This window comes from Ictalurus furcatus, chromosome 8 (genome assembly GCF_023375685.1).
Source record: "Ictalurus furcatus strain D&B chromosome 8, Billie_1.0, whole genome shotgun sequence".
In the NCBI taxonomy this organism is placed as follows: domain Eukaryota; kingdom Metazoa; phylum Chordata; class Actinopteri; order Siluriformes; family Ictaluridae; genus Ictalurus; species Ictalurus furcatus.
The window spans coordinates 22,726,362-22,870,540 of record NC_071262.1 but is presented as its reverse complement, the minus strand read 5'-3'; the positions used below and the strand labels follow the sequence as shown (position 1 = coordinate 22,870,540).

At 40.0% G+C, this 144,179-nt stretch overlaps 7 protein-coding genes across 7 annotated transcripts; 3 read left to right on the top strand and 4 right to left on the bottom strand.

Annotated features, from left to right (window-relative positions):
- Window positions 1-15,410: 15,410 nt before the first annotated feature.
- LOC128611312 (olfactomedin-4-like) lies at window positions 15,411-31,415 on the top strand. Its single transcript, XM_053630700.1, has 4 exons — window positions 15,411-15,415; window positions 16,675-16,788; window positions 26,573-26,630; window positions 30,474-31,415. Exons 1-4 carry the CDS (start codon window positions 15,411-15,413, stop codon window positions 31,221-31,223), a joined length of 927 nt encoding a protein of 308 aa, XP_053486675.1. The 3' UTR covers window positions 31,224-31,415.
- A 3,349-nt stretch (window positions 31,416-34,764) lies between these two features.
- On the bottom strand, window positions 34,765-38,306 carry LOC128612026 (olfactomedin-4-like). The gene is made up of 4 exons (XM_053631929.1): window positions 38,120-38,306; window positions 36,816-37,034; window positions 36,137-36,290; window positions 34,765-35,804 (listed from the first exon to the last, which is right to left on the bottom strand). Exons 1-4 carry the CDS (start codon window positions 38,303-38,305, stop codon window positions 34,975-34,977), a joined length of 1,389 nt encoding a protein of 462 aa, XP_053487904.1. The 5' UTR covers window position 38,306; the 3' UTR covers window positions 34,765-34,974.
- A 3,032-nt stretch (window positions 38,307-41,338) lies between these two features.
- Window positions 41,339-46,398, bottom strand: LOC128611915 (olfactomedin-like). Its single transcript, XM_053631787.1, has 5 exons — window positions 46,326-46,398; window positions 44,705-44,863; window positions 44,190-44,402; window positions 43,601-43,733; window positions 41,339-42,662 (listed from the first exon to the last, which is right to left on the bottom strand). Exons 1-5 carry the CDS (start codon window positions 46,356-46,358, stop codon window positions 41,851-41,853), a joined length of 1,350 nt encoding a protein of 449 aa, XP_053487762.1. The 5' UTR covers window positions 46,359-46,398; the 3' UTR covers window positions 41,339-41,850.
- A 3,253-nt stretch (window positions 46,399-49,651) lies between these two features.
- On the top strand, window positions 49,652-56,247 carry LOC128611765 (olfactomedin-4). Its single transcript, XM_053631543.1, has 5 exons — window positions 49,652-49,774; window positions 50,059-50,181; window positions 51,647-51,865; window positions 54,485-54,638; window positions 55,141-56,247. Exons 1-5 carry the CDS (start codon window positions 49,715-49,717, stop codon window positions 55,968-55,970), a joined length of 1,386 nt encoding a protein of 461 aa, XP_053487518.1. The 5' UTR covers window positions 49,652-49,714; the 3' UTR covers window positions 55,971-56,247.
- A 103-nt stretch (window positions 56,248-56,350) lies between these two features.
- Window positions 56,351-60,775, bottom strand: si:ch211-194m7.8 (olfactomedin). Its single transcript, XM_053631544.1, has 5 exons — window positions 60,634-60,775; window positions 59,461-59,619; window positions 58,933-59,145; window positions 58,657-58,789; window positions 56,351-57,995 (listed from the first exon to the last, which is right to left on the bottom strand). Exons 1-5 carry the CDS (start codon window positions 60,697-60,699, stop codon window positions 57,184-57,186), a joined length of 1,383 nt encoding a protein of 460 aa, XP_053487519.1. The 5' UTR covers window positions 60,700-60,775; the 3' UTR covers window positions 56,351-57,183.
- A 5,234-nt stretch (window positions 60,776-66,009) lies between these two features.
- On the top strand, window positions 66,010-70,038 carry LOC128611249 (olfactomedin-4-like). The gene is made up of 5 exons (XM_053630628.1): window positions 66,010-66,099; window positions 66,287-66,409; window positions 66,814-67,032; window positions 68,327-68,480; window positions 69,007-70,038. Exons 1-5 carry the CDS (start codon window positions 66,040-66,042, stop codon window positions 69,843-69,845), a joined length of 1,395 nt encoding a protein of 464 aa, XP_053486603.1. The 5' UTR covers window positions 66,010-66,039; the 3' UTR covers window positions 69,846-70,038.
- Window positions 70,039-75,823: 5,785 nt separating this feature from the next.
- On the bottom strand, window positions 75,824-139,320 carry met (MET proto-oncogene, receptor tyrosine kinase). The gene is made up of 21 exons (XM_053631542.1): window positions 138,852-139,320; window positions 135,192-136,361; window positions 116,186-116,377; window positions 111,660-111,794; window positions 110,716-110,895; window positions 109,998-110,158; window positions 109,034-109,136; window positions 108,727-108,863; window positions 108,430-108,594; window positions 106,943-107,048; window positions 98,657-98,875; window positions 94,160-94,306; window positions 91,961-92,117; window positions 91,539-91,679; window positions 90,944-91,177; window positions 86,578-86,658; window positions 83,903-84,084; window positions 83,648-83,757; window positions 82,546-82,711; window positions 79,730-79,866; window positions 75,824-77,470 (listed from the first exon to the last, which is right to left on the bottom strand). The coding sequence occupies exons 2-21, from the start codon at window positions 136,350-136,352 to the stop codon at window positions 77,260-77,262; spliced, it is 4,125 nt and encodes a 1,374-aa protein (XP_053487517.1). The 5' UTR covers window positions 136,353-136,361; window positions 138,852-139,320; the 3' UTR covers window positions 75,824-77,259.
- Between the last annotated feature and the right edge of the window lie 4,859 nt (window positions 139,321-144,179).

Genomic DNA, 144,179 nt, shown 5'->3' with positions numbered 1-144,179 from the left:
GGTCATTTGACTCAGCTCACTTATGAGTTGACCCTTTCAGCTCCCAAACGACTCACTGGCATTTTTTCCCTAAACAGGATGATATTTTGCGAAGTGACTGTCCTTCCTTGCTTATTTACGGCAAAAAAAATCATACTACCTTTTAATTAACAAATTAACATTAATTTAACTGACAAATAACTAACTGCAGTGGCTGCTCTTCATTATGAAGATTTATTGTCTTTTATCCTGAAAGAAGACTCCACTGAGGCATTTTGATTTTGATGCTCTGGGGCTGCTTTGCATCCTCGGGCACTGGAAATCCGAAGAGAACATGTCATGCCATCTGTGAGGAAGCTGAAGTTTGGACGTCCTTGGACCTTCCAACAGGATAATGATCCCAAGCATACCTCAAATTCCACCAAGGCTTGGTTGCATAAGAAGTCCTGGAAGATTCTACAGGGCCATCACAGTCACCTGACTTGAACCCTATAGAAAATCTCTGTTGGGATTTGAAGAAGGCGGTTGCATCGCACAACCCAAGAATATTACTGAACCAGAGGCCAGTGCTCATGAGGAACGGGATAAGATTCCTCAGGAACTCTGGCAGACGCTGGTGTCTGGCTATGCATCTTGTTTGCAGCAGGTCATAACAGCAAAAGGGTGCTCTACTAAGTACTAAAGATTCTTGCCATGATGGGGTTGAATAATTTTGAGACTGGAGAAGTCATTATAAGTTGCATTTCCAGTTGAATTTGGGGAAACCAATAGAAGCATTCACTGAGTTGAACTTATTTCAAATGCTTTTGTCTGATTTGGTCATTGCTAACAGCTGAAAGTCTGCACATTTTGACAATAAACCTGATTTGCAAAGGCGACTATACATATATATATCTATATATATATATCTATCTATCTATCTATCTATCTATCTATCTATATATATATATATATATATGAGACTTTTGTTGTTTTGTTCTCAAAGAAAAATAGTAAATACGATACACAAGCTGTTTTAAGCTCGTCTACACATTGGTATTCTTTTCTGGTGTCTGGGTCATTTGATCCCTAGAGTTCGGTCTGATTGGTGAAGAGTGAACCAGGGTAAGGCCCTGAGATCTGATTCCTGGTCTTCTTGAACACAGTGTACTGGGGTTCACTTCAACCGAACCACGACACAGGTGTGTGTTTGGTTACTGATTAATAAATTCAGACTTTCAGAGCACTGGAGCTCTGCCTGTGACCAAACCTTTGATTATGAGCCCTGACCCCCCCCCCATCTCAAAGGAGCCCAGAATCAGCTGTGAGTGAGGACTCGAGAATTCAGACCAAGTGTGAAATTTTGCTTCTCCAGACTTGCCTGATCCAGCCTGATGCCCTACGATCGGTTGGAGTTCTCATCACTTAATCACTCGCCCTTGCTGAGGACTGGCTCACACTGACAGCCCAAAGACAGACTTAGAAACCATGAAGATGGCTTTGGACAGCAAATAATACGAACAGTTTTGCTATGATGGCTTCAGGACTGTAATTTCCCTGAACAGTTTTGCACTCAAGTCTCCATCAGTGAACACTTAGTGAATAACAAAATAGACTTCATGTTAAAACTATAATGAATTTCCTCGTTACACAATTTCACTTTTTGACTCTATATCGAACAGTTATAGAAGGGATTTATTTAAAATCACACTATCCTTAGCTCCCTAATAAACAAACCCGAAAAGAGGAAAAACTCTCTGAGACGACACGGGGAAAAGACTCGAAAGGGAACCCGTTCTCTTCTGTTTAAAACCGCATTGTGGGATTATAAATCATTACAGTATAGAAGAGTAAAGATAAACAATACTGATCGTGTTAAGTCCTGGGATGAGATGCAGAACAGTCTTTATGATTATACACATCATGGTGTTTACTAAAGAAAAAAGAAACTGCTGCACTTCCTCTCAGTGGGATTATTAGACTAAACAGTGGAGATGGCCTAGAGATTTACGGTACCCTATTAACGTGTGTGTGTGTGAGAGAGAGAGAGTGTAAGAGAGAAAGTGTAAGAGAGAGAGTAGAAGAGAGAAAGAGATCGATATTTCAGTCTGATCGTGAGTAATATTCAGCACTGACTGGTGTTTTTAGGTCATCCCCAACAGCATGCAAGTGTTAACCTATTTTGCATCACATACATGGTGTGTGTGTGTGTGTGTGTGTGTGTGTGTGTGTGAATGTAAAAAAAGAAAGAGGATCGCTGATGCAGGCAGAACCACACCTCATCTGTTTTAGTTCATGCTGAATATAAAGATATACAGAGTTCAGGTTGCGTAATAAATAAGAATAACGGCAAACATCTGGGAAACGTGCTTAGTCAAATGTTTTTCACAATACACACGTCTGTGAAAGCACAAAGCAGGTTTGATATTAAATGAAACGTCTTAGTGGCCAAGAAAAAGATGTTTCATGTAATATAATGTAATATATCCATCCCTCCATCCATCCATCCATCCATCCATTTTCTATACCGCTTATCCTACTGGGTCGTGGAGAACCTGGAACATATCCCAGGGAGCATCGGGCACAAGGCGGGGTACACCCTGTGTACACAAGGCGGGGGACATGCCAATCAGCCTACCATGCATGTCTTTGGACTGGGGGAAGAAACCGGAGTACACGGAGGAAACCCCCATCGCATAAGGAGAACATGCACACACAGGGCCGTGGCAGGAATCGAACCCCCAACCCTGGATGTGTGAGGTGAACGTGCGACCCACTAAACCAGTGGATTTTAAAGTGGGGGCCACGGCCCCGTTGGGGGCCACCAGGGGGTGCCCTGGGGGCCTCAACAATTTGGTGTGCCCTGGAAAACTTTGGGAACCCCTGCACTAAACCACTGTGTGCCCCTAACATAACATAATATAATATAATATAATGATAATAATAATAATGATAATGAGTCTTTATTGGTCACATATACAGTAGCGCACAGTGAAATTGTTTTCTTCGCATACCCCAGCCTGTCAGGAAGCTGGGGTCAGAGCGCAGGGTCAACCATGACACAGCATCCCTGGAGCAGAGAGGGTTAAGGGCCTTGCTCAAGGGCCCAACATATATATATATATATATATATATATATATATATATATATATATATATATATATATATATATATATATAACATATTCATTTACAGTTATGTGTAATGCTCTTGGAAGCAAGTTAGTTCCTTTTCTCACTTACATTATAGCAGCTATAAACACTTCTTCCCTCACCAAAAAGATGCAAGTTTTTCCCAGTCCCCCCAGGATTTTGCGATCGCAGAAATGAACGCAAAAACAAGGAAACTCTGCAATATTCGGAGGAGCTTGTAATTTTATAAAATTACCACAGATTTTCCTCAGAACTGGGCCAAGACGTGCCATGTGACATCATCGCAATGTGCATTCAGCCAAAGCCCTCTTTGATTCCCGTGCGTTGAACGAGTACAAATAAAAGGTCTCATTTACCAACAAACATCACTGCGAAAGAGCGTGCAAAACAATTCCGTGCGATTGCAATTACGCCAATTCAAGTATAGTTTTCCCCCCCAAAAAAACACAAAAACTCTGCAAGCTGCATCGCAAATTTTAAAAATCAAGCATTTTTGGCTACAACGATCACAAAAAAACAACTCCAATCCTCCAATCCTGTATGGACTGGTTTACAGTACCGTTTCCAATATGTATATGCAAAAACAAACACGCCCCCTATGTCTGTCCTATAGAAAAAAAGGGTACTAAGCTGTACCATTCCTTATCGTTGAGATGGTACTACTGATCGTACACCACTTGTACCTTTAGTGCATAACTTTTGCCTTTAAATCTTAACTCTGAAAACAAACTACGGTCCGTATATATCTTGTAAATAATATTTAAAGGAACACTACATCTACATTTCCAGGGGAAAGATGAATAATAAAGTTACAAAAGATGAACGCTTGAGAGTACCACTCCACTGTAAACATTAAATCTGGCCTCCGATAAATTGATCTGTTGTTTTTTTGCACAGTCCTCCAACCACCCCACATCACACCACACACACACCCCCACACACACACCTGCTTCCAGCTTTGTCTTACAGCCCATGCAAATCAACATTCAAATGATTTCCTTCACATGTAGCCAAAACTGGCCGGTCTGTAAAGGTGAAGCTGCAGCCCAAACACAACATACACACTCTGAATAAAAGGCTACTAAACTAAGTAGGGTGCCTTTCCTCACCGTCACTGGGGTGGTACCCTCAAGGGAACATCTTCTGTACCTTTAACGTGCATCTGTTACAGTACATGGTATGCACGTGAATGCATTTAAAAAGGATTAAGGTGCATAATTGAACCTTAAGGACCATGTTTAATTAGCTTTTAGCGTGAGACACTACAGAACATGCACCTTTGCAGGTAAATGATACACACTAAAGGTACAAAAGATGTAACCTTAATGGATCTTACGGGAAGAAGGAAAGGTGCGGTTTGAGAGTGTGGCTCCTGTATGCAAATTTTCTGGCACACAATATATTATACAAAGCAAAGATGAGGAATGCTGTGAATTTTATGTGTATATATATATATATATATATATATATATATATATATATATATATATATACACACACACACATACACACACACACACACATATATATATATTTATGTTGTAGGGTACAATATAATACCAGGGCCTGGTGTGTGTGTGTGTGTGTGTGTGTGTGTGTGTGCCACAGTGGCAGCATGGAAGATATCCAGACTAAATCCATCCACACCACCCATCATCTCTCTCTCCCTCCGCAACTTTTCCCTCCTTATCCTGTTTTAGGAATAATCATACTCACACTTCATCCGGGTCTAATCTCCTGAATTTGCTGCTCCGGTTCTCGGTATCAGAACCCAGTACCCGTAATTTCCCCCCCTGTCTTTCTGTCCACGCTGCTCGAGCGGCTGATGTGCGGATGCGTGGCGCTTCTCTCTCCAGCACCAGCGCGCTTTGAACAGCACCGTTGACGTCATTCCCTTACGAACATTAGACTACGCCCACTTGGTATGGAAGGCCTTGGGGGTCAAAAGCAACACATTTTATTCAAGGTTCAAGATCTTTATTGTCATATGTACTTGGCAAAATGAAATTCTTATTTTGTCCATTCCTCTCAAGACAGCAGGGTAAAAGTTAACAAATATAATACAATACAAGACAAAACGCAATAGAATTGTGCATAATAAGAACAATAAAAATAAGAGAATTCACTGCACACAATCAGTCAGTGCGTTTACATGGACAACAATAATCCAATATTAACCGGATTAAGACAATACTCTGATTAAGAAACTAGCATGTAAGCAGCAATTTTTAAATACTTTAATCTGACTAAAATCATACTCGAAGTAAACACAAATAGAATAAATCGAGTATTCCTGTTTTAGTCGCATTATCAACGTGCATTACAGACATGTAAACACCTTAATCACATTATTAACGTCGTGTGGGAGATTTCACCGCATTTTGCGACAGGACACGATCACACATGGCAGTGCTCAACCGCTTGACAGCAAACAAGAGAGCACGGCTGCGTCCCAAACAGCATACTTGCCCACTATATAGTAGGTGAAATACATGCATCTGAGCTACTATATAGTGGGTAAGTACACGGTTTGGGATGCAGCCCACGGCTTCAAGCAGTCGTCTATTTGCATGTACAGCCTGACTAATAATTAACTGCACTTGAAGCTTTCATAAAATTAAAAATGAAACACCGAAAACAGTATATGGTACCATAATGAAGACGAACTGTATGTTGATACATGAAATTCTGAAGGGAACGTCAGATGGCGTGGCACGGGGACGTAATGACACGGGCTGTTAATCGAACTATGTTCTATAACATGTAAAACAGGAACATGAAAGAAGTATTCTAAAAGTGTCTCATGTAAAAATCTTAATCACAATATATATATATATATATATATATATATATATATATATATATATATATATATATATATATATATATTCAGAATAAGGTCAGTATATCGATTACTGCTGTCCATGTACACATAGGAAGTGTTAAATCAACCCTCATGGCATTTATTCTATTCAAACAAACAGGATAAAGCTTTGATTCAACGCTGTAGGGAATAATTCAACATTGAAGATAAATTCAATCAATTATTTTGTATTTATTCGTTTACATAGTCCATATTACGCTTTGTTTATGCCATGTCGGAATTACTGTAATTATTAGATGACAACCCGGACGTTCTACTTGGAGCTGTTCACGTCCTCAGACTCGGAATTATTCGTTTCTATGCGGCAAAATGAATCCGTGTGAGACGATGTTGTTGACATCTGCAAAATACGTAATTACAACATTAAATCACATTTTTATGCTATTGCTAAATATTGAAGAACACAGAAAGCACATCAGGTAACAATAACATGTTGTTTATTATTAACGCAGGCATTGGTAATGTGTTGTTGCAAACCTAAAGAACAATTCCAAGTCTGTGCTAGCTAAATTAAACTGTATTGTATGGCTTTCGCTTATTTTCAGATGAATCTTGCATTATTAAGACATTAATAGTCAATTATACAGAAACATTACATGATGACTACTTAACTACATTTTACTGTTGAAGCCACAGTCATTTTGCGTGTTTCCATATGACGTTGAAGTGGTCAGGTGGGCGGAGCTCTCAGAAAATTCCTAGTTTACAAGTTGTAATTACTAGTTCTACAAGGACATGACTGCTTTTTGACATATTATGATATAACAATGTATTATGACATGCCATGAAGGCAGCTTTACATTCCATTTGAATTCACATACACTGCATCCCAATTCACCAACTAATACTATGGACTAAACGTATGTACTCTTTTTGTGAAGAAAAATTACATACTTTTGAGTAGCAAAAGAGTATGCAAATATGGTGCAGTTCTTCCAGGATTTCGCTATTTTGCGGTCACAGAAATTAACGCAAAATCAAGCAAACTCCACAACATTCTGAGGAGCTTGCAATTTTTCTAAATTACCATAGATTTTCAGTAGATTTGGGCCAAGACGTGTCATGTGACGTCACCACAAGGCATATTCAGTCAAAACCCACTTCGATTCACATGCGTCGAACATGAGTACAGATAAAATGTCTCATTTACCAACAAACATCACTGCGAAAGACCATGCAAAACAATTTCATAAAATTGCAAATTTACCAATTGAAGCAGTTTTCTGCAAAAAAAAAAAAAGCACAAAAACGCAGCAACTTTTTAGTTTTATCCTGGTCAGTGTGGATCCAGAGCCAGTTATGGGAACACTAAGAACGGGATGGGAGAATTTATCTTGGATGGGACACCAGTCCAATGCAGGGCACCATTCACACATATTCATAACAAGGGGCAATTTAGCTCACTCAGTCCACCTACCAGCATGTGCTTGAGAGGTGCGAGGAAACTGGAGAACCTGGAGGAAACCCATGTGACCATGTGGAGAACATGAACACAAACTCCACACAGAAAGCAACCTAAGCTCAGTATTGAAACCAAGACCCCGGAGCTGTGCAGCAGCAATGCTACCCGCTGTACTGCTCATAACAACAACACCAACAATCATCATCAACATCATCATCATCTAGAAGTGCAGAAAATGTAATATAGAACATATCATTTGCTTTCTCTTTTTAACTACAACTTCTTTTTTTAGCCGTTCAGTTTGCACATCTACATACCTTAAAAGAAAATCCACAGTTATTCTGAAGACATTTGCATGGCAATGAGGATTCATGAAAAGACCTGATGAGCTACACCCTATCCAGTAATATATGCAACTTTAATACAGATTATGTGGCACTAAAATTAAGCTCTATTGTACACAGATACATGTGGAAAAAAGGAAGGGGGTTTGGTGGGTCTAAATAACAGGGCTGGTAGGAAATTGCTATGTTTAAATCCTTATTTTTAGCTCAAGGGATAACATTTGGTAAGTGTGGCTATTAAGGTTTCTGTCAAATTTCTTTAAATTGCTTTGGGATTGAGATGAAACCCATTTCACATAGAAAAGAAGCCTAATTCTGAAAGACTTTAAAACGTTCACTACACAGTAAAAAAACAACAACAACAACAACAACAACCACAAACCACACAATAAATGCTTTTTATAGTTTTGTAAAACTGCTTCCACCTTTGGCGCTTTTTTTTTGTCTCAAAATGCACATTTTTTGTGTAATCCTACAGGAAGCAGCCACTTTTTAAAAAGTATAAAGCACTTCAAATTCAACTTCAACTTTTTAGAAATCCACCAAGTGACCTCAAGCATTTTTTAAGCCGCTTGATTTGACCAATCAGGTATCTGGGGTGAAAGCGAGAAAAACAAATATGAGGGACAGAATGTGGGTGAAAAATAAGATGCCAGCAAAAAATCTTGTTAGTGAGCGGATATGAGGACATTTACATCATGTTGAATTGAAAGTATTTCATTTCTAATATTCTGTTGCTGTGTAATTAAAAATAACAACATAACAACAAACGTATTTTTGAGACATTGACCAGTACGTGATGCTATGTCCCATTTTAACTGTCACTGAATTGCAGTCCTACATTTGCTGAAGAAGCTCAAATTCTTGTGATTTTTCTGTCTTCAATCCCTGCTGAAAAAAAATAAAAATAGAAATACTCATAGAATTTGAAATGGATTTAATGGCTATAATGGAAATTATATTGGTTTTAATGGAAGCTATAATGATCCCTGTGGGTCTCCACTGGTAATTTGTTGCCTTCTATTGGTGGCATGTTATGTCTAGTGGATACCATTAAGGACCTACATCCTTAATAAGTCCTACTACGTAATGGAAACAATTCCGTAATGATTTTAATGGTTAACATTTGGTGGTTTGTAATGGTATTTGTAGACAAAACCATTAGAATGGTTTCTATAGTTTTGTTTTTGTTTTGTTTTTTTTCAGAAGGAATGCCACACCGAAGGCAAACAACCTCCTCATCGCCACAGTTACCCAATACTTATTTCATCTGTGTTGCTGATAATAATAAATCGAATTTACATACTAAGAGTAGTTAGTTAATCAGTACCAGCTAGAACTGGTAAGAGAATTGTTATAGTACAGGGAAAAGCGGCATGGTTCTCAACAATGCCATCGCATCTCAAAGTGAGTTTTGAGGAATCATTAACATGTATTTAGATAATCATTTCAGACAGAATATTGGTATATTCTCAGGGTCTGAGGAGAAAATAAAGCCAAGTTTTAGTCATAAACACTTGAGCGTGTGTAAATTCTGTTCCCTTTGGCTTTCCATACTGAGGTAACTAGCGGGGCACGAGCTCATTTGTTCAAAACCCCACCCAAGCGTTTTACAACCTCGGATTTGGGACCACTACTGCCTTCTCTTTCTCTACGCCATGGATAGAATATGAAACGCATAGTAAACGTACTCGTTATCTATCAAAAATATTTTCAAAAACATTGCATTCTTTACAGAGTTTCCACAGAGAGCAGCACTGAGCACTAGCAAAGGCGCACGTGCGGAGCTGCAATTAACACAAAGCAGCATTGCGCGTGATATGTAACCGACACTCGCGTTTCCATGGCTACAGACACCAACGGTCGAGTTGTCAGATAATTTTATCAGATACGTAGTTAGCTAAAATAAAAATAACAAAAACAAATAATAAAAAAACGTGAATAAATTTGATCCTAATGATAAAATATTTGATTAGTAAGTTTGTAAAATTTGCAAAAAGCTGGCTAAAACTCTTGACTCTGGTCAGTTAGCTTGTTAGCTTTATTAAAACAAAACAACAACTAAAATATGCCCAAATAACGTTTATAAAAATATTAATACATGGTGTAGTTAACAGAGCTAGGATAAAGTATAAAGAAAAAATAATGTATTGGTTTAGTTTATTTGGTAATTAGGTAGGTAATTAAAAAAAAAAACTTTTTGTGGAAGTCTGAAAGTGGTTGAAATCAGATAAGTAACAGTTTAAAACAAAATCACAATTAGTATTTATTTTTATTTTATCTTATCTAGTATATATTAAAGACTGATCAGTTTGAACAGAGAATACACAAAATTAAATACAGCAAAAGTAAAAATGTAGAAATAACTAATATACCAAAAAAAAAAAAAGAGGTTATATAGCCTTATAAATGTTAGCATATGTTTTAAAGCTTTGTGTTCATGTTCAGGATTATATTATTTACATTTTTCCATCCATTGTTCTCCAATGTGGTCAGTTGGCAGTTCCCTCATACAAGCCAGCTCTCCCCTATCATACAACTGCTAACAACTGTGGAGGATGAAAGCTAACACGTGCTTCCTCCGAGACACGTGAACCAGCCAATAACATCTTTTTGACCTGATAATCGTGCTGCGTCTCAGGGTGGCTCAACACGCTCAGAGGAAAGTGCTATCCGCCCACTTCCACATACATGAACTCACAGACACAAGGGATTGGCTAGTGTCTCTGTGATTGGCATGAAGACAGAGTAAGCCCCTCCCACCCACAGAGCAAAGCCAGTTTTGTTCTCTTGGCTCGCAGTCGTCTGTAGGCATCATTGGGATGTGATCTCGCAATCTGCTGGTGATAAGGTGAATAATTTTCACCAAAAATGACCGGTTTTCACAACACAAATTCTTACATGCACAACTGGTTTGTTATTTCAGGTGCAGTCCAGACCAAATCAACAGACAAAACCACAAACAAATGAAACAAACCAGAAGACAAACAGCATTCTGTACAAGCCCAGATTCATAGACAAAAAACCCAGCACGCCTCTTACCCACAAAAACATCTAAGGAACAGCTTTTTTAAGAGTGTAGAGTAGATATTAATGCTACAGAATACAAATGCACCTGTTTCAGGACAAAAATAATGATTATGCAATGCCAGCTGTCAATGTGGCATTTTATGTAAGGAAAAAAAAACATCCTGTGGCATGCTGTTATAGATAAATAATCAACCTCGAGGTGGTAACAGTATCGTCAATTATTTCCCTATGACAGCTCTTATACCACAGCAATTTGCAGACATTACAATTGTTTATTTATGAACAAACAACACATCATTAAATATATATATATATATATATATATATATATATATATATATATATATATATATATATATATATATATATATAATAATTGCATTTAATGTTGTGGAACATCCAAAAACCAACTTAATTCCTGCTCTTCTTTATGTTATAGCACCTATGAACTGTCCTACCCTCACCAGCGTGTATTTTTTCTTTCAGTTGATGAAAAATCTCAGCTTGTCATGTTACTGAGAAACCGCAAAGACACATAAACTCCTATGTCCTGAAGATGTCTAAACTTTAAAGTTACAGCGATGCCTTTGACTGTTGCAAAGCGCTGACACTGGAGACTCCTTCCATGAATGTTAAATACACATCTCCTTAAAGAAAACTTCGCCATATCGCTGTTACTAAAGAAACGATAATGTATTAGAGTAAGCGCATTAATATAAACCTGTGACTTGCAGCTGCACTACTGTCAGAGCTGCTGTTATAGATAATTATTCAACACCTCTTCTGTTGTACTTTTCAGGATTGTATCTGTGTGTCTAGCTGGAATCGAGGACTCAGGATGTATGCCAGCGTCGTACGTCTGCACATTGTGACCTTCATGCCAAGCGAGAAGAGCAGACGGGCGCAGTTTACCGCCGAGTCTCTCGGGGTAACTTTTATGAGCTTCTGCACACAAAGGGTGCACACAGCTTCTGCCCAAGGTCCTTTTTATCTACGATTATACACTTAATCCTCCTTCTTCCTGCTTGAGTTTATTAACTACTAAAAATTTAACGGTTGCACCAAGTAATATAATTCCAACATAGCCTTACGCTATTATAATGTAACATTTATGTCTACCTTCTAGCATCTGGTGTAAATAACACCAGAGTAAAAGATGTTTACGGACAACGAATTTAATTTAAATAATTAAGTTATTTTCTTTTTCACATGGGAAGCTTTCGTGCTGTGATCATCGGACGACCACCGCACTGAAATACATTAAGTGTAATGGCACAAATAAACAGGAGGGAACATAATATGATGTAGAAATCGTCCATTTTTATATCAGACAGCCTAAAGAGCTCTTTCCTAGGCTAGGGAATATTATTAGCAAGGTCACGAGTAATTCGAAATTCTTTACTATTAATATTAATATAATGTCATATTTGGTATATCAATCAGAGTATTCAAATAAAAAGTTTGCAGCCGCCTTGTTACTTTTCGGGGTCATGGTTTGTTATTTATGTTCAGCTGGCTGCTTTAAATGCGAATTGTTTTCTAATCAGTCCCTCCAGGATTTTGAGATTTAACAGATCGCAGAAATGAACGCAAAATCAAGGAAACGCCACAATATTCGGAGGAACTTGCAATTTTTCAAAATGAGCACAGATTTGGGCCCGAGACGCGTCATGTGACGTCATCACAATGAGCATCACCGCGAAAGACAGTGCAAAACAATTTTAAGCAATTGGGATTTCGCCAATTCAAGTAGTTTTCTGAAAAAAAAGCACAAAAAACTGCAAGTTGCATCGGAAATTTAAAAAAAAAAAAACCCCACAGAAATAAAAAGGTTTTTTAGCTGTAACAATCACAAAAAAACCTCTGTACAGACTACATATTACATATTACATATATACATATGTTACATACAGCATTCCGTATGTTACATTTTACTGTACATGTGCTAGATTACAATTTGTGTTGAACATTTTACAAAAATCCTAAACCCATCTTGTAACATAGTAAATACAACCTGTTTATTTTTTCCTTAATTAATGCTTAAGATCTTATAGATGAAAGAATGTATTGAAAATGAGAACTGCAATCAAAAGATTTACATTTTCTTGATTTCTCTTCACAGTCCATGTGGGGGGGGGGGGGGGGGTTTGTTGGGAGTTTGGGAGTGGGCATCAAATGGTCATTGCACAAAAATAAAACTTTAAAATTGTATCTCTTGGACTTACTGTCCTGTGCCTGCCAAAGAGACCAATTTAAAGAGTTTTAAAATAGAATTGGAAACTTAATTAACGGATCATTAATTAATTATTAATATCTCTAGTCCTGAGTCCATTAAGAAGAACACTTCTGATTTCATCAGTGATCAAAACACAATATAAAGTCTTACGCTGATGTTCTATATTATTAATGAATACATTATTTAAAACTTCTGCTTTTTGTTTTAGCTCTTTGAGAAATTTTTTTCAAACAGAAAAAATTTTTCTGTTTGAAAAAAAGAATGTATACTTCATTCTTACCGTAACCATAATCAGAAGCTCTGGTTTATTATTAAGATTAAATATAAACATTGATTTGATTTGTGATTCGCGTGTGCAGTGTGGAAAAATGCGTATGCATTTCGATAGCGTGCTGTAGAAGGTCATTTGTCACATGCAAAGTAGTGCTGCTGTTTGAAGAGACTTTCAGATAATTCAGACTGAAACTCAGCACAAGTGTGTGTAATTACACTTGTGTAATTTACTTGATTTCAAGAAGAATTCTGAGACGTAGCTTAAGAAACATGAATAAAATAATAGTTTTCTAATGAAGTGGTGGTGACAGGCATCCACAAATTTCATACCTGCTGCTCGGTTGTATTCATTTGTGGACACAATCTTCACTCCAGCGTATTCATGAAGTCAGATATTCTCTACTGACTAGACTTTATTTATAGCTCCAGAGTGTTTTATGTAAGGAATAACACGACAGACTGTGCTGTTATACAAAAATCATGCAGGCTAGAGGGGTGTGATGTGGCACAACTGGAAACGTCACACAGTGTTTAATAAATTAATGAATAACACATCACACATTTTAACAGTTTAAAGTTAGATTTAATGTTGTGGAACGTCCGAGAAGCAGGTTAGCTCCTGTCCTCACTTATAGCTGCGATAAACAGTCATTCATTCCCTCACCAGCATCCCCCCCTCTCTCTCTCTCTCTCTCTCTCTCTCTCTCTCTCTCTCAAAAATACAGCCTGTCAGTTTCCTGAGCTGGAAAACTGTTACAAAGCTCTTACAATGGAGACTCCTTCCATAAATGTTAATTAAATTTCTCCTAAAAAAACAAAATGTCACCACATCAACAATTATACATTTTGCTTTGTTAAGCAACATGTTTTTAAAATCTCTTATTATTAGTCTTAGATTATGTGGAGCGTCTGTTGTACAAGTTCCTGTGAATGAGCTGTATAGAAACAACATATTAGAAAGAATGCATTAATATAAACCCGTCATTCATGTCACAGCCGGAACTACGGTCCAAGCCCTGCTGTTAAAATAATGTGATAAAGAAAACATTCTAACATTTAACCTAATATTTACTGTCATAATTTGGGAATGTACAATAGATGTTGTGTTATGAAGAAGAAAAGAAAGCACCAGCCTAGTCAGTAGCTAGCTATTAGGCTAATTAGTGATTAGGTAAGCAATGTGTCATTCTATTATAAGAACATAATCAACAACGGGGTGGTGTGATGAAGCTGAGTTACTGTGACCACCCCGAAATTGTGGGTCATACACACAGTCCATTGGCCACAGAGAACAGCAGTTTGAGCGTATGGGATGCGTCTCAAAATGGCCAACTTTCCACTAAGACATGAAGCGTAGTGTTTGGGACAGACTAACTCCTGATATCGACTCGGTTATGAATGACACCAATACAATAATTACAGTTAATAAAAAGACATTTCATGGACTTGTTTTACTGATGACTGAGGGAAAACTCGCATGAGAAATTCAATCCAACAAAACGGAGGCCATAGAGGACCGCAGGTTGTTTCCCACACTCTTAAGTTTCCGAAGTAATCAATATATTTGCCTGTCTGAGAAATTGGAGAGCATTCGGAGCACAGCTAGCAGGATGTCTTCTGAGATTTAGTGTTCGCCACATCTGAAAGAAAGATTGCTGAGGTGGGAGCTCAGATGGGAAATTCACAACAACAGATGCCTTACCATACTGCGCAAACATCTCTAGGCGTTTCTCTCTCTGTGTGTGTGTGTGTGTGTGTGTGTGTGTGTGTGTGTGTGTGTGTGTGTGTGTGTGTGTGTGTGTGTGTGTGTGTTCTTTCATACTCATATTCCTGTGAGGAAATAGGCCTGCTGCTATTTTAGTGTAAGGTCGCCGCTTTGGTCCCACTCATTACATTTAACAGTTCTATGTAATCTAGAACTCTGAGGATAAAATGACCTGTGATTATAGACATTAGGAAGTAAATTAGAAGTGCTGATATATGTTTGAAATGTGTGTGTGCGTGTAGACTAGTTTGAGCATTGTTGTAGTATTTTATTTTCAGTTCAGAAAAACATGAAAAATAACTGCAAGACAGTATGCGAGCAACAATGTATGAAAGATAAATTCAAAGAAGCCATGCCAGAGAAGCATGAAGTAAGAGAGAAACACACTCATTTGTAGTGGTGGGCAATATAACAACAACAAAGAAAAGCATTTAAAAAGATTAATGCAAATTTTTAACATCTAACTTCTTCCAGTCAGTTTGTAATTGCTCACAAAATAATAAAAGGATTTAACAATATTCACAATATTTAATATTACGTTAATATGTCATATAACATAATTTATTGATATTATATCAATACATATTATACAATATTGATATTATTTCTTCGTATTGCCCAGCCCTAATATTAACATTAGCTAATATTTCTTAGTAATAAACACCAGTAATAACATAGCTAGATGTGTGCTATCAGACTCAGTGTGTCACCGAGTGATAATTGTGCTATTGTTTTTAAAATTTTTGTTACAGCACCGAGACAGCATTTATAAACCTGAAAAAAAAATGTTCTGCATGTCTCAGAAGTACAGAGATGTACTATCGATCATCTATATGAGTAATGTGAATGATAATGCATATTTGATATCTCGTCGGTGCTCAACAAAGACACTTTTGCATGCCATGATGGCTCTATTAAGTGCATCACTGCCTATCACAAAGGAAACAGCGTAATGGTCTGCACTTATATAGCGCTTTTTTTTTAAACCTTAGCAGTACTACAAAGCGCTTTACGTTGTGTCTCATTCACCCATTCACACACACACCAATGGTATCAGAGGTGCCATGCAAGGCACTAGCTTGCCATCGGGAGCAACTTGGGGTTCAGTGACTACACATCAAGACTACTGCTGTTTTTGCTCAGTCAGTCTTTAAATCATACAGGAAGGTGAGTTATCCTAGTCAGACAGCTTTAGCTCAACTACACAGTCGAGGTTATGTTTTATTTGCTCTGTCTGAGCACCAAAAGCTCATTAAGTTATCCAGTTAATATTCATAATTATAATAATAGTGAATGTTAACGTTCTTAAAGTATTTACCTTCTCAAAACTATATGGTCAGTGTTATAGAATTATCTAAAGTAATCGATGGGTCTAAAAGCAAATACGACTATTTTTTCCATTAAATAGTAGAGAATGCTGGAGAGTGCGTATAATCACAGACTATATTATATTATATTATATTACATTATATTATATTATCAGAGCTGCCAACCTTTATGCATTTTGTGTAGACGCTCAGCAAAACCATTGAAAAATTTGTAGGCTTCTGGGCTCAATCTCTCTCTCTCTCTCTCTCTCTCTCTCTCTCTCTTTCTCTCTCTCTCTGTCTCTCTTTTTCTATGATCCAGATTTGCTGGAGGAGTACAGAAGCTGAGCCTCAAGCCCAAAGCCACTGAGGACGATGGCGACTTGGACATTCAGTCTTCAAAAATCTTCAGTTACTCTGATTCTGCCAGCACAGAGTTCAGATGGGAATCACATATTGTATTTACATCACTTCTCATCTGAACTTAATGCTGCCTACGAGTCAGTTCAGACTCCTGTACTTTCTCTAGTCCTCCACTTTGGATTAAATGCCACATAGTGACACTTAATAAAACAAAATTATTAAGAACACGCCTTCACCCATGGGAAAACTGTTCCCGCAGAGGACGCAAACCTTGTTACCATAAAATTAGTGAAGAGTGAATGTAAAAAAACAAACCTTATTGCATTACTGAGAGGGAAAAAAACAGTAGGTATGAACGTACTGACTGAAACGAGCACCACATTCGAATGCACATCCATAAGACACTGTTATCGACATTTTTTAGTGGGCAAGCATTACAGTATTTTTCAGACTGAGATAATGAGCAAAACCAGCAACTCTATGAATAAATGATGGCAGTTTTGTGACCAGAGTCAAGAGCCAAGACTATTGAGTAGACGAATGAATGGACATACAGGCAGAACCGTGTCGGAGCTGTCATCATGCCTGAATACAGAACTGAATACAAAGGAGTGAGAACCTGATCGAGAAACCCAGTCACTCCTCAAAGTTGGCACCGAAAAAAAAAAGCATTTCAGGTTTGAAGGAAGTTGGAAACATGCTCTATGGGGTTGTGTATGAAATTCTTAACTGTGTGTGCAGTGTGTTTAACAATAAGACTGGTTTGAAATAGAGTCAAAAAGACTTTTTACACAACTTTGTATTCTTATTGTTTGTGGACTTTGATTTAAGTAGACAGAGTATGAGTACTCCTTGTTTTTTTGGTACTCATTGGTACTGATCCTAATACTGGTACAGAAATGAGCTAAGGGTATTGACTAGTGCTGCGACATGTAATCGATAAAATCAATAATTAAAATAATCGACAACGAATTTCAATCTGGATTAGCATAATTTTCACTGTGGATAACCCAGTCAGTGATGTCACTTCACAATGGTGAAATGGTGAAAAGCGCATTTCTATAAATATAACACATCTGAGAAACAGCGGAGGTCACAGAGTGAGCTGCTGCGGGAAAAGTGCACAATCCAGGTTGAATGTTTTATATTAAGCACTTCAAACAAACCCGTAAGTGTATTAACGTGGCTTGTCGTGTCAGATGCTGTGGCAGATGTGTGTGCTGTTTAATGTGTTCCAGACATGTTTTCTTCAGCGCAGAAATGACATTTTTACCTTTATATCCTTATTGTAAATGTTAGAAATTCACAGCAGTATTTCCATTTGACAAAAAGGCTCGTCCTGACAGCAAGCGAGTCTCCGTTAAACTTCACTGAACGAGGGCGAGTCCACGCATGCGCGACAAACAGCACGCAATAGAAAGGAAGCACAATAACTCTGACTAAAATATTCATTTTGATCAAATATGTTGATCTATATTTAGCGATATTTAGAAACAAAAGTAATGGTGTTTTTATGAGAGCAGTAACTGTAATGGGTTTATAACATGTAATTATATATAAATGTAAGAAGTGTCATACATTTACAGAATAAAGTAACATGTTACTGTGTTCAGATGAGTGAATGTGTGTGTTACTGCAGAACATCTCTTACCACTTAGTACTTAGTTTGTGCTTTTGTTTTTCTTTTCTTTTTTTTTAAAGCATTTTTAATATAGTGATTTAACTTCTGCTTTAAAGCTTATGGACAATCAGTTGTTTTTTGTTTATGTTAATAATTTTAAAAATCCTTTGCACAATGTATAGCATAGCGCACATAGATAGATTTAAATACCTTTTTCATAGCCTTCAATTTGCACAATGTTTGAAGGACAACACTGGGCAGAATGTGAAATAATGTTTTTGGTTTTTTTTTTTCGGGTGAAAAAATACAGAAAATAAAAATTGGCCTTTTAATCCAACTAATCGATTAATTGAAATACTACTACTACTAATAATAATAAAAATAATCGATTATCAAAATAATCGTTAGTTGCAGCAATAGTATAGACAGATTTTTTGTATTATCTGATCAGGGGCATTCTGGGGCATGTGCTGCTAGCAATGAGCATTGCTCATGCTGAGTTTTATGCTCTTGGTTTTCCCGACCTTGCAAGCAGATTGGCCTGGAGGTAAAAAGAAAGAAAGTAAGAAAGAAAGAAAGAAAGCGATCGGTATCATTTAGAGCTTGAAAGTTGAAATTTGCTGGTGGTTGAGAAAATAAGGCCGAGTGTAAGGTAAGGGGTGTGTAGGCCAAACGTGTGGAGTGACAGTAATGACCTAAAGATGACAGTGGCAGCTCAGTGGTTGACATGTTGGAAAACCACTCAGAAGCTCATGAGTTCAAATCCCAGCTTTGTTAAACTGCCAGTGCTTTTCTCTTGAGCAAGGCCCTTAACCCTCAACTGCTCATTTGTATAAAAATGAGATAAATGTAAGTTGCTCTGAATAAGGGCATCTGCCAAATGCCATCAATGTGAATTTAAAGGTAAGAGACAACCTAGCCTGATAAGTCAGCTAGGTTAACCAAGCATGAAATGTAGAATCTGTTTGTGTGTGTGTGTGTGTGTGTGTGTGTGTGTGTGTGTGTGTGTGTGTGTTTGTTTGTTTTAACCATGGTTTTTACATTACATTTGTAGATGAGAAAGAAAACAAAAAACACTTAGGCATCATAAATGTACAATGGTGTTGAAAACCCTGGCTTGTATACTTGTTTTTGTGAGTGTGTGCTGCTATTCCCCCAGACCAGCAGGGGTAAACCAGGCTTTGATTAAATATCAGTGGAGGTGAATGAGTGGAGAGTCTGTGTGGAAACATAAGGAGATTAGGGAGCTTTATCAGCCCAGTCATTCACATAACCCTCCACTCAGCATCTCACATGACCTCATTGGATTATTCCCAACTTCCTGGAAGTCTGTATTATTATTATTATTAATAGTAGTAGTAGTAGTAGTAGTAGTAGTAGTAGTAGTAGTAGTATCATCAAATATTATGGGCGTGTTACAGTATTATGTCTTTTATAGTACGTTACACCAATGCCCTGTCAATTCACCCACATGAGTAATTATTACAGAAGTTTTTTTTTTTTTTTTAGAATGGGATGAAACTGGGTCCTAATTTAGTCCAATGATTAGCAATGGAGAAAGAAAATGTATCTCTTTACAGTTTATCAGTAAAGCTGTTTCTGTAAAGCTGCTTTAAGACAATGTCCATTGTTAAAAGCACTATACAAATAAAATTGAATTGAATTGAAATTGAATCAGCTTGTTTTTTTTCTATGTTTAATGCATTACTGTATTAAAGGGTAGTGTGAATTATGTGAGGAGTAAAATATTTGACAGCATGCTGTTATGGGAAAATTAGCAATGATGGGGAGGTGTGATGAAGTGGAGTTACTGTTACCTCCAGAAACTAAATTATTTTCCTATTAAAGCATGTCTATTAAATGTGTATTAAAGTGTGTGTTTTATTCCTCTTATACTGCAACAATTCGACAATGCTAATAATTGTTTAATTAAAGAATGACATATCATTTTTATCTGTTTATAGTTACATTTAATGTTGTGGAAGGTCTACAAACATGTTAATTAGTTCCTGTTCTCACTTATGTTATAGCAGATGGATGGATGGATTGATGTAGAGAAGCATGGAGAGACGGATGGATGGATGGATTGATATAGAGAAGCATGGAGAGATGGATGGATGGGTAGATGGTGGATGGATAAATGGATGACAAAGTCCTTAAAACAGAAATGCTGGTGAATGGATGGATGATTGATGATGGATGAAAGGATGGATAGATGGATGGATTGAAGTATGAATGGATGGGTTGGTGAGTCCTTAGAACAGAAAGGCTGATGGGTGGATTGATGGGTGGATGGAGAGATGGATGGGGAAGTCAGAACAGAAAAGCTGGTGGATGGATAATTGGATGGATTTATGACTAGATGGATGAATGGATGGACAGATAGATGGATGGATGGATGGGGAAGTCCTCAGAACAGAAAGACTGGTGGATGAATAGTTGGATGAATTTACAACTAGATGAATTTATGACTAGATGGATGGATGGATGGATGGATGGATGAGTACTTAGAACAGACAGGCTGATGGATGAATAGGTGGATGGATGGAGAGAAGAATTGATGGATGGATGGATGGATGGATGAGTACTTAGAACAGACAGGCTGATGGATGAATAGATGGATGGATGGAGAGAAGAATTGATGGATGGATGGATGGATGACAAGTCCTCAGAACAGAAAAGCTGGTGGATGGATAGTTGAATGGATTTATGACTAGGTGGATGGATAGATGGATGGATGAAAAAGTCCAGACAGGCTGATGGATAGATGGATGGAGAGAAGGATGGATGGGTGGATGGATGGATGGGGAAGTCATCAGAACAGAAAAGCTGGTGGATGGATAGTTTGATGTATTTATGACTAGATGGATGGATGGATGGATGGATGGATAGATGGTGAAGTCCTTAGAAAAGACAAGCTGATGGATGGCTTGATGGACGGAGAGAAGGTTGGATGGAAGGATTAGTTTGGAAGCCCCCCTGACTTACTGAGATAGTTTATCCACAGTACAAACACTCATCTGAGCTCTTCATCACATATATTCATGTGTTCCCTGTGTGCTGTGATTAAACACAGTGCACCTACGTACTGAACTGCAGGAGAGGAATGGAGCACCTAGCAACAAAACAAATTAAAGGCAGCATTACATTATCATCTGTTGTTTTTTAACAGTGCTCTCAAAGTATCCATTTCAATAGTACTTAGGTGAAACAAAAGCAAAAAAAAATGTCATGGGTGTGGCGTATGTGAAGTTAAGTGCTTAAGTGCTTCATGTATTAAAAGTTTGCAGGGTTCACCGTGAAGTGGAGTACTCACTGGAAGGACTTTTCACGTCATTTGAATTTGCACTGTGTGATAATTCAAAGGACAGAAAAACTTTAAGTTAGTAAATATACAGGTGCATCTCGAAAAAAAATTTGAGATGGTGGAAAAGTTCATTTAATTCCGTAATTTAATTCAAAAAGTGGAACTTTCATATATTCTAGATTCATTACACATAAAGTGAAATATGGGGCATGTTCACCTCACACCTTCAGGGTTGGGGGGGTCGATTCCTGCCTCTGCCCTGTGTGGGGAGTTTGCATGTTCTCCCTGTGCTATGGGGGTTTCCTCCGGGTACTCCGGTTTCCTCCCCCAGTCCAAAGACATGCATGGTAGACTGATTGGCATGTCCAAAGTGTCTGTAGTGTATGAATGGGTGTTTGAATGTATATGTGAGTGTGCCCTGCGATGGATTGGCACCCCATCCAGGGTGTTCCCCGCCTTGTGCTCTATGCTCCCTGGGATAGGCTCTAGGTTCCCCGCGACCCAGTAGGATAAGCAGTATAGAAAATGGATGAATGGATTGATGGATAAAATGAAATATTTCGAGCCTTTTTTTTTTAATCTTGATGCTTGCAGCTCATGGAAATCAAAAATCCAGTACCTCACAATATTAGAATAAAGAATTTACAATACAGAAATGTTGACCTGAGAAGAGCTCTAATCAGCTAATTAACTCAAAATACCTGCAAAGGTTTCCTGAGCCTTTAATCTCTCCGTCTGGTTCAGTACACACAACCACAATCATGGGGAAGATGAAAGTAAATTTTGCATTTCATTTGGAAATCTAGGTCCCAGAGTCTGGAGGAAGAGTGGAGAGACACAGAATCCAAGTTTCTTGAAGTCCAGTGTGAAGTTTCCACAGTCAGTGATGATTTGGGGTGCCAAGTCATCTGCTGGTGTTGGTCCACTGTGTTTTCTCAAGTCAAGAGACAATGCAGCATCTACCAGGAGATTTTAGAGCACTTCATGCTTCCATCTGCTGACAAGCTTTATGGAGATGTTGATTTCCTTTTACAGCAGGACTTGGCACCTTCCCACAGTGCCAAAACTTCTAGTAACTGGTCTTCTGACCATGGTATTACTGTGCTTGATTGGCCAGCCGACTCGCCTGACCGGAACCCCATAGAGAATCTATGAGAGACACCAGACCCAACAATACAGACGAGCTGAAGGCCACTATCAAAGCAACCTGGGCTTCCAGAACACCTCAGCAGTGCCACAGGCTGATCGCCTCCATGCCACGCTGCACTGATGAAGTAATTCGTGCAAAAGGATTAAAGCCCCGACCGAGTATTGAGTGCATAAATTAACATACTTTTCAGAAGGTCGACATTTCTTTATTATAAATTCGTTATTCTAATATTTTGAGATACAGGATTTTTAATTTCCATGAGCTGTAAGCCGTAATCACTTGGCGAAGTGATATGGACTTGTAATGTGGTCAAGACCTTTCTGGAACTACTTTAGCCAATTGCACACCTCAGAACGTCTGTCAGCCAATCAGAATTCATCAGCGCTATGATATGAAAGGAATGAAACACTACAGGATGTGCTTTAATTTAACAGATTAGTTTCCTATGACAGCACGCCCCACTGTGTTTTATTCCTTACTTATACCACAGCAATTTTCCAACTATTACGTTTAAAAAAAAATTATTCATGAAGGACATGAAGGATCCTTTTCATTTGTTACAGGATCAGATGAAATTCATACGTCTTCCAATCTGAATGAGCTGTTACTATAGCAACGATAACTTAGAATGAGCATGATAATATCAACCTGTGATTTGCATTTGCACTATTGTCAGAACTGCTGTTCTAGATAATGAATCAGCAGCTTCTGACCAATCGGAACAGAGAATTCAACAGCGCTGAGGTTTGTTTGCTGAGTGTGAAGAACAGACTGAGAATTGATAGTGTGTGTGTGTGTGTGTGTGTGTGTGTGTGTGTGTGTGTGTGCGTGTGTGCGTGTGTGCCTCCAGCCCCACCCCTAACCCTCCACATGGATTTCCTTCCAGATTTGTAAAAGAGTTTATATTTATATCTCTGAGCTTGTCATTATGTGTTGGCGCAGTAGACTGAGCTCCACCCGTCGCTGTTTCCAGTAAAGGAGCACGGAGAGACACGAGCCCTGCCCTGCACTCACACAGTCTAATGTGTTATTATCATGTCTCTCTCTGTCTCTCTACATCTGTCTCTCTCCTCTGCTTCTCCCCACTCTCTACTTTCTGTTTCCCTGATCCCTCTCTCTCTCTCTCTCTCTTTCTCTCTCTCTACATCTGTCTCTTTCTCTAGGTCGTCTTCTCTCCTTTACTTCTTCCCCACTATCTACTTTCTTTTTTCCCCCCCATCTCTCTCACTGTCTCTTTCCTCTTACTTCTTATTTCCCTCTGTACATCTCTCTCCCAGTCCTGTATTTCATTCTCTCTCTCTCTCTCTCTCTCTCTCTCTCTCTCTGTGTGTGTGTGTGTGTGTTTCATATGCCTGTCTCTTTCCTTTCTTTCTACTGGTCTCTACTTCCCATCCTTCCTTTCTCCCCTCTGTCTGTCTCTTTCCTGTCTTTCCTCTCACTCCCCATCTCTTTCTCTATATTGGTCTCCACCTCCTACCTTTACTTTCTCCCCCATTTTCTATATCTGTCTTTTCCCCGTCTATCTCATTCCTCTTTCCTTCTCTATGCCTCTCTCTCCTATCTTTCCTTCCTCTAATCTGCCTGTCTCTCCCCCTTGACTTTCCTTTCCCCCTTCTGTCTTTCTCTCCCTCCCTCCTCTTTCCCCCTCTGTCTTTCTCACTGTGTTTTTCTCTCTCTCTTTTGTCTCTTTCTTTCTGCCTGTGTCTGCCTTCCATCTTTCCTTTCACCCCTCTTTTCCTTTTCCTGTCTGTCAGGAGTGTTAAGTGCCAGATTTATAGTGATGTAGTGTTTGAAAGTTATTCACCCAAACTTTTTTTTATATGGATCTTAAAATGTTTTGAAAATGCACATTTTATTAGCGTAGCTTTGCCTATGCTATGTGTGCATGTTTTTATCTGCTCTAATAACTGTGGTCTGACCAAATCAGTGTTCCTACCTCTACGTCATACATATAAAGCATTAAGCGAGTGTCATATTCCTCACATCCTGTGGATCAGAAAAAAAACACACCACTTAGCCAAACTTTCTGCTAAGCACGATGTACATAAACAGGAAGTGTACAATACTAAAGATGAGGATTAAAAACATAATGGCCCGTTATTCATGATGAAGACCAGCACTCACAGCACTAATGTTGTGGAGCATTAACACACAAGTGAGAGAGGAGATATGGAGTGATTTCTCTCTCCATCTTTCTTTCTCTCTATCCACCTCTCACTCTGGATATTGATAGAAGATGAAATGGCTGTAATTGTCTCTCCATCTTTCTTTCTCTCTGTTCACTTCTCACTTTAGATATTGACAGAAGATGAAATGGCTGTAATTGTCTCTCTTAGCTAATGGGATAGATACTAATTGCTTTTCTTTCTCCTTTTTGTCTGCTCTCTCGCTGTCTTTCGCTGCAGGTTGACTGAAGAGAGTGCGCTTCACTTGTCGCTGTTGGTCACAAGTAAACATTATCATTATCATTTATGTTAAGATATTAAAAAGTAAAGATATCTTAAAAAAATTTATATATATATATATATATATATATATATATATATATATATATATATATATATATATATATATATATAATGACTGTTGTTCAACCAATCACTGATCACCATTAATCTCGGAGACCAATCAGTGCTCACTATACTTTTCAAATTACCAATCACTGATCACCATTGTTCCCAAACACCAGCCACTGATCACCATTGTTCTCAACAACCAATCACCAATCACCATTATTCCCAATGACCAATCAATGCTCACTATACTTTTCCAATGACCAATCCCTGATCTGGACTGGTCTCATCTGATCTGATCTAATCACTGATGACTGATTTCTATAAGAAATTTGTTATGATCTATTATTTTCTTTCTATTATTTTTTGATAATAATCAATTTTGTCTTCAGAAAATCTAACTTTTTTATATAATAGGCTTTGATATGTAAATGGGTGGCTGTGGTTCAGGTGGTAGAGCGGGTTGTCCACTAATCGTAGGGTTGGCGGTTCGATTCCTGGCCCACATGACTCCACATGCCGAAGTGTCCTGGGGCAAGACACTGAACCCGAAGTTGCTCCCGATGGCAAGTTAGCACCTTGTATGGCAGCTCTGCTACCATTGGTGTGTGAGTGTGTGTGTGAATGAGACACAGTGTAAAGTGCTTTGGATAAAAGTGCTATATAAGTGCACCATTTACCAAATTATCATTACAAGTCTATGAATATGCAAATTAGCCTAAAATGTCATCTGGCAATTTTATGAACTCACATTAGCTGTTTTCCCTTGAAAAGCGTGCCTTCAAGCTCTTTCCTGTCCTCTGAATGACTACTGAATCCAATCAGTTGTAATATGCCGTTGTTATTCCTTTAAATATTGCACTAAAGTCAGCTATTTGCTGCCCTCTGCACCTCATTCTATTAAGTAGCATAGCAAAACGTCTTTATTTTGATTATGCCTGTATATTTAATCATGTTGATTGTTGTTTGTAACAGAAATGAATGTTCAATTGTAAGTAATTGAAATGATTTGTTTTTCTTGGTGCATTTTTTAAAATCCCAAACATCATGATAGATGCAAACGTTTTTCACTCAACTGTATATCGCCTTGCTGTTCCATTGAATATTGCACTAAAGGCGGTTATGTTCTGCCCCCTGCTGTTCGTATGAGGTTGTGTAATCTTTTCCACCCAGAACCCTGCAGCTTGTTCATATCCATGTTGCTCATGTACATTTATTTTATCCTTAAGCTAAGCCTCCCATCATCCTCTGATTTTTTAAAAATAGTCTCCAGGACAGTGTGAGCAAACTCATCCACATTTCAGGGCTTAGAATGCCCCTGAAAGCAAAATTATTGTTTCAGACTTTTTTGTACCTGTCCCCTAATGTTATGGACACAAACTTGATAGTATATGTGGAAGAATATTGGGGGGGGGGGGGGGGGGGATTGGGGGATATCCTTGTTTTAATTTTATAGTTTGATACTCCCAGGAAAATTGTTAAATTTTTTGGATGACTAATCCACTACTTTTTCAGTCATCTAATGCAAGGGTTCTCAAACTTTTCCAGGGCAAGGCCCCCCAATGGCATTAACATTTGACTGAGGCCCCTCTTTTGCAAGATGTCTTTAAAACACATTAAAAATACAGACTTCTGAATATACCCCCCCCCCTTTTTTTAATTAATAATTACATCTTACATCCTTACATTACATTATATTAGGAATTGATTGTATTTGTAATTGTGTAATTGTGTGCATGTGTGGTTGTCTGAGTGTGAGAATTTATTTTTCACACCAAATTGTTGAGGCTAACCGGGTGGGCCACGGCCCCCACTTTGAAAACCACTGATCTAATGAAATGATATGTAGAAATACACAAATGACTGGCAGACTGTAAAACTTAGCATCCAATGAAAAGTCCATGGCTGCATCCAAAATCGTACTACCCTACTACACAGTAGGTGAAAAGCAGTACACCAGAGGGGTAGTATGTCTGAATTCTCAGTAGACGAGAAACAGTAGGCGAGAAATACCCAGATGGCGTACTGCTTCTGGCGAGATTTTGCAGTATACAACCAATGGACATTATCTGAGTCAAAAATCCCATAATGCACATTATGGTACGGACAAGCTCAGAAAAAAAAAAAAAAGAAAAACCACAGAAGACAGCATGTTGGCTCTTTTTAAGTATTAAACCTTGGTTAAACAGGACTTGTTTAACAATACCTGAATAAATTGTTAACTTGTTGAAGGTTTGAGCAAGAAAACAGCTGTCACAGCATTTGAAACCTTTTTTGTGATCTCCATCATGCCTTAACCGGCCAAGCTAACGGCAACAAATTTACCCCAGCCTGTTAACACTGCCCACATTAAATTGCTAATTCGGTTAACTTTCCTGATGTGCATTTTGCCGTTAGTGCGGTTGCTTTAATTTGGTGGTCCCTTTATGATTTTAGTGTTCCAAACTCTTCCTTTGGTGGGGTATTCCTCTGGGTCTAGTTGATGGGCAGTCAGGATGTTCTCTGTCAAACTTGGAGATTAGTGACCGGACTAAGATGTCTTTGGCCAGGACCCATGAACATTCTTCAGGCCCATAGCCTTCCCAGTCCACCAAGCAGTACAAGCTGGTGTACCCTCAGTCTCTAAAGGGTTAGGTGGTTCAGTGATGGTTACCTGGCGGGATGGTACAGACATGCTTACAGCAATAGGACATAGAATGTGTGACTCTTTTCTGCTTCAAGGCTTCTGAGACTGTTTTTCTGCTTCGAGGCTTCCGAGACTCTTTTCACCTGTCCCAGATTTTAGCAAGGGCACTATTGGTTCCCTTAGTGTTGATCTTGTTGCTGCATTTGTTAGTGTACAAATTGTTGTTCACTAAAGTACATTAAATAAGCATGTTTTCCCCCTGTTTTATTTGCTAGGCGTATAGTGATACTTCTAAGGAAGAGAGTTCAGTTATAGCTGTTTTCAGAAACAGTAGGGGGGTGGGTGTTGTTTTGTTCACGCTCATGTTTTCTCCTTTTTATCATTTTTCAGTAAGGTAGGATTTGTTGTTTGATGTTTTTATGTTTGGAAAGGTTAAGAAGTACTCCTCCAAAAAGAAAGAAGTGCTTTATGCTTGATATTTTGGCCTTGTCCCCTTTTTTTTTGCATTTCTAGAAAACTGAGTTTGCTGAGTGCTGGAGAGGAAAAGTCTTGTCTTGTTGTATCACAAGATACAATCACTTTTGTCTGTGTGCCATTAACATTAAAAGACATTACACTTTACTCACTTTTTTAAGGCATTTTCAGCTATTTTATCATTTATTTTGCACCATATCTCCAGTCATCAGGTGACATAAAAGCAATACATTCAAAGCATACATAGGGTGTAGCAGTATACTACTGTAAGGAAATCTCATAGCTATACCAATAGTATTATCCTCTAACAGTACAGATAGTGTGTGTGTGTGTGTGTGTGTGTGTGTGTGTGTGTGTGTGTGTGTGTGTGTGTGTGGATAACAATTCCCATGGAATTGTTTAAAAAAAAAACACTGGGTGATATCTAAATTTTGGTGCACTATGAAAGAGATTTGATCAGCTAAGTAATCAGAGAGTGGTCCTCTTAACAACTCAAATGTAAAACACTTTCACTGCCTTGCATTGTTTTCATACAGTGAATTGAATGCATATTCGAATCTAGCTTTCCAGAAGTAAGCTTGGTATGCGAGCATGTAGCCACCATTGTACATGTAGAGCCTCATGTCTGTGGGATTGTAGTGAAGGTTGGCGATGCCCGCTGCCACCTTCTCCATAGGGATTGAGAGCGTGTTGTCCTCCATCCCTGTGGTCGTGTCGAAGGCGTAGAACACTTCCTCTTTGTAGGTGTTTATGTAGCGAGTTGCGTAAAGCACCCCACACACCATGAAGGTGTTGGTCACAGAGCGTTCGAACAGGCGTGTCTTCCACGTGTGTGTCACATTGAAGCCTTCAATGTCCACTCGACTCACGACCATGTTCCCGTGGTTAGCTTCTGTAGCATACTTTACCCACAAGCCCTTGCCATCAGCTGAGAGGTTGATGTCCGTCCAATCAAAGCAGCTGTAGTAACAGTAGGGGAATTTGTTGCTGTATCCAGCACCAGGGAGTGTGAGACGTCGGACTTGCTTGGTTTTCACGTCAAAGGCACAGAGGTCAGGCAAGTAATGATAATACACTGATAATACACAACACCCTTGTAAACAATGGTCCCTGGACCCTGAATCGCATTAGCGTGAGTGTATGAGTCAGCCAGCTCTTCATCTCTGTGGTTCCTTTCAGCCATGAAGTCCTCGTAAGTCTGGTAGAAGTGCACATAGATACCCGTCATGTGGCTATTAGCTAGAGGCTGGATCCAGTATGTTTCTTTACCATCAGTGTCAATGTCATGACCCCATGCTCCACCGATATAGGACGAACTGAACGGGTTCATCTTAGTGACCACAGGCGCACTGATATTTCTCATCATGTGCTCAGAACAAGAGCCTGTGACACAGAAAAAAATAGGTTACTTGCACTCTTGATTCTGATACTCTGGTATTACTGTGGCTCCTCACGCACTGCCTGAAACCTGCCTGATTCATCATTCTACTTTTATTTTTCTTCACATCTGACCTTCTGCTGCTGTGTCTGGTCCCACATGGGCAGTCTAAAGATTTACACTTTCTAAACACAGTTTATATCCATGTCTTACACTTGTTTCAATGAATAATCTCATTTGTACCAATGAACTGCCACTGTAATCATAAACACTCATCCCAGGACTCCCAGGTCTTCTCATACTGAACATCCTTTCAAGGCATTCATTACTGTTTGCCTTTACTCTAACCTGTATACTGTAATGAATGTTTAATATCCTACTAACATTCATGTCTCACCCAGAAGAGGACAGGTTCCCTTTTGAGTCTATTTCCATTCAAGGTTTCTTCCTCATGTCGTCTAAACCATCTAAATCTACATTTGGATTTCTCTAAAGTTGCTTTGTGACTGTCTATTGTTAAAAGCACTATACATATGAAATTTAATTGAACTGAATTAAGTTAAAAAATATGAAACTTTATATCAGTGGCACTGTTCTTTAAAAACAAGTTAAAAACTTTACATGAAAGACCTAATTAAGCAAAATCAAATGACAAAATTTGAAATAAAAACTTTTAAACACCATCAAACAGAGAGATTAGGTTGAAAGACCCAAAACCTGCTCCAGGAAAGGAGGACATGTACTGGCTGGTGGCTCTGACCAGCAGCGATGTTTACGCCAACTATGTGCAGCATTACAGCAGTTTGAGCACTTTACTGGCAGGCGTGGGTTATGTAGACACTGTCATTGTTTCCTCAAACCCCACCACAAACACCATCATGGGCCCTAATGTGGTGCAGCATGGAGACGCGCTATACTACGGCTGCTATAGTACACCCTCTGTTTGTCGATTTAACATCTCCACCTGCTCCGTCACTAATACACCACTTCCACAAAACTCTGGCTATAATAACAAGTTTCCTTTCGGCCACTTGGACGCCACGTACAAGTACACAGACTTGGATTTCGCCACAGATGAATCTGGTGTCTGGGTCGTCTACACAGCACAGGACAATTTTGGCAACGTGATCCTTAGCGAGGTGATAGAAGGAAGTCCTCCGTCTTTAGGCCGAACGTGGCGGACATCACTGCACAAGCGCACTGCCACTAACACCTTCATGGCATGCGGAGTGCTTTACGCCACACGCTTCCTGGACCAACAGACAGAGGAAATCTTCTACTCATTCGACACAGAGACAAGTGAGGAGCGCTATGATCTGAAGATCCGCATCACGAAAATGCAGACCAACATCCAGTCTCTAAATTACAACCCACGAGACCGAATGCTCTACGCCTACAGCGACTCATACATCGTCTCATACGACACTGTCTTTGAGTAAACAGTCATCTTTTACTCCTGTGTTTACTGAAGGAATATTTTGTCATACAGCTGTTTGACAATGATGTGGATCTTCCGTTCTATAGATCCTGTTGATTTATACCATCAGAAACTCAGGATCTGTGAAATATTATGACTGAATTGTAGTTTAAGGGTGAATTTGATTAATACGTTACACATTAAAAAAAAAAAAGTTTTGTACTGCCTTGCCAGAATCATATCTTTACAAATTCCCAAGTATTCTGGAAACACCTGTTGACCAATAAAACATGACTCTTTGTTAATGACTGTGCTGTGTGATCTCAAATGCTTTTATTATAGTTAGTATCCAGCCATTTTCAACTTCTGCATAGCGACTTTTTTTAACCCACTGTGTAACTTTTTGCTCATCATTATATGTGCAGTGACACATTTTAAATATGTAAGTATATTGATTTAAAATGCAAATAGACCTACAAGCTAGCATCAGCATAAACCAGTGTTATTTAAATTTGAACACAAGCTATATTATAGACACAATGCACACAATATGCATCAGAGCCATTGTGTGTCCACCATCACATGTCAAAATGAGGAGATTATGGAGCTGCAGTTGCTTTCTTCATGGAAAAAAGAAAGAAATTAAGGTGTATATTACCCCCTAGTCCACAGATTCCCAGTCCAGGTCTTGGAGAACCTCCTGTTGGAGTTGACATTTTGGAGTTGACTATATGCAGGACCCACATACACACTGAACTCTTAAGAAATGAATGCAAAATCATTAGGAAGTTAGGACCACCAATTACAGAATAATTTCTCTTTTTTTAAATAACAACACATTTTATTATTAATCTTAGATCATGTGGCGCATCCACCATCCACCAAGTCCCTCTAGATCATCTGTTACTATAGAAACAATAACGCATTAGAAGAGAGCATTAATATAAACCTGTGTTTGCAGAAACACTACAGTCACAGCTGCCATTATAGAAAATTAATCAACACCACCAGACCAATTAGATTTGAGAATTCAACAGCGCTGTTGTATCATGATTATTACTATGATTTGTTCTGATTCAGATTTCCTTTCTAAAATAAAACAGTATACATGCTGGACATAACACATGATGTTTGCAGCACTGAATTTTAGTGTTTTAATGAGAATAACAAAAATGTAGATTAAATATATCAGCTCCTGTTCAGCAGCCTCTAATTAATTTTGATACATGAAAGCATATCCGTAAATATAATGTAAGTGGCAGTCTGGTAAAAACAGCAAAACATGGTAGATCGGATATCAGAGGAGGGGAAAAAAGAGTGAATTAGATTCAGTCCTGTAACAAATTGAAAAGGTAGCAGAGAAATTGGATTTGGAAACGATTTATTTATTTATTTATTTATTTATTTATTTATTTGCTGGAAATGGTTACAGTGGATATAAAAAGTCTACACACCCCTGTTAAAATGTCAGGTTTGTGTAATGTAAAAAAATGAAACTAAATTAAACCATGTCAGAAATCAGGTCTTTTCCCACCCTCAATGTGAAATTACAATGTATAAAAATGACGTGAAAAACAATCAAACATTTTAGGGAAAACTAGGAAAAATAAATGTGCACACCCCTAAACTAATACTTTGTTGAAGCACCTTTTGATTTTATTACACCACTCAATCTTTTTGGCTAAGAGTCTATCAGCAAAAACATTTCTTGCAAAAATATTCTAGATCCACCAGATTATAAGGGCATCTCCTGTGCACAGAGCACTTCAGGTCACCCCCACAGATTTTTAGTTGGATTCAGGTCTGGACTCTGGCTAGATCATTCAAAAACATTGATCTTCTTTTGGTTAAGCCATTCTTTGTTGATTTGAATGTATGTTTTGGGTCATTGTCGTGCTGAAAGGTAAAATTCCTTTTCATCTTCAACTTACTAGCAGACACTTGAATTTGAAGTTTTCACTAAAATCGACTGGTATTTGTAGCTATTCATGATTCCTTCCACCTTGATAAAAACCCCAGTCCTGGATGAAGAATAACAACTCTAAAGCATGATGCTGCCACCAACATGCTTCACTGTGGGTATGGTGTTCTTTTGGTGATGTGCTTTTTTGTACCAAACATACCTTTAGGAATTATGAAATTATTATACCTTTTGGAATCGGTCTCTAACACATTTTGCCACATAGTTTGGGGGAGATTTAGTTGAGCTTGGATGTTTTTTTGTGAGAAAGGGCTTCTGTCTAACCACCCTACCCCACAGCCCAGACATGTTAAGAATACAAGAGATTGTTGTCACATGCAGAGAGTAATCAGTACTTGTCATATATTCCTGCAGCTCCTTTAATGTTGCCGCAGGTCTCTGGGCAGCCTCCCTGGTAAGTTTATATCTTGTTCTTTTGTAAATTTGGAGAGATGTCTTGTTCTTGATGATGTCACTGTGGTGCACAATTTTTTTCACTTGTTGATGAAGACCTTCATGGTGTTCCCTGTACATGCTTTGTAAGCTCTTTACAGCCCACAGCTCTAGCAGACTGAAGAAATGTGACGAAAATCCTACAGAAACAGCTGGTCTTTATTTGGGAGTTAATCAGAATAATTTCACTGATGACAGCTGTATGATGATTACTTATGAACATGAGATTGAATGTGATTGGTTTATTCTGAGCACGGCCACATTCTCAATTATAAAAGGGTGTGCACACTTATGCAACCAGGTTATTGTAAGTTTTTATATTTTTCCTATTTTTCCCCTAAAATGTTTCAGATTGTATTTCACATTGAAAGTGCAAAAAGACATCTTACATCATTTATCTTGGTTTAATTTTTTTACATCACAAAAATTTTAACAGGGGTGTGTAGACTTTTTACATCCACTGTCGCTATAGAGAGACTTAACTTTATTTTTGTTAGGATTGATTTCCATTTCATTTATAATTTTAATTTTATTATATTTATATTTGCAATGTAAGTGATCTTGTGTGAAAGTATTTAACTGAATAAAAAACTGTGCTTTGTTTTGCACAAGTCATGTTTTTATCTATAATATGTTTCCTGCTTGTTTTTTTTTTTTTTTTTTAAATGAATGCTTTGGGGGGCGCACGGTGGTTTAGTGGTTAGCATGTTCGCCTCACACCTCCAGAGTCCGGGGTTCGAGTCCAACCAGGGCCATGTGTGTGCGGAGTTTGTTCTCCCCGTGCTGCGGGGGTTTCCGGTTTCCTCCCCCAGTCCAAAGACACGCATGGTAAGCTGATTGGCGTGTCTAAAGTGTCCGTAATGTATGAATGGGTGTGTGATTGTGCCCTGCAATGGACTGGCACCCTGTCCAGGGTGTACCCTGCCTTGTGCCCGATGCTTCCTGGGATAGGCTCTAGGTCCCCCGTGACCCTGAAAAGGAGTAAGCAGTAGAGGATGGATGGATGGATGAATGCTTTGGATAATTCTAATAAAAGCATTTGACACAGGACAGTCATCAACATAAAGGCATGTTTTATTGGTGAAGAGACATTTCCAGAATACCCGAGAGATATAATTTGTACAGATATGATTCTGACAAGGAAGTAAACAGTACTCTTTTCTTTAACATGTCACAAATTTATCTAATTCATCATTAAGGTAAAACTGCAGACAATTTTTTTTATACATTCATGACATTTCAGAGACACTGATTTTCTAATGGTATAAATCAACAGTGCCTACAGAAAGGGAAATCCACGTCATTGTCACACAGTATGACAAAATATTCCATCAGTAAACACAGGAGCAATGATGATTGTTTACTCAAAGACAGTGTCGTATGAGACGATGTATGCGTCACTGTAGGCGTAGAGCATTCGGTCTCGTGGGTTGTAATTTAGAGACTGGATGTTGGTCTGCATTTTCTTGATGCGGATCTTCAGATCATAGCGCTCCTCACTTGTCTCTGTGTCGAATGAGTAGAAGATTTCCTCTGTCTGTTTGTCCAGGAAGCGTGTGGCGTAAAGCACTCCGCATGCCATGAAGGTGTTAGTGGCAGTGCGCTTGTGCAGTGATGTCCGCCACGTTTGGCCTAAAGATGGAGGACTTCCTTCTATCACCTCGCTAAGGATCACGTTGCCAAAATTGTCAGGTGCCGTGTAGACGACCCAGACACCAGATTCATCTGTGGCGAAATCCAAGTCTGTGTACTTGTACGTGGCGTCCAAGTGGCCGAAAGGAAACTTGTTATTGACGCCGGAGTTTTTTGGAAGTGGTGTATTAGTGACGGAGCAGGTGGAGATGTTAAAGCGGCACACGGAGGGTGTATTATAGCAGCCGTAGTATAGAGCGTTTCCGTACTGCACCACATTAGGGCCCATGATGGTGTTTGTGGAGGGGTTTGAGGAGGAGATGCTGGCATCCATAGGACCCACACCTGCCAGTATAGTGCTCAAACTGCTGTAATGCCGCACATAGTTGGTGTGAACATGGCTGCTGGTCAGAGCCACCAGCCAGTACATGTCCTCCTTTCCTGGAGCAGGTTTTGGGTCTTTTCCCCAGGCACCGTAAGGGTATGAGGTTCTGTACTGGGTGAGGGCGTAGGTTCTAGGGCTGGTCACATTGACCAACTCGCCTTGTGGACAGCATCCTACACACACACACACACACACAAAGAAGAGATTTTCAGATCAGATGCACTATAAAAAAGAAATATATATTTTTTAAATATATACTGCTTTGAGAGGTGAGTAAACAAGTCTATTACACAAATTCATTCATTATCTTCTGTAACCACTTGATCCTGATTCATACTCTATCAAGTGAAATCTGGCTGGTTAGATGGAAAACACACTTACCATACACCTACTGACATGTTTTGGAGGAAACTGAAAAACCCAAGGAAACACACATAATCTTATGACAGATATGACGGGTTAAGTTCTGTATTTTTGCTGGTGTTAAATGCTAAAGTGTACGTACGTGGGCGAGGAGTGGGAGGCCGAGGGGTGGCCTGAAGCTCATGCTGACACTCAGCCAAGTCTCTCTTCATGCGCTGATTTTCTCGCTGTTTGCTCACCACATGTGAAAGATCGAAGGCCTCGAGCTCTTGCATGCCCTCTGTCATGTTTTGCAGCTTCAGGACAGATATGATAAAACAACAATCATGATCATCAACTTAATTATTTATTCAGCAGACACTTTTATCCAAGCATTACTGCCCATCACTCAACCAACTACTTACACAAAACACCATTCAGGGCAAAATGACTCATTTAAAATGTAGATGAGTCATTTTGACCTTAATGGCCTGGTTCACTGGGATAGCACATAGCCATCAGGTACAGACAAGGGTTCCTCATCCATGCTTGTGTTTTCCTGTAATGAGGTCATCACTGATGACCTAAAGCTTGCTCAAAGTTAAATCCTATTAATGAGTTAGGAGTGTTAGGTGTGTTTGAGGTGTGTGTAGAGAACATTTGATTTGAAGAAGGTGTTTGAGTACCACTGAATACAGATTTATCTCAATAACAACTCATTAAAAAAAAGTAATGTAAGATACTGAGTGGTGCTTAAAGCCATCAGTTTAGATTTAACAGTATACTCCATAAAGATGTATGATGTGACGCTGTTTGGTGTGTGATGTGGTGCAGTAAGTCACCTTGGTTGCCGTGCTCTCACTGAGCCGCTTGTGCGAGTTGATGGTTTTCTTCAGTTTACCCATGAGCCCCAGGATCTCAGCGAGCTCGAGGTCGATGATACGCAGTGACACGGCTCCGTACAGATCACCATCGTCTTCATTCTCCAACACAGACACACTCTCCTCCAGCTGCTCCAGCCGCCGCTGCACTCCCAGCATCAACACATCCACCTCCATTAACTGAGAGAGAGAGAGAGAGAGAGAGAGAGAGAGGTTGGAATGTAGTAGCTGCTATTTTTGGTAGAACAACTTAATGCATTCTGTGTCTCTAATTGTCTGTCTATCAGTTTAAAATATAACCTTTATGAATATTACAAAACATGCTGCTAACATGCTTTAGTAGTCAAGAACCTACATATATTTGTGATAATTATAATATCAGGGCAGGTAACAAATTAAAGGAAAACAAAACATAAAGGCAACTAGTAAGGTGTTTTGGGCCATATATAATTTGGTTTCTTGGTAATATGACTAGCTGTGCTTTTTATGTCATATTAACTTCAAGAGAGAGAAAAAACAGAGGCTGATGAGGGATTGACTGTTTATAGGTGCTATAATGTAATGGAGAGCAGGAAATTGACGTTTCACAGCATTAAATATAACTACAGATCTGTCAAACCTAAAGAAGAACCATTTTCCCCCTCTGAAGAACAACCACACATTGTAAACAAGCTCCAGTTTCTATGATGGGCTTGATACTTGTCTAATGTTAGCTAAGTCAAACATACATTAATTTTATTTCACATTAATGAACACAACACTTTCACCATTTACCTTGACAGAAAGGGGGGGGGGGTCGCTGTGTCAGTGCATCTTTCAAGCGAGGTAGTTGAAAGGAGACAATAGATTAATAATGTGAAATGGGGGAAGGGGAAGGGGCTTCCACGGTGTTCATTAATATTGGACACTACAAAAGATCAGTGCAACTGTCATTCCAGTCTCTTTTTGCATATTTTTGAGTGATAACTCATAAAAGCATACTCTATAAAATGCACAATGGTGCTAGGTCTGTAAATAAAAAGCACAGTATGTCGTTCGTTCATTAAAAAATAAAAACTGTAATTGTTGACAAAGTGCTGTGATATAAGAGGAATAAAACACATCAGGGCATGCTGTTATGGGGGGGAGGGGGGGGACTTTAACAGTACCTCACCTTCCTGTCATTGATTATTTTTCCTTTAATAGCAAGCGTTTTGTTGATTCTGTCCACTTCAGAAATTTCTAAATATTCAGAGCGCATAAAAAGTGTCTCTTAAGTCACACACCTGTGTTGAAGTGATGCTCCTGTTGCACTGGGAAGCCTCAGTACGGATGGAGTCGAGTTTCTCCATTGGGAAAGGATGCAGCAAGTTGTTCAGCTCACACACACAGTCCTTTCCGCCCACATGCTGACAGCAAAAACATGGCAAATTAAAAATACATGCAAGAAAAATATACATGTCACATGACATTTACTTTGAATGTGACTGTTTTAGAGGTTACACTATTTGTACAGGTTGCAGTACTTTTGTTCATTGGTAGACTGTGATGTGATGAGTCCTTAGATGATAAAATCTTAAACACGCAAAAAACTGTTTATAAGGCATAAGTGTGAAGCATACAGTACAGCTATGTTCCTCTTACCTGAGAGAAAAGGACAAGGAAAAATGTAGTAGTTAATACGGACAGAGACGACTTCATATTCGTTTTAGAAGATGGGCAGAATGAAGGCACTGCAGTCCAGAGGCTGTCTTAAAGTGAATCACTGTCTCCTATTACAAAATCAAGGTTTAAAAATAGAAATCTCAATTTCTACACAAATTGTGGAAGTGAGACTTGGAAATGTCTTATTTGGGCTGAGTGGCAGGAGGGTGTGGGGTAACCTTGGTGTTGGTGTTTGCATAACTGTAAGCTCGTTCACTTCAAGATGAACACTGGTCTTATTTCTCATTCCTCTACTTCCAAATACATATTTTCCATGGTTTATTTAATTATTTAAAGAGCAGATTTATGCATTCATGATCACAAACAGATTTGCTTTGTTCCATATATCACTTAAGCGCTGCCGAATTCTCCATTCTGATTGGCTAGAATGTGTTGATTAAATTTCTATGAAAACATCTCTGACAATAGTGCTGCAAATCAAAGGTTCAAATTAATGCATTCGTTTCTATTAATGCATTGTCGTTTCTATAGTAACTGTAGTACAGAAAATACTTTCTTATTAGGAGGGTAGCTCAGAATGGTAACTGTAAAAGTTGGATTCTTTAGTTCTGCTTTCAGCTGCTCATATTTCTCTAGCTTCTCGTATTCTTTCTTTTAAAATGTTACTGTCACTTGGTATTGCCAAATCACTATTCCTGTGTTTTTGTTTTTTGCTTCTTATCTATGATTGTTCCATCTAGTTAGTTCACGGTAACTGTTTATCTTATATCTGGATGTCCCACGGGATCTTAGCTATGGTGTTTTCTACTAGCCTTCCACTAAGCTAGCATCCATTTCAGCATTTCATATTTGTCTGACATTCAGCAACATGGGTGCTCTGATTGTTGAAAATAATGTAAAATGCACTCACCAGTATAATGCTTCTAATGTTACCAACATTGAAAATCATCACCTGGGGGAAAAAAAAAACCTGCATGAGAGACAAAAAAATGTATTTAAGTTAACATACAGGGTGTCTGAAGACACAGGGACCAATGCGAATATGTTGAGTAATATCCTCAAAACAAAAAGGTGCAGCGGCTGAGAAAATGTGTAGAGCATAAGGGGAAACCTAGAGCATATGTTGTAAATAATAAATACAAACATAAGGATATGTGGTTTTACTCTTATTGGTTCCTGAATTTTTGGCACACCCTGTAGATTAAACTCCATAGCATGAACTGTGTTGCCTTTCAAAGGGAACTCCTCGTTGCGTTTAGCATAACACTATGGGGAGCACCCTTGCGTGTGACCGGCATCTGAAGCTTGTGTAAAATCATGCCTATTTATAGGCCTGCCATGATCAGGTGACGTGGCAATTAAGCACGCCGCATGATATATATGTATATATATATATATATGTGGCACCTGTGGACTGCGCCATCAGCCTTATTATCTTCAGCAAGACTGCATGTCGGTTGTTTGTGTAAAGAAACAAAAAGATGCTTCATTTCCTCTCTATCTTTTCTCAAAATCTCTGGACTTTTCTATCCCTTTAAAAAAAGAGAAGAAAAAAAAGGAACAAGCGAGAGAGAAAAATATGAGTGAGAGAATTCAGGAAGTGTGTTACGCCTTGCTCCCGTTTCATCACGGGGAGTAGTGTACACATTCTGTGTGAAGTGTCTAGAACTGGAGCATGCGACGGCAGCCCTCGAGAGGTCTGACTGCGCATTGCCTACCTTAGGCAACTCCGCTTGCATCTCGCTCTCTTCTCGGAAGCCAAAGCGAGTTGGGCTTCCGAGCCTCACGGATCTGGGCCGGCCGCTGCCAAGGCAGCTAGCCGTCTCAGGTCCGCGGGATCTTTTTTGGATATGGAAGAGGAGCCGGAGATGAGCACTGCCCTATCTCTTGCTCTGTCTTCTGAGTCCGGCTCTCCGTTGGACTTTGGAGCTTGCATCATGGCTCCTTCTTCCACTATGGAAAGCCAAAAAAAAAAACACACACACACAAAAAGTAATAATTCCTCTCTGACTCTGAGGAGCCAGAAGGATGTGCTAAAAACTGAGAGCAGCATATAAAGAGCTGCTTGAAGTGATTACTAAGGCTGGATTAACTTTTTTCTCCCCAGTGAAAGTAAATCCCTCACACAGCAGAAAACTCCCCTTTCTTCCAGAAGTGCATGACAAAATATGGTCAGTTTTAAATAAATCAATCTCTGATTTGAAACTGTGCACATGCTTGCCCTAGAGACCATGGTGAGACCCCTGTACCTGTCAGCATTAGTGAAGGAGACTAGACCTCTGTACCTCTCAATCCTAGTTTAGTGCTCTCCCACTCCTTAAACCTAACATTCATTTTCTACATCTATAATCGAACCCTTGTTCTCCGAGTCCCCTGGTATAGGCTCCAGGCTTCCCTCGACCCTGTGTAGGATAAGCGGTATAAAAAAATGGATGGATACATTTCTCAGCATTCAAGCTATATAGATATGCTGAACATGAAATTCTGTTATTTTGTAAGGCTGCAACATCTAATCAATGAAATGGGAACACTTTTCATCACACTACACTGTTGGTCTCATGACTTAACGTGTCTTTTTATGTGAGTAATATTTGGATTTGTAATCATTTGTTTGTGGGAATGTTAAAAACAGTGGAAGTGTGATGACCCCTAGTTGAATCATGCTTATTAGCTGTCATTTATTCTTTCAGGCTGTCCTCTGTTATCCTGGGCAGCCGCGACCCTTACAATATGTCCAGCTGATGGACAACATGTGATCAATTTGTCAGCCTGTGCAAAATTCCAACCAGTAGAGGGCAATCACAAGTCACGATCACAAAATCACAGCATATATTCAGTAATCAGTCGACATAAATGATTTATTTCTCTTTAATGAAGCATTACTTTCAAAGCATACTCTGAGAATACATAGGATGTAACAGTATAGGACTATAAGAAAATCTCAAATAGCTATACCAATAATATTATTCTCTAACAGTACAGATATTGTATATAGATAACACCAAACTCTGAAAAATAAACAATATAATTGAAAAAATATAGATTCAATTTACTTGCAGGACTTGTTATAAGCATATTGGATGGGATTTAAATTTTGGTCAGTGGAATATGGTAAGGCTGAGAATAGAGCATAATTTCGAGTATGCTACATAGATTTTTCTCTTGTTTATAGAGGTGCAAATGAGAAAAAATGGCTTGGATCAACTAAGAGAGCAGAAAGTCGTCTTTCACTGCCATTGCAGTGTTTTATAGCATTGAATGAAGTTTCAGTCAATTTCTATTCTATACTGGAAATCATGTTGTGTTTATGCTTATCATACAGTGAATTGAATGCATATTCGAATCTAGCTTTTCAGAAGTAAGCTTGGTATGCAAGCATGTAGCCACCATTGTACATGTAGAGCCTCATGTCTGTGGGATTGTAGTGAAGGTTGGCGACGCCCGCTGCCACCTTCTCCATAGGGATCGAGAGCGTGTTGTCCTCCATCCCTGTGGTCGTGTCGAAGGCATAGAACACTTCCTCTTTGTAGGTGTTTATGTAGCGAGTTGCGTAAAGCACCCCACACACTATGAAGGTGTTGGTCACAGAGCGCTTGAACAGGCGTGTCTTCCACGTGTGTGTCACATTGAAGCCTTCAATGTCCACTCGACTCACGACCATGTTCCCGTGGTTAGCTTCTGTAGCGTACATTACCCACAAGCCCTTGTCATCAGCTGAGAGGTTGATGTCCGTCCAATCTAAGCAGTTGTAGTAGCAGTAGGGGAATTTGTTGTTGAACCCAGCATCAGGAAGAGTGAGACGTCGGACTTGCTTGGTTTTCACATCAAAGGCACAGAGTTCGGGCAAGTTATAGCACTGATAATACACAACACCCTTGAAAACTATTGTCCCTGGACCCTGAATTGCATTAGCGTGAGTGTATGAGTTAGCCAGCGATTCATCTCTGTGGTTTCTTCCAGCCATGAAGTCCTCATAAGTCTGGTAGAAGCGCACAGTGATGCCCAACCTGTTTCCATTAGCTAGAGGCTGGATCCAGTAGGCCTCTTCACCATCAAGGCCAGGGTCATGACCCCATGCTCCAGCAATAAAGGACGTACTGAACGGATTCAACTTAGTGACCACTGGCGCACTGATATTTTTCATCGTGCGCTGAGAACAAGAGCCTGTAACACAGAAAATGTAAAAAATATATATACATATAAAATACAAAAAAAATTCTGATGTGATACTAGTGAAAAATCCTGTCACACTTCTACTGTGCTGACTCATTTCGCTCTCCAGACCTGCCTCATTCATCCTGATGCTCTACATCTGCTTGGAGCTACTGCACTGCTGATTTAGCTTCTGCTACTGAGACTGGTCCCACATGGACACCGTAAAGATTTACAATTCCCAAATACAGGTAATTACTTAGTCTCCTCCACTGCTTTAGTTTACAATCTCACCTGGCTACTGAACTTTTATTCACAATCCGCTCATACTAAACATCCTTTCAGCACACTTCTTTACTGGTTCATCTCAAAGTTTCTTTCTCCTGTTGTCTAAATCATCTAAATCTATGTTTGGATTTCTGTAAAGCTAATTTGAGACTATATACTTGCAGGGTATATATATTTGTAACTATATAGTTGTTAGATTTGATCTCCTTCACTGAGAGTGACAGGTACAAGGGTCGCACCGTTGTTTCTAGGGCAAGCTTGTGCATTTTATCAAATTAGGGACTGAATCATTTAAAACAAACTCATAATTGTTATTTGTGCCAATATTGTAGGTGACGTTATTGTCAAACGCAAACCAAACAGGGGCAGTGGTAGCTCAGTGGTTAAGACATTGGGCTACTGATCGGAATGTAGCGAGTTCAAACCCTGGCACCGCCAAGCTGCCACTGTTGGTTGGGCCCTTGAGCAAGGCCCTTAACCCTCAACTGCTCAGATGCATAACTGAGATGAATGTAAGTCACTCTGGATAAGGGCATCTGCCAAATGCCATAAATATAAATGTAAACATCAAGTTATTAAGCCTACAGACTCAAAGCCAAAATAGCAACACTACAAAAACAAACCGAAAAATTTCTCCTCTGAGCTGAAGAGGCAAAACTTACTCCTGAAGCCTTGTGGGATGGTCCTGCAGGTCTGGGCACGGTTACTGAGAGAGCGCAACTTCTCTCTCGTTGTTTCTAGGTTGAAGACATTGTTCTTGTACATCTTGTTCACTTCTTCCTGAAACTTCCGCAACTGAGGTACAAATACATACAAATAGATTTATTTTTATACATACCTCGTAAAACATTTCAGGTGGTTAAACTTAGAAACAAAAGTTCACCTGCTGCCTTAAAAACTTGAGGAAACTCAACTTGAAGATAAGCTTGAAGTTGTCCAAGTCAAGACAATGGATTACTTTACGTTTAATTTTGGGAAACTTATAAACTTGAGTTCAATATCCAAAACTTATCATGACAATTGGTGTTCAAGAGAAGAAACCAGTTCACATAAATCAATGTCATATTTTACAGTGTACAAATATTAATGTATCTACTCGAGGACTCAAGAATGTGAAACTGGAGGATAGCACAGGAAATCACAATTGCCCATGTGACCATAATATCAGTGGCAGCTCGTCCATAGGGGCAGGTGTGTGTGTGTGTGTGTGTGTGTGTGTGTGTGGGTGGGTGGGTGGGTGTGTATATAGACCTCTGTACGTATCCGCTGTGCCTCCCCTCCAGGTTTGTCCAGATCTACATTATTCATGGTGTTGTGTAGCTGCTGGATCTCTTGGCTGAGCTGGTTCAGGTGTAGCGCGTTGTACAGGCCCTGATTGTTCAGGTACTGGAACCTTTTCAGCCGTTTTGTCACATTATTCAGTGTGGCCTCCATCTCAGGCACCGTCTTCACACCCGTCACCGTCTGTCAGCCAAAATGAATGTTTATTACAATTTATTCCAACACTGACATTTCGGTTAGATTTCAGTTTAGATTTTTGTACGGTCACACCCGAAAGTATGTGTTCATGACCAAGGACTGTTTTTCATGTATTCGATGTATCGGTGTAAACAATTACATTTTTTCTTTAGGTCAATATATTTTAATGTGAAATCTGTATAAAGCTGGTGCCTTTGCAGTGTGTCTGACCTGTGTTTGGAGTTGATGCAGTGTGTGTGTGTGTGTGTGTGTGTGTGTGTGTGAGAGAGAGAGAGAGAGAGAGAGACCTGTGTTTGGAGATTTTGCAGCGAGTCTTGGCACCTTTGCAGCAGTTCTGTCACAGAGTCATACTTGGAAGCAGGAAAAGCCCAGATCGAGCTGTTCACCTCACACACACATGCGCCGTTTTTCTCCTGGCCCTGAACGCTGTGAGCATGGCCACTCCCCTGATACACACACAATACATCATACACAAACGTAAACATACACACAACACACATTGAGCAGTGCTTTATCATACAACTGTACATACATTAACATTATATGTTTACTGTTTAAACTTACAGCAAGTTTATATCTACTGTTAGAAATGTTATTGAAGTTTCTTAAAATTTGCTACACGCTTTGGCCTTCTTCATGTAGGGTTTTACTTCACTGTTATTTTCTACATTGCTGAGAGTGATTCTCATAACAAATCTATTTTAAACAATGTACTAGCAGTTTCACTAACTGAATACACATGTACACATACTGTACAGTACACTACTGTAATTACCGATTACTCGATTCCCTATTGTGAAGATATTTTAGAAAATGCAAATGAAAATAAGATGTGCTGTATTTTATATGTTCGTATCTACCTATATTGCTTTCATTTTTCATTTAAAACGTCTGCCCTATTGACTAATCTGTGTAACTTAAAAACACCGCATTTATGGTTCACTTTTGTTTGGAAAATGTTTAGCAATTAGGAATGATAATGTACAGTGTTAGACATGTAAGCTGTATCAACCATTTTAAAAAGGACATTACATGCTTCATAACCTTATATATATATATATATATATATATATATATATATATATATATATATATATATATATATATATATATATATATATATATAAGTACTATGTAAAAAGTCTTAGGCACCTAATTGTTTTTTTTAAACAAATGTTTATATTATGACTTCTTCATTAGGGTCAGTAAAAAAAAAAAAAAAAAAGATTTCCAACTATTACTTTTAATATTTAACATGTTATAGAAAATATATTTGTATGTCAGTAAAAAGGTAATAATAGTAATATATTATGTAATACACAAGTAGCAAGTGTTATAGTTATAGTGTTATATTTAGAAGAACTGTGGCTGATGCTCTAATATACTTTTTTTTTTCTTTTTTTTTTAAATTAACCAGACATTTTCCTTATAAAACTGAGACCACTGATGCATTGGTAGAGACAAACACCAAATACTGACTTAGTTCAGGTTATGGAGAAATGTTTGATTTCATTATTTTTAAAGGCATCTTTGTTTTACAGCTTTTCTTTGGCCTTTGCCAAAGGCCTTTGCACAGTTCTTAATATGCTTAACTTTAAATAAAACTGAAATCAAAATAATAATAATTGAGCAATAATATTAAACAGAAAGCAAGTAACGTGAAATTTTAGTGATAATTGTGTTTATAGCAACCGTTTTCAATTGTATACAATATATAAGATTCAAAGCTATTTGAAATTCAATAAAATTATATTATTGTATAATATTACCTAAAATGAATAATTAAGTTGTTTATAAACACACTTACAATGCTTTATTTGTCATTCATAAGTGCCTCATTTATTCTTATACTGTATTTTGGGGTTTTATTATCAGGATTGTAGTTGAAAGTGATACGTCGGTACTTACGGCAGCGGCGAGAAGCAGCACGAGCAGGATCATGATGAATCTCTGAGTGTGTGTCGGAGCTTCCCCATGAGCTTTTATAAGTATAGCACACACACACACACACACACACACACACACACACACACACACACACACACACACACACACACACACACACACACACACACACACAGAAATGTTGCAATTATTTTGAAAAACATTATAGTCAGTTTGGATTCATGTAAATGTTTATTTTCATCACTTTCTGATGAGGATGTGAAGATTTCCCCTAACGGAAGTTGAGACTTAAGCAATCGCTGACAGAAAAATTCCAATTCATATTATGCAACATATCTGTTTAATAATAGATTTGTAATAAATCCAGACTCTGCAAAAAGCTTACAGAATCAAATCTGGGGAACAACTAAAATGTTTTAATACATTTTTCAAAGACTTACATACTTTATTTTTGAGTTGAAAAATATCTCATATTTAAATATTTGTTCTATTAAAGATTTATAGAAAGATTTTTCTATTAAACTATATGTACATCAAAGCACATCAAGTACTTTTAGAAAGAGCAAAAAAAAAACCCTTTTGATATAAAAAAAATACTATTACTAATAACAATTGTATTAATATTGTTATCGATGACAGTTTGATCATTTTATTAAAGCAAAGTTTTACTACCTTTAGTCCTGTGAAACTGCAAAGTTTTTTTTTGGGTGGGGGGGGGGTGACTATTTCATCCATTGTATAGTATAAATATATATATACAATACTTTATATATATAAGAGAAGCATTTTTAAAAATTCATATGGGTACAAGGAGTAAAACTTTATTTTAATAAAATGATCAAATTGTCATAACAATTATATTAATACAGATATCAGTAAGAATTGCAACCCCAATTCCAAAAAAGTTGGGACAGTATGTAAAATGCTAATAAAAACAAAGAGGAGGGATTTATAAATGTACTTTGATTTAAACAAAAAACATATAAAGACAAGGTCTTTTATGTTTTATCTAATCAACTGCATAGTTTTTTGAAGATAGACATTTATGTTGAAATTGATGCATACAACACGTTCCAAAAAAGTTGGGACAGGGGCGAATTATGACTAATAGCGATGTGACAAGTTGAAATAAGAAGGTGATGTGAAACAGGTGAGGCAATCGTCTTTGAGACTCCAAAAAAGGACTAGTCCTTCAAGAGCAAGGATGGGTCGAGGCTCGCCAATCTGACAACAGATGTGTCAGCAAATAGTCCAACACTTTGAGAACAACAAAGACAAATCGGTAGGATTTTGCGTATTTCACTTTCTACATTGCACTATATAATTAAAAGATTCAAGGTATCCGGTCAAATCTCGGTGCGTAAAGGGCGAGGCCGAAAACCACTTCTGAATGCACGTGCTCTCCGATCCCTCAGACGTCACTGTCTTAAAAACCGTCATGAGTCTGTAATGGATATCCTGACATGGGCTTGGGAATACTTTGGTAAAGCTTTGTCAGTCAACACCATTCGCCGCTGCATCCACGAATGCAAGTTAAGGCTTTACTATGCAAAGCAGAAGCCATACATCAACACTGTCCAGAAGTGCCACTGACTTCTCTGGGCTCGTCTCATCTGAGATGGACAGTTGCACAGTGGAATGGTGTTTTATGGTCTGAACAGATAACATTTCAAATAGTCTTTGGGCAAATCAGCCGTCGTGTTCTCCGGGCCAAAGAGGAAAAAGACCAGCCAAGCTGTTATTAGCGTCAGGTCCAAAAGCCAGCGTCTCTCATGGTACGGGGGTGTGTCAGTGCCCATGGCATGGGTAACTTGCACATCTGTGAGGGCATCATTAATGCAGAAAGATATGTACACATTCTGGAGCAACATATGCTGCCATCCAGAGCAGGACAACGCCAAACCACATTCTGCCCGGATTACAAGCACATGGTTGTATAAGCAGAGAGTGCGGGTGCTAGCATGACCTTCCTACAGTCCTGACCTGTCTATGATTGAGAATGCGTGGTGCATTAAGAAGCACAAAATAAGGCAACGAAGACCCTGTGCAGTTTTGCGGCTGAAGAAATGCATAATGGATGAATGGGGGAAAATTCCATATGCTAAACTTAACCAACTGGTGTCTTCAGCACCCAAACACTTAATAAGTGTTATTAAAAGAAAAGGTGATGTTACACAGTGCTAAACAGTCGACCGTCCCAACTTTTTTGGGGTGTGTTGCAGTCATCAGATTTGAAATGAGTGCATATCTTCAAAAATAAATTAATTTCATAAAGTAAAACATCAAATAATGTGTTAATAATGTGTTTTCAATATACTACAGTGTGAATTGAATTTTCAAATGACTCATTTTGTTTTTTTTTTGTTGTTTTTTTTTGCATTTTCTATACTGTCCTAACTTTTTCGGAATTGGGGTTGTATATTTTTAAAAATGTTCAAATGTGCATACAGTTTCATTTTAAATCCCACTTAATAATTTAGTAATTGCCATCAGGAGAACCCAGTAACCATGGGAAATTAAAGACGATTTGGCAAGAGGAGTGGGTGAACATTAAACCACAATGCTTATGAATACAGACGTTCTTGTTTTTATCTGTTTATGTGGATGAACTTTTACTCTAGAAGAGGGGGCAGTGGTGGCTTGGCGGTTAAGGCTCTGGAATACTGATCAGAAGGTTGGGGGTTCAAGCCCCAGCACTCTCAGGCTCTGGAATACTGATCAGAAGGTTGGGGGTTCAAGCCCCAGTACTGCCACTTTAAGGGCCTTTGAGCAAGGCCCTTAACCCTCTCTACTCCAGACACTGTATCATGGCTGACCCTGTGCTCTGATCCCAACTTCCTGGCGTGCTGGGGTATGTGAAGAAAATAATTTCACCGTGCAATGTATGTGTGACAAATAAAGACTCATTATCGTTATAACATGTTCAAACAAGCATATTAATATAAACTCTTGATTTGCAGCAGCACTATTTTCAGAGCTGCTGTTATAGAGCGTTAAGCAACACCTTCTGACCAGTTAATATAGAGAACTGAACAGCGCAATGCTGTAATTTATGGTGGAACAAAACAAATCTATTTGTGATCATAGAAGGATCTGCTGTAGTTTCAACATGAGCTGAACATGTGTACAGTTATGCAAACACCAAATCCTGTGCTATCCCACATCCTCCTGTATTTGGTCAGTGGTCTGCAAATTTCAGCAGAACAGAACTCCCAAGCTCTCACTTCTCAAATTTGTTCCTTTATATTATGCTAGTCAGCAGAAATTGACATTTCTCTTAACAAACATAATTTTGTAAGAGGAGGTGGTGATTGTCTTTAAGACAGCCTCTGGACTTGTTTTCCTGATATAAAGCTACAGCGTCGTTGTTCTGATCGTCTTCTTAAGCAAACATGAAGTCGACTCTGTTGTCCGTATGGACGGCTGCATTTTTCCTCACACTTTTCTTTCAGGTAAGACGAACACAGCTATACTCTGTGTTTATTATGCTTATACTTATGCTTTGTAAAAAATAATAATAATAATAATAATAATAATAAAATAAAAAAGTTTACCATGTTTAAGATGTTGGGTTAATATCTAACATCATCACAGTCCACAAATTAACAATTGTACAATTCCGTAAGCAGTGCAAAGAAAAAAAAAAATTATAAAACTGTCACATTCAAAGTAAATGTCATGTATCATGCGTACGTTTCGTGTGTGTATTTTTAATGTGCGATGTTTTTGCTGTCAGCGTGTGAGCGGAAAGGACTGTGTGTGTGAGCTCAAGAACTTGCAGCGTCCTTTCCCAATGGAGAAACTCGACTCCATTCATACTAGTGCTAACCAATGCACGAAGAGCATCACTTCAACACAGGTGTGTGGCTTAAGAGACACTTTTATATATTCTGAACATTCTGAAAATTGACAGGTTGCCAAGTTGACAGGTATGGAATAAAATTCTCGGCCGTGCCGTTAGAGGGGATAATTATCATCAACAGGGTGGTGTGATGAAACAGAGTTACTGTTACCACCCCCAGGTTGATTGCCTTGAGTGTCTAGAAAAGAGCTATATAAATGTAAGGAATTATTATTCTTATTATTCTTATCTTCTTCTTATTCTTCTTCTTCCTCTTCTTCTTCTTCTTCATCTTCTTCTTCTTCTTCTTCTTATTATTATTATTATTATTATTTTCCAGCACATAACAGCACACCCTGAAGTATTTTCTTCCTTGCGTGTTTGCCAGCAATTGCAATTTTTATTTATTAATGAACAACCGAATGTTGTGCTTTTTTATTTACAGACCTGCCATCCTTTACACATTTCGTAGAGTGTTACTGCTATGAGTTATTACTCAAAAATATACATAAAGACACATTTTCCCCCAGTGGGTAAAAAGCAGCGGGTGGGACAATCTGGAATGATTGACAATTTTTTCAGTATTAATTGACAAGCCCAGCCCACTTCCATCACATTAGTAATCGCTCGTCTCTTCTCGATTGTCTTGCTTCACACAGCGGCTTCACATTCTGTCAAGGCAAATAGAGTCTGTTGGAGTTCATTAATGTGCAATAAAATCTAGCAGCGTTTGACTTAAATAACATTAAACATATGTGGTTGTACACACCAGAAAAGTTTACATGCACACTTTATTATTAATTACAGTAAGTAAAGGAAGTAAACTTTTCTACGGGATACGTTTGTAGTGTCCTACATCTTGAACTCCCTCTGCTGGGACTACTCTGTATTCCTCTTTGGGTCTTTTTTATATTTGGGTCATATTTAATATAAATTGTGGAGCATCCAGACAACTTCCATGAAGTTCCTGTTCCTACTTACATTATTGCAAGGCTTCTCTTTTTTCTCTTTCTTGAAGTTAATAAGACTAAAATACAGAGCCTGTCATGTTACAGAGAAATCATAATACTAAACTCAGTAAGCTCTTCTGTACTCTCTCTCTCTCTCTCTCTCTCTCTCTCTCTCTCTCTCTCTCTTTCTTTACCACCAATTCCAAAAACTTTGCTCGCAAAATGACGAACGTGTCATTTCCCGTGAAAATATAAGTAAGCAAATATTTACATAATTAAATAAATTAGTAAACAAACAAGTGAATTAATAAGTAGATAAATGAGGAAATAAATGATCAAATAATAAGTATTGCCCTGCCCCCGTACGCGATAATATCGTGTATCGGCTGACGATCTGACTACAGAGAAGATCGCCCAACACAATGGAATACTGGGGGTTTTTACCCCCGATAACATCTCTGGGTACCTAATTGTTAGCAATGTTCTCTCTCTCTCTCTCTCTCTCTCTCTCTTTCTCTCTCTCTCTCTCTCAGTTAACGGAGGTGGATGTGTTGATGCTGGGAGTGCAGCGGCGGCTGGAGCAGCTGGAGGAGAGTGTGTCTGTGTTGGAGAATGAAGACGATGGTGATCTGTACGGAGCCGTGTCACTGCGTATCATCGAACTCGAGCTCGCTGAGGTCCTGGGGCTCATGGATAAACTGAAGAAAACCATCAACTCACACAAGGGGCTCAGTGAGAGCACGGCAACCAAGGTGACTTACTGCACCACATCACACACCAAACAGCATCACATCATACATCTTTATGGAGTATACAGGTAGATCCTAAACTGGTGGATTTAAGCACCACTCAGTAGCTACATTAACGTCGCCTTTTGCTTCTTCATAATCCACTATTATGCTTATAGATAATGTCAACTAGAATCCATAACAGTTTTAATAAAAACAGGTTCTATGGGTGGAAAGTTCAGAAATGAATTGGCAAATAAATACACATTTTTAAAATTGTTTGTTTGTAAGATTAATCTATATTATGGGGGGGGGGGGGTACATCAATTAATTTTTACAGTTAAAGGAGTCTCTGACTGTCAAATGTTTAGGAACCCCTGCTTTAGAGAGTTTGCTGTAAAATATTAAAAGCTGAACTGCAATAGAGTTTAATTTTATCTATTAAAAAAAAAAAATACATGGTGTATTCTCTAAGGCAGGGCACCTTAGAGAATACACCATGTATTTTTTTTAAATGGATAGAATTAAACTCTATTGCAGTTCAGCTGTTAATATTTTACAGTTTGCATTACAAATATATTGCATTATAACTTGTTATAAACAACAATGGTACTGTTGTTACGGCATACTAATCCGATACCATTTGTCACATCAACCACTTCTGAAAATCGATTTCCTAGAATCCATCCCCTGACCCATCCTAATAACACAGATCCCTGATTCAAATTCCCTGGTTCTCTACATATACCCACACTTCAAACCTATCACTTCTGACTCATCACTACGTTTTGATTCTGATTATTTGAGTTATTGAGTTGCTTGATTGTCTGAACCCTTTGCTAGTGATGGTGAGATATGACTTCATGAAGAATTAAAGCTTTCAAGACAATTATGATGCTCATTTCTTGTGGCTCACTAATGGCCTCTAGTGGTCAAAGATTTTACCACTCGAGTAAAGATGACAAGTTAGATGACAATGCAACATGTGGATGAGTAAAGGCTAAAACAGAAATAAATGGCTGATGTAAGCTAGGTCAAATAAAGGAATTATTGAATGTGTATTACATTTTTATTATAATCTGGGGAAAATAAAATAATATACAACATGTGAGCAGAGATATCGCTGTGTATGCTAGTAATTCTTAAGTAATTAGTAAGTCTGGATCTTCAGAGCTCCATGAAGCATAGCAAGGGGCTCAATGGTTTTGTTTTGTTTCTTTTTTTGTTGTTTTTTTACACAAAATGCGAATCCACCATTACCATAGTTATACTATTTATTATGGAGTTCTTATAAGTATTAACCTGCCCACTTGAATTGAATGGATCCAAACTTTAATAACTATAAATAAATAAATAAATCAGTCAGTCTATAAATAATTTCACATTTAAATCACGTCAGATTGGGCCTAATGTATCCTGTCGTTGGAAGGATCAGGAATGAGAAAGCTCTAGGGAGCGAATATAATTGCACACATTTGAATAAGTAGCTTAATGTTTACATAGTTAGAGTAAATTCATTCAATAAATCTGTGCTGGGAGAGATCGTTGATTTTTATTTCACAGTTAAAGTGGTTTTTTACTCCAAAACATTTGAGAACCCGTTCTGTATGTGCATAGACCTTGTGTCACTTTTATAGGTCATTGATGTAATTATATATTTAAAATTAAAATCTTGTGTGCTTCTGGACAAGCAGACAGTGACTGAGTTCCTTTAAATATAGTGTATGGTCTGAGTATAGACAACTTATAACATGCCGCCAAAACTGGACCCATTCTCAGAGAAAGCTCTAAACGAGGATGCAAGTCATCATCGATGATGTCATTACAAGAAAACAACACAAGCATTGATAAGGAGTTTTACCTGAAAGTGTCCTAACTTCTCAACACACACTTTTAAGCTCCAGTACGCAGTGCAATATCACTCAGGTTTGGCATTTAGATATGTCTGCTTGGTGATTTGCACCAAAAAAAATAAAAATACTAGCAAGTATGAACCTGTTCATGAAAGGGGTTTCATGACAGCTATGTGTTATCCCAATGAGAAAGGCTGTCTGTAAAATGTATTTTAACACACCTTGTTTATCTCCTCTACATTTTAAACTAATCATTTTGATCTGAAGTGTGCAGTGTGTAAGAAATTGGTTAACCCTTTCTTCCTGCTGGCAGAATGGAAATCGACGTGACGGACATTTTCAGTGTAAACAAACGAATTATTTTATTGCCACAAATCTGTTATAAGATTAGTCAGGACACTGTCGGGTTTCTGTATGTATCATGAATATCATGTTTAGCTGCTGGTGAGCAGGGTGATGGGAAAGGGGAGGGGTGGGAGCCCCCTGCTGGGCAAACAATTCACACCTGTCCACAATAACACTGGTACAGAGATGAAACGGACAGCAGAACTAAAGCTTTTTTGTTAATTAAACACTGTATACAATTGCGACAATTCAATTATTACATTTAAACCTAGCAGGGTAGGTAAAAAAATAAATACTTCTGAAAAACTGCAAAGTGTTAAAGCCCTGGCCTCTGGTAAAAGGAGTTAATTAAGTACTGATCTGCTTGTGTCTGAATGTCTGTAGTGTCTAAATAATTAAGTAAGTGGATGATCATTATTGTTGTTCTGTCTGTGTGTAATTAAAGCTGCAAAACATGACAGAAGGCATGAAGGAGCTCGAGGCCTTCGATCTTTCGCTCGTGGTGAGCAAACAGCGAGAAAATCAACGCATTAAGAGAGAGTTGACTGAGTGTCAGCATGAGCTTCAGGCCACCCCTCAGCCTCCCACTCCTCACCCACGTACGTACACTTTATCAGTTATCACTTTAGCAAATGGACCTATCAGCAAAAATGAAGAACTTAACCATCAATAGAGTCTGTGTTCGTTTCCTCTGGGTTCTCCGGTTTCCTCCTACCTTCTAAAAACATGCCTGTACATTTGAGTAGGTGTGTGTGCGCAGTGCTGTGCGATGGACTGCCTTCCCAGGGTATTCCCACCTCATGCCCAATTTTCCCATGATAGATTTTGAGTCAGCAAATATAGCAAGTATAAAGCCAGTATAACGAATATAGGGATACATTCTAGAGCAAGGCACTGCTTACACTGACAATCTCACTATCATAATATTTTAGTGTCTTTAGTGCATCAGTTTTTTTTCGTAGTTCATTTATTGTATTTTTTTTTTTTTAAAAACACCTAAATTTAATAGTCTATGTATAGTGCATCTGATCATTGAATTTCTTCTGTGTGTGTGTGTGTGTGTGTGTGCATGTGTGTGTGTGTGTGTGTGTGTGTGTGTAGGACACTGTCCACAAGGCCAACTGGTTAATGTGACTGGCCCTAGAACTTACGCCCTCACCCAGTATGGAACCTCGTACTATTACGGTGCCTGGGGAAAAGACCCAAAACCTGCTCCAGGAAAGGAGGACATGTACTGGCTGGTGGCTCTGACCAGCAGCAATGCTTTTGCCAACTATGTGCGGCATTACAGCAGTTTGAGCACTATACTGGTAGGCGTTGGTCCTGTGGACACAGTCATCGCTTCCTCAAATCCCACCACAAACACAATCATTGGCCCTAACGTGGTGCAGTATGGAGACGCGCTATACTACGGCTGCTATAATACACCCTCGGTTTGTCGCTTTAACATTTCTGACCGCTCCGTCACTAATACACCACTTCCACAAAACTCTGGCTTCAATAACAAATTTCCTTTCGGCCACTTGGACGCCACGTACATCTACACAGACTTGGATTTCACCACAGATGAATCTGGTGTCTGGGTCGTCTACACGGCACCTGACAATTTTGGCAACGTGATCCTTAGCGAGGTGAAAGAAGGAAGTCCTCCATCTTTAGGCCGAACGTGGCGGACATCATTGCACAAGCGCACTGCCACTAACACCTTCGTGGCATGCGGAGTGCTTTACGCCACACGCTTCCTGGACAAACAGACAGAGGAAATCTTCTACTCATTCGACACAGAGACAAGTGAGGAGCGCTATGATCTGAAGATCCGCATCAAGAAAATGCAGACCAATATCCAGTCTCTAAATTACAACCCACGAGACCGAATGCTCTACGCCTACAGTGACGCATACATCGTGTCGTATGATGCTGTCTTTCAGTAAACTTCAATCAACTGTCATCTCATGCAATTCTGTATTTCATTAAACTGTCATCTTCTCATTCAGCTGTGTGACAATGATGCAGATCACCCTTTCTATAGATGCTAGTGGTTTATACCATTAGAAAATTGGGATCTTTTAAATGTCATGACTGATTTTTTAAACATTTGTCAGTTGTTTTAGTTTCTTTATTCCTGAGAATAATATCTGAACAAGTTATGTTTCGCAGTTATTATGGAAACACCTCTTGATCAATAAAACATGACCTTATGTTAATGCCTGTGCAGTGTGGTCTCAAATGCTTTTTTTTTTTTAAATATTATTATTACCCAGCCATTTCCAACTCCTGCAAAGGAATATTTTTACCTATGAAAACAATAGGTTAGAAACTTACCAACTATTCGACTTCTTGCTTATGATTATATATTGAGCAGAAATAAGTATTAAGACACTTTGTTTACGCTACTTAATATAATCCCAGTGCATATATCCACTTCAAATTTACACATGACATGTCATTTGACTTTGTACTTGTACAGTCAGGTCCATAAATATTTCAACATTGACAAAGTTACTGTTATTTTAGCTGGCTAACACAATATATTGAAGCTGACCTTAAATAAGGAATACTGAATGCTCAAACTGCAGACATTCAGCTTCAGTTTGATGGTAATCCAAATCAGGTGAATTGTGTGGAAATTACAACACTTTTTATACAGTATTTCTAATCTTAACAAAATTTCTGAGATGAAAAAAGGCTATCCAAGTTGTGAGCTTCAAATGAGAGACTGTAGTCAATAATCACACCAAGCTCTTACACTGATCCACATGATGTAACTGAAAGGCCATCCAGAGATGAAAGCTTACTTCTAGGATGAACTTCTTTGCATGAACGTTAGAAGCCAAGATGTGAAACATATTCAGCTATTTTATAATCTATGTCACAGCACATATCCTGTCATCTGTCGACATGAAAGATTTATTTCTCTTTAATGAAGCATTACTTTGAGCATACTCTGAGTTTACATAAGTTCATACAATAGATATCAATTTGAAACATATTAGATTTTTGTCTTATTAGAGGTGCAAATGAGAAAAAAATGGCTGGCTACTACAATGAAAGAGACTAGATCAACTAAAGAAGAATATGGTATATGGTATATTATAGTATAAGGTTATGGTACAGGGAATTGAATGCATATTCGAATCTAGCTTTTCAGAAGTAAGCTTGGTATGCGAGCATGTAGCCACCATTGTACATGTAGAGCCTCATGTCTGTGGGATTGTAGTGAAGGTTGGCGATGCCCGCTGCCACCTTCTCCATAGGGATCGAGAGCGTGTTGTCCTCCATCCCTGTGGTCGTGTCGAAGGCGTAGAACACTTCCTCTTTGTAGGTGTTTATGTAGCGAGTTGCGTAAAGCACCCCACACACCATGAAGGTGTTGGTCACAGAGCGCTTGAACAGGCGTGTCTTCCACGTGTGTGTCACATTGAAGCCTTCAATGTCCACTCGACTCACGACCATGTTCCCGTGGTTAGCTTCTGTAGCGTACATTACCCACAAGCCCTTGTCATCAGCTGAGAGGTTGATGTCCGTCCAATCGAAGCAGTTGTAGTAACAGTAGGGGAATTTGTTGTTGAACCCAGCATCAGGAAGTGTGAGACGTTCGACTTGCTTGGTTTTCAAATCAAAGGCACAGAGTTCGGGCAAATTATAGCATTGATAATACACAACACCCTTGAAAATTATAGTCCCTGGACCCTGAATCGCATTAGCGTGAGTGTATGAGTTAGCCACCGATTCATCTCTGTGGTTCCTTTCAGCCATGAAGTCCTCATAAGTCTGGTAGAAGCGCAGAGAGATGCCCAACCTGTGTCCACTAGCTAGAGGCTGGATCCAGTATGTTTCTTCACCATCAGTGTCAATGTCATGACCCCATGCTCCAGCGATGTAGGACGAACTGAATGGGTTCATCTTAATGACCACAGGAGCACTGATATTTCTCATCATGCGATCATAACAAGAGCCTGTAGCACAGAAAATATTATTTAAAAATCACAAAAAGTGCCTGATGTGATGCTAGTGACAAATCTGGACACATTTCTACTGTGTATCCTCTCGCTCTCCGGATCTGTCTCATCCATCCTAATGCTTTACTTCTGTGGCTCACCTTCTGCTTTGGTCCCACATGGATACATGTCAAGTCTCATCGTTGCTTTAGTGTTGAATCTCACCTGGATACTGTAGATTTGTATGTAAGAACTGCTGCTGTAATCATAAAGACTGTCCTGTGTTCATGCCTCGAAGCTTATTCACAATCCGCTCATATCCTTTTAACACACTTAGTACTGTTTGTCTTTACTCATCTACACCTGTATACTCTTATGATCTATAATCTCACTATGGGGTGTCACCCAGAAGAGGATACGTTCCCTTTTGAATCAAGTTTTTTTTTTCCCCATGTTGGGTCAGGGTGTTGTTTCTCACCACTGGTTTATTCATTAGAAATCTAAGTCAAAGCCAAAATTGGTAATACTTCCAAAAACCTTATGGCTTGTTCTACTTGGAAGTACATGGTGGCCATTTTGAAAGTCATGTCTAGTACCTACAAGTCTATGATCTTACATTGCTAAGTAGGCTTTGTTCACGACATGGTAAGTTTCCAGTGAAAAATTTTAATGCACTTACTCCTGAAGTCTTGTGGAATGGTCCTGCAGTTCTGGACACGGTTATTGAGGGACCGCAGCTTCTCCCTCATTGTTTCTAAGTTGAAGACATTTTTCCTGTACATCTTGTTCACATCTTCCTGAAACTTTTGCAACTGAAATACAAGTACATGCAAATATATTTATTTTACACTTATGTTTAGAAATATTAATAAATACAGTGATGTAGAAGGATACTGCCCATGTGACCATAACATGTGGTGAATACCAAGGAGATGCATTATTCCCCAACGTATACCTCTGTACTTATCCGCTGTGCCTCCCCTCCAGCTTTGTCCAGATCTACATTATTCATGGTGTCGTGTAGCTGCTGGATCTCTTGGCTGAGCTGGTTCAGGTGTAGCGCGTTGTACAGGCCCTGATTGTTCAGGTACTGGAACCTTTTCAGCCGTTGCATCACATTATTCAGTGTGGCCTCCATCTCAGGCACCGTCTTCACACCCGTCACCGTCTGTCAGCCAAAATGAATGTTTATTACAATTTATTCCAACACTGACATTTCAAATTCGATTTCAGTTTAGCTCTTGTACGGTCACACCCAAAACAAATAACAAGGACTGTTTTTATTGGTCAGTTTTGAAAATATTTAGGATAGGATCATTTTAATATGAACTCTGTAATAAAATGGTGTCGTTGCAGTGCGTGTGACCTGTGTTTGGTGTTTTGTCGCAGTGTGTAAGGTGTGTTTGGTGTTTATCCAGAGAGTGATGTGGCTATGGTGTTCATGAAGTTTGTGTGTGTGTGTGTGTGTGTGTGTGTGTGTGACCTGTGTCTGGAGTTTTTGCAGTGAGTCTTGGCAGTTTTGCAGCACTTGTGTCACGACGTCATACTTGGTAACAGGAAAAGCCCAGATCGAGCTGTTCACCTCACACACACATGAGGCATTTCTCTCCTGACCCTGAACGCTGTGAGCATGGCCACTCCTCTGATACACACACACACACACACACAAAATACATCATAAACAAACATGAATATACGCACAATGTATCATAGAAAACCATGAGCATACTCACAACACACACTGAACAGTGCATTATCATAAAGCTGTGCATACATTAATATAGTACATTTACTGTTTAAGCTTACAGCAAGTATGGAGATGCTGTTTGTCTGCAGTATGGAGTATGAAGTTTCTTCTTGCGGGATTGAAAATTAGGAAACTGTTCTAATTCATTGTTGTTTTCTACATTACTGAGAGCAATTCTCTTAACAAATCCACTTTAAACAATAATCTATATTCCCTCAATATAGATGGTGGTACAGCTATCAAACCTAATGATATGCTGTTGCATCCCTAATTACTAAACATTTAAAGGAACTTTTTTTTTTTTTCAAAAATGGGAAAACATACAGATTAGTCAATTGGAAACTATTTAAATATTTACATTTCAAACAATATTAATACTGTATGCACATATGTGCAGCACATGAAATAAATGAAAAAAAAAAACAAAACAAAACAAATACTGCACATCTTATTCTTATTTTCCATTTTGTAAAATATCTTCATGGTAAAGAATTGAATAATGTCCATCATTACAGTTCTTAATATTTCTAACCTTTCAATAAAACAGACAACTGATTATTGTGATGATATAAAACAGAAAACAATTTGCATCTGAAATTATTGTCATAATATACATTTTTAATGATAAAAGCTTATCATCAGTAATTAATTAAACTAGGAATGAACTTTGGCTTTTTCAAAATGGCTTTCATTAATATTTCTTATTTGAAGGCACTGGGTGATTTTATTCTGTTTTAATACATAAGAAAAATGAGATTCAAAGCTATTTGAAATTCAATAACATTATATTATTACATAATATCAACTAAAATGGATCATTAATGTGTTCATAAGCACACTCATTGTCATTCATAAGTGCCTCATCTATTCCGTATACTTGGGTTTTATTATCAGGATTGTGGTACTTACAGCGGCGGCGAGAAGCAGCACGAGCAGGATCATGATCAAACTCTGAGTGTGTCTGAGCTTCTCCATGAGCCTTTATATGTATGATCACTCACACACACACATATGCATGCACACAAACACACACACACAAAAAGTTACATGATTCTCCGTTTTGTTTTGTTTTTTTGATGAGGATATGAATATTTTCCACTAAGGAAGTTGAATCTTAAATTGCTGACAGAAAATTCCAGTTCACTTTTTGCGACAGAGCTCTTATATAATAGATTTGCAATCAAACAATTGAATCCAGACTCAGCATAAAGTATGCAGCATCAAATCTGGGGTTTTGATTTAAATAATATTGCATATGTAAAAATTATTTTGGAAAGTGCAAAAAAATTAAACTTTTGGTTTTTCAAAAAATCATTTTTACCAGTAAAAGTTGTATAAATATTATTATCAGTGACAGTTTAATCGTTTTTTTATTAAAGTTCAGTTTTACCCCTGTGAAAATGTGAATTAATTGTGCAAGGTAAATGAATCACTATAGTAGTGATGTCCAGAGGGGATATTTGCACAATATTTACTTTTAATGACCCTACAGGTTTGATTAAAGCATCAAAATATGAAGAGTATGTTATATTGGGAAGAAGAAAACACACAATTTGTTTAAGGTAATTAACTGACAAAATTATTTGGCAAAAAAAAATTCATGGAATATGGTTTGTATTCGAATATGCAAAAAATACATCAATCAAAGCATACACTGACTACAATGCAATCAGTTATTAATATTTTATAAGTCCTAACTTGGTTATGCGCAACAAACTTCCGTATTCGGTAAAACTGTAACAGTAAAATTGGGAACTCTTTTAATACTGTTTACAAAGCATCTCAGGGAGATTCCTCAAGACATCGGTTGAGAAAATGTCAAGAATACATTTCTGGAAATTCTAAGCAAAAAGGTAAATATCAAGCAGATATATCAAGCAGAGAACAATACGAGTAGTGCTACCATACAAGATCCATTAATTGAGTTCCAGAAGAAGCAAAGTGCGCAGAGTAGAGGTGGAAGTGCAATAATTTATTTTATTTTATTTTATTTTTAATAAGTTGGTTAGGTGTTCACGGAAGAGGTGGGTCTTTAGCTGTTTTTTGAAGATGGTGAGAGATTCTGCGGTCCGGATTGAGGTTGGAAGTTCATTCCACTACTGAGGAACAGTTAGTTTGAAGGTTCTTGAAAGGGACCTTGAGCCACGCTGAGTAGGAACTACTAAACGTCGGTCGCTAATCGATCGCAGATTGCGTGAGGGAACATAAGCCTTCAGGAGAGAGTTGAGGTAGGAGGGTGCTGATCCAGACAAGGTCTTGTAGGTGAGCATCAAGGCCTTGAATTTGATATGGGCGGCTACAGGAAGCCAGTGGAGGGAGATGAAGAGGGGTGTGACATGGGTTCTCATGGGCTGGTTGAAGACGAGGCGTGCTGCTGCATTCTGAATCAGCTGAAGGGCTGTGATGGAGCTGGCCGGGAGGTGCGAGAGTAGTGATTTGCAGTAGTCCAGTTTTGAGATAACAAGAGCCTGGACTAGTATCTGTGTAGCCTGTTCCGTGAGGTAGGGTCTGATTTTTTTGATGTTGTACAGAATGAACCTACAGGACCGTGCAGTTGTTGAGATGTGGTCTGTAAAGGTCAAGCTGTCAAGCTATATATATATATATATATATATATATATATATATATATATATATATATATATATATATATATACACATACACACACACACACAATCCTAATTCTGAAAAAGTTGGGACAGTATGGAAAATGACAAACAAAATCTTGAAATCATCAAGATGGCATCCTCACTGGCATCAACCAGAACGTACTGTACATCAAGCCATCCTCAAGATGCACACTTTAAGGCTCTCATCCAAGCACAGAACAAGGATTGATAGGTACTTTGGAGCCTAGCCCAGCCCACTGCAACACCACCCATGGCACACATCACACTGTCTGAGTTGGTCCCCATGAATTCCAGTAGTGTTCGTCAAGCTGTTCAAACATGCGGTGGCATCATGGGCCTTGCCGTAAACACAGAGGGCAGTTTGTCTGCTACACATACTGGGAGAGCAAGCTAAGCTCATGACCCAACAGCTGCCAGTAACAAACATGCTGGAGTACCTGGACCTGAAGAGAGCCATCTTGCAATGGGTACAACGTGCCAGCCCACCTAACAGGTGTTGCTGTAGGAGGCAGTCTGACAGGTGTAGAGCCATTTGGTTGTGTATCCGGAGGCACACAGCCCCTCCTCTTTTCTCTCTCACTTTCTTTCTCTCCCTCTTCTTCCTCTCCTCTCCCTTCTCCCATCCCTACCTCCGGAAACATGGAACCTTTACCCCAAACCAGTTTCCCGGACTTGGTTTCCTACTCGTCCATCCCCCCAGTTCCTTCTACCCCTCCCTATTGTTTTCTGTCTGTTCCTACTCTCACATAGGTTAGTGGCCCAGGGACCACAAGTGCAGGGGCAAGGCCCAGGCAGGTGTGCTGGTGTTGCACAGTAATGACGATTACAATTTTAAAAAATCAGTTTATGTTTTTAATCCATTTATATGTCCCTGTCGATGTGCTGTTACTATAGAAACAATAATGAATTAGAATGAGCACATTAATATAGACCTATGATTTGCAGCTATGCTACTGTCAATGCTGCAGGTATAGAAAATTAATCAACATTTTATAAGTTTATAAGCATGAAAGCATAAATCTGATATTTATTTAAATAAAGAAAGAGAGATGGTTTAGACATGAGGTCATCATGCTTAGGCATGCAAACACCAAAACCTGTCTTGTCTCACATCCTCCTGTACTCCATCACTCCTGCCAAAACATCAGCAAAACCAGAAATTCCTATCTTCCACTTCTCCAATTTGTGCCATTATGCTATGCTAGTCAGCAGAAAATGAATTTTGTAAGGGGAAGGGGGAATTTGTTTTAAGACTACCTCTGGACTTGTTTTCCCGATATGATATCAATCCTGGTTGCGTAACAGCACACTTGTCTGGAGGTGAACATGAAATATTTGGCACAATCCACTCCAATCCCCCTGTAGAGACCACATCTCACCATCATATATAGCAAAGGTTGCCCAGTCGCAATCAGAGTTTTCTGATGTATTTTGACCCCTGCCTGATCACACTAATCTCATACTAATCTCAAACTCTGATACCCCCCCTGGGGTGTTTGTGCACAACCGCCTCCTACCGTTTACACGAACACAAGAAAAAGGTGGTTTGGTAGGAGCTCCAGGACATGCCCAATATGAGTGTAATTGAGGAGTCCCACAGTGACTGGTCTAGCCCCGTAATATTGTTCATCCATTTTTGTGTGGACTTTATAAAATGATGTGTCTAAATGATGTCGATGCTTAATTGCTTGATTGGTTAGGTGTGGCTTGCTTTTATTCAACACTATAGATTTAACTAGGAATATGTGCAGATTCCATTAACTTCCTTGGTGTCCTGCAAAGAAAAGATCCTTTTCCACTCCCTTCGGGTTAAACAAATTTCTCATGCTTCCGTTCGGTTTCAGTTCAGAGTCCCAGCCACATTTCAACACCTCATCCTTCACCCTCACTCCATATATAATGACTGGTAATGGCACATTTATTTGCGAGCTGTTCTGAAGTCCTTGAGATGGACAGGACTCACAGCAACTCTGAAGAACTGTGCAATTGGATGGGTTGAAGTATGGTACAGTATCTGGGCTTCCACTTGGGCTTCCACTTAGACGACAGCAATTGCAGCCTGCCCATGACCCAAGACCAAAAAAGGAGTACTACATCTGGTCCAGTGGATGAAATGGTGCCAACGGACCTTTGCTCAGGTGAAAGATGCATTATATGGTGGCCTATCTTACATTCTCATGACTTCTAACACTTTGGTTTTACAGACAGATGCATCAGAAATGGCAGTGGGGCTGTGTTTTCCCAGGTGGTGGAGGGGAGGAATGCCAAGAAAGTGGATAACGCATGGTAGAAAAAGAATGTCTGGCCTTCAAGTAGCCTCAACCCTCCAGTACTATCTGTTGGGATGGGTCTTCAGCCTCTGGTCAGACCATGCCCCTTTCCAATGGCTCCACTGCATGAAGTGCTGCAGTCCAACTCCAAGAGTGATTGTTCCCAGTGCCCCTACAGCGTTTCAGACTCACTTGATTCTATCGAACCCTGGTGCAATTATACTATTCTTACATCATCGTATCACGACGTGCATAGAGAACACAATGTGAGTCACCATATTTTTTGTTTGTTTATTATTTTGGTGCTATAACGCATAGCACATATTATGCGCAGCAGTAGACCACCTAGTACAGTTAGTTTCGGGTTCGGTCCGCATGACAGCTTTAACATTTTTAACTTTTCATACAAACCATGCTCTCTTTCCAACTAAACTGCCAGTGTGAAAGCCACCTTATTCTCCTCTGAATCAACGATGATACATCATGTTAACAAGACACCACAACGTGTAAACACCTCTGTCCAGAAGATGTTGGAAAACACAAAGCTTTAACTCTGACTATTACAAAGCACTGCCACTGGAGACTCCTTCCATAAAGATTAAGGACTCCTTACAGTAAACATACCATATCAAAACCATCTCAGTGACTACACACATTTTTACTCTGTTAACTCTGTTTATGTGGAGTATGCACCATATATGTCTCCGTAAATGAACGAATAGTATAGAAACAATGCATTAGAAGAGCACATTAGGGTTGTCCACTAATCATGAGGTTGGCGGTTCGATTCCCAGCCCACGTGACTCCACATGCTGAAGTGTCCTTGGGCAAGACTCTGAACCCCAAGTTGCTCCTGATGTCAAGTTAGCGCCTTGCATGGCAGCTCTGCTACCATTGGTGTGTGAGTGTGTGTGTGTGAATGGGTGAATGAGACACAGTGTAAAGTGCCTTTAATAAAAGTGCTATATAAGTGCAGACCATTTACCACATTAATATAAACCTGTGATTTACAGCTGTACTACTGTCAGAGCTGCTGATGTAGAATTTTTTTTTATATCATGTTTGTGGGCATGAAAGCAAAAATCTGATATTTATTCAGATAAATGCTGTTCATGGTGTTGTGGTTTAGACATAATGTGATCGTGCTTGGGTATACAAACCCCAAAACCTTGGATGTCCCACATCCTCCTGTACTCCATTGCTCATCTGAAAACTTCAGCAAAATCAGAAATTTCCATCTCTCACTTCCCCAGTTTGTGCATTTATGCTACACTAGTCAGCAGAAATGTACATTTCTATTACCAAACCTTGATTTTGTAAGGGGAGGGGGTGATTGGCTATAAGACAGCCTCTGTACTTGTTTTCCTGATATAAATCAACAGCATTTTCATTCTGCTCATCTTCTTAAGCAAACATGAAGTCGTCTCCATTGTCAGTATGGACGGCTACATTTTTCCTCACCCTTTTCTCTCAGGTAAGTAGAACACATCTTTACTGTATGCCTCACACTTATGCCTCCCGAGCATGTATTTTCATGTTAAGGTATCAGATTGTTATCTAAATAATCAGATTAAAAAATATTCAAAATAAATGTAGTGTATGATTTTTCTTGTGCAGTTTGTCATTTGGACACGTCATAATGTGATGTTTTTTTCTGCCAGTGTGTGAGCGGGAAGGACTGTGTGTGTGAGCTGAAGGACTTGCAGCGTCCTTTCCCAATGGAGAAACTCGACTCCATCCATAGTGCAGCTAACCAATGCAACAGGAGCATCACTTCAACACAGGTGTGTGACTTAAGAAACACTGAATATTCAGTTTCTGAAGTTGACAGGTAAGGAAGAAAACTCTCTGTCTCACGCTGTTATGTAAAAAAATGATCAGTGATGGGGTGGTGTGATAAAACACATGTGTGAGTTACTGTTAACACACCAAAATTAAATATTTTCCAATAACAGAATGTTCTGATGATGATGTTTTATTCCTATTACACCACAGTAATTTGCCAGTGATTACAATTAAAAAATTATTTATGTGGAACTTTTATGATACAAGTTTGTTTACCTCTTAGTATTAATGTATGTAGTTTCTTAATTACTTTGATGTTTTGTTGCTATCCCTTCTCTCTCTCTCTCTCTCTCTCTCTCTCTCTCTCTCTCTCTCTCTTTCTCTCTCTGTCTCTCTCTCTCAGTTAATGGAGGTGGATGTGTTGATGCTGGGAGTGCAGCGGCGGCTGGAGCAGCTGGAGGAGAGTGTGTCTGTGTTGGAGAATGAGGACGATGGTGATCTGTACGGAGCTGTTTCCTTGCGAATCGTTGAGCTCGAGCTCGCTGAGATCCGAGAGCTCATGGGTAAACTGAAGAAAACCATCAACTCGCACAAGTGGCTCAGTGAGAGCACGGCAACCAAGGTGACGTACTGCACCACATCACACACCACTTCTTCATGGAGTTTATAGTTTGCCCAATGCTCAAATGGTAGCTTTATGCACCACTCCATTACAATTAGCCACATTACAATTTTACTTCGTTGCCAATCTAAAGAAGAAAACCATGGAGACATGGTTCTCAGTGTGGAAGTTTTTATGCCTATATATAATGTCAAATGGAGTCCATGACCAATTTAATAACAATGGGTTCTAAGGTTAAAAAATTAAGTGGCAAGTAAACAGCCAAAATATTTTTCTACACATTTAAATAATGTGCCTATTAAAAAAAAGATAAATCCGTATTGAGGGGAGCCATGATATTTTTTTTTATGGCTCTAACTTTTTTGAGAGCCGCACCATAGAGAAAAAGAAACCCTGTATTGTTTAAATGGGTTACATTAAACTCTATTGCAGTTCAGCTTTGATTACTTTGCATGTATTATTACATTCTAACTTGTTTAGTAATCAGACACTATAAAATAAATCTACCAATCAACTACATTATTTACCATACTGAATATTGTTCACTACTTAGCAGTCACACCTGAAACTCTGTTTCCTAGAATCCCCTGATACAATATTTATCACCTGATAATCACATGACCTGTTCTATAATCACACACACACATGTTTTAACACACCTCAAACCTCCCATTGCTAAGATAAAATCGGGGTTCATTTTTATCTTAAGTTTAAAGGGGTTCTGATTGCAGAAGTCCATGCTGTTTTGCTTTTATAGGTCACTGATGTAATCATGTCTATAGGATTAAAATCTATTGTGCTTCTAGACAACCAAATTTCTTTAAATGGGCAGTGAATGGGGCTTTGAGATTTATTTATGTTTGTACAAGGTCAGAGGATAAACTACCTGAAATATCCCAGTAAAACTGGATCCATTGTTGAAGCAAGTGCTTAATGAGGCATCAAGCCATCATCGATGAAGTTATTACAGGAAAAGAACTTTCACCTGAAAGTGCTCTAACTTCTTGACACATAACAACACTAGTCTTTGGCGTTTGCTGCAATAAACCTGTCCATTCATGATGCTATTCAATTTAGCCAGACCTTGTGTAAAATGTATTTTAACATGCCTCATGTGTCTTAGTAATTGATTGAGTTGGGGGTGTTAGTGATTGGAAAGCCATTAACTCCAACCGGCTTGTGTTGTATGCTCACTCAAATGTAAGTCACTTTGGAAAAAAGCGTCTGCTGAATGAATAATTAAACAAGTGGATGGCCAAGTGAATGATTGTTGTTTTATCTATCTGTTCTGAAGCTGCAAAACATGACAGAAGGCATGCAAGAGCTCGAGGCCTTCGATCTTTTGCATGTCGTGAGCAAACAGCGAGAAAATCAGCGCCTGACGAGAGAGTTGACTGAGTGTCAGCATGAACTTCAGGCCACTCCTCAGCCTCCCACTCCTCAACCATGTACGTACACTTTATCATTTAACACTATAGCAAATGGACCTATCATCAAAAATTAAGAACTTAACCATCAATAGAGTCTGTGTGAGTTTCCTCTGGGTTCTCCGGTTTCCTCCTACCTTCCAAAAACATGCCTGTACATTTGAGTATGTGTGTGTGCACAGTATTGTGCGATGGACTGCCACTTTGGCATTTAACTTTCAATTGAAATGGACACGTTTGCACAAATAAAGTACTTAACTATCAACGCACTGGTCATAAGTCCGTGTGGGTTTCCTCTGGGTTCTCTGGTTTCCCTCCTAAAATCATGCCAGTAGGTGGATTAGTGATGATAAACTGCCATTTGATGTGAGTATGTGTGTGTGCATGGTGCTCTGCGATGAGAAAGGCTCCTAACACTATCTGTTCCGGGGTTGTTTTTCCTTAACCCTATCTGTTTTTTTATTTTACCATTTGTCTATTTGTGTGTGTTTTTATATAGCATATGTGATCTCTAAATCTCTTCTTTTTTGTGTGTGTATGTGTGTAGACTGTCCAAAAGGCCAGCTGGTTAATGTGACTGGCCCTAGAACTTACGCCGTCACCCAGTATGGAACCTCGTACTATTACGGTGCCTGGGGAAAAGACCCAAAACCTGCTCCAGGAAAGGAGGACATGTACTGGCTGGTGGCTCTGACCAGCAGCAATGTTTACGCCAACTATGTGCGGCATTACAGCAGTTTGAGCACTTTACTGGTAGGCGCGGGTCATGTAGACACCGTCATCGCTTCCTCAAACCCCACCACAAACACCATCATGGGCCCTAACGTGGTGCAGTATGGAGACGCGCTATACTACGGCTGCTATAATACACCCTCTGTTTGTCGCTTTAACATTTCTGACCGCTCCGTCACTAATACACCACTTCCACAAAACTCCGGTGTCAATAACAAGTTTCCTTTCGGCCACTTGGACGCCACGTACATCTACACAGACTTGGATTTCGCCACAGATGAATCTGGTGTCTGGGTCGTCTACACGGCACAGGACAATTTTGGCAACGTGATCCTTAGCGAGGTGATAGAAGGAAGTCCTCCATCTTTAGGCCGAACGTGGCGGACATCACTGCACAAGCGCACTGCCACTAACACTTTCATGGCATGCGGAGTGCTTTACGCCACACGCTTCCTGGACCAACAGACAGAGGAAATCTTCTACTCATTCGACACAGAGACAAGTGAGGAGCGCTATGACCTGAAGATCCGCATCAAGAAAATGCAGACCAATATCCAGTCTCTAAATTACAACCCACGGGACAGAATGCTCTACGCCTACAGTGACGCATACATCGTCTCATACAATGCTGTTCTTTGCTCCTGTGATTATTAAATGAATAGTGCCTTGTACAGATGTGTCAATGACATGGCTCCTCCATTCCATATACACGTGTGGTTTAGACCAGTAGAAAGGCGAGATCTTTTGAAAAGTCATAACCGATTTTCTTTTTTATTGTCTGCAGTAGTTTTAGGGTGAATTCAGATAATACATGAATTAAACATGTGATTAAAAAAAACAAACAAGGTTTTGTTTTCTTCCACGTCAGAATCATATCTGTTCAAATTATCTCTCGAGTATTCCAGAAACATCTCTTGACCAATAAAATATTACATTGTAAATGGCAGTGCTGTGCGGTCTTAAATTCTTTTAGTGCAGTATATTATTATACAGAGAGGGGGAAATAAGCATTAAGACGCTTTTGTATTTTATTATTTAATACGTCCAGTGCATATGCTGTATCCAATTCAAATTTACACGCACACTACATTTTGACAAATGTGAACACAACAGTATGAGCGGTATGCACAAACAATTTAAACTGATAGGAGGAAAAGTATTCGGATACTGTATTAAAAATATCTGCATGCAAATGTTGCATAAAAATGAATTAATAAAAAGTTCTTGATATACATACAAATAGACTACGTTATTAAACATGACTCGAATGGAAAAAACTACAGATCCATAGAGAATACCTTAAACATCCCATCATTATATACACTATATTACACAGTATAACTAGTTAATACTGTATAATATAATAATACTGTATAATAGAATAGAATAGAATAGAATAGAATATACAGGTGGAAAGTTTATGGAATGACAACTAATTGTCCTGGACAGGTGAGCCACATAAGAGTTCACAATACATTCAGATACAGATTGAAGATAAGGAAGGTAAGAGAGAAGCCACCAGTCACTTGAAAAGAATTGCAGGACAACCTGAAAGCAGCAGGAATGATATCTACACAGAGAACAATAAGCAATCAGTGTTGGGTTGACACATTACTAAGTAATGCATTATTGTAATTAAATATTTTTCCCCCTAAAAAAGTAAAGTAAGGGATTACTCTTCATTTTTAATTTAATTAGTGTCACGTTTTGGAAATAATGGAGGTTAGGACGGATGCAAGTGCAGATAAGAGCTTTTAATAAAGAGAGGCAGGCAGACAAATCCAAATCATGAGACAATAGCGTGGTCAAAAACAGGCAATGGGTCAGGTGATCTGCAAACAGGCATAAACAAGGCAAGGCATGAATCATGAATGAGAAACAAGATCTTGTTATAACAAGGTGATAACAATATGTCACAAAGAGTGAATGCCTCAAAAGTCCTTTTAAACTGTGGTGTGATTGTGTGTGAGATTGTTTGCAGGCGTGATTAGAATGAATGAGTGTTCTGGGAATTGCGGTCCATGGTGGCCATGTTTGTAGGCCACAGTGCAGGATGGGAAATGTAGTCACTGGTTTGCTGTGATATGACAATTAGTGTTACTTATGACGTACTTGCATTACATACTGTATAGGCTTTCAACAATTCTGTATAAAACAATACTGAATTTAAAAATATAAACTGATCATCTAAAGATAAAATTAGTTTGATATTTTTACAGCCCATTTAAATCCGTTAACTGTAGGCTAGCATGCATGCATGTGGGTTTGCGTGTAGTTGTGAAGTCGCTCAAGTTCAAGGATGTCAGCAGAAATGAGTGGCTGTTTTGCGAAATGGATATTTCCATATGGTCAAGGTTGATTCGGATTTTAATAAGTAATTCTCAATGTGTAATGTAATTACTTTTAAGACAGTGTAATTAGTCTGTAATTTAAATACAATGTCGACAATGTAATAAATGATTAATAATCGATTACGTTTTTTAAATTAACACTGTATGGTGCAATGGTGCACTTTCTTGGTGCAAATAGAGTTACTAGCTAGCTTCAGCATGAACTATTGTTCTTTAAATATACAACAATACAAAGACAAGCCATATTGTAGACGCAGTATGTGCAAATTTGATCAGAACTGTCGATTATCATTGAAAGCAAGGACACAATTTGATGATATGGAGCTTCTGATGCTTCCTTCATTAAAAAAAAAAAGGTTTAGTTGTAGCTTTCTGGTGACAATTACAGGCACAAGAAGAAGAAAAAATACAGCAAATGAAAACAAAAGCGTAAAAATTCCTGATGATAAAAATAAATTCGTTTAAACACTGACATATGTGAGACTGGACTGTAAACTTCCTGGACCAAGAACTTGATGCAGTGTAAAATGTTCTTCACTGTTTATTGTACCAGGCTGCTGTTTCTCTGCTCAGAAGCACAACTCTCACCATGGCTCGCTGTGGTCACTCTGTATCAATGAAAGTACAGATTCTGTTTTGTCTTTGTGAATCAGTTTTGAAGAATAAAGTGACTCCTCGTGAAAGTGACTTCTTTAACCGTACTAGAACAAATGTTTCATTGTTCCCCATCCGTTCTCCTATCGTCTGCCTTGGCTGACTGTGACCATTTATTTGCCCTTGGTGGACTTGGAAATTGACCCACTGCTGTCTAGACAGGTGCTTCAGTTTCCCCTCATGATGGACAAATTCCCTGCCAACACAAAAAGCTGATGTTCCCCTCCATGATATCTCTCTTCTCTCTTTCATGTCAAGTTTAAATTTAGTTGTATGGGAAAAAAAGGTGTGTATTTTCAAGGGTCTACTCTTGTCGGAAATGTCCCTATCACTTGACCTGACCTCAGTATTGAAAGAAACATCAGTTTCATTTTGGCGACGTCTCCTCTGTTATTCAACACTGATTCATAAAGAGAGAAAGTACTGAAGGGTGATGTGATGAGACGAGAATCACTCAGCAGCTTAATAAATCTGTGAAACAGCTCGGGCTCCGGGCCATACACACGTCATTGATCTCGCCAGCACGGGCAAAACCAATAACCGTACTCTCCTCGGAGACGTGATGTACAGTCAAGTACAAAAGTTTGCACACCCTCAGGTCAAAGATTTACAACAAACATATATTTAGTGTGTTTGTTACAGAGATGTTCTTTCTAGAAATGGCACGATACTTGATAATAAGTTTTACCCAATATCAATAAAAAAAAATCCAATAAAGTTTTTCTTTAAAATCTATTAAACTGTGAGATGTATTAATTAATTTATTAAATTTTTTCTGATACCAATCCAGGGTATCAGATTGGTGCCATCTCTACTTCCTTCATTATCACTAATAACATGCACTCTGAGATTTTTTTGTTTGTTTGTTTGTTAAGATATTAACAGTGAAACAAAATCAAGAAAATATCATTTCAAAAGTGTTTCTGAATGCAATATTCATCTGTTGTGATGATGTGTGTGAAATTTCTTTTCAAGCTCTTTTCTTTTTATGTGGATTGTTGATTGAGTTGCTTTGGATGGTCTTTCTTGCTGCAGGATGCATTTCATTTTTAACATTTAACACGTTTCATTTTTAACATGGTGCGATTAAAATTGGACCACAACCTTTTTGTCTTATCAGCTTCAACACAGAGAGAAAGAGACAGAGAGAGAGAGAGAGAGAGAGAGAGAGAGAGAGAGAGAGAGAGAGAATGGTGAGGGAATGATTATTTATATCCACTATTACTTATAAGTGAGAACAATATACTATTCATTAATAAAATAGAAACCATAATTGTAGGTAAACTGTCATATAAGATAATGATAATGAGTCTTTATTGGTCACATATACATATGCACAGTGAAATTCTTTTCTTCGCATACCCCAGCATGTCAGTAAGTTGGGGTCAGAGCGCAGGGTCAGCCATGATACAGCACCCCTGGAGCAGAGAGGGTTAAGGGCCTTGCTCAAGGGCCCAACAGTGGCAGCTTGGCAGCGCAGAGGCTTGAACCCCCGACCTTCAAACCCAGAGCCTTAACCGCCAAGCCACCACTGCCCCATGAAGATATAAATAATCATCTTCAGTCATGCTTCTTCACACCACCATGTCGTTTATTACACCATATGTCAGTTCTATTTGAATTTTTTGTGTGTTTATTAATGAAATGTGATTTTCCTGAGCACTAGGATGGTAGATTGTGTCCTGTACCTTTAGGTCCAGATGAAATGACGAGTCATTCCAGCACTCAGTACTCAGAAAGTAGTATATTCTGTATATTCAGTGAGCATACAGTATCAGGGAGGGGCGAAAAGGAGTTCCCATCTTCTCTCTCTTTCTGTTTTAGTTCTTTATTCTACTACCAGACCTATATCCTCCATGGCCAGATCTGAGGAGATCGTTCACTGCTTCATGAGCTCTTGGACTGATGGTATGATATCAGCTGGATGAAAGCCAGAGTGTTCTACAGCAGCGTTGCACAAATACCTGGTGCAGTCCTGCAGAGGCTGTTCAGATTTGATTGTGGACAACTTCATGGACATCAGGACAGGACATAGGGTCCAGAGGCAGATGAGGAGTGGCTCTCGCTCGGCACGTACACAATCACTAATACTTACACTAATACACGCAGTTAAATAGTAAATATAAATAATTAACTAATAAACACAATTAAACAAATAACAATATTAATTTTAGAGCTACAGTGCTGTGCTGTGGTTAATGTGTCTTTGCTGCAGTTCGCCACAAGATGGCGCTGCCGTATGTTTGATCAACATATTTAATTGACCCGGAAAAAGTTATTTATTTAATAGCGTTTTAATTTATTTAATAGTGATTGATTAACAATTAATACAATTCTACCATTAAACACTATTGGGAAAATGTAATATGAAAGTATTTGACGTTGCTACTATATTTACTAAAAGTGATTATTATTATTATTATTATTATTGTTGTTGTTGTTGTTGTTGATGTTATTATTATTATTATTATTATTATTATTATTATTAATATCCACAAGGAGGCAGTGTGTGCACAGAAAAGTTTGCACCCCCCATTATTTCATGATGAATAAAGGAACATGCATGTTTACTTCACAATTGATCTACACAACACAATAAAGAAATGAATGTGTGTGTGTATCCTGCCTGAAGACATCAGATTTAACTAAAAAACAAAGTAACCCTCTCTAAATATCACTTTAATAGGGGGGGGTGGGGGGGGGGGTGTTAAAGTTTTGAAGTGATATCTTGTTTTTATTATTCACTATTAATGATAATGATAATGAGTCTTTATTGGTCACATATACATTAGAGCACAGTGAAATCCTTTTCTTCGCATACCTCAGCCTGTCAGGAAGCTGGGGTCAGAGCGCAGGGTCAGCCATGATACAGCATCCCTGGAGCAGAGAGGGTTAACGGCCTTGCTCAAGGGCCCAACACTGGCAGATATGAATATCTTAATAGGTATTATTTGACCTTTTTTTTTTTTTTTTTTTTTTTTACAAATGATTAGTGATCGTGAAGAAACAGCTGTGTAACCCAACACACAATGTCTCGTTGATGTAAATCTTTGACCTGAGGCTGGGCAAACTTTCTCATCTCTGAGGAGAGTACGGTTATTGTTTTTGCCCGAGCTGCCGATCGATGACGTGTGTATGGCCCAGAGCCCGAGCTGTTTCACAGATTTATTAAGCTGCTGAGTGATTCTCGTCTCATGACGTCGTCCTTCAGTACTTTTCTCTCTTTATGAATCAGTGTTGAATAACAGAGGAGACGTCGTGCAACTGATGCTTACTTCAGTATTCTAATAGATCAGGTCACATGATACGGATGTTTCTGACAAGAGCAGACCCTTCCTGATGATCGCTGTATTGAGAGCTACGGCATATTTTCATGTGACAGAGAGGAACATCAGCTTTCTGTGTCGGTGGGAAATCTTAAAAGGAAACTGAAGCACCTGTCTAGACGACAGAGGGTCGAAGGTCAAGTCCACCAAGGGTAAATAAAAGTTCACAGTCAGCCGAGAGAGACGATGATAGAATGCATGGGGAACAATGAAACATTTGTACTAGAGAGGCTAAAAGGTCACTTTCACTAGAAGAATCCACGAGGAGTACTTATTATTCAGTATTGATTCTGCACAGACACGCTGATGATGGAACTTTATTTAACAAAGTCACGAGGAAAAAACAAGATATTTTCTGTACCTTATTCATACAGGGCGACCACAGCGAGTGAGAGTCATGCCTGGTACAATATACAGTATAGAACATTTTACACCAATCAATAAAAGTCCTTTATGATACAATACAGAAATCTGTATTAAGTCATATATAAATGAATGTGTGTGTGTGATTGTGCCCTGTGATGGATAGACTCCCCATCCAGGGTGTACCCCACCTTGTGCCTGATGCTCCCTGGGATAAACTCCAGGTTCCCCGCGACCCTGTAGGATAAGCGGTATAGAAAATGGATGGATGGATATATATATACATACACATACAATAATCACACAGCAGGTCAGACACGAGAAACGGACACTATTTACACCGCTCAGTGGAACTCTAACTTACATTCATACGTCACTGAGAACATTTCACGCTGACTTTAAAAAAAATTGTGAAAAAAATCATCAGGATTTCTTTAACAAATGAGATTGTGTTTGGTGAGAGTTGTATAAGCTTATATATTCCATAGTGTGTGAATATTTGTACAGGTGGAAAGAAAGGAAATACAACTAGGTCTGCATCGATACCATTTTTTTCAGAGCTACTACGAGTACGACGTTTTCTACGACTCGCCGATATTGAAATTGATTTAAAAAAAAAGAAAAAAAAAGAGCAGCCTACTTATTGTTAATCAGTCAGGGAGGTCATGGAACATTTTATTTATCTCTTATCAGGTTTCTTGTATTGGTGGAAGACGCTGCTGCTTGGTATCATACCTGATATCAGAATCATACGATACTTGATACCAGTAATGTTATTGATGCATCCCTAAATAAAAACAACAATACTTTTCCATTTACAGATTCATCACGTGTCATTTCACATCCAGTGTTCTGCTGAGAGAGTCCCGTCCTGCTGTTCTCAGGTCAGTCGGACGCTGGATCCATCCAGAATCCATTCTGTTCAGCAATATATATATTTATATAAATATATACAGTATATATAGACAAGAACTGATCCTGGATCAGCAATGCACAGTGTACATCACATCAATGCTTCACTTCAAATGTTTCATTCGGAACCAGTGGAGTTGATAAAAAAACCCTGCGAGTAGTGTGCAGATGTTCTTGGACTCCTGTTCACAGTTTTGAATAGCGTCTGCCGGCTCTTCTGCGTGAGAGACGACGTCTTGAGAGCTGCTCTGCGTCTGTCAGTCTCTCGAATCGAGTTCATATCAGCGGCTCTGAGAGATGAAACCTCCTCCTGGTGCAGAGAGATCTACTCTATCTACAGTGATAAAGACAATCAGATTCCTCCCTTTATAGAGGTCCTGGAAAGCTTTTCTACCTCCCTTCCTCCTCCTCCTCCTCCTGTGTGTGTGTGTGTGTGTGTGTGTGTGTATTTCATCTCCGCTCTCAGGTGCAGCAGTCCCGATCCAGCTGGCTCTGGGACGAGATGAGAGAAGGGTAGGGCGTCATCTTGTCGATGTTGACGTAGGTGGTGTTCAGGAGGATGTAGTGCTCTCCGCTGAAGCTGGAGAAGATGGCTGAGATGCGCGAGACGAGCTCGGAGAAGGTGGGGCGCCGCTCGGGTTTGGGGTGCCAGCACTCAATCATCACGTTGTAGCTGAGAGGAAGAAGAGAGGACGGACGTTTCACATTCCATTCTGAGCGTATCGTAAACATAAACCATGTTCTGTATAGCAGGGTTGGGCGATATGACAAACATATATCACGATTCATAAACTCGTTTGTATGGTTAGATGATATCACGTATCACAATATGTACGCTGCTCACAAAATATCAGCAGTAAAGTAGTGTTGCATAAAACTAAACAAAACATCATTTTTATTTCAAAAATATTTAAAGTGCACCTATTATGTTTTTTCAGGTATTACCTTTCATTTAGTGTGTTATCGAGATGTTTGAGAATGTAAAAAAGTCTGCAAAGTTCAAAGCGCACGACAAACGGAGTTATTGACTCATAAAAGAAGGAACCGATTCTGAACAGCTGAAACGAGACGGTAGTGATTCCAGACTTTACTTCCTGTACTAATCTACGTAGGTTTGTAACAAAAAAACCCCGCCTCTGGTCTTCATCGGCTGCCCGCCGTCAGACGGAGCTGAAACTCGTTATGGTAGTGGGCGTTTCCTTTTCGACAGCGGTAGACCAATCACAACAGACTGAGACATCTGACCAATCAGAGCAGAGTATGCTCTCTGAAAGGAGGAGTTTAGAATGAATCATTTAGAAAGGACACTAGTGGAAATAGGTAATGCTGCAGTTTAAATGATGAGCACATTAACGTGTTTTTTGACCTCGGATGCATGTAAATCTATTGTATGAGGGATTTAAAACAAAATTAGGCACGTTTCAAAACCATAATAGGTGCGCTTGAACACTGAAAAGGAAAAAAAAAAAAGAAGATAAATCTCAAAATTTAAAGATAAGTAAAAAATTAAAAACGTTTTCCGGTCAGTTTGTAATTAAATGTATATATATATATATATATATATATATATATATATATATATATATATATATATATATAAATAAAAACGTGTACAAAGATATCACGATATCCACGATCTCTCAGAAAGGCGTAATGGAACATCTGAATATCGATATTATATCCTCCATGTATAATATAGTAGCAGGCTCTTATATTTTACGACCACATTACAAATTCCCGTTAAGTGTATACGGAGGGAATAAAACACTCCGCGTTGTGCTGTTATATTAATATATATAAAACAACAACACGGTGATGTTGTGAAGCTGGACGCTAAGCTTAGTTGCGGTTAACAGCACGTCCCGAAGTGTTTCATACAACAGTTATATCCGAAAGATTACTTTTTTTATTTAGTAAAGAACGACATGTACTTTTTATCCATTTATAGTCACATTTAATGTTGTGGAATGTCCATGAGACAAGTTAGTTCCTCTTCTCTCTTCCATTATAGCAGCAATAAACAGTCATTTCCTCACCAGCCTCTCTTTCTTTCCCTCTCTTTAAAGTAGCACACACACACACACACACACACACACACAAAACGAGAAACGACAACGCATAAAATCCTCTAAGTGTTAAAAAAGCCCTGACACTGGAGACTCCTTCCATAAATGTTAAATAAACGTCCAGGAATATAACCCTGTGATTTGCAGCTGCGCTACAGTCAGAGCTGCTGTTATAGAAAATAAATCAACACCTTCTGACCAATCACAACCCAGGATTCAACGTTCGAGGGGAGTAGCGCTATTGTTCTAGCGCTAAAACGTACTAAACAGGTTGTTTGTTTTGTGCAAACAATTCACTTATTGTTGCTTTGTGCAGCATTAATCTGCTGAGTAGAGCTAGACGAGGAGGAGGAGGACAAGGACGAGGAGGACGAGGACGAGGAGGAGGTGGACTATGTTTCTGCTTGACTGGATTAGATCATTCTGCAGCTCCAGATGGGAGGAGATGTTTGTTCATATATGAGACAGTGTTATTATATGGAAAGGTGCTGATCAAGTCTGCTCGTATCTACGGGGTGCTGAGCATGAGTGTATCTGTTACTCACAGAGCCAGTGGTGCCTGCTGTGGGAGTCGTACTGTGTGTGTGTGTGGGTGTGTGTGTGTGTGTGTGAGAGAGAGAGAGAGAGACCGCTCAGAACTGTGTAGGGTGCGCGAGATAAGCTCCGGTAGTCATGTGGAGCTGAGTTGGCTGAGGCTTCTGATGAGTTGCTACCAGGTCACTGACTCAAAAGGCGTTCAACAAAGCCTCTTTGTTTTTGCGCTCTCGTATAGAGCTAATGAGAGCACCGAGGCATGCTTTCCTCCCTCTGGAGTGTGTGTGTGTGTGTGTGTGTGTGTGTGTGTGTGCATGTGCGTGCGTGCTCACAGGGCATCAGGGCAGAACTCCGGCTGCAGCAGTCTTCGTCCTTGCAGGAGGAAAACCGTGATGTCAAAGGAGTTGACGTCGGAGTAGGGCGGGGCTCCTCGGGTCATCAGTTCCCATAGCAGCACCCCAAATGACCACTACGAAGAATAAAGCAGAGGAACAAAGTAAAGCTGCGATTCGAATCATCAGTGTTTGTTCAAAACATTACACAAATCATCATTCAAGGCACAAAACGGTTTGAGTGCTGTGATCCGATGTTGGACGTTGATGCGTTTCCTTTTGAAACAGGAAACCAGGGAGGGAGCGTGACTGATTTCTCGAGTGATTTTCAACAGCAAATAGCGTTCGAGACGCGCCAAACCTTTCTCCGAACTGAACCCCAACTCGACTCTGGCTTAGCAAAGCGGCTAAATAACAGCACAGATACTGTGTTTCGGATTATTTCTGTGGCGTGGCTTGTTTGTTAGCAGCCCACAGCAGGTCTTTACCTCTTCTCCATGGAAATGAGAATTAGCATTAGTGTAGTGCCAGGAGAAGGGGGGAACAGACTGCTGTTTTTTTTGGAAAATATAACTGCATCATGACTACATGACTACATACACAAACTAACATGCTCTGATACGTCCAAAAGTTTACTTGCCATGTCATACACACACACATATGCTGTATATTAAACTGCATGTCACAGCATAGGCATCATCACAGACTCAATCATGGTCTCTACATGTTTGAGCCAAGATGAAGATTTAGGAGGGGAAATGAGCGCACACATTCAGCCATCATCAACACAACTGGATTGTCTGGAAGGGGAATAACATACAGGAAGCTGCACAAACGTTTGATTTGAACTAGCCGCTACTGTAGAGCAATTTGTCTATCCAGCCCAGTTTGTTTAGGCAAGGGACGGGACAAATGTGTTCTGGAGAGCGTCTGATTGGTCGCTACAGAAGGTAGCATAGACACCAACATGGTACCAAGAGATATAAGTCATAAGTCAGTACAAATCACATCCTGTGTTTTTTCTTTTCTTTTTCCCAAAGCTACACACTGCTTAGACACCAGTGTATGATTCATGACATGACATCGCAATAGCTGACATGCATGTACACGTGTAAGTACAGTTTAAGATCTGGGGGAAATATTAAGTTCTGTGTAAACAGCCGAAGCTAGGTAAACTGTAATTAATAAGCTTTACGTTCGTGTATTCGTGTTTGCGATTGAAATCCAGGTGCACTCAATAAATTTAATTCCCAAACCTTTTGAGGATTATATTTTAATGCCCAACCCACTATACGGCTTGTTCGCTGACTCATAGATGGATATGCCAGATAAAAGTGAATGAAGTGTACATAATCAGTGAACAGAGTCAGTGAAGAGTAGCTTTGCTCGTCAGTTCAGCTACACTGCTGCTTCTCACTTCTTCATTGTTTATCATTTCGCATTCTTCTCTGTCTGTAAGACTTCATAACATCGTCATTTCAATTATTACTATATTGTTTTGTAAAAGTAAATAAGCGCAAACCGTCATACATTGTTATTATTTGTCTTATACCACGGTGCTGCTGCACAATAAAATCCCTAGTGTTGAATTAACACCCAGAGTATTTATATGAGTCCAATGGACTTATATAAACACTGTAGGGTGTGAATTCAACACTGTGGGTGTTAAATCAACACTGGTGATTTTGCTGTGTGAATTCTCCATTCTGATTGGTCAGAAGGTGCTGAATAATTTTCTACAACAGCGCTCAGTCTAACGTGTTATCGTTTCTATAGTAACAGGTCATTTACAGGGACTTGTACAGTGGATGATCCGCATAAACAGATGTTAACAATACGTGTTATGATCGATATGGTGAGGTTTTCTGTGAGGAGACGTTTATTCAACGTTTAATGTATGGAAGGAGTCTCCATGGAACGTCTTCAGGACAGAGGAGTTCACGCTTTGCGGTTTCTCAGTAACATGACACATTGCGGGTCTTTTTTTTTTGTCCTATTAACGAGAGAGAGAGAGAAAGAAAGAGAGGCCAGTGAGAAAAGGAACTAAAATTGTTTTATTAAATGTAATTCTAAATGAATGTCCTTCTTAAATAAATTTAAACTTGTTAACATGCTATTATCGGAAAAGAATCAACTTTGGGGTGGTAAAGGTAATTCTACTTCAAAGTTTGCTTTGCTTTGATGATTAATTGAGAATATGTCCAGATCGCCGTCATTTCTTCGTGTCTCAACGTATGTACACTAGGCTTTCATCACATACACTATATACGGCCAAAAGTATGCCCTGCCCATCACACCCATATGCGGTTCTTCAAAAAACTGTTGCTACAAAGTTGGAAGCAAACAATTGTATAGAATTTGTATGCTTTGTATGCTTCACTGGAACTAAGAGGCCCGAACCTATTCCAGCATGACGATGCCCCTGTGCACAAAGCGAGCTCCATGAAGTGTTTGGGATATTCCAATGAATATCTTTGGGATGAACTGGAACTGGAGCCTCCTCACCCAACATCAGGTTGACCTGATTGATTGACCTCAACCAATGCTCTTGTAGGGCTTGAATAAACACAAATCCCCACAGCGACGCCCCAAAATCTAGTGGAAATCCTTCCCAGAAGAGTGGAGTGCATTATAACAGCAAAGAGGGAATACATCTGAAATGAGATGTTCACCAAGCACATATGGGTGTAATGCTCAGGTGAAATATTGTGTATCACCTGGTACTGGCTGTTGATCTCAGGGCAATTTTTACAAGTGAATGTACACAATCACTGTCAGTGATTAAATGTGTATAGATATATGAGTAAATCACTCACGACATCAGACTTGGTGGTGAACTTGTGAGTCTGCAGGCTTTCTAAAGCCATCCATTTCACAGGCAGCTTGACTCCGCTCTTGTTGTGCACGCTGTAGTATTCCTTATCGTACACGTCTCTGGCCAGGCCAAAGTCAGCCACCTTCACTGTGTAACTCTCATCCAGCCTACAGGACAGAACACACGCAAAGCAGAGTACGTTATATAAAAACACTATACAAACTGTGGTATAACTCTCAGCTAAATGATATGATTGTAATCTACAGAGTTTCTAAATGTAAGTGAATGTACTTAGTAAAATCATCACATGATCTGTATCGTTAAATTGATAAGCCAGACACAATCGTATTTTGGGTGGATGCCAGACAGTAGACACAGCGAGGGCACAGACGTGTTATTTAATCATTTAAGGCACGAGCTACCATAATAACATCGCCATAAAATACCTGTGTGACAGTTGCTCTGACAATGATTAAAATAAGATCCTGGTAATAAAGGAGAACGATGATAGTATCTTATAAAACCAGATCTACACTTCTGTTTCTCCTGTTTTGTTTTGTCTTGAAACGAAACAGGGGGGAAAATACATGTTTATGATTGTTTAATCCTGCTTCTTAATAGCTTAACAGCCTTAATAGCCAGTGGCCAATAAAACTAAGGGACTAAGCGTTTCAATTTCATGTTTGGGGAAGTTTGACCTTTTATGAACCTCAGTATAGCGCAGTTACTGCGAAATTACATTATATATAGAAATAAAATATTTGTGAAATAATTACACTATAATGATGTTCATAAATGGTATGTAACATCAGCTGCAGTGTACGGCATGTGTGTGTTATGTTAACCAACCACTGATAAGCATTTGGAACTGGTAAATATTTCAGGGGGGTTCAAACCCAAATCGCTAGTCTAATATCCTTCATACAAACTGAAATGTTTCCACACAGCTCATATTTTTTTCACAATCTTTTTCCCTTGCTACATGCCTTCTATATTTATTTATTTATTTATTTATTTATTTGAATAAGCCAAGCTGATGCTGGACTCGGAGGCGAGTAAATAATGCATTGCGATACAATATTAATGTTATAGTTTATAATTACATGCAGTTCCTGGCTGCGAGATCTCGGTGTACAAACTTCTTGCTGGCGAGATACTCCATGCCTTTAGCAACCTGCAAGCCGAAGCCCATGAGATCCTTCACCGTGGGGTTCTGCTGAGGGAAAAAAAACAACAATAACCTTTCACTGGGAAACAAACACCACAACCTGGAAAGAGATTTTAGTCACAGAACAGGACTGTGATAGATGGCTGAGATGGCTACGCTGTGTGAACGCTGACAGCCTGGCCGAACGTACGTGACTCTCGTCTCGGATGAAGTTGCGCAGATCTCCGTGCTTCATGTAAGGCAGCACCACCAGAGGAGAGCCTTCACTGGGAAGGCAGATTCCCAGCAGAGACAGCACATTTGGATGGCTGAAGTCCTTCATGATGATTCCTTCCTTCAGGAACTGTGACACCTCTTCGATATCTGTGATACCTGCAGTCAGGACACAACACAACTTCGTTTTTGGCTTTTAGGATGTAGAAAAGCACAATAATGTGTGTATTTTAGCACTCAGAATAATTTTATTTAAACATAAGTAAGAATATTTTTTTAGAACAGATAAGATGAAATCATCTGTGGATTTTATGGCACAAATCTACTTTGTGTACAAATTTTCCGCTCATCCAAACATTTGGGTTTTCCTATCAGAAAGGGCTCCAGTGCTTATCTGGAAACTAAGAACCATTAATTATCCAATGAACCATTAAGCAACCTTTTTTTCTAATGTATTAACTGGGTTATTGTGTGGCACAAACTTCAAATTATTGGTCACCATTATCTTTTTAATTCCTACAACCTTAAGCTAAACTGTCCTGGTGCATTTTTAAAGGTTTATTGGATAATCAATTGTTCTTAGTCTCCTGAAAAGGTTCAACAGGGACCCATTTCTTATAGAGAAACACTCTGTTGTAGGATTCTACATAGGGTTCTACAAACCCCCTAGAGAGACAACTGAAGGACACTTAGAGATTCTACAATTTCAAGGCAACATTCATTCAACAGGAGTTCATAAAAAAAAAGTCTCAGAATGTGATTTGAATAGAAATGCGCTTGTTGTTTAGAGGATTAAACGTCTGTTTGATATTATCCGCTAACCTCCGTCGTCCACTAACCACGTTTTTTTATTTTTTCCACAAAACCATCAGCTGAACTACATTCACTCGAAAATGCCTTCAGTGCTCACACACAGTTCGATACGTCACCCTGGAGAGGAGCTGTTTCAGAGATGAGACTTAATCTAGTGTAACATGAGCCAGCCATTACCGGATGCACTCTGCGTCTCTCTCTGGGGCTGCCCCCTTTCCCCCGTCTCCTCTTTAATCTGGTTTGTGGAGCTTTCACATTTAGAGAAGATTAAACAGCTGTTTAGTGTCTCACTGGGAGCAGAAAACAGCAGAGATTTGCTAGGAAAGTAGAAAGAGCGCAAAGACAAGGACCGGTGTTCACACAGTAGGTGTCGGGTGTAGGGCTGGATTAATGTTTGAGGAAACTGACTTTATATTGGAGCTTCACAGTCACACATGCTACACCTGACTGAACACCTGGAATTTCGAATACAATTCAGAAATGTATCATTCGTCCCATTACGGACTGGATAAAACCGTCAGAATGCTAAACAATTATAGTCATGCTTTACATCAGGGTTCCGGTAACTAACATGAATTAACATTTTATTAGGTTTTTATTGAACATCTCCAGTGTCAGTGTTCAGCGCTTACAGTTTATGCTTTGTGGTTTTAATAACTTCAAGAGAGTGACATAAAAGAGAGGCTGGTGAGGGAACGACTGTTTTTATAGCTGCCATAACATAAGTGACAACAGGGCCTAACTCGTTTCACAGACATTCCACAACATTATACATGTGACTATAAATGGATAGAATGTATAACGTATTGTTCATTAATTAATACAAAGTTAAATATTTAGCAAATTTCTAGTATACGAGGGAATAAAACACTTTGAGATGGGCTTTTAATAATGAAAAAAAAAAGTATACAGTATACTGTAAATCCATAAGTAACCTTAACAAAGTAACATAATAAGTAGGTACTAATTCCTGCTTTGACTATCATCTCAATCAATTACTTAAATAACTCCACATACATTAGCAAAACATTTCATCACAGCACGTTGCAAAACATTGATAGTTCACCGAACATCAATGAATTACTTTGTTAAGTTCATGATTTGTTTGTGTTAACTAATGCTGTAAATAATGGCAGTCAATTGAAGTGGAATGAAAAGCGTTATAGTGGCAAAACCTGACATCACATTTCTCAACAATGAAAGTCAGACTGTATACAAAATAAATGCGTTGAAATCGGCTTGATGGTGAAAACAAACGGTGGCGAGGAGAAACGAGCTCGGCGAGCAGGTCATAAATCTCAAAAGGTCTCAGGACGACATGTTACGTGATTAGAGGCGACTCTAATGTGATACGGCCACTAGACGGATCATTCGTCATCGTTATTATCATCTTAATGCTCACGCAGACATCCTAAAAGAGACCTGTAATAGATTACCCTCACGTCACATCGCTCGATGAACATGAGAGACAGGAAGAGAGAACAGGATCTCGAGCACACGATTAAAAAAAAAAAATCACGTGGATAAAAGCTATAGCGTTACCTCGGACTGTTACAAAGCGCTGACACTGGAGACTCCTTCCATAAACGTTCACTAAACATCTCCTAATGGGAAACTTCACCATATCAACGATCTTCTGCTTTACAAGTCTCTGTGAACGAGCTGTTGCTATAGAAACGATAACGCGTTACTGTAGAACGAGCGCGTTAATATAACCCTGAGCCGCTGTTCTAGAAAGTTCATCATTACCGGAATCCAGTGCTGTGGTGTATTACAGTTGTGAACATCTGCATGAATATAATTTACTGTTAAACAGTACGTTGTCATACACACACTCACGGTTTAGAGACTTGACTGCGCAGTGCTGTTTCTGGCCGTCTGGCTCTAGAAGAGTCCCGTGGAAAACACAGCCGAAGTGTCCTGCCGTTCACAAAGAGGGGAAAACAAAAAGTAAGCTTTAGTGCATCAATCTATCAGAGGTCCTGCACCGTGTTTACGGCCGTTTATTTCGTTCAGCTTTTCACAGTGCCGAACAATGAGGAATCCCCAAAGCTGCCCGCAGTGCGGACAGCGCAACAATGCGGTGGGAATATTCCTGTTTCCTCCATTCCCTCCATTTCTCTCTCTGTCTCGCCATCTGAGAGGAAATTTCCAGTATGGGAAAATATGCAATGTGCATGCAATGTGCTCTGGGGTTAAACAGTGTTACTATACGACTGCTCCGTGTTTTACGGCTTTGTTAGTACACTCGATCGAGAGGAAAAGAATTTTGGCTCTGAATAAAAAATTTTAAAAAAAACAACAACGACTTTCTGCTTTGAAAAAAAAAAACCAAAACACTCAGACTCTATTCGTGGTTTCAAATCCGTTTAACGTCGGAAACTCGGTTTGACCAGTCAAATCCGATTTATTGTTCTTTCTTTCTTTTTAAATGTTTTTCTGAACAATTTGTGACTAAAACAACATTGCTGAACAAATACCAGCATGCAGGCAGGTCCAGTGAGAAGACTACCTGAGCCTGGATCAATAAATGAAACTTCTCAGCTACCCACAATCCTTCATGTTGTCACTGTTTCCACCTGATTAATGTCTCGGCTTAATGTCATTTCTCTATCAGCACGAATTCTTTAATAGAAGCAGTGTCGGGATTCCAAAGTGTCTGACTCTCTACAAAAATCCATTTTCCAGTGCATTTAAGAAGCCAAATCACATTTTTAAACAATTTCAGATTCAATTTGATGTATTTACTGTACGCATTTTTCATCGCTATGCGCCTTGACATTTCGTCTGAGAATGAAATCAGATTTGCCCTGCTATGTAAACTAAGTCAGCGCGAGTGAACTGTCAGTGGATTAATACAGAGCAGTGTTTCTCAATCTCCTGTTTCTAACTCACCCAATTTGATCTGGTTCAGGCTTGTCGCTTAGCTGAAAGATGAATCAGGCGAGTTTGAGTTTTGGCAGAAAGCGGTGGTCCTTCATGACCAGGATTGAGAAACACTACTTTAGATGACGCAGGTATGTTAGAGAAAACTCTTCACACGCATTAGTCCTTTTGTGGAGTCTGAGTCACAATGAAACTGACTGGGTCATTTACTATTTGGTTTGCTTTCACACTGCACATAATTAAACGGACCAAAAAACAAAGGTGCTGAACGCACCCCTATAAAGCTCTTTGATTTGTTGAAAACTGTATGTGCGAGTAGAAATCACAAAAATCACTCGAGCAAGGAGAACATGGAGCACATTTTGTGTGTCATATCTGGTGTTTTCTCTCTCTCTCTCTCTCTCTTTGTTCAACTGTCCAAATCTTCAGACCTCGTGGAACTTCTGCAGAGCTACAGCTCTGTCCTTTGGCTCAGTTTAGCAGCTTGTATCTATAAAAATCAACAAACCAATGCTGCTAACCAAAACACATGGCTGTTTGATTCACGTCCTGCAGCTGAGTCGATTCAGAGTCGATTCAGAGACGATTCATTCATTAGAGTTCTCTGAAAAGAACAACTGAGACCCTCTGGGACCTGAGTGTGATTGCTGTGTTCTCATCTGCCTAAAGAACCACACATCAGGGTTCTGTTCAAACGAACGAAACATCTGATCATATGTAAAAGAGACTTTACTGTTCACGTACTAGGGTGCTGTGGTATCTCGTGATGTTTTGTCACATCTCGGGTCTCACATGGGAGAGCTTTCTCTAACCCAAACTACACAGTAACTACGTTTACATGGACAGCAGTAATCTAATTAGTGACCTTACTCTGATTAAGATAATAATGTGATTAAGGTGTTTACATGAGTCACTTTTAGAATACTCCTGTCATGTTCCCGTTTTACATGTTATAGAACATAATTCGATTAACAGCCCGCGTCATTACGTCACCCCGCCACGCCGTCCGACGTCCCTCCAGAATTTCACGTATCAACATACAGTTCGTCTTCGTTATGGTACCGTATACAGTTTTGGGTGTTTTTATAAAAAAAAAAAATTACGAACGCTTTACGTGCAGTTAATTATTTGTCATGCTATCCGTGCTAATAGACAACTGCTTGAAGTCGAGGGCTGCGTCTCACACCACGTACTTACCGTCTATATAGTAGCCGAGATACATGTATTTTTCCCCACTACAGGCCTATAGTAGGCAAGTACGCGGTTTGGGACGCAGCCGAACTCTCTTGTTCGCCATAAAATGTTGAGAACTGCCTTGTGTGATCGTGTCCTGTCGCAAAATGCGGTGAAAACTCTCACACGACGTTCATAATGTGATTAAGGTGTTTACATGTCTGTAATACACGTCCATAATGCGACTAAAACAAGAGTACTCCACCTGTCTTAATTCGATTAGAGCTTAATTCGAGTATGACCTTAATTAGATTTAGGTAAGTAAAAATTGCTGTTTACATGGTAGTTTCTTAATCAAAGTATGGTCTTAATCGGGTTAAGAGTGGATTATTGTTGTCCATGTAAACACAGCTATTGAGTGGACAGTGAGAAAGGTGGGGCCGCGGTGTGCTTTTTGAGGTTGGTGTGTGTTTGTGGTAAAATATTGGTGTGTGGAAGAGCGTAATCTGCCCTCTGAGCTGCTATCACATCTGCCCCAGATGGCAGCTGAATCAGATTACCACACGGAGCCTCGAGACAGCCCAACAATGAGACGGGAATTTAAAACGGGAACAAATCACCACACCGAGCACCCCCACACTCATACTGTACTAAAACTTACTCAACCGCATGCAAACACACACACACACACACAGAGCTGGGCTTTCCCAGAGGGGTTGCAGTGGGTTTTCGGGAATTCAGGGCAACGCTGAGAATGGGAACGAGAACCCTACAGTAAATTTGATCTCACTGAGTTCACCCCCCCTTTACAGCACGATGGCTAAAGGGGCGATTTAGCATGCAGACGTCCTGCAGTGTCGCCCCAATTCGACACGTTTTTTTTATTTTTTTATTGGCTTCAAATTCCTTAAAAGCTCCTTTTAAAATCAGTGTGCGTGAAAGTGCACAATTTATGTACCATTCATTTAGGTTATACGGTTTCATACCGCAGACATCAGTCGGGATTTTATAGCGCTAAATGTGGAAAATTGTTACTGTGTTAATGCAGAAAATACAGCAAAGAACGTCTGAGTAGCCTTATGATAATCTACAGCGACTGCAAAGGGACATTTGGTGTACTAGGTTTCATTTATATTCCTTCGGGAACACAAATGATCAAACAATATTGATCATTTGATAAATGGTAAATGGTCTGCACTTATATAGCGCTTTTATCCAAAGCGCTTTACACTGTGTCTCATTCATCCATTCACACACACACACCAATGGTAGCAGAGCTGCCATGCAAGGCGCTAACTTGCCATCGGGAGCAACTTGGGGTTCAGTGTCTTGCCCAAGGAAACACCTGGGTATGTGGAGTCATGTGGGCCGGGACTCGAACCGCCAACCCTACGATTAGTGGACAACACGTTCTACTACCTGAGCCACAGCCGCTCATATTTTAAATGTAAAATAATATAAAATTAAAAAAGATAAAATTGTAGAAAGAAAATTTATTTGTTCCCCCCCTTCACTGTTTCAGACATGTGAAACTTTTTGTTATGGCCCTAATTGTGCTTTATGGATATTTATTTTTTCATCTGTTTACTTTTTTTTTATCCATTACCTGATTTGTGAGGTCATCAACCACCTTTCTCTTTTGTGTTGAAAGTTTTTTCTTCTTGTTGTTTTTTTTTTTTTTTCCATGTATGCAACATCATATTTATACCTCTGGGAAACAGGACATAATTAAAGGCAACAACAGAGTTCTTGCACTGTGAGCAAATAAAAAAAAAATAAAAAATCCAAGAATGACCTGTTTGTTTACACTGATTCAAAATAAATGTCTCTTAGGGGCGTCGATAATTTTGGAAGATATTTTGCACAGAAAATACTAATATTTAAAAAAAAAAAAAAAAAAGTTCTAGTGAGAATGATTTCGTTCGAATTTTTTAATTCTACTCAAATTATTATGTATAATGTTTATTTTATGCAATATCTTTTATTAAGGGTGCAAATATTTCTTAAGTATTGCATTGCTTCCCTTGGAATTGTATTTGTGTGACTTCAACACCGTGGGGATGCAAACTTTATGCATTAATCATATGACTTATTCAGTGCCAGAGTATATGCTAGACTGTTGAAAATCTTTAGCGTGTCGTCTCACCTCTTCCGATAATCTCATTAACGTGTAAGAGCAGGTCTTCCCTGGCGATGACGACGTGCTGCACCTCTTTCAGGAGCTCAGGGTGGAGGTTACTCAGGTCCACAGGTGCGGAACCGGGCAGGAGGGGAGAAGACAGGTCTCCTTCCGCCCCCAGCATGGAGGACAGGTCCACGTGTGCGTGGACGTACGGGGGAGGACGACACGACTCGTTCGGAGACATCGGCAAGCTCTGGTCTGCGGGGTCAGAAAGTCGAGGGGTCAATCACTGGCTTGCTAAAGCTTAAGACTACAAGGGTCAGCTAAATGAGCTGAGTTGTCTAAGAGGTCAGGTAATTACAACAACTACAAAGGGAGAAGGGGTGAAACTCGAGACCTGGCTTTTTTTTTAATGGATGAGTGGCTGAAAGAGAGAGTTTTTACTCCTTGGAGAAATGAGAGCAAGGGAGCATGCAAAGAGGAGAAGGAGGTGGAGGAGGAGGGAGAGGATAAAAGTTTGTCTGCTGAGCTGTAGAAGGATCCCTGCTGGAGCAACATGATGCAAAAAAAAAAAAAGTTTTATTTTGAGCAGGAAGCAGCAAAAGGCAGCAAAACGTACCCTCAAGCAAAGTGGTTCTATAGTCCAGAGACTCGTGAGACACCAATTCGTTAGTGGGACTGACACTCCTCGCGTTTGCCAGCATGTCCAAGTGTGGAATGTGAGCCCGGCCGTCATACCAAACCATCCCCTCAGCTAAATCTACACGCAGATAGAGAGAGAGAGAGAGAGAGAGACAGAGAGAGAGAGAGAAGAGACAGTTTTTTTTTTTTTTTTTAAAGAAAACGAGGACAGACCGCTTCCCCATGTGCTCCTGCATTATCAGTCTAGCGCAACCCAGCAACTGATGCTTCTCTCTTCTCTCTCTCTCTCTCTCTCTCTCGGGTCTCCCTATTAAACAACGTGTTCTCATCCAGAACTGAACCGGATCTCAAACACGGCCAGTTGCGAAGAGAAGCGAAAACGATTGCGCCAATACGCACCGTCGATGTGCTTCTTCTTCTTGATCCAGGCGAAGAGCGCGAGCATTAAGAGCAGCAGGATGGACACGCACACCACGCCGGCGATCAGCGGCTTGTAGTCCTGCTCCTGCGCCAAAACCACGCGGCCCAGGCTGACCGAGGACGAGGCCTGCATCCACTGCAAATACACACGCGCACAATCATCGACACATGTATACAGACAAGTTTGCAATAAACTATGCCAAAAAAAAAAAAGACATCCCCGACGTTACAGCTTGACCGTCATGTATCTTTTCTCCGCACTCCGACTCCACCGCTTTCCTTAGCTACGTACCCTGGTTATGCATTTTGCTTCCTAAGCACTGTTAATGTCTCTGTTTTAAATGGAAAAAAACGTGAATTTACAACTTGAACGTCAAGGTATACAATCCAAATCGGCCATTCCAGAAGACCTAACCATTTAAACGTCATGCTTTTGAATGCAGAGCTATGTCAAATGCCTTCCACGTTAGCTATTTTTAGTGAAGTTGTATATGTAAATGATGAAGTGGACCGAACAGCGGATAAGAGGTATAAGAGGTAAGAAAGCGCTTGAGAATAAAGATAAGTGTGGTGTACATTCACCGCCATAAATCTGATACACTTTACCTTGGCAGTTACAGTCAGTGCTTAAACTCTAATCCTGCAGAGCCGCAGTCTGTATATTTAAACCTTCTCCATACTCCAAACCCACTTGAATTAATGCGTTAATACAACTTATCCCACAGCGCTGTTGGATTCTTATCTCTGATTGTTGGCTAATTTGCTGTAACAGCAGCTCTGACAGTAGTCCAGCTGCAAATCACAGGCTTATATTATTATATAATAATCCAACACGTTAGCGTTTCTATAGTAACAGCTCATTCACTGTTAGGAAGTTGTATAGTGGATGCTCCACATAAACGAATGAAAACACATTTTATTTAACGTTTACGGAAGGAGTCTCCAGTGTCAGAGGTGAAGATGTAACTTTAAGTTTTCAGACAGTTTCAGGACAGACGAGTTTACGCTGCTTTGCGGTTTCTCGATAACGTGACAAGCTGCGTTTTTTTGGTCTTTTTAACTTGAAGAGAGAGGGAGAGAGAAAACAAGAGAGGATGGTGAGGGAATGACACCAAGTTTATAGCTGCTATAACGTTAGAACTAACTTGTTTTGCAGACGTTATACAACAGGTATATACAACTGGTAGAACTCAATTCCAATGGTGTCGATGGGGATGCCTCCGCCACCGCAGAAGTCTAGATCTTCTTTTTACTAATCCGTATACCAGAAATAGCCTCAAAATATACTTCGAACAGGAAGTAAGCTATTAAAGAGAAACTAGTTTGCGTATTTGGCCTTGCTGTGACCTTTACCCTGTTTCTAAAATCTGATCAGTTTATCTGCTTGTTATCATAGTGATCATTCTAAATATAAAATCCTGTTCTGAGATAATATCACACTTAACGTGAATCTCAAATGGACAACCTGAAAACCTGATGCCTCTAACACCTTGTGGTTTTAAAAAACTGCACTCGTTAGCAATTCGCTGCAGTATAAAGAGGAATGAAACACTTCAGGATGCGCTGTCATAGGGAAATAATCAACTTCGGGTTGGTAGCAGTGGTAACAGGTAAGTCTGCTTTATCACACCACTTCGTCATTGACTTCGTACATGCTGTTACAGTAGGGTAAAATCTGACTCGTAGATTTTGAGCAGCTGAGCATCATTTATCTACTCGCCCATATGAAGAGGAAGCATTCATTCACTCAGAAATAATTTGAAGTGGTCAGAAAGCATGCACGCTTGCAAGCAGGACAGGAAATTGGATTAGAGGCGAGACGGTTATTGAGTTTAGGCCGAGACGTGCGTTTTCTCACACTGTGTTGAGATGGGGTCAGATTAGAGCCCGATGTCACACTAACACTCACTGAGCGTCCAGTCTCCGCTCAGCATCGTATCAGATCGTCTGCGGCCTGAAGAGCCATGCTGTTTGTGTGCATGGAGAGGAAATACAAGCCGTCTTATCAGCATTGCGTTCGGGGTTCATAAAACAACAATGAAGCAGCCGTGGAGGGAAAATTAATATCTAATATCCCACTCTGAAAAATATGATCGAGCCAATCTGGCCCCATGGGAGTGTGAAACCGAGCGAACGGCGATAAATAGGAGAGAATCGGCGGTTTCGAGCTTCTCTCACCTCCACCTCGAGCTCTCTGGTGGAGGTCTGGAGTTCGGAGGGCACCGTGCACTCCAGTGTGTTTCCCACCAGAGTTACGCTCTCACAGGAGCGATTCGACACTCGCAACACCTCTCCCTTCACCGCTTCCACATCCACACGAGGAACCTGCGTGCACAGAATAAGAGATAAAAACACAGAATTCATCATGAATGCATAAATAAGTAATTCAATTAGAACACCGTTTCCTGTAGTGAAGCTTGCTTTGTATGAATGCATACACGAGGTCATAAGTTTACATACGCCTTGCAGAATCTGCAAAATGTTAATCTTTTTTTTTTTTTTAATAAGAGGGGTCATAAAAATTGCATTTTGTGTTTTATTTAGTACTGCCCTGCACAAGCTATTTCACATAACACATATATGTTTACATATAATCCACAAGACACAATAATGTGATGATCAACGACTGTTTTTATGGTTTGTGATACTTGTTCGTTTCACGAGTCCCTTGTTTGTCCTGAGCAGTTAAACTGCCCACTGTTCTTCAGAAAAATCCTCCAGGTCCTGCACATTCTTTGCTTTTCCAGCACATTCTGCATATTTGAGCCCTTTCCAACAGCGACTATATGATGTAGAGATCCATCTTTTCACACTGAGGACAACTGAGAGGCTCGTACATGACTATGACATACATTGGGGGGCGCGGGGGGGGGGGGGGGGGGGTGTGTAAACTTTTGAACAGGATGATCTGTGTAAAGTATTATTATTTTGTTTAAAGATCTTATTTTCTTTTCATTTAGTACTGCCCATCAGAAGCTACATAAGATATTTACGTGTTTCCCAGAAGACAAAATAATAACAATTTACACCGATCATCCTGTTCAAAAGTGTACACCCCCCTGGCTCTCAATGTATCGTGTTACCTTCTTGAGCATCAGTGAATGTTTGCACCTTATGTAATAGTTGTGTACGAGTCCCTCAGTTATCCTCAGTGTGAAAAGATGGATCTCAACATCACGTAGTCGCTGTTGGAAAGCGGTCAGATATGCAGAATGTGCTGGAAACGTAAGGAATGTGCAGGACCTGGGGGATTTTTCTGAAGAACAGTGGGCAGTTTAACTGCTCGGGACAAACACGGGACTCATGAACAACTCTCACAAAACATAAAAACAGTCGTTGATCATCCAGGTAATGGCACACGGGATTAAGAATAAAGTGTGTGTAAACTTTTGAACTGGTTCATTTGTGTATTCAGTTATTATTGTGTTTTGTGGACTATATGTCAACATCTGTTATGTGAGGTTATTCAGGGTGATTCAGTGCAGATCAATAAAAATACTTTAAAAAAAAAATTAAATAAAAAACAAAATGCAATGTTGCACATGTACATGTATGTATTTTCACTTGTAATCTTTATTATTAATGGATTGTGTCAGTAAAACATAAATACCTGAAAAAAAAAAAACTTGCTAACCTTGATAACAGGGACTATTGAGAAGAGTCAAAATACTATGTTTTGTCCATCCAAGGAGTAAATTCAAACTGGTTAACTCTGCACACACAATGTGATTTGCTGCAGCCTCTCAGTCACTTCAGTGTAAAAATCAGTACAGCTGAAGAGCAAGTATATTAGTAAATTTGAGCAGAAGCCCATTTCCACTTGTTTTGCAACCCTATACTTAAGTATCATTTTTCTAGGTTCAGTTTGACTCTTTTTAGATCTGAGCTAACTAACGTGAACATATAGCACCCGCAAAAGTGTCATTCGGTATTATTTCAGCCCCCTATTTTGCGTGTTACTTCATTCATTCTCTGTGAATTGCTAATTGTGTGTGCAGTTAATTACATCGCACATGCAAATTAGTTCAAAGATGGGGGGGGGGGATTTGCGTTTAAGTTGATCTGCTAATCTAAACAAGAATCTATTATAACAAGAAAGAGAGAGAGAGAGAGAGAGAGCAGAAGGCAATAAAGAGAGTGATCACATTCTTTGCATGACAGCCTGGGCTTTGCAGATTGGACACACTGTTCACTTCTGCACCTGTTCCCATACACTAACAATCAGCCAGCGACCAGACAGAAACAGACAGGCGCACACACACACACAGATTTCTGGACGGACATCCAATAACTCGCAGTTCCCCCCCCCCCCACCATTATGGCCTCCTGCAGTGCAGAATGCATTTTCCTCCATTAATGTTTTTTCCCTTCTAAAGCCACATGAACGAACGCTGACGTCTGCTGCTGTACTGATTCAGCCTCCCTGTCCATCTCTCCTGATCTTTTCTGGTCCATTTACAATGTCTCAGATGCAGTTCAAGTTGCCAAGTTTCTATTTTCATTTCTATAGAAAAACAAAAAAACAAACAAAAAAACCTTGGCATGGACCACTACGAATGCAAACAAACAAACTGCATGGGAATGAGAGTGCACAAAAAGTCTCTGGTGGCTAAATAAATGAGAACTGCTTAAGTTCCCATTATCATTAAACATGGACAATCAGCAACCGTGTGTGCTAAATGCATCCAAAATAATACGCATGGCTTTGTCCTTATGAGGAAAAGTGTTTGGTCTTTTCTTTTCTTTTTAAAAATGAACTAAAAAGAGCCTGAACAATTTACTTTTTATAACGTTTAGAGTTAAAGTGCATTGTTTAGTTATCCATCCATGCAGCCACCCATTTTCCATACCGCTTATCCTACACAGGCACCTGGAGCCTATCCCAGGGAACTCGGGGCACAAGACAAGGGACAACGTGGACGGGGTGACAACCTAGCGCAGGGCACAATCACACACACACTCGTACAACCGTTCACACACTATGGACAATTTGGAAATCAGCCTACAACGCATGTCTTTGGACTGGGGGAGGAAACCAGAGTACCTGGAGGAAACCCCTGAAGCACGGGGAGAACATGCAAACCCCAACCTCGGAGGAACCGCTAAGCCACGGTGCCCCGCCATTAGTTAGTTATGTACCTCACAAAGATAGGATTACAAGTATAAATGTCCCCACAAGGACACACTGTAAGAAATATCTCAAATATAGACGAATACAAATAACATTTCCCTTAATTGTCTCGTTATTAAAGAAACATACAATTTGGAAGCCTAGATCTAAGTACTTTCTTACTTCTTTCAAGCTTGAAATGGTCTTATTCTAGTGCCAGATCATTTTGTTTACTTCAATCTGACAACAAAATGACAATTCTCAGCTTGAAATGAATAAATATGTCCATAAATAGGCTTTAATAGTCATTATGTTTGTTGTATTATAATCTTAGAACGAGAAATGTTAGATATTTTTGCTAACATATTATTTTGTGCAGTGTAGGCAAGAATATTTAAGAGTTTTGACCATGGCTTGTCTCCACAAGGTTTATTTATTTATTAATTTTATTATGTAAATTGCAAAATAATAATAATAATAATAATAATAATAATAATAATAATAATTAAAAAGCAAAATGTTTTCTTTTGGTTACTGAGAAGGTTAGTTTTAGATTTAGGTCGCATTTATTAGCTGCGTTAATCAATGAGTGATCCTCACAAAGACAGTAAAACAAACACGTGTGTGTGCGTGTGTGTGTGTCTTTAAAAGGGCCTATGCAGTAAACATGAAGAGTATTTGATTCTGGGGTCTCACACTGAGAAAAAAAAAAATAAGTGCACCCCCCTCCACCTCAACAGCTGCACTTAAGCAGTGAGTGGCAGTTCCACTAAAAAAAAAAATAATAATAATTCCTCCCGCGTTTCATTGTTCAAATGTTCGTTTTTTCACCCCTGTTTCCGCTGCTAATGTGAAGGATCTCACCATTAATGTGTCAAAGGCTGGAAGTCTGAGGAGCTGCGAACAATAAGAGAGATGGAGGGAATACGCAGGTTAGAGGGTCAGCTGGTCCGCAATAGGAAACGAACTGTGTTTCCTGTTTGGTCTCTGTATTATTTCCTTCCACTTCACCGAGTGCAAAGAATCGAGGTGGTTTTGTGTGTACGGCGGGGTCCAAAAGGTCTAAAAGCACACCGGAATGTAATTATTTATTTTTTTCATTTAAAACTGGAAACTAACAAAGTTTTAGAATCTTGAATTGCTTCAAATAAACAAAGGAAACGTTCAGTCTTGTGAGCGTTCAATCTTCGGCACTATTTCTGTTCAAAAATGAAAACAGAGTAGTGATATTGGCCAGGCTGGTTGACCTCTCCTTGGTTACGTTTTTTTCAAATTCTTCCACTGAAGAACGTTTTCAGATGACACTCGGATGGATCTGATCAAACACGGATCGTCAGGTTTTACACTTTAAACTTCTGTCAGCTCGACTGCACGCTAAGGCAAAAAGAGGGATGTACCAAATACTAAGAAATTCTAAAATCCATGCTCATATTTACAAGTTTCTAAGTTCATAAGATGATATCATTTGTAATGAACAATTTTGCTAAATTAGAAAAGAATGCAAAATAGGACATACTGCATGTGTCCGACAAGTGTGTGTGTGTGGTGATGAGTGGCCCCCGTACCTTAATCTCCAGCACACTCTTGCTGCCTCTGGGAGTGAGAGTGGGCTTCTGAAACTCCTCGAAATTCGGGTCCTCCACATAGGTCAAGTCGTACTGTCGCGTCGAGAAGCCGTCGAGCACGAACTTCATCTTGGTGGCGACGGGAGGACGGACGTTGAGGCCTTTCAGCGAGGGAGTGATGCACACGATGGCCAGTTTGTCTTCACCCTGCGTGCAGGTCTGAAACACAAGCGACGCCATCACACTCTGTTCCAAACTCACAGTCAAGAAAATTACAACTGCAACATTAAGGGGAAATTACCCTTACACGCTGTAGTTTTCTTACCAAAAAGGGTCTTTTACAGGTTAACCCTCTTACCCCGTATGGCCGAAAAACCGGCTTGCCCATCTTTGATCTATTCCCGTAAGGACGATATACCGGCTTGGTCGTCTATGCCAAATCCCCGTAAGGCCGATATAGCGGCTTTACAGTGTAAACGTTATCCCCGTAAGGCCGGTGTACCGGCATTACTCTGCTATGATTCCTTACTTATTTAATTATTATTTTTTAACCCGGAAGGTTGATGACGTCATGACGTCACGACGTGATTACGTTATTACGCCGGCATTACGATGAAGATCCAAGCGTGAATATTGGTGTAATAGTAGAAGTGAACTAAAAATGCCAAAGCGAAAAGCTAATCGTGTTCCAGCTAAAGTTACACCTACAGTGAACACAGGTACATCTAAAACAGTGAAAAAAAGAAGAGAAAACATACACAGTTACACAGGCGAGAGCGAGGATTCTAGATAGTGACAGCAGTGAAATTTCAGGCGATGTTGAAACCGAACCTGATAGAGACGCAAACTCTCCTGATTCAGACCCTGATCCGTCTTCATCTTCAGCATCAACCAGTGCGACTGACACTGCAGAGGTCTGGAGTCATAACGGGACCATTTCTGTGCGTTCGTGAAAACACTACCTGCTGGTCTGATTATCACCAGAAACTTGACTTTTGGCGCTAAAATGCATTTATTTATTTATTTATTATTTACTCGAATTTATTCAAAGGCATTGACCACGCTGATGCTCGTATGGTACTTCTAAATGAGTAGAAGGATTTTAGCGAGCATTTTTCGTCATTTCTCTAGTTAAGAATTGCGCTCTAAGTGGAGTAAAAACACTGAACTGCTTCATTTTCAAAGTAATATTACACAAATACATTATTATAGGTTGTTTCAAGGCCTAAAAATGTTCAAATTAAAATGTTGATTTTGGGGCCAATTTTGGCCTGGGAACTCAGGGTTGGCGTGCTGTTTCTATGGGGAATATAGGGTTGTGGGACATAATACTGTGGGAACTAAGGGGTAAGAGGGTTAAAGGTGTGTGATAGGGGTGGACAAATGTTCTTGCTCCAGAAGCCTATAGCTAGAGTAAAAAGAAGACCTAAACTAAACTAAAAACTAGTCACTCTCTTCATTTAGCCACGGAATAATTTAACCAAACAAGTCCTTGTTTTTCAAAGCAACTATAGCCCGAGATAGTGCCATGTCCACTCTTAATGGTGGAACTTTCTGTCCTGACAGTGGACGGTACTCAGAGTCAGCGACTTACGTCCAAAAGTTACGTCAGTATTGACATTGGGAAAGTTCAGAGTATTCAGAGATGGGTTACACGCCTACGTAAACTGATTTTCTGGTCTTCCCATTCAGATCACCTGTGTGCAGTTCACACCTATTCATAAACTTTAAAGATACAATACTATTAATGAATTAATAATGTCATATTTTGTATTTGGTATTGGTCTCAAATGGCATTCAATCGTTTTTGATTTTGTCTTGAGTGTATTTATAGCCCAAAGTAAGGCTATAAATTGTTCATCAAAGTAAGAATTGTTCATAAATAAGACACGCCTCTGTTTTACTTGAACCCCACCTCATGCACGTAACTCGAATATAACTTCTGAATAGCATTTAAGTCTGTATTTACATCTGAGGTCAAGAAGTCAAGAAGGTCTCTTCAACCAGAGTTAAGCACATGATGTTCTGTCAACAAAAAACTCTTTTTTTTTTTTTTGGTTTAAATTTCACTTTAAATAGAGTTATACTGTAAATACTAGTATTTGCTTTAGATCAATCAACATCCACACTTATTAGTTTATTAAATCTATAACACTGACTATCCAGTTCACTGTTTTGAGGAGGAAAATATACATCACTCATCAGTCAGACGGCGAGGTTGTTCCTAACAAACGATTCTTTTCCCCCAATGTGCAGCTTGAAATGTACTGTAAATCCGAGTTCCGACGTCCCACCTCCCAGTCAAGCTGAACGCATCATGAATGCACATGTGCGCATTTTCTGTATTAAATCCTCACCATGGGGACCTACCTCAACTCTGATGTTTATTAAATCCAGCTCTAAGGCACACTGTTGTCAGATTACATGCCTCATTTACAACTGAAAGTGTCCTGGCAGAGCAAACACTCCTGAACTAACCACTCTGATTTGACATTTTGAAATCATCATATCCCTCCCAGTGAGTCTCTGGATACCCTTTCTTCTAGAATAAAAGTTATAAAAAGTTATATAATGGTGCAAACTCTGCAGTGGAACCAGATGGAAATCCCATCTTGCGTGAGTTGTAGATCAGCAGTGTTGGCATGTGCAGGATATTTAATAAAAAAAAAAACCAAAAAAAAACAACACCATGCACACAGCTCCTTTTGAGACTTGTGGTCTTTACTTTAATATGTGTGAGTTATGATTTGGGGGCGTAGCAGATGCCTCCATCTTTTTGGCAGTGTCTCGGGTCCATCATGCCTCATGTCCACGCTACACGTTGCTCAGTGCTGGCTGTTAGGTTCGCTCCTGTCGTCTTTATGTCACTCATGCTTCAAAGCAAAGTTCTGTGTTCCTGCCATGTTTTCAGACCCATGCTGACTGGCTTCGATGGGATTATACGAACATCTACAGAGGTGATGATGGCGTTCCAAAATAATCACAATGCAGGGTTTCAGTCCAGATCTCTGGGTCTATTTTGGCTGAAGACAAGTTTATCACTGCAGTGGGCTGAACTCCCCACGGGTGACCAGACCATGGTAAATATTTACAGTGCTCTCAGAAACACTGATGTAGTGTATTTATCCACCACATCAAAGAGACAAACATGACCTTGAGTGGATAGCGGAACAGAAGGTTAGGCAAAGTCCGGTGAAAATAGCTTCAAGCTTCAACAGTGGTTTCGAGTCAGATATTTTTGGAATGCCCTTTTCTTACCGAAACACACTGCAACAAAACCTGATAAAATTCCACATTATTTTAAACATATTGACAAAAAAAAAAAGAAATGTTTCGCCGTTACAGTTTTGCTAATATTGCTAACAAATAAGGGAAGCTCATACCTACTGCTTTAGCATTGCACAAACTGCATCATCACCCTCATCACAAAACATATTTTCTGTCTCAGTGATATTATTCAAATAGTTAAATACAACAACTGAAATGTAATCACATTAAAACTATGTTAAAATGGTTTTATCAAGGAGATGCTGAATTCTCGATTCTGATTGGCCAGAAGGTGTTGATTAATTTTCTAGAGCAACAGCTCTGAAGGTCACAGGTTTATATTAATGCGCTCGTTCTCATCTGTTAGCGTTTCTATGGTAACAACTTACACAGTCACATCAATGGATTTAAAATGTAATTGTTGGTACGGTGTAGATGTTTGTTTAACATTTGTGGAAGGAGTCTCCAGTGTCAGGGCTTTTTTGTAACTTGTAGCTGTGACTTTAAGTTTTCTGACATTCTGACTTTTCTGATTAAGTTTTCTTCAAATGCTTTTTCACTTCATGAGGGGAAAAAAAAGATGTTCTTACCTGCTATAACATAAGTGATTACAGGAACTAACTTGTATTTAACTTAAATAACTTAACTTTTAATTTAAAAAAAAAAAAATTATGATGTCATTGTTTTTAAATTAAAGAAAATACAGTCATTGTTGGCCAATTGCTGTGTTATAGGACGACTAAAAAACATTGGAAAGCGCTGTTATTGGAAAATAATCAACTTTTTGCGATGTAACTGCCTTACTGGTTGTTGATTATTTTCACGACACTTAGGATGTTTTATTCCTTATTTATTGATCTAATCATGGCAATATAATGCAGTACAATGTCAAAAACAAATGTTATGGCATTTCAGGATTAAAAAAAATAATAACATGTTTTAAAGAAAAAGAAAAAGCTCTGGTAGCTATTTCCCGTGACCCCTTTATCTCTCCTCACAATCTCCCGATTGAGCAACATCCCAGATGGAAGGTAAACACAATCACAACCTACCTCACACACACACCAACATCACTGACTAACTACTTTACGGAACAAAGTCCATGTGTGTTTCAATAGAAATAAATGAATTGAATTGAACTGAATTGAATTTACGCTTAGCGTTGAGTTGTCTGGATTAAGCGAAAACTGCGTCTCTTTTGGACAAAATCGGTGTTTAACTGTAGAACGGATTAAGTCTCGCACACGGATTTGTGGTTGGATAGCAGCTGCTGAAGAAAAAGAGACAAAAGAAGAAACAGATACTGAGACGTCTCGAGTTTAAGCCCAGGGCTTCCATATACGGCCTCAAAGGGAGTTACATGAGAAACTTTATAACGGCGTGCGGAAAACTGTCTGTGTAAGCATACACTCAAACAACACCAACTCGCACAGAACGACCAGAATTCAGCACAGATTCTCAGATCGCTATCGAAAAAAAACTGCCGCACACAAGAATACGACCATACGGCGATTTAACCTCGGTGATATCCATCATGAAGATGTTCTACGCGTTGGGGATTAAAGCAAATGAGTTCCAGACACCCTGCAGATAGGCAGGAAAAATGATGAACCGGCATCACTGCTTTCTGTAGTGCACGAACATCCTGTTCATGAAGCATTCGGCTGACAGGTTTGGCTTGTATTATTGTATCCTGAGGTTTCTGTAACCTGTAATCAGACCTGTGATGATTCATAACAGCGTCAAGGAAACTTTTACACCAGTCCTGGAAAGATGCAGCACTGCACTTGATTTAGCACATCAGATAAACGTGTGGCGGTCTGGGAAAACCGCTCAGATGTGGCCGAATTTTAGCAAGGAACCAATAAAAGACCAAAAAAAAAAATCAAATAAATCATCCAGGTTTTGCCTGACATTTGTTTTTGTTTTGTTTTTTTTCCCCTGCTTATAACATACTTTTACGAAAACATAAAATATCACCAAAATTTTCTCGCAGATGACGTTTAAAATGTTTAAATAACGTAGTCAAGGGAACAGAAGTGAGTGAATGAATCAGTGGTTATTTTTAAGATCATTATTTAAAGCTTAAAATTTGTACAAATATATAGAGAAAGGTTTAATATCCTTATATTTGGTTTATTGTAATCTTATAATAGAAAATACTATATAAATGTGACTATATCCTAGATAAAACTTGCTAAGATGTCATTTTTTGACATGAATTTGGCGTGTTCGAGTAAGGGGTGTATAAGAACATTTGAGCTCTGACCTGTCAGTCATAAACTTTCTAGGAAGGACGAATTAAAATAAAAAAAAATCCACTATGTCATCAGCGACTGAAGAATGCAAGGTGCTGGGGGTTTTTTTGTGTTCTCCTTCTTCATGATGATGCATTTAGCAACAAGCTGCAGCCTGTAAAAATGCCTTTAATGTTGGTGGGAAAGCTGAGGACTAGCTGAGCCCTGGATTTATCCGAGATTGCAGTTGCAGATATGGAAGAAAGCACTTCAGACCCCCCAACCGACCCCCCCTCCTGACTTTGCTGGGGTCCGACGTGGTCCTTCATTTGATTTATTTTTTATTATTGTTATTATAAAAGGATTCTTGGTATCAACCAGAACCCAGCTCAATCCCACAAGAAAGAAACTTGAAACCCAGAACCACACTTCTGTTTCCGCCATCTTTGAACAAACCTCGACGGATTCACTTAGGATACGTGACTCAGACTAAAGGCATGAAAAGATTTTTTTTTCCACACACAGCCTCCTAATAAAAGTACAGAAAAACAATAAAACACTTGTCTATTGGACTGCACACTGTTTATGGTGAAGAATTTACAGCGCAACAGCTGGAGGAGCCGTTTGAAATCGGTATTAAAGATGTAGCGGCTTCTGCTGCGTGCAACTACAACATCCTGTCTGATTCGTGTTCGCCATGTTGAGAACGTAACCGTGTAGAGCAGAAGTATTCAACTAGAATTAGTGCAAGTCCAGCTACAAAATATTCCATGCTGATCAGGTTTGAATAGTTACAAGAGTTACTTTTTATTGCTTAACCAGTAATCCATTGATTTTCCATAACGCTTATGCTACACAAGGTCACAGGGAGCTTGGAGCCTGGAGCCACGGGGCATGAGGCGGGGGACACCCTGGATGGGGTGCCAATCCATTACAAGGCACAATCGCACTCGCATACTACAGACAATTTAGCATGGCCAATCAGCCTACAACATATGTCGTTGAACTGGGCGAGGAAACTGGAGTACCCGGAGGAAACCCCCGAGGCATAGGGAGAACATGCAATGCGGGAGTAGGAATCGCGCCCCAAACCCTGGAGGTGCGAGGTAAAGGTGCTAACCACTAAGCCACTGTGCCCCCTTTACCTGAAGTGGTACCTGAATCTGAAGTGGTTATGTTTTCTTTCGTACTCGCACTTCAAATTACCAGTTCATTACGGGTTCTAAACACGAGACTTTGAATTGAGAATAAATGAGCAACTCCTGTCAGAAATGGCGCATGTTTATGGCGCATGTTCATGTTTCCCAGCATGACAAGCACTAGTTTCCATGTCATTTGTTTTCATTTCTCCATGTGCTTTTGTTATTGTTTTGATTTCGCTTTCTCCTACGCTGGTAGTTCATTGGTTCCGTTAGTTCAATCGCAGTGTATAGCGTGCTCGTCATTATTCTTGTTTCTCAACAGTCTATTAAAAACTTTGTGCACACGTATACAGTTTGGACTTCGTTGTTTTGAGATACATTATATGTGGACACCCGACCGTCACAGCCACACTGTATGTGGTTCTTCCTCAAACTTTTGCCACAAAGCTGGAAGAACACAATTGTATAGAAGGTCTGTGTAGGCTGTAGCATTACAATTTCCCTTCACTGGAACTAAGACTATGACGACGCCCCTGTGCACAAAGCGAGCTCCATGAACACATGGTGTGTTAAGGTTGGAAGAAGGTGGAAGAACTTGAGTGTCCTGCACAGAGCCCTGACCTCAACCCCACTGAACATCTTTGAGATGAACTGGAACTGGAGCCTCCTCACCCAAAATCAGCGCCTGATCTCAACCTCACTAATGCTCTTGTAGCTGAATGAACACAAATCACCACAACTACACCCCAAAATCTAGTGGAAAGCCTTCCCGGAAGAGTGGAGCGCATTATAACAGGAAAGTATGAATAAACCTGGAATGGGATGTCAAGTAAGCAGATATGGGTGTGATGAACAGGTGTCCAAACTTTTGACCATACTGTGTATCTCACTTCTCTGTCAAATCTTTCCTCTTTAAATATTCTGGGTTTTTTTTTTTTTTTTTGCTAACATCAGCACCATTAATCAGATTAGAATAAAAATCGGTGAAAGTCTGTAAAAGTTGACTTCAGGTAAATAATTTACATAAACGCATGTACTCGGCCACAGCAGAGGATCTGCTACAGAAACTGAGCTGGTTCGTGCCTCTGAACTTTCCTACGTTCATCGGCACCGCTACAGGATTTTCCGAGCTCTCAATCCTGATCTAAAGCACGGTATCTTGCACTTGATCTTGTTTATTTCCTGAAATTCCTTCGTCTTCTTTACAAGCGCAACACCTCATACATCTTGGTTTTTCCAGAGATAACAGAATGTTCTTCTTCTTACAACCTGACGTGAAAATGTCTCTTGAAACTTCGCTCTGGTGACTGTGAGGAAACATGAGACGCACTACATTAAAATTACCATAAAAATGAGCTCGAAGTGAAGGTCTGGAATTTTCCGGGTTGTGAGAGGGCACGCTCGAGCAGTCATTAGATACTACAGATGTCCTGAAACACTGTTAGGAAGTCAGGTTTTGCTCGATGGTGGCTATATGAAGCCTGTACTCTGGTTTTTCCATTTCCTCTTCACATTTGCAGCTCCGGCGTTTCTTTTGTGTGTTTGCTTTATTATTTCCTCTCACAGTGGGATTAATAACTTTAACACCTGTGCGATGTGTGTATTTGATAGTGTGTGGGCACGGTGTAATATGGACTCACCACATAAACCTCTTTGTCCTTGGTGAACGGAGGACCGCTGAGGACCATCTGAGGATGCATGGCTGAGTGGAGGTAGACGCCAGACGCTATCACTGTGCTGCCTCCACTACACACACACACACACACACACACACACATACACATACAGAATGAACAAACCTGCTGCTGTACACATGCACACTTCCTGCCACCCGACCACCAGAATCGTAATGCATCCCAGCGCCCAAATCATTCCCAACCTTCTCAATAGCTCATTCACACTCTTACTCATTCTTTCTCTCTTTATTCATCCCTAGAGGTTTTTTACTTACTGACTTCCCCTGTCTTACTTCACCATCACTCTCGGAATAGTATTTTCCCTATAAACCCTCGCCTCCTTCACAACCATTTGTCCACCTGTCATCTGCTCATCCATGGTTAGCCTTGCTTTGCCAGACTTTTTTTTTTTTTTTTAAACCTCTTCTAAACACCCACTCTTTTTTTTTTTTTTTACAGCAGTCTATTTGCCCGATCTCCTTCTGCTCCATCTCCTCTCATGCCTTTTCTTTTACCTCTTATTCCAGTTTCATAAACTGTCTGACCTCTGTGCATGCATGAGGCAACTGAACACATGCATGCTGCACTGCCCCATGTTTGTGGAATTATAGGAGATATAAAGGGGTACAACCATAGGGATAGAATGAAAAGAAAACGACTCATAACACATACAGTCCTGTTTGGAGTTTGCTGACGGGTATGCTTGATGACCCAGTCTGATGAGACCAAAAGTGACATTTTTAGCCTTGGCACAAAGCACTATATTGTTAGAAACCAATATGTTGAGAACACTATCAGCACAGTGAAGCATGGTGGTGGAAGCATCATGTTGAGAGTTACCCTAAGCTTCTTGTTTTGCTTCTAAAATACTTTATTCATATGATGGTTTGGTTTTAATGCATTTACACAACCGGTCAAAAGTTTAGACACACTCATTCTTTATTTTTATTTTTGTTCCCCCACATTTTAGATTAATAATAAAGTCATCAAAACACTCTGTAGTAACACAAATGGGACTGTGGGAATTATGCTGTGATAAAAAAAATCCAAAATAAATCAAAATAATTGAATATTTTAGCATCTTCAAAGTAGACACCCTTTTTGCCTAGAATTTCCAGAAATGTATTCTTGGCATTTTCTCAACTGATTTCTTGAGGAATTTCCCTGAGATGCTTTTTAAACGGTGTTAAAGGAGTTCCCACCTACGCTGGACTCTTATTGGCTGCTTTTCGGAATATTTTGCTCCAAGTCATCCGTTTAAAAAAAATATTTTTTTGAAAATAAAATGTTAGTTTTCTAATGAAAGAAACGAATATGTTGGCACGATTATAAATACTGATTATAAACTTCGGATTTTCTGAAAGACGTCTTCACTGATGCCCCGTTTGCTGTTGGATGTTACCTGCGCCTGTGTGGGTGTGGGTGTAGTGGGAGGGGTGTGTGGGACACACCTGATAAAGGAGCGTGTGGGCTGTACATTGTGGATGAGCGGATCCTCGTTGTAGGTGTAGTTGGACGGAGCTTGAAATGTCACTCCGTCGATATGCAGCTGCACCTTGTGCTGGGAAGGTGAGTCTTGAGATGGAGTCTGACATGTTAACATGTTGGCTAATAAACTGCCGAGGGTACAAAAAACACACCATGACAAACACACACACACACACACACACACACACACACACACACACAGTGAGACAAGGTACAGCATCTTTCTGATTATAATGAGGTTTTTAAAAATCCAGACTCACCTCTGAACCACACAGGTGCCACTTCCGATCGTAACCTTTCGCCAGCTTCCACTGTTCAGGTACGAACCCTTAATGGTCAGCATGGTTCCGCCAGATTTGGGACCAAATTCGGGAACGATTCCTTTAATAACTGGGTTCTGCACAAACGAAACAAAACAGAAAAAAGTCATGATAATCTTTGAGCTGATGTTTTGATAATCATCACTTCAGATATGACATCATTCATTTTCCATGACATTGCCAGAATTTCCAGGACAGTGGGAACGCTGTGTATACAGTTCACGGTGAGGTTTTTGAGGACGCTTACCACGAACGAGAAGCCTTCGAGCTGTCCTTCTTCCTTTCCGCTGCGTACTCGGACCGAGCGATCGGAATTGGACTCGTTCACATGATCCAGGCTACAAATCAACCTAAACGCAAAGACAAAAACATCTCCCACGACTTAAGACAATAAACAAGCTGTAAGATTGTAGCAGACTCGTCAGCGCCACTAATTTCTTAATTACAGCCGTGCTACTACGCATGAACAACACTGCAGCTATTCTGATCGCAACGTTTCCGGCGTTTCTTTTAACAATGGGACGGCTGTGGAAGGTCGTGTCTGGGAGCGCAAAGGTTAAACGGACAGAGTTTACTGTATTTATGTGGGAAAACCCTTAACATAGTGATTTTCTGTTGTTCTGTAAAACACAGGCTTTCCTTTAAAATGACAAGATTACAAAACTGGGTCGATTGGGTTAAATTCTTCAACTTGGATGGTCAAGTACACCGATACACCAACGATTTCTTCTACTTCCTTCTAAGTTTTCATTTTCCTCCTAATGACTCTAAACACATTTAACGAGAGGTTGCCAGTGTGAATCTTGCGTTAGCTAGATAGGTTATAGACATACTTCTGTGTTTGTTAAACTGGTTCTGATGTGATCTTTGTAGAAAGTCAGAGTGCGATCAATTTTGGCTCAAAAACCTGATTTTTCATCTTTTATTGGCCAGAATTCAGCCTCAGAGACGTATGACAGGTTTTCCCACACCACTTCACAAAGACAAACTGTGCAATAAAGCACATACGGGGCTGATTTAGCATGTTTTAATCGGTTTAAAATACTAAAAAGATGGCTAGGTGCTCCTCTAATAGCTACACATCTCAGTGGGGATAATGATGGGGGAACAACTTAACCCATATAAATATATATATATATATATATTTTGGTTCATGCTATTTTTAATATTGGTAATGAGTTTGTGTTTGCATTCCTTCATCATTAACTCACCGGTGACTGCTGATGTCCTTGTCCGTCAGCCTGCACCTCGCTCCGGCCACGTCGACCTCGATGAGCTTGGCGTCAAAGCGATCTTTCTTACTGAAGCCAAAGTTTTTGCCACAGATCATGATGTTGGTGTGGCCTTTCAGTGGAGCTGTTTTAGGAAAGATCTAAACAAAAACAAACGAGATAAAGCATCAAACAAAGCGTTCATATTGTTCATCTTTTCTTCCAGCTGAAAAATAAAAGGGGGTGATTAATTTCACGCCGTGGCTATTACAAAAGCAGCATGCTTTCCATTATGAAGAAAAGGTCATGACACTTTGTATCATTAGCTGCTTGTTTCTCAGGATAAAAGTGGCTCTTATAAGAAATCCCACTGCTTTCATGCTTTCAGAGCTCTCTTTGTCTTCCCTGATCTGAAGAACATTTAAGACAAACGTACGCATGTGGAGAAAAAGTACAACCGTTACCACTTTCTGATATTAGAAATCAATTACAACCTTTAAAGCATGACCAAAGTTCTCTAAAACCCTGGCGTCACCGTTTTTTTTTTTTTTTCCCCTGATAAAACTGCAGAATGTTTGAAACGGCCAAAATCAATAAAGGTCAGAGTTTCAGAGTTGGTGGCCTGGTACATTTAAAAGCACTTATTCTATTAGCTTGATGCTATTGTCTAACGTTGTAACCATAGCAACCCAGTTTGAGGTTTGGGCAGGACGGTTACCTCAGAGATGAGGAGCGGGCAGGAATCTTGGCTCCAGCTCGAGCCGGTGCACTGAGGCGAGCGAGTGCAGAGGTTCCTGTTCCGGCACCATCCGCAACTCATGAAGGCAGGAGCGAGCAGACACGAGCTGCAGTTTAATAACTGCTCACACCCGGGACCGATCACAGGCACCTTCGATACCTGCGAAGGAGAGAGCGAGAGAGAGAGAGAGAGAGAGAGAGATTTAGAAGCCAGTGTATTATCAAAAAATGAAACCAGGACATTCTTATGATGCTATGATGTCAGTAATATTTTCCTATTAACTATATTAACAGGACAGATGATTGATAACAGAACACAGGACATAAAGAATAAAACACTCCGTGCCATGCCGTTACAGGAAATTAAACAGTGTGCTGAAGCAGAGTCACTGTTACCACTCCAAAGTTGATTTGTTTTCCTTCAACAGCAGGTCCTGAAATGTTTTATTCCCCTTATAACACAGCAATTTTGCGAACGTTAATATGTGTTCATTTATTAAAGAACATGTCATACTTTTTATCCATTTATAGTTACATTCAACGTTATAGCAACTATAAACCGCCGTTCCTTCATCAGCCTCTCTTATGTCTCTCTCTTGAATTTCATATGAGAAAAAAAAACAAAAACGCAGCTTGTCACATTACAGAGAATCCATAAATCCATACAACTCCTCTGTCCTGAAGATGTCGGAAAACTTAAAGTTACAGCTTTACCTCTGACTGTTACAAAGCTCTGACACTGGAGACTCCTTCCATCAGTTTTACATCACTATACCGTTACTATAGAAACGATAAAGATATCTCGAATAAAAGAAAAGAAAGCTTACCTAACGAAAGACTGAAACCTTACGCTCAGAGATGATCAGCGGAGAAAACTTCCCCCGTTTCCCAACAGAAATGTTAAACTCGTTAAGGATCTTTCACCTTATTTCCTGTGACCAGCAGTAGGGAGGCGTCCGGGCTCTGTGGAGACAACACGGCGACTTCTGAGGAGACGGGGCGCGTGTCCAAGAGGAAGTTCACATGCGGCTCTGTGTTGCCAAAACGGGAAACCACCACCTGCACAAAATGCCAGCGAATGACACGAATGACCTCTCGCAGCCAAGGCCTTTGTTGTAGAGGCTGGAATGCAATAAAGCACGTTTTCTGTTTACTGTAAACGGCTGCATGAATTGTTGACGCGATGACATTATAAACCAGATCGTTTAACTTGTTGTTTATATCTGTGGAAGGTGATGTAAGAGTCTCGTCTTTGATTTTAAGTACAAAAAATAAATGTCCGCTGTATCCTGGGCTACTTCGGTAAATCATAAGTAGGTTGTAAAGAGAAGAAGGGAAGAAAAAAAAAAGACAAATTACAGATTGCGGCCTGAAACTCCGGAGAGTTTTGAAATCAAAGGGTGGCGTAATCCGGGGGAAATTGTAAAGGGTCATGCTCCACTTGCTGCAGATCCTGTAATAACTGCTGTTTCGCTCTCCTTCGGGGGAAGATGACGGATTGAAGCATGATGACTGCGGCTGATGGCAGGGAGTGGGAGCAGACAAAAGCCATAGCCCGAGGCGAGAGAAGACGTAAAGGCTGCTGCTGATGTGGCATGTTGGGAGGTGTCAGAACACTCGCACTATCTCCATGCACCTGGACTCAAATTTATCATCTCGTGGTTAGGCTGCAATTACAGCTAGGCCTCTAAGCTAGGCCAGGTCTGAATAGGTCATTACAGAGTGTGCCCTGCTCAATAGCACATGGAGCCCTGCTTTAACACACCTGGCCTGAATGTGTGGTGAGGTAAGAGTGGTGCGTGGTGCAATTAGTGTGTAGAAAGTGTGTGTTAGCACAAACAGTGTGTGTCTCCCCTGGGAAAGTCTTTTGTAAAGGCATTTTATCTGTAACTCCGTGAAGGTCCTGATGTTAGCATTCCAGCAGTCGGGTATTGTACGCAATGCTTAATGAGGTGAAGGAGTGAAGGAGTGTCTGCTCTGTGCTGACAGGTAGAAAATATCACTGTGTCGAGGAGCGTCTCGCTATAAAGGTTTGTCAACAGTTTGACACGTTCATTCAACAGATGCACTTGTTTATACCAGACACATGGAGGAAAGGAGGCTGCTGTTTGTCTTGGCTTCTTCTTTACTTCTAGAACATGCAACATACACACATACACACACATATACACATATACACACATACACACACACACATACACACAAACACACACACACACACATATACACACACACACAAATACACACACATACACACACACACACACATACACACATACACACACACACATACATATACACACACAAAAATACACAGACATACACATACACACAAACACATATACACACACACGTACACATATACACAAACACATATACACACACATATACACACATACACATATGCACACACACATATACACACATACACACAAACACATATACACACACACAAATACACACACATACACACACATACACACTTACACACACATACACACACAAAAATACACAGACATACACATACACACAAACATATATACACACACATATACACACATACACATATGCACACACACATATACACACATACACACAAACACATATACACACACACAAATACACACACATACACATACACACACACATACACACACACACACACAAATACATATACACACACACAAATACACAGACATACACATACACACAAACACATACACACAAACACATAAATACACACATATACACACATATACACACATACACACACATACACACAAACACATATACACACACACGTACACATATACACACACATACACATACACACACACGTATACACACACATACACATATGCACACACACATACACACAAACACATATACACACATACACAAATACACACACACACATATACACACACAAATACACAGACATACACATACACACAAACACATATACACACATACACATATACATATACACACACACATACACACAAACACATATACGCACACACATACACATATACACATATACACACAAACACATATACACACATACATACACACATACACACACACATACACGTACACACACATACACACAAACACATATACGCACACACATACACATATACACAAACACATATACACACACATACACAGATGTACACACATACACAAACACATACACACAAACACATATACGCACACACATACACATGTACACAAACACATACACATACACACACATATACACAAACACATAAACACACACATAAATACACACACATATACATATATACACACATTCACACATTCACACATACATATAAATACACACATATACACACATATACACACATACACATACACAAACACATACACATACACACATGTACGCATCAAAAGGAAAAGAAAAAAGAAAGGAAATCAACAAAGTATCTAAATTCCACAGTTAAATATCAGCCTGATCACCAGCCACATCAAGATATAAACAATATTAACCTGGTTTACACCAAGCAAATTTTGGAGGAGTTTTTTATACCAAAATCCAGCAATTGAGCTCCAGTAGCAATTCAGCTAAACAATGCTAAAAAGAAACCTACACAATACAGTGCCGAACGGCGACACAAGGCACGATGGTGAGTGTTTCACCTCATTCTGCCTCTCCATCTCTCTACCAACACACACTGTCAAAGTGCTCTGACTCTCACTGCACATTTATGGCAACCAGTCCCCTCTTTTTCACACTTATTCTGTATCTCTTCTGGTCTCTGAGTGGGACAGCTGGTCTAACGCCTGCCCATTCCCAGGCCTCCATGTCAATACAAAAGGGGCAAGAAAAAGCTGAGGGGGAAAAAAATGCAAAAAGGAAGAAGAAAAAACAAAAATCAAGAACCAACGACAGCTGCAACCGTTCCAAGAAAATGCCGTGTGAGGACATGTCATCGAAGCCCAGTGCTTACTATTAACGCTCCGTTCTAGTTCTCTACTTCATTTCCGTGCAGCTGTCACCCTCTCTCTGCACTACTCATTTCTCAACAAACAAAACAAACCCTCTCCTACCCTATACACACAATGCTGAATAGAAACGTCTAGGCTTTGCATTAACCAGAAATAGCAAGTGTGTTTTTGTTGTTTTTTGGGGGGGGGGGGGTTTCTTGCCAGAGTTCTGCTGATGAATGAATACGGGCACGGCGGAGTTGGTGAATTAAAATACACATACACCGAGCCTGGTCTGACGCTTGAGTGGAAAGTAGATTAGCGAGCAGATTGAGCAGAATCTGATTGAGCAGATGTGTGATGAGTAGTCTTTTCTGGTAAAAGTAGCGCAAACAGGAAAGGGACATGCTATTAAATCTGGCCGTGGCACCTGGACACTCGATCTTCCAGGTCATTTGTATTGGTCACATACCAGCATCCTGCCCAGTTACAGTACACACACACACACACACACACACACACACACAAAATTATTTGGAGTTGTGCCTTGCATTTTGAAAAAAAAAACCCTTTTCATTAGGTTTGTAGTTTTAATTGTAATTAGATTTAATCCTTCTGAATCCCATCGGCTGCTGCACTACACACATCAGCTGAGTCGCAAGTCATTCACAGAAACACAGTACAATGATTTTTACTTGGTGGAATAATTAGTGCTCACTGACAAACGACAGATGGTCTTGCCAGAATCAGAAATACACAAGTATCGATAAAAATAAATAAATAAATAAAAATCCTAGAGCAAAGCTGTCATACGACTCTCCTCCTATGAGTAACAGTCACCTTAAAGTTGACCTGAATATGTTTTACGTGCGTATGCGAGAACATAACACCACAGCTCGTAGCTGAAAAGTTCGCCAAGGACTTTAATTATAATTATAAAATTTTTTTTTTTTTCCCAAGGCTGCAAACATGATGTGCTATAATCTTATACCCTGATCGTTAATGCACTAAACTAGCTGACTAGCATGCTATACATTATTACATTACTTTAGCCACCACGTTTTAGCCTTGTCAGTTAGGTTTCTGGGCCAAAACATGAGACTGGACAGCACCAAGGCTGGGTGATATGGCAAAAATATCGTATGAAAACACGATATGCATCACGCTATATCATTTAGTTAACAAACTGCCAGCAAAGTGGAAGTGCTGTGATTAAAACTGTAAAAATTAAAAACTTTTAAACCGAGTATGATAATTACATTACATGAATGTCTACCAAAACTAAATTCTAACAAAAACCTGTAAAAAATGTCAAATTCAAACTTTCATTCAGTCTCATTTAGTTTGTGATTATTATTTTTTTAAACAACGTTCATGATACCAATGATATCTCCACAAAAGAAGTGCATTTATCATGATATTGATATTATATTATTGCCCAGCCCTAGTATTTTCTTCACTTGTGTATCTATAACATTCCTTTATCTGTTCCTCCTTACCTGGATGACTCTCCCATCTGCAGTCCCAAGGGTAGCCACTGTGTGTTCCTGCACGGGTACCACGGCGATGGAGGTGAGGAGAACGTCCCTGAAGCGGCCGTTAAACCAGTCTTTACGTGGATTGGTTCCTTTAACCTCCAACCTGTAGCCTTTGTCATGCTTCCCACAGCCAAACGAATCATCAAATGAGCTCTGCAAATAATTAAAAAAAAAAAAGATCCCAAGAATTCCACATGTATAACAAGTATGCTGTAATAGAGTTGTATACATGATATAATCAGCAGCACAAGTGTTTTACTGGCAGGGGGGTCTGTTTTCAAAGCCACCGTACTAAATGCATTTAATGGACTGCTTGAGGAAAAACAAAAAACCCTTATTGTATCTCATAATCAACTGCTCCAGAAAGGGCCCTTGCATAACAAGGCTTAGCCATGTGTCTTCTCCCATGGAGCTCGAATCTTCCCTGCCACATTCGGACGGCTGAGCTCGCAGATGGCAGGGGTTCATGAGAAATTGGGAGGAATGTGGAACTCTCCTGCTGTCCAGCTTTCTTTGGCTGTGATCGCAACAACCTGTGGAGTTTGGTGGCTGATCTAGTGTTTCCTACATCGTTTTATGGATATGTGCAGCATTCTGGTCTCTAACGTATTCTAAAGCAGCTTTTCAAAAAGTTATGGGGAAAAAAACATTTCCAACCTGAGTCTGTTTGCACCAAGAGTTCAACACATTTGGTGGCTTAATAAAGCCATATTCAAACTTAGATTCTCTGGCCGCTTGTCTGGAGTAAAGGTGTGCATTTAGAGCAGATGCACTTATCCAGAGCAACTTACATTTATTTAATTTATACAACTGAGCAGTGACAGAGTGGGGTTGCCAGGACTTGAATTCACAACCTGCTAATCAGTAATAAGACATCTTACCCACTGAGCTACCACTCTAGTGTGCAGCTTATCTGGGATCAGGGAAGTCATGGAAGTGGGCAGTTTTTTACGCTCATGTGAACAGGATTGGTGGTTCACTAAAATAGGCATGTACTGAGCACAGCAGGTTGCTCATTTACCACCAGTAACTGCTTTATTAGGGTTGTTGTGGTGTTAATGAATCATTTGTGTGTATTTTGGGAAATAGAAACAAGTCAATAGAAATCGTTAGAACATATCTCAGGCAGGTGCAAACATAATTGTGGAAACAGAATTTGTCAAGAAGGTCTGCAGGAGTGGGTGGGATTCGACAAACTTTCTGAGGGCACAGGTGGGAATGGTCAAAATTTCTGCAGGAGTGGGAAGGATTGGAGAAACTTTCTGCGGAAGCAGGTGGGATTGGTCAAACTCCTTGCCGAAGTGAGTGGGATTGATGAGGAGTAAGTGGGACTGGCTAGAATTCTTTCAGGGAGCAGGAGGGATTGGTGAGAATTCCTTCAGGAGCAGGAGGGATTGGTCAGAATTCCTTTGGGAACAGAAGGGATTAGGCATAATTCCTTCATAAGCAGGAGGGATTGGTCAGAATTCCTTTGGAAGCAGGAGAGATTGGTCAGAATTCCTTCAGGAGCAGGATGGATTGGTCAGAATTCCTTCATGAGCAGGAAGGATTGGTCAGAATTCCTTTGGAAGCAGGAGGGATTGATCAGAATTCCTTCAGGAGCAGGAGGGATTGGTCAGAATTCCTTTGGAAGCAGGAGGGATTGATCAGAATTCCTTCAGGAGCAGGAAGGATTGGTCAGAATTCCTTTGGAAGCAGGAGGGATTGGTCAGAATGGGAGTTAAAAACAATCCTGTGCATACCTCCACTCTGGAGTTTGCTTAGAGTGATTTCAGATAAGTTTTGCACCATGACTGGGTGTTAAACAGCATGACTGCTTAAAATAGTTATGTTATCTCCTATTTACTCCCAAACTACTGATCAGTTTCAAATCCAAGTAAAAAAATAGACTCATTTAAATCATTTGTAAAAACAAACTTGCGATAACGACACCTTCTCCCAAATAAGCCAAGAGTCGATCCGGTGTATGGACTCGAGTGTGAAAGCACACCTTTAGACATGCTTTTCCAACTGGAACTCACTTTTTTTGTGAGTCCAAACCACCTGCCACCAAAGGTGGAGGATGGGAGAGTTAAGGCTGGTCAAGCTAGCACAGAACCCAGCATGAAGGCCAAGGAGTCATCAATTATTAATGAAACCAGACCCTGGCACCAGAGACCATGACTAAAGGGCTCAACCAAGTACAGCGAGCAGGCGGTTAATGATTAAGAGTGGGATCACACCAGCTCAGCTGGTGTACTGTTACACTGTAGAATGGTAGTGGCAACACAACTACACAAAAGTTCATAAGGGCAGGAGAAAGTCAGTTTACGCCATGCCAGCCAAGCTGGGGCAAAAAGGGAGGAGAAAGAGAGAGCAACAATACAGAAGGCTGCATTACTTATAGCACCAATCCCATAATTCTTTTCAGAGAATTCTTTTCACTCGTGCTTTACCATGGTGAGTAAGACATATGAGTCACAGCCATGACTGCACACAGAGCGAAACTCACAGCTTCATTTGAGGGCACGTCTCAAAGGGGAGCTTTGAAGCTGCAGAGAACAATACAGGCAGGTGATAAATCAGGCCAGAAGAGCAATAGGACCTGCTCCCGTTACCAGCTCGAGTAGACACCGAGCCAGCCAGGGACAAACTTACTGTACCACAGCCAGGTGAGAGGGAGTGAGACATGCTGGAGACCTATAGGACTGCATCACCAGATACCACATGATGAGAGAGACAGAGGAATGTCTGCCACAGACAGCTCAATCTCTGATGTGATATGAGGTGGAGAGAGACGTGTAAGAAGAGGCAGGCCAGTGTGGACAGGCTGCTTTGATGCGTCCTCTGTATCATCAGCTACAAATTGAACTAGAATTCTGAATTAGATTGGCCTATCACCCCAAAAACAAGGTTGAAGGAAACAGTGATAGTCGCTGCACAGATTGAGAAAGATGGAGAAGAAAAATGTGCATGCCTCCTCTCCTGTGTAGACAAAGTAGTGGATCAAGGGTTGAAAATGAAAAACAAGAGTACTGTTTTGACAGGTTTCAGCAGCTATTACGTTGAGACTTTCTCCACTGAGGCAGGTCGGTCTCAGAGGGACTAATGCTGAAGAGCTTTCTTTAGATTATAGGGTTTTGTGGTATTAGGTTTCTCTGCTTCTCCTTATTCTTTAAAGTTTAAATCAGTCAGAGAATTGTACGTGTTTATTCCTATCCCGAATTCAGTAACTTATTAAAGAGGAATTTCTCAAAATGTTGATTAGTGTTGGATTTTTAAATTGTATTCTATGCAAAAATTTACACACATGTAATTAGACAAAGCTTCATTTGCATAATTGTACATTAATGGAAAAGTTTCAGTACATTTACCTAATAATGCATCATGGACTCTGTGTCCTCTATGAGAAAATAACATATACCCAAGTCTTTATACTGTTGACATACAGACAACGCAATATTTATCCTCAGCCAAAGAATCATGCAGGTACCTGATATTTTGAAACTTTTAAATCTCCCAAAATACTGTCCTGCGGCACAGTGTTATTACCCTGATAATGGGCCTGCACAAAAATGGCTCCAGTGTAACATTTAGAGCGATTCATATTGTGTCCAGCACAATGGACGGCTGATAGAGTTACTGAGATCCACCTTTGGTGTTTTACAGCTTTACGGCCTTCGGCGTCTCCTCTGTGAGGCCTGATCTGGGTGTAAGGAGATCTGAAGGCCAAAATGTCACCTCCACATGTTCGCTGTTCTCCCTCAGGCTGAGGTACAGTGCACTGGAGATGCCGCTGCAGTCATACACAGGACTGGAGCTTTCTGGGATTGCAGAAGTTCTGGAGCTCAACGCAATCATCTGCCCTCTGGCTGAAATAACACGACATTTTGACCCTGGGCAGCTCAGTCTTAGCTCAGCGTAGACATAGTAGTTGTTATTGGAAGGGCAGCTCCACCTGCACGCTACAGAGCAACCCGACTCTGGTGTTGGTGGAGTTTCTTAGATTACTGGGTCATGGAGATCAGCAGTGTGGGGGTAATTAGAGAAGCGGGTAATAAGGTTGGATTAGAGCCCAACATTGAGCAGGGGGTTTAAAACACTTGGGGCTGTCTAATTCAGAAAAAACACACACACCACTGTGGGAATGATCAAACATCTGGATAGCAACACAGACTTCCACATCTATTCCAAAATTAATTTTAAGTTCATGTTTATTCATTTTAGGATTAGCCTTTATCCAAAGCAATGTTTTAGCTCGTCCCTGATCTGTGCATCCTTCCAGTTCTCTTCAAGCTGAAATCAAAACTGACCTTTTTTCCCCCTTTTCCCTTGCTCATGTCCTTGGGCAGACTGTGATGATTCATCAGTACTAATCACATAAAAGATCAAATTCTTGTTTGTATGAAATTTTCATCTAAAATGCAGCGCCTCTGGAGGCGTTTGGTTAGTATTAAATATAATCCTAACCAAACGCCAAAGACAAGATATCAAGATACTGATACGATTCGGAGTCAGTATTTGAGTCAGCACCTCTGTTCCCAGGTGAGAAGGCTCACAATACACATTCTTATCACAATTTTCTTCTTTCGTCCACTTTTGTTCACTGGATTTTGTCCACATCCTCAAACGGACATACAGTACCGGTGGTATCTATCCTCTATATGTGACTCTGTGTTTTGTTTTCGAATCGCCCACTTTTCATAAGCCAATCAAACTCCTGCCCGTCCAAATATGGCGTTTCACTCGCAAATACACCACATTGTGGAAGAAAAATACATTAAAATCTCCATCTTCAAAACTCATAGCTTATTATCCAGTTCTTCATTTTATTCTGTAACTATTATAAAAATCAGATGGGGATACATCGCCAGCACTTCAGCGTACTTAATTAAAATCCAATGGACTGGGGACGTACATTGGAGCCTTCACTTGCCTAGTGGGCTAGCTAATGTATTTATGATTTCTCCACCACTGAACGTAATAGTAATAGGCATTTAGAGGGAGAAATGTAAGCCTGGACCTGCTCTGTGTTTAATAGATCCGTGAGGAGCAGGATTTGCTCCTTGCTTAAGTTTCGTGTTCAGTATCACTTCATGGTCCAGATTTTAAACTGAAGAATTAAAGAGGAATAACAAAATATGGTGGATATAAAATTCCTTGCAGCCAGGAGAGACTTTAAAAATAAAACCGTCCGTCACTGCTGCACGCCTGACTGATGCCGGAGTCGCTTTTCCACTTCCTGGCATAAAGATCCTTCAAGCAGCGTAGAGGTTCCCAAAGTATTTACAGAATCTCTCCTGAGCCATGAACATCCATCCAATTAGAGCAACGCAAATGAAAGAGGCATAATGTAACGATCAGGACGGCTCGGGTGAACTCTCATCATTTACTGTTACAGTGTGGAGCTATTCGGAGCATTAGAGTAAAAATGGTCGTTTATTAAAGCAGACAAGATGAGTCACGGCTTAAGGATCCCTCTCCTCCATCCACAGTCATGTTAGAACATAAAGCTAATACGGGCATGTGAGTGAAGGAGAAAAAGCTTGGCACAAAACGAAATAAAATCTTGACATTGACATTTTGAAAATATTGAAAAAAAAAATGTAAAAAGCACGCAAATGTCTGGTTTGCGGCGCTCCGGAACAATCAATTCCACTTGAGCGCAAGGGATTGGAAGACATTTTTCCCTCTTTGATGATCTTACGCTCCTTCATGAATGATGGTGCAAATTGTGGCTTTAAATGAACCAGACGTATGCAGCGGATTCTTTTTCACAGTAACCATTTGCAGGAATCTCGAACTTCTGCTCTCAATTGTGGTCTAGTAAAATGAGATTTCTTTTGGTTTTCTTGAGGACACGTCCACACAAAATTGTTGGAAAATGCAGTTCCACACAGATACGTTTTGGAAAATATGCACACAGGACCACGTCAGTCCAGTGACAGAAATGTACATCATAAACTGTTATGTCAAACGCCCTTAGGAATGACGTTAAGAGCTGTGTATTGAACGGTAGAGAAGGCAAAATGCGGAAGAACCACCATCATGGCTGAAAGTAAGTTCGTTTATCTTTTAGTAACCGCTTTATCTTGCTCAGAGTCAGGTCCTAATACAAAAAAAAAACAAACAACTGATAATGAGGTCTGTTCAAGCATACACACGAATACAACATTTTCACTCGGATATTATCTGAAATCTGTGTTTACAGCACGGTTTAAAGCGCCGGAGCGATGGATCCAAGAGCAGTACCAAAAACGGAACCCCGTCACACACTTTCCTAACACAGCGAAAATGGAGTTTCCTTCTGTGACCCATAATGCTGATTTCGTGTGGATATGAGGCCAAAATGCAGGGGGGAAAAAAGGACATTAAAAGAAATCCAGAAGTGTGAACGGAGAACTCTCACCCTGAGACTTTGCTAGTTCCCAGGACTCTTCAACATCCTTAAACAGATCTCAGCCTCCTAGTGTGTGATATCAGAGCTCCAAAAAGAAAAAGAAAAAAACAGCTAGCTATCTAAAGTCAACAAGAGCTACTTAAAGGAGACCTGCCAATGAACACGTTCCGTTCTGTATTACTATGTCGTGTTGTGAAAGGCACCTAATGCTTTAAATGCTCTCTCATTTAGGCCAGATGTCAACAAGCCACTTTTCTTTGGCTGTAAATCTTGTAGCTGAGTGCAGCAGGAGTGTGTGTGTGTGTGTGTGTGTGTGTTCGTACTCATACCGGACAAGACAAGTTCAGTTCTACAAAACACAATGTGGGAGGGACGGACTCAGCCATGAGCCGAGAACAAACGACGTTTCCTCCACACGCCTTAGGGAGGCCTGTCAAAACAAGTCCGACTCAGGTGTGATTTAAGAGAAATCTAATGTGTGCGTTTGTTTTTCTACAAAGGTAAAGAGCGGTAAACGTGCTTTAAAATGTTAACATAGTTCTATAACAGCTCTGACAGTGGTGCAGCTCTCAAATCACAGGTTTAAACTCATGCGCTCGGTCTGATACGTTATGGTTTCTATAGTAACAGCTCGTTCATGGTAGACGCGCCACATAAACAGATTAGAAAATTGTGTGTAATCACTGATAGGGTGAAGTTTTCTGTAAGGAGGAGGAGTCTCCAGTGCCAGCACTTTTGTAACAGTCAGAGGGAACGCTGTAAGTTTAAGTTTTCTGATATCTACAGCACAGAGGAGTTTACGCCTTGCGGTTTCTCAGTAACATGACAAGCTGCATGGAGTTTTTTTTCCACTTATTAACTTCAAGAGAGGGAAAAAGAGAGGCTGGTGAGGGAACGACTGTTTATTGTGGCTATAAACCTACTGTAAGTGAGAACAGGAACTAACTTGTTTTGCCTAACGTTCCACAATGTTAAATGTAACTATAAACATATAAATAATATGACGTCTTTCTTCAATAAATAAAACATTGTAAGTGTGGGCAAATTGCTGTGGAATAAAAGGAATAATAATAATACACTTCAGGATGTGCTGTCATAGGAAAATGAAAACTCTGGTGTGGTAACAGTAACTCCGCTTCATCTCACCACCCTGTTGTTGATTAACACTGAGTGCCCCCATGGTTGAAAATGCGCAGCAAATATGCCCTCTAGGGCACCCCTGTGGTACATAAAACATGCCCCTATGGTAGACAAACTGTGATTAAGTGCCCTCTACAGTGTCCTTACGGTGGAGAAAATGTGATCAAGTGCCCTCTAGGGTGACCTAACAGTGAAGAAAACATGACGTGCCTGCTAGGGTGCTCCTATGTGCAAGAAAACACAATTAAGTGCCCTCTAGGGTGCTCCTATGTGTGAGAAAAGGTGATGAAGTGCCCTCTGGGGTGCCATAACAGTGGAGAAAATATGATGACATGCCCTCTAGGGTGCTCCTATGTGTGAGAAAAGGTGATGAAGTGCCCTCTGGGGTGCCATAACAGTGGAGAAAATATGATGACATGCCCTCTAGGGTGCTCCTATGTGTGAGAAAAGCTGATGAAGTGCCCTCTAGGGTGTCATAACAGTGGAGAAAATATGATGACATGCCCTCTAGGGTGCTCCTATGTGTGAGAAAAGCTGATGAAGTGCCCTCTAGGGTGTCATAACAGTGGAGAAAATATGATGACATGCCCTCTAGGGTGCTCCTATGTGTGAGAAAAGGTGATGAAGTGCCCTCTGGGGTGCCATAACAGTGGAGAAAATATGATGACATGCCCTCTAGGGTGCTCCTATGTGTGAGAAAAGCTGATGAAGTGCCCTCTAGGGTGTCATAACAGTGGAGAAAATATGATGACATGCCCTCTAGGGTGCTCCTATGTGTGAGAAAAGGTGATGAAGTGCCCTCTAGGGTGTCATAACAGTGGAGAAAATACGATGACATGCCCTCTAGGGTGCTCCTATGTGTGAGAAAAGCTGATGAAGTGCCCTCTAGGGTGTCATAACAGTGGAGAAAATATGATGACATGCCCTCTAGGGTGCTCCTATGTGTGAGAAAAGCTGATGAAGTGCCCTCTAGGGTGTCATAACAGTGGAGAAAATACGATGACATGCCCTCTAGGGTGCTCCTATGTGTGAGAAAAGCTGATGAAGTGCCCTCTAGGGTGTCATAACAGTGGAGAAAATACGATGACATGCCCTCTAGGGTGCTCCTATGTGTGAGAAAAGCTGATGAAGTGCCCTCTAGGGTGTCATAACAGTGGAGAAAATATGATGACATGCCCTCTAGGGTGCTCCTATGTGTGAGAAAAGGTGATGAAGTGCCCTCTAGGGTGTCATAACAGTGGAGAAAATACGATGACATGCCCTCTAGGTGCTCCTATGTGTGAGAAAAGGTGATGAAGTGATCTAGGGTGCCATAACAGTGGATAAAATGTGACAATGTGCCCGCTAGGGTGCTAGTAAGTGCAAGACATTGTGATGAAGTGCCCGCTAGGGTGCTAGTAAGTGCAAGACATTGTGATGAAGTGCCCTCTAGGGTGCTTCTATGTGCAACAAATCGTGATGAAATGCCCTCTAGGGTGCGCTAACAGTGAAGAAAATGAGATGATGTGCCCTATAGGTTCCCACACATGCAAGAAAATGAGATGAAATGACAGCCTGTCTCCACCCTGGTTTAATTCCTTTCTTACTGTATAACACTACGCCTGTACGGTATTATAAAAAAAATGTGGATTTTTCACACTCTGGTTACAAACATAAGATTTAATCCACATCAGCTCACTGGCAAAACACAACTAACTAAATATTCACGCTCCTCAGAAAAACAGAGACAGTAAACAGGTGGCAGTGCTTATTTTTTTATGATTTACCCTCTAAACACCAGCCAGCCAGTTTATTAAGTGCTTTGAATCCATGCAGTAAAAAGAAAAACAAACGTGGCTGTAACGTGTGGAGAACAGAAACACCAAGAAAACAATGGATCATTGTGCCGAGTTTTCACACTTGTGAAACCACTGGCCTCTCATCTATCTTTTTTTTTTTTTTCACCCTTCAGAGGTCTTTTGGGGTTCCTGTTTAAAAGACAGCGTTATTAAAAACACATCTGTTTTAAAGGAAGGGCACACATCCAGACTCGACATGAGCTTTGGGTTGGACACTGAATAAAATGAGTTAGTAATTTAAATAAAACCTTTCTGCTCGCAGTTTACTTAAAGGATCCGTTCCCAGGAGCAGGGTAAAGAAACAGACGTTCGTTTCTGGCTCGTCAAATTTTCTGAACCAGGCTGGGGGTGGGACTGATTTTGAATGCCGATCCTGAGTGATTTTTGAGGGAACAACAGTTTCGTGGTGAGCAGCTAACGCCCTAGCAGCTAGCTAGTTAGCAGTGCAACACTAAGAAAACACTAAGGTGTGGTTTGTTTCAGAAAGAAAAGAGGCCACACCCAATCCTGTTCGTGTTTGATTCAAATCGATTGGATTTTGTTTATATAGCGCTTTTACCAATACACACTGTCACAAAGCTGATTTACAGAAATCCAGATGTGATTTAGATCCTTAATGAACAAGCCAGAGGTGACAGTGGTGAGGTAACACTCTCTGAGGAGGAACCTTGAGAGGAACCAGAATCGAATTGAAACCCGTCCTCTTCTGGGTGACACTGGATAGTGGGATTAGATAGACTCTTCTACAGTTATATACTAACGTCAGTGCTGAATGAGGTGAAAGGATGTTCAGTATGAGCGTCAGGGTATTTATGTATAACGCCGTGTTCGTGGTAACGTCATGTTCCACCTAGGGACGTTCTAGGACTGGGCGATATATCGATATAACATCCATATTGTGATAAATGATTACGCGATACACTCTTCCGAGATATCGTTGGTATGGTGATGTATTTTTTTTAAACATTTTTAATAATTACAAATTAAACGGTACTGAAAGGATGCCGTTGATTTGATGTCACCGAAAAAAAAAATAATCTTCTATGTCTTTTGTAGGCATTACAGAAAAGTACCATCAAAGTCAGTTTAACGTTTTTTTCTTTATTTTACTCCTTTTTTGCAGACAGTTTGGTAGCTAAACTCTAAATCGTGATACGTGTCTCATATCGTAGAAATGTCCTCAAGTATCATGATATGATATTTTTGTCGTATCGCCCAGCCCTAGAGCGTTCAATACACAAAAAAAACCCAAAACAACATGGACGCCTTCATGAAAGCGTGCCTTTTGTTTGCTCTGTCAGCGCACGTATCGCTTATAAAAAGCTTTAATCTCGCTTTCACAGTTACAGGCCTGAGTGGCTATTGGTGCTTTTCTTCTTTAGGAACTTTAAAGCAACAAGCTCGCTGTCTAACGCTAGTGATAACTCTGTTTACGGTTACGTCCTCGAAACAGTGATTAGTATGGTCAGTTATGGATTTAAGCAAGTGCTGTGTCTGTATATTCACTGATCGAAAGTCAATACTGCTATAAAAGAACTTTACACTGTTCGCAGTGTAAGCGGCCATGCTGATTTGGGGAATTCTGGTAGGTGAGAAGACTATCCCAAGTCGATGAGTGGAAATTTCAAGGCGAGGGGGCGTTTACCGTGGTTTTGCCTGGTTGTAAGCGGGGAAGTACAAGTTGCAGTACAAGTCTAGCATCCAGGTGAGATTATCTTTGGTAGAACGAGTATAATTAACTGGCGCGGATTTCTTTTCTCCTGTTTCAAACTTTATTCACGTTCGCTCAGAGCACTATGTCAGAGTCGAGGAAGAGGTTCTTCTTTATTTATCTGTCAAATAACACCACTGTTCCTTCGATCAGTTGACCAAACAGGATCTTTTCACGCGCCGCTAAATCCACAACTCGGGGTGTCAGGTAAAGCTTGCTCTCCTTTCAGCAGGTGATTTAACGAGCTGAGGAATACGTCTTAGTAAGAGCTGAGTGAGCGAGCACACAGGAAAAGAGCACACAGGATTGGCTCAGATAAGCTCTTATTTGCCGTTTGCATTGTGTGAGTTCGGCTGCTGATAAGAGCGTATGGTCAGCGCGGCAGCCAGGCCGAGCTTCCCTCCTTCACCTGCGTTCACACAGGATCCAACAGGCCCATTGTGTGGGTGAATGTCACTCCTTCTGATAGAGTCGTAAACGTGAGAACAATAAAGACCGTATTAATTCAGGTTCAAACAGAGCCGAAGCGGCCTCGTGTGCCGCTTCGGCAGGTTTTGCGATCCGAGTTAACCTTTTAAACTTTGACTCCCGTACCTACACACCTCTTCCATTAGCTTCACTGGAGTTACTGAATGATTCATACGATTCGTCAATCTACGTAATAAAGTAAACGATGCATTACGACCAAAAAAAAAAAAAAACGAGCTTTGATGAAACTCACAATCCAGGAAAGCAGGAAATTACCACAGGCAGCAAAAACGAGGAAGTGGGAGTCATAGCGAACGAACGATACGGATTAACACGGGTGCCTACAGGCGAGTGACTCATCGGGACGACTTGACAGCTTACGCATGTACCTGAATTAAGCCTAATGCAGAGCTGACAGGAATCCAGTGCTGGAAGGCAGCATAAAAGACGAGCGTGTGTTACCTGTAAATAAACGACTTGGCGTGACTGGAACAGCGTGCCGAAGGAGAACGTTATAAGAGCGGGGAAAACAGACGACAGGTTGCATCCGTGGAATCCGAGGTTTATGATTTGCCTTTATCTGCTTTATATGACCTCGTGTCTCCCCACTAGACAAACACAGATACCCACACACACACACACACACTGACGTGTGTTTTAAAACGTAAACATTACATACAGTACATATAGGACATTCATCTATTACTGTAAGTAAATAATCAAACATTTAATAAAGCACAGGGATGGACAAATGATAAAACGATTAGCTAACTGAAAGCTTTGAAACCTAATTGGCGAGGCTAAAAAGTGTTAGCTGACATCATGTGCTAGCGTGACATATGTGAGCGATATAGTCGGCTAGTTAAGTGCAGTAAGAACAAGAATAAGATCATGTAACAAATTGTGTTTACAAAACGTCAGCAAGTTGTGAGATGTAGTGTTCTGTCACAGCATGCCATGGGCTAACGTCTTCTCGGTATGTTTAACCACGAGGTGACGGCATGTGGGAAGAGTTTTATCAGCGGGTTTATCATCCAGCTAGTCGACCAGACCCTCAAGCGATCCGTGTCGCAGCACCGTGAAGAGTATTTAAATAAAGCTGGGTTCCAGAGTGGTACAAATGGAAAAGCGTTTGCTTCACTGTCTGGAGATCGATGATGACTCCCAGACAGCAAAACTGGCCGAGTCTGTGAGCTCGTGTATGCAGAAGAGGATGGAAAGGGCTTTCCTCTGAGTGTGTTACGCCAACCTGTGACGCAGCAGTTTGAAAAGATGGCTGGATTCACATGTCTTGGAGGAAGCACGTGTTCGCTTTCACCATGTAGATGCTGCATCATAAGGGAGGGATTTGGCCAAGAACACATCTGGGAGAAAATGGGGGAGGGGAGGTTTAGAGAAAGCTACAGATCCAATAAGGGTTGTGTTTTAATCTTTCTCTGGTTGTTAAACTGTCGTGTCTGTCAGGCAACAGCACGTCATATGGGACAGGTGCTGTGTGTGTGTGTGTGTGTGTGTGTGTGTGAGACTGTGAGTGAGAGACCGAAAGTGCGACGTCATGCACCTGAGTGCCAGCTGCCTGATCTCCTCCCGGCGCCATGATGGTCCAGAGTCACGCAGGAGCAGAGTGTGACGCCGTGTGTAAACATGCAGCTGCATACATCCACCTGTTTAGACCGTTGGAACCTACTGTGTGTGTGTGTGTGGGTGTATGTGTGTGTCTGACTCAAGCTGCCTCCACAGACTCCACCATATAATTGCGAGGCAGCTCTCATAACATTCCTGCACTTGCATCTGCATTCACCGTCTCCCACTCAGCCATGTGTACACGTTACCAGGGAGAAGCAAGAGCGAGCAGGCAGGACGCGACAGGCACGTTGCCTTTCACCCTGTGATATTTATTCCTCCGCAGCGAGCAGGAAACCTCCCCGCAGCCGAGCCCTGACCTACGAACGACGCTCGGTTTCGCCACTTCGTGCAAACACCAACATGACCGAGCAGCAGCACACAAGTACACACGCCGCAGCTTGTTCGCCGTCGTACGTGCCAGGTCCTAATTACACCAAAGGACACTCTGTCCTCAAACCATCTCTAAAGAACGCGGGCTGAGTGTTTACCAACGTAACAAGCTAGATACAAATGATACAAATATTTCATAAATCTTTCGCAGCAGAAAAGTGTTGCAGTTAGTATCCTAGTTTGTGTCAATTTTATGTATAAGGAGACTAATGTCAACCTTATGATTAGCAACGTGTTTTTGCGTGCTGTCAAGTTTAAACCGTTCACTTATTTCAATCAAACGCATGAATTTAAGTCAAAACAAATACGAATAGGACAAAACTAAACTGGAAAAAAGGAAGACGAGGAGGCACTCTTTCGCCGTTTAGTTGCCATTTTGTAGCTTTCTCTGGACTTTGCCTTTTATGGAGTTTTGTGGGTGTGGCTACAATAAATGTACTGCACTCCAGCTGCACTTAAACAGTATGGTTTCACATAGAAAAGACAACATAGCAGTACTATATTACATATCAAAGAAATGAATCATGCTGATTAGTCGGGGACTTATTTTTTTCCTTAAAGCGCACCTATTATGGTTTTGAAACGTTCCTAATTTTGTTTTAAATCCCTCATACAATAGATTTACATGCATTCGAGGTCAAAAAACACGTTAATGTGCTCATCATTTAAACTGCAGCATTACCTATTTCCACTAGTGTCCTTTCTAAATGATTCATTCTAAACTCCTCCTTTCAGAGAGCATACTCTGCTCTGATTGGTCAGATGTCTCAGTCTGTTGTGATTGGTCTACCGCTGTCGAAAAGGAAACGCCCACTACCATAACGAGTTTCAGCTCCGTCTGACGGCGGGCAGCCGATGAAGACCAGAGGCGGCGTTTTTTTGTTACAAACCTACGTAGATTAGTACAGGAAGTAAAGTCTGGAATCACTACCGTCTCGTTTCAGCTGTTCAGAATCGGTTCCTTCTTTTATGAGTCAATAACTCCGTTTGTCGTGCGCTTCGATTTTTGAAACTTTGCAGACGTTTTTACATTCGCAAACAGCTCTATAACACACTACATATATGTAGGGAATATCTGAAACACCATACTAGGTGCACTTTAAAACTACTAAATGTGAATCTGCCGTGAATAAGCCTGGTTATTTATAGGTGACTTGAACATCTACACACATCTGTACGAGGTGCAACAGACGAGTGTGCGTGTCGTTCCTCGGAGAACTGTGATTTCCCATTAAAACATGACACAAGACAAAGTGGCGTGAAATCAATCGTCCCGAAAGTGTTTGGACCGTTCGGCTTTTAAAATCGCGATCTGAAAACAGCCATGAGCGCTGTTGTAATTAAAACGGCCGTCGATCAGAGCTCACTCGGTTGGAATTATATTTACGGACCATAATCAATGAGGTTTCAGATTCAATTTAAAAGCAATCTGCCGGCTGTTTCGCTAATCGAATTGCTATCCTAATCGGATAGTAATTTTGACTTTAAAACATGTCTGCTAGTTATTATATATGTACGATGTACTGGTAAGTCACAGAAAACTTATTGATGCACTTCCAGTTTGTTATAATAGGCCTATATAAAATATAGTGCCTGTGTTACGCCGTAACCAATATTGCTTAGTGATGGCAAACGGTGGAGTCAATCATTTTAAGAGGCTCTTCTTCTCATTAATGTGAAGCTTTTAAGCACACTGGACGTTTATCAGCACTAACAGTCAGGTGGCAGGAATACAAGCAAGAAACAGTAGTCAAAAAAAGACCAAAACAACTTATTACGTCACATATCTTTGCAGCATAGTGGTTTTAAAGCCTGGAGTATATTGCCCTGATAAAGAGTGATAACAAAAACGAACGAGAGCCCGTGCAACATCTGCTAGGAACGGTGTTATAAACTCAACCGATGGCACTAAGAATTTATCTGCTCCCTGAGGTGTTTTTACTTTATTGGAAAGTTGAAACTGGGGCTTCTTTAAACACTGAAAGTGAGTGACAGGGTTTGTGTCTGCCTGGATCTGTATCTTCTCTTAGGGGTAATCTATGGCGTAAAAAGCACTTATCTAGTGTCATTAAAAGCGAATTTGGCCCTGGTACATCGACGTAGCGAAAAGCGATAGAAGCTGCGCCGATGCCGAGCGGATGACAATGTTTAGAACAGGAGATACGCGGAACAAAAATATTTGAGGTGCCTGAACGGAGCCGGCCGGGTTTTTCTGACGTGATGAATGGGGAGCACTTTGTAAAGTTTGTACAGATGAAGCGCTAAAGGTGCTGAGGAACTGTAACAGACGAGAGAGAAAGAGAGCAGGAGGGAAATAACTTCCTTCTACGTCGATATGAACTGTTAAAACCACCCTTTCGGAGACCGGCACGGACACAAAGGACACCTGTCGGGGTGTTCGAGGTCTCAGGCTGTCCGCAGAGATTCAGATAAGATAGCCGAGACGGATTTACAAGTCTCCGAGGTTCAAAGAGCTTGAATCTTCTTCGCGACCTCCGAGTAAACAGAGTCAGAGTCGGAGCAAACAGGTCAAAAAGTAACTCTGTAGTTAATAAACAGTCTTCTGCACTAAAGGATATTAACTAACGAACCAACCATCACGTGCTACAGCAATTACAATTATTTTTTTATATAATCAAAGAATGACAGATCGTACTTTTTATCCAGTGACTGTTAAAATTTACGGTGTGGAACGTCTGCAAAACAAGTTAGTTCCTGTTCTCACTTACGTTATAGCAGCTATAAGCAGTCGTTCCCGCACCAGCCTGTGTTTTTTTTATTATTATTATTTATTTCTCTTTGAAAATTGCAGCTTGTCATGTTATGGAAAAATTTATCAATACAGTCTGACCAATCAGAATCAAGCATTCAAAAAAAAAAAGCGCCGTGGTATACGCTGTAATATAAAACAATTCACTGGGTTTAAATTCAAGGCCTTGATGCTCACGTACAAGACCTCGTCTGGAACAGCACCCCTCTACCTCAACACTCTCCTGAAGGCGTACGTTCCCTCACGCAATCTGCGATCGGTTAACGATCGACACTTAATAGTCCCTACTCAGCGTGGCTCGAGGTCCCTTTCCAGAACCTTCAAACTAGCCGTCCCTCAGTGGTGGAATGAACTTCCAACCTCAATCCGGACCGCAGAACAGCTAAAGACCCACCTCTTCCGTGAGCACGTAACTAACCCCTAAAACGTCAACCCCACATTGAAAAAAACTTACTCTGGCTCTTACACCTCTACTCTGTGCACTCTAGATCTCAATTATAAATCCTGTAAGGTAGCATTACTTATTGTTCTCCGCTTTGCTTGCATTTCCTCATTTGTAAGTCGCGTTGGATAAAAGCGTCCGCTAAATGAATAAACGTAAATGTTTCAGAACGATATGTTGATGAACTGTAAAAGGCGTTGAGTCTAAAAGCCCTGGGCTTCCTATCTGATGATGCGTGTTATGTACCACCGCGCTTCCTCGGCTGTTTTTCAGTCACGACTCGCCGGCGTCTCGTTATCAAGCGCGCTCGGAGTCGTTACGAGTCATCTTTAGCTATGCAGGTCGTGTGCGCGGACTAGCTTATATAACCCCGTACTGCTATGAACTCTGGGAAGCGTATATCGACAGGCTGCTCGAGGAGTCGTCAGGAGTTAAATTCATGCCTTTATTGATCTCCGATGATTTAGCGATTGATCCGATCCGTGCTGATGGATGAGAGAGACGGAAAGGCAGCTCGGTGATTTATAGACGAGAGAGAAGATGAAGCCATGGGCTCGTGACGAAATGTCAGCTCTGTTAGATGAAAAATTATAACGTGTTCTTTGTAACATATCAGTGTTCCTCATGACCACACACACACACACACACACACACAATCTCTATCCACCACCTCTGGATAAGTGTACATGTGAGACACTAGAATGTCATGGCGTTTCCCTGCGTTGAGAATCGAAGTCTTATAATAGAAGTCTAGGGTGAAGATGTATTTGTGTTTATGAGTTATTAGCCACAAACTCTTCAGGAAAGCTAACACAATTTAAATGACTTTTTACAGTCTTGCTCCAGCGTTTGAAAGTAACACGACCCTTTGACCTTTACCGTTAAAGTATAACGGCCGACGTTTTAATTCTGCGTTATACAGACACTTATTTTAAAAACCACGGTTTCCCACCGTTTCATTTCCAAATCGGATCGTGAAAGAAACCCAACAATCTTCTTCTGTTTTATCAAATTTTGTTTACAAATGAAGATTACGTATATATCGCTCTACCGATGAAGACTGATTCTAAGTGCTATTGTTACTCGGAGTCGCATAAAAACAACCCAGGTTTAAATGACATACAAATTTACAGCCTATTTTAGGGTTGGGGTTTTTTTTTGTTTGTTTGTTTGCTATCACATTTTCCCTTCCATCTAGCTCCACTAGTTCCACGACAACATCGAGTGATTCTGACTCAGAGGAACAACAGAAGGCAAGAAAGCGAACGTGAAAATAAATACGGCGAAATATTCTTGAATACGAATATGGATTTTACAAACACGATGGTTAAGAACGAGGAGAAACCAAAAAGCCAGAGATAAGTCCATTTGGGGTCACTTGTTAACCATGAAGTTAACCATAACAACGCTCTTACCTAGCTAGTAGAGTATGTAGATTGATTATTATCATTAATACAGATGAAATAAAGACAGCTGTAGCTTTGGAGGAAGAAAACCAAGCGAATCTGAGCTGCGTGTGTGACCTGACCGTACGCAGCCACAGTTAAAGTGACACGTCACGTCACGTTAGAGGTGAACGTCCCACAAAATACACACATGCTGTTATACACTTGCAGTTATTTTTAGCGACGGCAACGTTGAAATCAGTCATAAAGGAACTTTTATCTGAAAAACTTGAGCTTTTTAACTTTTGGAACCTCTGCTGTGACCAAAAAAAAACAAAAAAAACATTCCCTGTGCGTTCATCACACATGTGCTGGTGGTTATAAGGAAATGTGAAATTCTTGTGTGGGGTATTCACATATACGTTGGAGAATTCCTTCAAGAACATCCATTAATGCATTTTCTATACCGCTTATCATACTGGGTCGTGGGGAACCTGGAGCCTATCCCAGGGAGCATTGGGCACAAGGTGGGGTACACGCTGGACGGGGTGCCAATTCATCTCAGGGCACAATCACATACACATTCACACACCCATTCAGACACTTTGGACATGCCAATCAGCCTACTGTGAATGTCTCTGGACTGGGGGAGGAAACCGGAGTACCCGGAGGAAACCCCCATAGCAGGGGGAGAACATGCAAACTCCGCACACAGGGCAGAGGCAGGAATCGACCCCCCCAACCCTGGAGGTGTGAGGCGAATGTGCTAACCAATTCACTATTTTAATCTTCATATTTTATAGGAAATAAATAATCACCTGGTTGTAGGACTTCATTTTGGCTCCAGTTAAGTGGTAGAGCGGCTTGGTGTAGGCCTGCCTCATGAAGTCCTTGAAGAAGTTGTTGATCTCGGCGATAGAGATGACGCACACTGTGGAGCTGGCTGTGGGCTCGGGGGAGTTCGGCTTGCTCTTGGCGAACGCAGCGAAGAGCACGTCTTCTCCTTCTTTAAAGCCCATCTCCCTGCGTAGGTTGCTTCCGGTTTTGGCTACGTGAGCGGCCTGGAGGACGTTGAACACCGTCTGGGTCGAACGTTTCCGTCTCCCTTTCTCCGAGTAAATGCACTCGAAGGGCATTTCCACGTAGTGTTGAAGCTCCAGGTCGGAGGAGCAGATACGGACAATTCGCGTGTGGAAAGCCCTGGAGGTGCTGCTTTCTCGCTGCACGGTGAGGAAATAAACATACGAGCCACTATGGAAGGAATAGACATAGTGCAGAGGATAATTCCCGCGCAACGCTGGCTTTAGGTCCATGTAGGACTGCTCGGAAACATACTCGAAGCGGTCCTGGGTGTCCCACATCTTTCGTACGGAGATGGTGTGGTGAAGACGTGGAGCTGGAGACGGATCTAGCGGCTCCGAATTTGCAACGAAGAACCTCACGACTCTACCGACTTCCACGTTCACGATCCGGGTTCCGGCTGGACCTGCGACATAGCAGCTGCCGTCTTTGTTATGGGAACCCATGCAGTCCACTTCGACGTCTTCCTGACCGTCTTCCAGCAGGTACCGGCTGCAGACGCCGTTCCCGACCGTGCCGCAGACGAACAGCTCGGGGTCGTAGTAGGTCTCCATTATCAGGGCCATGCTGGTGTTGTTAGCGTTGGGACGTTGGCCGGTGCAGCATTCACAAGAACTGCATTGTGGGCCATCGTGCACAGGTCCGGTCTTATAATCGCCGACTTTCTTGAGGTCGGCAGATAACGCGTAAAGAATGTTGGTAGCGCCGACGTATACGCTTCCGTTGAAAACTAGAAGATTCTGGACAGGTGTGTTTGAGACAAAGCGAGGGAGGTCGTACGTCACGGAAAGATTAAGTTTGGAGATTTCGCTCGGTTCCTCGCACTGGCCAAATATGCCCCACCATAACGTCTGGAGAATGAGAAGAATGCATGCGGCACTGGGAAGGGTAATTCTCATTTTGCTTGTCTGGAGGGCAAAGAAAATGTCCGATTAGATGTAAACACTATAAGCAGGGAAAGTTCAATATTACTGTACCTATATGATTAAAAAAAAGTCAAAAATATGTCAGGTCTTATGAAACAATTGGTACAACTGGCAAAAGTATCTCAGTTAGATTTTACCGTCCAATCGGCAGCTTATTAGTGTAAATTCTAAGTCTCATGAGGTAATTTATTCCAAAATCGATATCATAATCGTTGTAACACACAAGTCTAGAGTTTTCACGACGTCTAAAACGAGCAGGGATGCATCAATACTTTATTTATTTTTTTAATCCCGATATCACGAGACCAAAATGATCAACATACTTAATAGTAATCAATCAGAGGTGTTGTGAAACATCTACAAAATGTCTCTTTTTCACATGCAAAATTCGCATTAAGCAGTAACCGAGTATATCTGAAGGCCATTAGAAAGCCATTCTGGAGCAAGCCCTGGTTAAACCGCATGTGCAATTCCTTCCTACGATCCCCGAAAGCACTGAAATCACTAGTTACTATTTTAAAACAAAGTGTATCATAACAAGCTGTCTTTCGAAATAGGCACACGAAAAAAGAAAGAAAAAAAAAAAGAAAACAACCTTGCAATTCACCACCAACCGCTGTTAACATAATGAGCGAATTTCAAACATCTACACGACATTTATGTGGTCGTGCAGCGGCGGGGGATGAATCACTGCCGCCGGAGAAAGCGCCCGCAAGCAAGAGGCTAACTTTAGCCGGCCCTCGAGGGAGCGGTTCATAAACTCAATTAAGGCGGGCCAGGCTGCAGCCACTGAAGAGGTGATTTATCTTTTTAGTTGGCTTAAACGCTTTTCATTTAGGAGGTCTGCTCTCTAGAGCGAGAGAGACGGAGGGAGACAGAGAAGCGCTTCTTATGTTGCCTCCTGCCATCAAGGCCACTGGAGAGGGCTGACTACCCTTATCTGTGCCTCACTAAAAAGACAAACAAGAGGAACAGCCTTTTGGATAAGAGGAACCATTTTACTGGAACTGTCCACGTGTTAATAAGTAATTTGGTAGTAATTAATTTGCGATTTACCTTGCAGCCCGTTTAAACCGGATTTCACATTTCGTTTGTAACATTTTACGAATCCCAAACTGCACGCTGATTAGAGACGTAAAGTGCACTAGCTAGGGCAAATTGAAAGCCTCAATGCACAAACAATTAGCAACAAAACATCGTCAAGGGGCGTTACGAAGCAAAGTGATTTGCACCTCCAATCAGCAGCTTAGTGTGACTTGTAAAAAGAATCGTGAGGTAATTCGTCGCAAGGTCGATATCATAATCGTATCACTAAACCCTTATTAATTACGCATGGAGGTTTATATTTTTCGAGACATAACCTGGAGAAAACGCTAATTTACAAAGAATAAAATTGTCAAGTGCTTAGATTCATACTCCTATCAGACGACACAGTAAAAAAAAAATATGTACTTTAGTTTGATAGGGAAATGATACAGCTGTGTTTTTGTGGTAAAACTGTTTTCCCTATACAAAAGCCCTATTCGGACGGGGTTAGTTTTCAGGGCGTATGTCTGTAAAATAATCGTTACTGTGGAAGTCTGTGATATTTATCATCATTTCGCATGGGATAAACGATTTCTGTAGAATTACACTATACCTGACATGACTTTGTAAGTAGCTAACATCCAAACTCGTTAGGTAGATAACGTTAGTATCAGTAGACTACACGTGTTAGCAAGTAGACGTTTTTGTTGTTTTTTTTTCACTTCGTCATATTTTACCCAGAGGTCAATTCGCATGCAATTACTTTAACCTGGAGGGCTTTTTTACAGGCCGCTTTATAGAAGGTAAAAGACGCTGTAATCTTCACCAGCACGGGAAAAGGCAGTCGGGAAAAATCCAGAAAAATAACTGACATGACCAGTTTAAAATCATAGAGAAGCTCCGGTAATTATTACACAACCCCGCCTCCGTATAAAGAAGGCTGAACAGGGAGAGAAATCAAAAATTAGACGTTTAACATCCTATCAGCTACTTGATGTTATGAGTCACGCTGGAGAACTCATCCACAACACCTCCTGAGATACTTCAGAGAAGTATACCATGAATGAATTTATCGTGATATCGTGATATCGTGATATTACGCGGTCATATCGCCCAGCCCTACCATGTAAGTGCACTTATTTAGGAAGATATTTGGGATTTCACACAACAACCTTCAGATTTATCTAGCTCTAAATGTAAAATGTGCAATGAGCGAGCGGCACATAAAGTCAGCAGAGAAAAGATAAACAGCACGTTTTGTTTTAATATTTACAAAAACAAGCGTCTCTCTATACAACAGCCTGAGGATCAACATGCGTAGAGCTTGGTTTAGCAAGACGTAACCATGGTAATGTAACCGGACCACCAGTTCAGATTTTTAAACAAACTTCTTTTTTTAAGTTTTAAAAAAATTATACATATTAAATACAGGGGGAAAACACTTACCTGTTAAAAGGTAGCCTCACTGTCGTTGACAGAAAGAAAATATATATATATATATGAATCCGAAATCACATCTTCACAAATTCTGTTAAGCGACACACGCGCGCGCCTCTGTGTCAGTTTCGCGCAGCATCGGGCTGCCAAAGACAAAACAAAAAGTTTCCCTCGGCGCTGAGTCAAAGTCTCCTCGTTTCACGTACGTTTAAAAAAAATAAATAAATACTACTAACAAACAAACAAACAAACAAACAAACAGGAGAGAAGATCTCTGATTGTACCGCGATACCGGTGTAACGCTCCACTTTCCCTCCGCATGCAGTTATGTATACAAACCGTTAATGCTGTTAGTGTAGCTCGCGCAGTGCGCGTGTGACTGGATCCAGTGATGGTGCGCGAGGCTTCAGGTGAACGCGGACTTTTCGCAGCGGTTTACGTCATGAGTCGCCGAGCACGCTGATTGGGCGATGAGGATGGAGGGTTTCTTCTCATTATAGTTTACTAAGAAGAAGAAGAAAAAGAAGTGAAAATAATATCGGATAAACGAATTAGACTTCCTTTTTGTTTTTTTTTCAAATACAAAAGTGCTTGAATTTTTTTAAATGAGGATTTTATTATTATTATTATTATTATTATTAGGGGACAAACCCCCAAAGGTCTGACACAGGCTGTCTGAAGACAGGAACAAAATAATAATAATAATAATAATAATAATAATAATAATAATAATATAGATAGCACACATCACATGCATCGTTTGTACCTTTAATCTGAGTAAGAATGTATAGTGCATTATTATGCATTAGTCCACTATAGCAAGTATTTACTTCCATACTGGAGAATATACAGCACACTCCTAAAATCCCACAATGCACTGCAATAGCTTAGTGTCCAAGTGATGTAACCTTGGGGATGCAGGACTCCCATAATGCACTTCACAGCTTGTAGGGAACAGGCAACTACGCTTGATACAGAGGTGCAGGATTTCATGGGAACACATCTGGTGTTTGGTTTAATATTTCACGATCATCGCAACATAAATTAATAACTTATCTGACATACACTCTCAGAAATAAAGATGCCAAACACGTTGCTTGTTTGGTTCCATCAAGTACAAATACAAAACATGTCCCAGAGACAAGGCAAAGTACAGTTAAGTACCTTTATACTGTGGGTATTGGCTTTTCCCCTGGATTTTCCAAAATTACTATCGACAGTGTCTCATAATCACTCTCATAATCCTTTTAGACTTGTATAAATAGGGGTAATTGTCCTAGGGTCATCTCTAGATTAGTAAATATCAGTCCTTCTAAATGTCCGATTGTTATCTTTGGGTTCAGTGGAAATTCATCCACAAGATGCTCCTTAATGCAGCAGAATGGAGCACACTTTAACCAATAAAATCAAATTAATAATCTTGGCATGAGTATTATTTTATTTTTGCCTAAAAAAGGGTAGTCATTGTTTATTACACAAGCTTATGTTTGTGTTAATGATGTGCATCATGCTTTTGGACAGTGAAGATCCGGTTGGATGGAGGGAAGAAAAGGGGGGAAAAAGGTCACTCTGCCAAGCTGACTCTGTAATGAACTAACCCAGCGTGTGTGTGTGTGTGTGTGTGTGTGTGTCAGTCAGCTATGACACACTCGGCAAACATGATTCACTCATTCAGCTTCACCGCACCACCTGTTTCAAACACGTTTTCCGGTAAACAGCTCACATTTCACAAATATTTGAGGAGATTTATTATTCCATGACTTATTTGCCATTCCATGCTCCTCTTCCACATTTTATACCAGTTTTATACTAATTAAGTGCAGTTATTGTAATGCAAACTGTTGCTGTGCCATCTAGTGGTAATGCTAGTGAACTACACTCACACCTTCATGTATAATTAGCACCCCGTGTGTCACATAAAACTTGAATCACATGGTTACTGGTAATAAAAGGAAAAATGTGCAATTTATCATACAGCTGATTTGACAAAAAAAGGTGAAAATGTGTGTGGGTTTGTGTGTTTCCTACAACAAGGCAACAACACAAAACACACAGCTTGCATATTCCAGCCAACATTTTACCCAATTCCAGGGTAGACTAATGATAGGTTTGTTAGCTAGACCATGGGGCAAGTGGAAACTCCAATATGCTTGCTCAATCCAATGTTGTGGTTGCCTGGAAAACTTAAAGGCTAAAATAACTAAAATAATTTAATAAGGCAAGCTAATTAGCTAGTTAAATGCATTTATACAGACTAAGCGAAATGACTGACTGTATATATACGCCGATCAGCCATAACATTAAAACCCCCTGCCTAATATTGTGTAGGTCCCAATTGTGCTGCCAAAACAGCTCTGACCCGTCAAGACATGGACTCCACAAAACCTCTGAAGGTATGCTGTGGTATCTGGCGCCAAGACTTATGTCCGTAAGTTGCGAGGTGGAGCATCCATGGATCAGACATGTTTGTCCAGCACATCCCACAAATGCTCGATCGGATTGAGATCTGGAGAATTTGGAGTCAACACCTTGAACTCTTTGTCATGTTCCTCAAACCATTCCTGAACAATTTTTGCAGTGTGTCAGGGTGTATTATTCTGCTAAAAGAGACCACTTCCATTAGGGAATACATTGCCATGAAGGGGTATACTTGGTCTGCAACAATGTTAAGGTAGGGGGTACGTGTAGTAAACATCTGTTATCTGCACACGTCAAGCAAGTAAACAAACATCTGTGCAACCAAACACACTAAATATGTCATTTGCAAATTTGTTGTCTTTATTTTGTAGTAAGGGTATGCAAACTTTTGCACTTAGTAATGATGATTAGAAAGAAGACCACACAGCACATCTTCCTACATTTAAGAGTTCAACCATCCATCAAGTGAGACAAACTTATTGTCCGGTTTTATTTATGACCTTGAGGTCAATACAGTGCAGGATAACTGCTGACCAGACCGTATTGCTACTGTAAACCCTAATTGATGGTTGAATTATTACAGGTTCATTCAGGGGACACACATACATCCTCTGTTCATCAGTGCGGCAGTGATTTAGCTCTCCACTTCCACAGTCAATAATATCATTAAAGATATTGTTTCTTACAGTTATTCAGTTGACATGCAGGAGCAGTCCGTCAGCATCAGGATTCAAACTCTCGTACACTGTCATAAACCAGACTAAACCCATACATACAGCCCCTGGCAAAAATGATGGAATCACCACACTTAGAGGATGTTCACTCTGCTTTTTTTTTTTTACTTCATAGCAAATAAACAAATGACAGATCTGACACAAAACAAGTTTTGTGTCATTGTTTAATAGGTGAACATTCTGGCTTAGTGAAACATACCTCAAACAAATTAACCTGAATTATTTTAATTAATGGCATATTGTTTTTTCAGAGAAAAAAAAATATGGAATCACTCTATGTTGAGGAACAAAACATGGAATCACCTTGTAATTTCCATTTCTAAAACAAATACCAGCACATGTCAAAAAAATGCTAATAAGTCTGCAGTTAAAAGAGAGCACTTGCAGAGCTTAACCTTGAACTTTCTGAAAGGAAACATAGCTGCAACAAGAGAGTTGTCAATTGAAACAATGGAAAGGATTATAAAACTCCGTGTAAATCCAAAGAGAGTTGTCAATTGAAACAATGGAAAGGATTATAAAACTCCGTGTAAATCCAACACGGAGTATGGCAAAAGATGTTGGTTGGTCCCAGTCAGCTGTGTCTAAAATTTGGTGCAAGTATAAACAAAATGGGAAGGTTATAAAAGGAAAACATACAGGTATACCAAGCAAGATGGCAAACGTCAGGATAGAAAAGTCAAAGCAATATGACTCAAAAATAGAAAATGCACAACTAAACAAATGAAAAACAAATGGGTGGAAACAGGAGTCAATCTTTGTGACAGAACTGTAAGAAATTGGCTGTATGAAATGGGATTTATATAGAGAAAAGCCAAATGAAAACCAGCACTAACACCTAAACAGAAGAAAACAAGGTTACAGTGGGCTAAAAGGAAGCAATCATGGAGTGTGGATGATTGGATGAAAGTGATATACATTGATGAATCACAAATCTGCATTGGACAGTCAGGTTTTCATTTAATATCTGTTGATATTTGATAGAGTCCATGGTGCCATGTGTCCTAACAAAAAGTCCAGGTCCTCTGGCAGAAAAACAGACCCAAAACATTAAAGAGCCAACACTATATTTAACCGTGGGTATGAGGTACTTTTCCATATGGCTACTTCTCTGTGTGCGCCAAAACCACCTCTGTGTTTATTTCCAAAAGGCTCTATTTTGGTTTCATCTGACCATAGAACCCGATCCCATTTGAAGTTCCAGTAGTTTCTGGGAAACTGAAGATGCTTGAGTTTGTTTTTGGATGAGAGTAGAGGCTTTTTTCTTGAAATCCTTCCAAACAGCTTGTGGTGATGTAGGTGACTTCGGATTGTAGATTTGGAGACTTTCTGACCCCAAGACACAATTTGCAATTCTCCATCTGTGATCCTTGGAGATTTTTTGGCCACTCAAACAATCCTCTTCATAGTGTGGTGAGACAATATAGACACACGTCCTCTTCCAGGTTGATTCATAACATTTCCAGTTGACCGAAACGTCTTAATTATTGCCCTGATGGTGGAAATGGGCATTTTCAATGCTTGTGCTATTTTATTATTGCCACTTCCCATTTTGTGAAGCTCAACAACCTTTTGATGCACATCACAGCTATATTCTTTGGTCTTAATCATTGTTGTGAATGACTAGGGGAATTTGGCTTATGTGTAGCCTCATATTTATACCCCTGTGAAACAGGAAGTCATGGTTAAACAATTTCCTGTTCCTAGTCACCCAGGTGTACTAAAAATGTTTTAAAATAATCAGTGGAAATATACTTCAAATATACTTTTCTCATATGAATTCATAGGGGTCCCAATCATTGTTGCATACTTGTATTTAACATATATATATGTATATATATACACACTTTTTTTGGGGGGGGGGGATAAAACTGTGTTTTGTTTGCAATTGTTTGATATCCATGAGAGCAGAGTATTTTTGTGATTTTTTTTAACAATAAAGACAATTTTTCACAGCCTTCTTTGCTCATATTCTTTGCCAATATTAGTGGAGAGCACTGTAATAGGGTTAAGTTTCGGACATATTGCTGCTCTAATGAGATGTAACTAGGTGACATAATTTTATCTTTAATCCTTTATAACAGCATGTTTTAAGGATTTATACATGATTTGACATCATGCATCATGCATTACTGTGTACACAAGTACATACTGGCACCTTCATGAAAATTAACAAAAATTAACA

Coding starts and splice junctions, on each gene's coding strand:
- LOC128611915 (XM_053631787.1), bottom strand. CDS start 46,358: ATGATCCTGCTCGTGCTGCTTCTCGCCGCTGCC. Junction 44,403..44,704: donor TGCAAAATCTCCAAACACAG/GTCTCTCTCTCT, acceptor TTTGGCTGACAG/ACGGTGACGGGTGTGAAGAC. Junction 43,734..44,189: donor CACAGCGGATACGTACAGAG/GTCTATATACAC, acceptor TTTGTACCTCAG/TTGCGGAAGTTTCAGGAAGA.
- si:ch211-194m7.8 (XM_053631544.1), bottom strand. CDS start 60,699: ATGGAGAAGCTCAGACACACTCAGAGTTTGATCATGATCCTGCTCGTG. Junction 59,620..60,633: donor TGCTGCTTCTCGCCGCCGCT/GTAAGTACCACA, acceptor TGTGTGTATCAG/AGGAGTGGCCATGCTCACAG. Junction 59,146..59,460: donor TGCAAAAACTCCAGACACAG/GTCACACACACA, acceptor TTTGGCTGACAG/ACGGTGACGGGTGTGAAGAC.
- LOC128611249 (XM_053630628.1), top strand. CDS start 66,040: ATGAAGTCGTCTCCATTGTCAGTATGGACGGCTACATTTTTCCTCACC. Junction 66,100..66,286: donor TCCTCACCCTTTTCTCTCAG/GTAAGTAGAACA, acceptor TTTTTCTGCCAG/TGTGTGAGCGGGAAGGACTG. Junction 68,481..69,006: donor GCCTCCCACTCCTCAACCAT/GTACGTACACTT, acceptor GTATGTGTGTAG/ACTGTCCAAAAGGCCAGCTG.
- LOC128611765 (XM_053631543.1), top strand. CDS start 49,715: ATGAAGTCGACTCTGTTGTCCGTATGGACGGCTGCATTTTTCCTCACA. Junction 49,775..50,058: donor TCCTCACACTTTTCTTTCAG/GTAAGACGAACA, acceptor TTTTGCTGTCAG/CGTGTGAGCGGAAAGGACTG. Junction 50,182..51,646: donor AGAGCATCACTTCAACACAG/GTGTGTGGCTTA, acceptor TCTCTCTCTCAG/TTAACGGAGGTGGATGTGTT.
- met (XM_053631542.1), bottom strand. CDS start 136,352: ATGAGAATTACCCTTCCCAGTGCCGCATGCATTCTTCTCATTCTCCAG. Junction 110,159..110,715: donor GCCCGCTCCTCATCTCTGAG/GTAACCGTCCTG, acceptor GTTTTTGTTTAG/ATCTTTCCTAAAACAGCTCC. Junction 94,307..98,656: donor AGAGTGTGCTGGAGATTAAG/GTACGGGGGCCA, acceptor CTGTGCACGCAG/GTTCCTCGTGTGGATGTGGA.
- LOC128612026 (XM_053631929.1), bottom strand. CDS start 38,305: ATGTCATGTGACATGTATATTTTTCTTGCATGTATTTTTAATTTGCCA. Junction 37,035..38,119: donor GGAGCATCACTTCAACACAG/GTGTGTGACTTA, acceptor TCTCTCTCTCAG/TTAATGGAGGTGGATGTGTT. Junction 35,805..36,136: donor GCCTCCCACTCCTCGCCCAC/GTACGTACACTT, acceptor GTGTGTGTGTAG/GATGCTGTCCACAAGGCGAG.
- LOC128611312 (XM_053630700.1), top strand. Junction 16,789..26,572: donor TCTGATTCTGCCAGCACAGA/GTTCAGATGGGA, acceptor TTTTAAAAATAG/TCTCCAGGACAGTGTGAGCA. Junction 26,631..30,473: donor GGCTTAGAATGCCCCTGAAA/GCAAAATTATTG, acceptor ACACCATCAAAC/AGAGAGATTAGGTTGAAAGA.